This window comes from Chlamydotis macqueenii, chromosome Z (genome assembly GCF_036417535.1).
Source record: "Chlamydotis macqueenii isolate bChlMac1 chromosome Z, bChlMac1.mat, whole genome shotgun sequence".
Lineage (NCBI taxonomy): Eukaryota > Metazoa > Chordata > Aves > Otidiformes > Otididae > Chlamydotis > Chlamydotis macqueenii.
Window position 1 is genome coordinate 10587004 of NC_141593.1, and position 118494 is coordinate 10705497.

Genomic DNA, 118494 nt, shown 5'->3' on the forward strand with positions numbered 1-118494 from the left:
CACTTGGGTATTTTGCTGAGGATTACAATCAAGATGACAGACATGTAATGACCCAGGTTACCTTCTTTTAACATAGTCACTATATTAGCTTTCTTCTTATTCTTTGGAACTCCCAAGATTTATTGAGAATCATAATTAGAGATCAAAAAGAGGTTCCAAAAATCTCTTTTAAAAATCTATGTGCAAATCATCCTGGCTTACTGATACAAATTACCTAGCTTTCCTACTGCTGTTTACATTTTTCTTAAAGAAAAACTGTTAGTGGGAAGTATTCCATCTTTGTCATGTACGATAATATTTACCTGTTTCCCCAGAATACAAAGCTATTTATTGAACACATTTTTTAAAGCACTTAACAATCCTTACACTTCTCTCTAGTAATACCATTGCTAGAATTTGCCTTGCACCTACATTCAATTCCCTGCTTCTGTCTGTTGGCAAAAATTTCTCACTTACATTTCTTTGGTTCCTAGACTTAATTAACAAAGCAATATTATCTTCTCCTTCCTTATCAACAGAATGCATTGTTTGGGCTGTTACAGTTATTTTCATTTTCCCACTACACTAGTATGGCATTTTAACTATGTTTGGGTTTTGTCCGGATTGCATTTTAAGGGTTAACTGATTGAATGTTTGTTAGCAACACCTAATTTATATTTTTTTGTTTTGGGTCCTTTCCTCAAGGGCCTCAAAGCACTCATCATTATTTTCAGTTTTGTGAAAATCACTTTTAAAAACCATTAGCTAACTGCCCACCTTTTTTTTTTTTAACAAAAATGATCAAATTAGGATAATTTGTAGGTTAATAAGAATTTTTGGTTTTGTTGATTGATTCGATTTTTATTAGGATGAGGTGTACTATGAAGTTCCTTATATTTGACAGTCACTTTTCTGACTTAGAAACTCAGGTGTGTGCACAAATTGAATGGTGCAATTTCAAACAAATGAAGTTTTTCATTTCATTTCATTCACTAATTTCAGTTCAAATTCTTTATCATGAACCTAAACTAGTAAGCTGAGTGTGAATCAAATTAAAAATGCCTATAATGGAATTTTGAGCCAATTAATTTTTTTTTACACTAGCGCAACACTGATAGACAAAAGCAAGATTTGAATGAAAAGGATAGCAAACAAGACACATTTCAGCAGCAGGATTCATTGATGTCAATTGCTTCCACAAGACAGAGACCTGGCATGTTAGCGTGGATGGCTCAGCTTGTTGGAGCTCCACCTAGGAGATCCTAACGTACCGTGTCACAATCTTTTTACTTGCAATTTATTTACAGTACCAAGCTGCATTTGAAAAATATTTGAGTCACCAGGAGGTCAGAAGGCTGTAACCCCTGACACTGTCTTTGGCACTGGCTGGTGCAACGTGTGGCTCGTGACATTTGGATTGTCACTGGGCATCAAACTGGGTACAGATTCCCCTTTCTCCCCCCCGTCCCAATGCCAGTGGGATCCAGCCTGAGAGCTGAGGCCCTAGTCTTTGAAACATTCCACTAAGAAGCAATCATGCAAAAGCATTGGCTGTAGTTTATAAATAATTTTGTTTGTCTTGCAGTAAATTGACCTTGTAACACAACCTTGTTTATTCTTAAGCCCATATCTGACAGAATTTCTATTAACAGTTGCTGATGAGTCTAAGTTATCTTTACTAAATGCAGTAGACTTCAAAAGTAGCTAGATTTTTTGAACTGCTGCTAGCCCACCAGGAAGCTGAAATAAAAGGGAAAATAGCAAAGGCATGAATCGTATACTCTTATTTTGTGTCAAGCTAGTTGCAGTTGCCATGATTTACTTCACTGTGGGACCAGGGCTCACCTTGGTGATGCCAGCAGAAAAAGTGATTAACCAGCTGGGTGCAAATGTCTGTTGGGACAGTAGGTCAAGCAAAGAGTAACTTTATTTAACACCTGAAGCAGGAGGTTACCTGCTATTAACTATCAACAAATGTATTGTAACTTGAACATCATGAGCATGACATATAGCTGGTTAAAACTAGGAGTTGTAAAAGTCTCAACCTAACAGATGTGCGAGGCTCTGAACCTTAGGACATAGTGGATCAATCCTAGTGCTACTGTCACAGCATCACGACAAAATACTGCTGGGCAGATTTTGCTCTTGAAGGACGATTAGATTGATAGCATGTGCATGATTTGAAGTTAACAGCAAGAATACAGAAGTTGTTTTCTGGAATGTCGTAGTTCAGCCCCAATGGGGACCAGACTACGCAGTCTCTCTCTCTCACTCCCCCCACTCTCCGAGAGAATAGGGGGAGATTTGACAAACAAAAGAAAACCAGAAAAAAAAACAAACACGCAGGTTGAGATTGAACAAAAAGTAAATTTAACAGTAATGACAGAAGAAAACAAAACAGTGAAGGAACACAAATACAGTACAATAGCTCACAACAGATCTCCACATCCAGGCTCTTCCAAGTAGCAGGGGGCCTCCCTTCAGCACCCTCCTCAGTTATATACTGAGCATGATGTCAGGTGGGATGGAATAGCCCTTTGGCTAATTTGGGTAAATTAACCCCAGCTGTTAGCTAATTAGTTAACTATCCCAGCCATAGGGGCTACCAGCTTCAGTTCTCCACCCAGCTCAGGTAAATATTAACTCTATCCTGGCCAGAACCAGGACATGGAAGAAGGCTGCTGACTTTGGTACAGCTTCACCATTCCACAGTTTCACCAGTCAAGCTTGTTTACATTCCTGCCTGTGTCTTCCATTCCTTGCCAGCGAAAGTTTGCCACTCCCAATTATGCCACTAAAAACAAGTATGCTGTGGTCTGAATCCCTATAAGGATCTGACTTAAAAACAACAGTCAAAAAAAAGGTTGTGTTTACCTGTGTCATTTCAGGGATCTAATGACAGGGCAGCCTCACAAAGAAGCTCCGTGTCATTTCTGAAGGAGCATTGAGCTGGAGTAGAAACTGTGGAATCCCAATGGCCAGGAGCAGAGGGAGAGGGGAATTTCTTAAGGCCAAACCATCTTTAAAACCATGCTGATTACAAACATGCTGCTTGAGACCTAGACTAGACATTAATGCCAGAAAGCAACTGGAAAGAACAAGCTATCTTGTGATTGGTTCTGTCCAATATTATCAGCACGATCTCCAAGAACAGCATTTTCACTTCCAGTAAGAATACAGATGCTGAAAGGTTCAGAGTGACAGGAGAAGGAGGAGCTCAGAGATACAGGACAAGAGAACTGAGCAGGCTAATATGTGATACTGAAAGTGGGAAGAAACTAGAGTTAATGATCAACTGACCATAGAATTAGTGTCTAGCACACAGTGTTCGTATAATATTCTCTCTTCCGGTTTCAGCTGCACCTGTTTTACTTGTATTGTTGTTCTGGTTACTAAATAAATCCCTCACTAGCCAGTGCAGACCAGCTGGGATTTTCTTATTGCTTTTAGGAACGAATTTTCCAACACTAGCAGCAATTTTTTCTAAGTAAAAACCACACACTATTACAGCTTTTTTGTCCATACAAAAAAAAACTCTTGCTTTGACAGCTCTTAATGCCAAATAGTTAGACATCGTTTAAATTATCAGTTTTCAAAATAAAAATTTGCCAATGTATCTTTTTCAATAAGCCTTTTTTTAAGCTTTCCCTTTGGAATGATTTAAATATGATGTTTTAGGCTTCTCAAAAATATGAAGAGTTACTACTTTCAGTGGCATAGCGCCAGCTGTTAACACCTGGCTGATACAAAATCAGATGCAGCCACTAAGTTAGTAATAAGATTTAACTTCAAGGGACTTTGAGTTAAAAATTTAGTGCTGGTTTTTTTTTTTTTCATATATACAGAAAGAATAAATTGTGGTTTTTTAGAGACAGAGTGACAGGCATTTTAGGAAGACCAAAGGCAGACATCCAAAAGCGTTATTTGCCTTTCAAAAAGGTTTCCTTTATTTCAAGTGTTTCCAGATCCTGTCATTTTCTTATCTCCTGTGGAGTTCAAATGATTGCTAGTTCCTGAAATCTTTATGTTGTAATAGCATCTTCCTCCTGTATCTGAGTGATATTATTCAGTAACAAGAATCTGTACTGGTTATTTTAATATTACAATTATAGTACTGAGATCACAAGGACCAAAGTATCAGTTAAGGTGCTGTTTGTAATGAAGATGTGATTTCATTTCCGCACAGGGGTCCAGTTCAACCATCATCACTGGGAAGAATGTGCAGTATTCCTAACAGATGTTCAGTGAGCAAAATTGGTCCTGTGAAGCCTCCACCAAAGCTGTCATTGGTATTTTGGCAAAATTTAAAATGTTTAATGCAGTGAATTTTATACAAATTCAGTTCTGAAAATTCTTTATTTCATTTCCTAATGTAACAAATGCTTTACTTTCTGTTACTTGTAAAGTATATAAATACTCATCAAGTCATTAAAAAAAATACATAAAACCAGATGGCGCAAAGAAAATGTTTCTATGGAGTTATAATTTACAAGATAAATAGTGATTAGAACAGTGTTCTTGTTGTCTAATTAGAGAGTACTTGTGTTCATTCGGCAGTGTGTGTAGAATAAATGTCGATTACTTTTGGTAGGTTTACATCCTCTAGTTATGACCGAAGACCCACGCAAAGAAAATCAGATAATGAGTTGCAATTTTAGAACAGTAAATGTGAGGCAAACAGAGCCATGGGGTCAGTCAGGGCAAAAAATAAGGATTTTGGGAACCAGTGATCATGTCAACTCAGCAAAGGTGTGTGAGCAGCTAGGCAGAGGAAATGGAAGAAAAACCTAGAAATGTTTGGCAGAAGCCATCTCAGAGCCTCTGTAAAGACTGCTGTAAAGGAGATAAAGCTGCACTTTTTACTTGCCTTGTCCCTGAGAAATCAGCCAAGTGCTTTGTAATGTCCATTGTGTTCCTGGTAGAGGTTGCATACATTGCTTGTGCTGGACAGTTTGTACTTCTGGTGGCAGCCAGGAGGTTGTGATCATAGTGAACACCAGAAAATTTTTAAGTTTGGCACGGACGATAATACCCTCTGTAATACCTTCTATCCAGGGAGCAAAAACGATCGCTAAACATTTGTAGATTAAACATGCAGACATCTTTGCGTTACACTTCTCTTCAATTCATTAAAAAGTCAAACCAGAATGGAAGCATATCTAATTAGCTTGTTACATTTAAAGTCGGCTTTGAAAACATGCAAGAATGAAATTTTGTGCAACGCAAGTGTTAGAGAACACTATGTCTCATTGTCTTGCTGTGAACTACTTTGCACAGTTGTTGCCATCACGACCTGCTAGACACCAAACATGGATTTGATTAGGCAAAGGGAGAAAATTCCTGAAGACATTTTTTCAAGGGGGTGCAGTTGCTCTTAACTGGGGGAGTTCAGAAGTGAGACTGCTCAGTCAGCAGCAGAGCACTCCACCGGCAATGCCATTTTTCTGTTTTGACCTGTATTCCAGGTGCCCCCATTGAATACACGGCAGAAAGCTTGAGAATATTTTCCTGTGAACATTTTCCCATAGGGTTAAAACAAATCAAATGTGGATTGATGATTTTTTTTTTCGTTAATTCTGCACTGTATTGCATCTGTGCCACAAAATCTGTGTTTAGTATTGTAAAATGATATTATCGCTAGATCATTTCTTTGTGATGGCTTTTAAAGAGATTCCACTGGGTAACACTTTACCATCCATGCAAATATTTATTAATACATTTAATGCGAAAGAACTGTTATTCAAACGGAAACCTCTTCATAGGGGATATGCAGGGACTTTTTAATTTAAATCTAGACTTCAGATTACATTCTTAGTTCAAATTAAAGTAATAGGTTGAATAGTAGGGACAAAGGCCATTTAGAACATGTTAGCAGCGTAGTATATGTTGATGAGCATTTGAGCATTAAACACAGCATTGTCTCTGAGGTTAGCCAGTTATTTAAAAACTTGTTGCTGTCCAGTTGAATAAGTACATTTTTGCAAATACTGATTGCATTTAAGAGTTCATTAATGATCTATAAATATGTACTCGTGTAGCACCAAACAGAAGACTACCTGCACATGACTAAGTAAAGATGGTATACAAGATCTAACCATGAGACACAGAGGAGTGTGATTTTAGAATGTCTCCAACTTTTTAATACTAGAAGCAATCACAGTGAATTCAAACAGGGCAGAAACCTGACTAGTACTCAGGAACTATCAGAAAACTCATGATAAAGCAGTAATTTTGCAATCAGCCTTGTATGTCTATAGCATGCTCATGTTTCTGCCTTTTAGTGGATATTTTCTCCCTGAAAACTAGATTGAGAGAGAAGACTGAGGATTTGAGTCTTAACTGTTGAAGCCAAAAAGAGCTAAATGAGCACCTGAAATACACAGTATAGCTGGAGAGGTTTTTTTTTTCCTTTTTTTTATCCTAGAGATCCTGGAATGGGGAAGGGGGACTCACTAGACAAATGCCTCACCGACTGGAGAGTGAACTGGCAGCTGAGTACATTTCTCTGCATGCCCAGACATGCAGCAGCACTAGGAGAGAGCCAGTGAGCCTGACAAAAATAATGTTGAAAAACTTGGCACGAGAAAGTTCTCTAAAATACTTTTCTATACCTGGGAGGAAAAGGAAAGAAAGTGTAAAAAGTGCTTGCATTGCTTGTTCAGTTACATGGACTCCTGTCTTGCTGATGGCCGCTTACTTTTGCATTATGTTTTTTTTTTTTAGAGGTACTAAGTTGTTGTGAAAGTTAGCTTTGAATGTGGCAGAAGCAGCTTTCCTTTTCTCTTGAATCCATTTACCATTAAATTATATCTTCAAGCCAGGACATTGATACCTGTCTGCCTCAAAGCCTCATGCTTAAACTAACAGCAGTGTGTAGCAAGTGGCTATCAGATCACTTTCCCGTGCTGATGCAGGCAGTTGCAGGACTAGCTACAAAACATAGCCTACCTTTTGGGCCTCCCAAAAATCTGCCTTCTACAGCTACCAGAGGTGGTCTGATGCTCACAGCAATAAGCTGTGTTACTGAAGCCAGGATTAGATCTTCAGGACTCCAATGACTTCCCATGGGAGGAGAGAGAAAAAAAAAAGGATTAGCAGCTGAATTATCACCAGTCGCAAATTAAAACTGAAGTTAGAAACAAAAACTCAGTGGGGAAACCCAGCTGATGATTGGTAATAGAAATATATCCCACAGCCTAAGAGGGTGGCCCTGGCATGGTCCAGGAGTCTCCAAACACCACTTATGCATCTGCAGGGGAGGCCCTCAGCTGCAGCGGGGAATGAGAGAAGCTGCACAGCATGTCAGTGTTTTCATCTGCAGAGACAGTAAGTCAAGGTCTCTGGTTTATAAGTCATCTTTGGGAGAAAATATAAACCTCTTTCTGCTCCTGCTGAGATACAACAAGTGACATCTGAGCTTTCCACATTTACCACAGAGTATGTCATACTGATGAGTCAGCCATCTATATCAAGGTGTTCTACTTTGGTGTGTATGGTCTTTTCTCACTAAATGTTTTCCCTAAGGTTTACTGAGGCACCAGCTTAATTTTCTTTGCCAAAGGATAAAACAATGATTTTACTTAACAGCTATTTACAATACAGTAAGTCCTTCAGAGAGAAATTTAAAAACAAACAAACAAACAAACAACAAACCTTGCAAAATCCCCTAAAAATAACATTAGTCCCATTGTTCATATCCTACATTATGGAGCAGCAAATGCAACTCTTGCGTTTCTGCAGAACAAACGCATGAGCAGAGACACTTAAGTTTTACTGGCCTGAAGTGTAAAAACGCACCTGTGGCTGAAATCCAGCAAGGTGATCTGCCACTGCTTACAGTAGGAGAGCAGGACCAGGCACTACGCCAAAGCAAAGAAAGCACTCCCTGTCCTGGAAGCATAGTCTCACTCTGAAACACAGCTCTGTGAAAAAACAAATTTAGGACTTTCCTTCTTCTTTAAATCAAATGGGCTCTGTTTTCCTAGCTGCAAACCCAGCCTGGAACTTAAGAACCAACTTGTCACTTCACCATCAGTCATAAACATCCTGCAACCGAAACCAAAGCATTACTTCTTATAACCAAAGCACTATATCTGCACAACCCCAGGATTGTAAATTGGTATCAGATATGGACGTCATGTTTGAATATGTGTTCACTAGTCATTGTTAAAATAAGGTTAATACAAGGTGCTAAGTGTTTCTAACATCCTGTTCTCTGACAGGAGCTATTTCTGATGCTTTGCAAGGCCACATTGCTCTTAGCTATACTACTGCAACAGAACAAAAAGAAAAAAACTTAAGCAAATAATTTTTTTGAAGGTACTCCAAGCTGACAGTAGCAGGAACTTAATTTTGCTGTTAGCATGAGAAAATATGTCATGGAATATACAGGAGGACCAAAACTGTTTAAGAAAGAAGATGCCTGAAAATCACACCATAAAAGCTTCCCAAAAACTCACACACACGAACAGATGCTGTTAAAGGGTGCAACTATTTAAGTGTTTGTGGTGGGTTGGCCTTGGCTGGCAGCCAGGTGCCCACTGAGCAGCTCCGTCACTCCCCCTCCTCAACAAGGCAGGGGGAGAAAATATGGGAAAAGGCTCATGGGTCTGGATAATGACAGGGAGAGATCACTCACCAATTACTGTTGTAAGTAACACAGACTCAACTTGGTGAAATCAATTTAATTTATTGCCAGTTAACATCAGAGTAGGGTAATGAGAAATAACAACAAATCTTAAAACACCTTCCCCCCCCCCCCCCCCCCTTCTTCCCAGGCTCAACATCACTCCCGATTTCTCTACCTTCCCCCCGCTCCATGTGGCACAGGGGCACAGGGAATGGGGGTTGTGGTCAGTCCATCACATGTTGTCTCTGCTGCTCCTTCCTCCTTAGGAGGAGGACTCCTCATCCTCTCCCACTGCTCCAGTGTGGGTCCTTCCCACAGGGTGCAGTCCTTCAGGAACAGATTGTTCCAGCGTGGGTCCCTTGTGGGATCACAGGTCCTACTGGGAGCCTGTTCCAATATGGGCTTCCCACAGGGCCACAGCCTCCTTCAGGCATCTGCCTGCCCCGGCGTGGGGTCCTCCCCGGGCTGCAGGGGGATCTCTGCTCCTCCGTGGGCCTCCATGGGCTGCAGGGGCACAGCCTGCCAGACCCAATACTTTGCTTCTTTTCCCCAACATGTCCATGGAAAAAGGCCTAATCCTCATTTCCTCACTTAAAGGCCTTCAAGTGTATTAAACAATTCCTTTTCAGCCCTGTGATTAAATTTACCTTTTCAGCTCCAGTTCAGTATACTCAGATATTATTTAACTAACTGAACATAACTTTTCGAAATAAACTTATTGGCGGGTGGAACAGCTGTATACAATGCTCCTCTGACAAATGCAAAGATGTAAGTCAACTTTTCCCTCTGAGCGTGCGTTGCAGCTGGAGAGACATCTGCCTTATGACAGTGGAGCTGGTAGGCAGCAGGTTCTGCATGAACAGCTGAGAGGGAAAATGTTCAAAAAGGAGAAGGAAGTCTACCAGCCTAGGCAGAATATTACTGTCAGCAGCCAGCACCAGTAGGGCTATTATTACTCTAAGATCCAAAGATTACGAGGAAACATTTACGCTCGGTCATTTTCTGCCGCCTAAGTGAGTCTGGATCCCTGGTAATGGTATTTCAGCTGTTTGCAGCATCCATTATTACCTACAGAACTCCAGAGGCTTTGCATGTTCCTACAGCCTCTACTTAATGCCAAGACATTAAGTAACGGTTTTACTATTACTGTATTTCATTTCAGTAACTAGCCCTTTTAATCATAATCTCTGCCAGATAGCTATTCAGCCGCAATTTGAATCATAAAAAGGGCCAGTGCCTCAGGAACGACACCAGGTAGATAAATATCGCCAGAAAATGAGGGTCTCTCAGAATGGAGAGAGTTTGATCCTACACCTGAGACAGATGATGAGCTGTGTATGGACAAAGCACATCACCTACATTAAATCTAAATAAAAATGAGATGTAAACAAGGAAAACATGCTAAAAGAGCTCGGGACGGGGGGAGGAGTAACTAATCAGCTTAGCTGTACATGGCTGAAGCTTAAAAGAGAAAAGTTGGAATGCATCAGGAATCCAAAAATCACTTTCCAAGTGATATTTGTTTTCAGATTACAAGTCAGAACATGATTTTGCTTTTCAACAGCCGCACTCTATCACAGCCTAATCACAGCCTGGGCAGCATGATGGTATTTAAAATCTCTGCCAATCCAAACCAAAGCACAGCCTAAGGAAACAACAGGCCTGAAGAGCATCAGAGTGTCTTCAATGACCATAGATTGAATTAATTGGTTTGTTTACCTTACCGTCTTACTGTAGCAAACAGGTCAGATCCAATTCAGCTGTTCTTTAAATCACCCTGTAAGGCTTCCACAGGCAACCTCAAACAAAAGCTGCTTTGGGTTGTGTTTTCTTCTTCTTTGTATTTCTTTTTTTCTCAGAAGTGTTAAATAGCTGCAATTAGCTGTGCATATTATTTACAACATTTCAGCTAGCCACACATTAGATGTGGTTTCCAGGATTTATCTCTTTTTCAACAGCACGGCAGTTTGAGAGCCAGATTTACTGCGTTTGTGGTTCCACCTTTCACCTCATCTGCTGGAACTGGGGGTTGTATATTGAAAAGGGCATCCTCAAAAAATTCACTCCTGTTGTTTCCTCGTGCACCCCCGTGGGGTGATTTGGCTCAACAAGCTGATCTGACAGAAACCTAATCCACAAAAGCAAAATATGTATTTCCATAAAACCCGCTGGCAGCTACACGGGACTAACAGCAAAGGTGGCGGGAGCGCACTGCTGGGCAGTGCACAGCAGGACCCCCTTTGGCAGCCGTCTGCGGTTGCCCCACATCAGGTACAACCCAAACCCAAACCCTGCTGGGAGAACAGATCATTGTTCTTCAGTCACTTATGACTCTTCACTGCAGGCATCAATACAGGAAAGTACTGAAAGCTACAGGAACACACTGCATTAGAAAACACAGCTTGGGATTATTACTCTGCTTTTTCTTTGATGCATTTTTTTTGCTTGTGAAAAATGCTGCACTGGAGGATTTTACTTATTCTAAATAATCATACCAGAGCTGCCATGCTCCATATTGGCAGGGAAGTGAGGGACCTTGTACTTTGAAAAGACTGGATAATTCATCTGTAGTGCTTCTTGTCTGGCTTTCAGACATCACCTCAAGAGAATGCAACAGGAAAAATGATGTAGAGATGGTAGGTGTAAAACCAATCTTTTCCAAACTTAAATGAATAGCCATCAGAAAAGCATGTCAAGATTTTTTAAAGAGTGAACCTACAGTGGAAAGTCTGGGATGGGAAACTGGAAAATGCAGGAAGTGTCTTGTAGGAAACAAACTGGGTTCATCTGTGCAGGGAACTTAAGAAACTTGGTAAGGAGCATCCTGTTTTGATTTCTGAATTGGGGTCATAGTGAAAGTTGAAATAGCTTCTTGCATCATCACTAAAACATGAACCAATGAGCACTTACGCCCTCTGCATAAGATTTGTTTCTCTGTCGTCACATGCATGCATAAACATGCTTTAAATCAATGTCTGTAGAAACACAAAGGGAAGTGAATACCACTGACTGCAAAGTGAGCTGGCTAGTGAGCCCACAAAGCTCTGACATTTAAAAGCTTACTAGTATTTTACTAGTGAATATTTACACTCTTAATTAGCAAACCTGTACGTTAATTCTAAATGTTAGCTGTTTTTAAGTGGAAATTTTCTCCAGATGGGAAGAAAAATAACAATAAGGATTGTAAGTGACCTTTCAGAAGTCATACAAACATCAGTTGATTTCCAGGAAACTCAGCGGTTCCCTAGCCTGAACTTTGGCTCCTACAGTGTAATGAAAAGTTTATTTCAGAACACAAAACCAAACATTACCCACGATAAAGAAAAAAAAAAATTGCATTATGAGAAATCTGGGATACCTGATCTGACTGTAAATTAGCAGATTTTCCTATTTGGGAGTAGCATTGCTTTCAGCCTGAGAACTGCAGATTTGAATCACGCCTGAGCTGCAGGTACAGGGTGGCATGTTAGCAGCAAGTTAGTAGCCATGACAAACCTATTAACTGCTGATACAGCACGTGACTTAAGAACAGAGAGGAGATGGATGGAGGGAGGACTGAAGATGCTATGGTATGAGCATGGGTAGGAAATGCCAGAAGAACAAATCAAGTTGAGAGAACTGTGGTATGGCCAGACAAGACAAAGCCATGGGAAATCAGTCTTCATAGTTCTGCTGTTCACACAAATAAATTAACAAATGCACCTCCTAGGTAGAGGTTATCTGCCTGCTTTAAGCATCCAGGCATAATCTATTTAATTTTACTGGACTGCTGAAACAAAAACACTGAGAAACCAAATGCTCACTGGAAGTGGAGTAATATGCTGCAATCGAGCAACAGCATTTACAGTTCCATAGGGTTTCCACATGAGGCTTCCCCATAGTCCAAAACATGGCAGCATCAAACATCCCTTGCCTATACCAACACTTGCCAAGATGTTAACAGTCCTCTATTAACCTCTTCTCAGCCTCCACAACACATTTAAAGCTGATACTGTTTAAAGTCAAACTTAACCTCCAGAGCAAGCCCCTCTGGGACTCAGAAATGTTTGCAGTCTCTACCATGTTCCTCTAACACAGCCTGAACAACCCCATTTCTACTCCTTTTGTAGTCAACATGGAGGTGCCCTCCTCGCAGAATTGTTTCTCCAGCTCAAACATCAGCTATCCTCACTTTCTGTGTCAACTCCTTTCCAAGATAACTCTACTATCCCACCAGGTAACGGTTCTGCCATCCTGTACATGCTGACAAAGCATTTGTCACAAGTTAACTTTACTATAAACCAAGATAAAGGACCTGAGAACAGGAGAAGGGTTTTGCCCCTCCCACCTGCCCCCACCCCAACCACTAAATTCGTGCTGGAAAAGCATATATAGTCCTCTGTATAGAATGCTGGTTTTGGCCTGAAGAGTTCACTAATCCATCTCCTCCCTCTCCTAGAAAATGAAGTCTATCCCACATAATTTCTAAACAGGGTTTTATGCAAAACCTAGCTTGTCTCAGGGGAGTACCAGGCAGTAAATACTACGTATGAAGTTTCCAGCTAGATTAGAATGAAGCTAACCTCTTGTGTGACAAAACTAATCTCTCATTAAGACATCCACAGCAGAAAGTATTCTGCTGCCTTCTGAAGTTACAATTCCATGCTTTGAGCTTGAATGGAAAAAGCTTTAACTGCAGCAAGAGATCAGGAGGCCAAGTTGGGTGTAAATACCTTTATAAAGTATCTGTTTGCATTACAATATGGTGTCCAGCAATAGCTGAATGTTTTCACTAGTGAATGCAGTCTTAAATCAAAGCCAAGTGGTCAAAGTACACGCACTGATCTTTACAAGATGTGGGCGAGGCAGAGGCACACCTTGTGTTGCACTTCAACCTGGCACTTCACAGCCGCTGTGTAAGCTATTGCTGTACGAGACTCCAAAACCAAGTCTGTTCAGTCTTGTAACACTCTCTTTAGAAATACAGAAAGTGGCATGATTTTTGAATGTGTGATTTCCACTAATGCTGTTTTTGTACAGAAGTTCATAATTTGCAATCTCTAGAAAAAAAAAAAATCAGAAGTTTTAAATTTGTACTCTGCAGCTTACTGTGACCATCTCCCAATCCATGCTCAAGACACATTCAGTTTGAGAAACACCCCACTGTACCGATTTCAAGAAGTTGCTTAGTTTAACATTTTAAGGACAATGTTCCCCTTTAAAATGGTGGAAGACAAGTACATTGCTAAGGCTGAAATAAACAGAGTTTAATAAACCCTCAAATACTGACATCCAGCTGACACTTTCTAAACCACCTTAGTAGCTTTCCATAGTCATCCTACACAGCCCTGAACTTTCCTCTTTCCTGAACTGACACCACCTCTCTAGTAAGCATAGCCAGGTCAAAACTGCACAGCTTCCTCCCTGTAACAGTCTGTGAAAACCCAGCGTGTAACCAGGAAAGCCTTCTCACTGCAGATTGTCAAGTTTGCTATGATTTAAAGCATCACTTGCAAAATATAAGCTTAAACATATATTCTCATTGCAGGACAAATATGTCAAAAGTATATTTTATTGACAGTCTCCCAACAGCCCACTAGAGAGAAATAACAGTATTAAAAAAAACCCAAACTGTAAAGCTTCTAGCTTGCATTCAGTGTAAAATCCTGGAGGTATAAACATAAGCCTGGAGTAAAAAATATTAAGTACATTGCCAATCCCACAGTGCAGAAAACCAATAACAATGGTATTTACTCTACATTAGAAGTGTTCTCATGTTCAATTCCACATATATGTTTCTCTTCTATATAAACTTCTGATAACATGTACAAATAAGATGTCCAATCTGTTCTCTAACATAAATATGTAATCTTAATGACTGAAACATTACAACAGTTTGATCAAAAGTACAGAAAAAATCAATTTAATATTTTTTTTTCTAATAGCAGTGTTTAAAAAAACCCTTGAACCCGGATGACCTTAAAATGATAGGCATTCATTCACCATAAAAATGCATTGGTCATTCAACATGCACAGTATTATTGCGTACATGAGTCACTGGAACTACAATAATAAAGTCTGAACAACATGTGCAGGACAGCCCATTCCAGCAAGTGCTAGCTGTATGATCACAGAAGAAAGTGTAAGTACTAGTGTATTTTAAAATAAAACACTACAAACTCAAGTCTTGTCCTCACGCTACTAGGACTTAAGGCAATCAAGACTCGGAAAGCTTCAGTTTGGTGTAGTTGCATTAAGTTTTCCCCCTTTCTCCATTAGTAAATTTTAATATGTTAAAATAAATATTTTTGAGGACTGCTGATAAACTTTTGCTATAAATATTAATACAACTCAGTGTGAAGTGACTGACCAGTAACACAGCATAATATCCCCGATCACACTGAGCTGATCCAATTTAAGCAAGTTTCTCCACCAGCTAAGTTTTCCAGCATGGATTTCTAAATTGGTATGCAAACAGAGAAAATATTCAATGTCTACCCTCTCAGTCTAACTGATTTTATGACTTGCATTCATTCTTGTGGCATTCTAGAACTTAAGCATTCAAAATAGATTTGACAGTCACATAATATTCAACTTTACAGAAGATGATTATTTGCAGTAAAAATACTTTATATATAAACATACATGCAGTAGATCAAGGTCAAAAGGCATTTCTTTATGGCTTTTTTCACTGAGGTACTGTTATAACATCCAGTAACAGGATGCAAGTGTTCATATAGTATGAACACCACATTCATAAGCTGTACCACCAACTCAAGACAACTGGCAACAGCCTGCAAAGCCAGCTTCACTGTGGGATTACAGAAAGAAAGTCCTCCCTTCTATGTGGAAGGTCTCAGTGCAAGCTACAGAAAGCCTCAGAGGCAACTGGCATAAATGGGGAAAGTAAAAATGAAAGTTTCACTCTATTAAAAGGATAAAAAAAAACTACTGATGGCAAGTTAGAATCTCAGTCAGGCTATTTCTTACAATTAACAGCAAATATCTGGGACTTAATATTCCAAGGCAGTAAGTGCATATAGGACAGCAGCCATGCAGTAGGACTTAGTTGTAGTTTAGCCCCACTCAGGACCAAACTACACAGTCCCCCCGCCCCATCCAGTGGGACAGGGAGGAGAATTGGTAAAGAAAAGAAGGCAAAACAGTGCAATAGCTCACAGCAGATCCTGATGCCTGGTTTCCTCCCAAGCATCAGGAGATTCTCCTCAGCACCCTCCTCACTTATATACTAAGCATGGTGTCCCATAGGATGGAACAGCCCTTTGGCCAGTTTGGGTAAACTATCCCAGCTGTTGGCTAATTAGTCAGCTATCCCAGCTGTGTTCCCCAGCCACAGAGGCCACCAGCTCCAGTTCCTCTCCCAGCTCAGGTGAAGGTTAACTCTATCCTAGCCAGAACCAGGACAGACTTGAAATGTGTAGTTAAGCTCCTGCATCTGATCCTTAAGCTGAGTGCATGCACAGGCTTAGAGCAGCCAAGCTGCTATTACAGGTCCACACAAGGTGAAGTGCTGCAAGCCAAAGATTAACGCTGTCAGAAAAGATGAGGTTGCTAAGCACATGACTTCAGCTGATGCCACAGTAGACAGAAAACTATGGGTGACCACAAGTTTATTCATCAGATGTAAAAAGCTTATTTGTGAATACACGTTTTATTGCACCTTCCCCTATTTTACATGAAGGGCAGAAATGTAGATGTATTAACCGTTCCTAGGCACAGTACTTCCAATTATAGTACTCTCAGCTTAAGGGGAAGATGTTTTATGTTAAAATAGTGATTGTTACTGTATGGATTTAGTATTCCACCTTTCCATCAGAAAATAATGGTTTTGGAGGTTTTTTTTTCCCCTCCCAAAGTGGCCACACAGCTACTCGAGCCTAGAGTTTTCTTACATCTATGTTAAAAATGTGTTTCTGCAATACATACTGTTAGAGTGAAATGGAAGCTCAAAATATGCTCAGTTAATCATGGCAACTAGTTCTTTCCAACCAGTTTTTTTTTTTAACCCCACACACCCATTAAACAGGCTGCATATGCTTGAGTGAGTTCCTTATACAAGGATACAGCACAACATTTAGAACTCAGAGCTTAGCCACATACAATTCATACTTTATTTTACATAGACTTTATAACATATCACCACATAGATCAACAAATTCATCATCCCTCTTGACCAAGTCCTCTTCATCTTCCAAGTCTTTCCACGTGCTAGTGGGTAAAGCTGGTTTGATAGACTGTCTCTGAAGTAAAGCAAATGGAAACAAGGATGACAAACGAGCAGAATTTCTCAGCAGTGGAACAGAATGTACATCTCCAGAAATAGCTTGACTATGTTCTTCATCCATTTTCACCTGCAAGCTTTGCACTTCCTCCATCAAGTCCAAAATCTTGGCAGTTGTAGCGATTGTACCACCACCGTGAAGCTGGGCTTCAGGAATCCATCGTAAATACCGTTGTGCCCACACTTTGATTTCAGGGCCATCGATGCAAGGCAACAGGAGACCATGATAGTCAATAGGTTTACTATGCCAGCTATCATAAAATTCCCTGAAGCTATTAGAAGGTTCATCTGAAGAATTTATGAACTTGCCAATTCTTTTACCCAGAATGTTTTTAATTAAATGATCCGTTTCCTCCCTGAAAAATCCTCTCTTTGTGGAAGATTTTGTTTGTGTCAATGGCAAAGAGAGTTGCCGCTGATGCTTTAAAAGTAAAGAAAAGAAAAATATAGTGAGATAAATATTGATGGGACTTAGAAAACATCTTAAGAGGAAGAAAAGCATGACTTTTATTCAGAAAATATTTATAAGCAACAAAGTCACTTAAACACAGCCACTGCTTTGCTACAGGATCTAAAACTGTTACTCTTTAGTGGCTAATATGCCAAATACTTCACACAGCATACTTAGTATTCCCAGATACCTTCCCTGCACTGTAATCACAGCAATGAAGTAATATTGAATAAAGCATTTTTATTTGAAAAAGGAGAATTCTTTGCATAGATTCAAGTATTAGACTTCCATGTCTGGTTTAAACTAGCCACACAAGCCACACAAATCAAAGAGCACTTGATTTAGAAGTTTTTATACAGAGGTTACTCATCACATCCCGCTGCGTAAGAGCTCACCAATTAATGCTGTAGATGACACTGACAGTGTCACTCAAGCATGCTTTGCACAGAACAGAATTTAATCAACAGGGATATTTCAAACTAAAGAGGCTACCCCCCAAAAAGCCTTTTTCTTACTGAATTTGTGCTACTTTCCAGTAATGACAGCCCACCCATAATCCTCCATACCCTAGACAGTTTTTGTGGTTGTTGGTCACCATCCTCTCCAAGTGCATGCACACACTCCAGTTACACTCAGACAAAAATTAGGGAGGCAATTATAAACCTGATATGTATTTCAGTTAGATACTCTGTGGAACAACAACATAAATTCACTTCAAACATGTCAGTGCAACTCACCTGGATGTTAACTCTCATGAGTTACCACTACACTTGCTCAAAATTATGAAGAAAACCCCTACGTTCACAGCTATGCATAGTAACTGTAAAGCCATTATTTATAACTGAGGGTGGATTATTGGATTATTAAGATCCAGGCGAGTCTGATGTGTACACATATTCTGTCAATTAAAAAAATGCACCAATACTTCCCCTGTGAGTACATTTGAAGTATGAGTTTTGCAAAATATTTATAATTTTAAAAAACCAAAGCAGTTAAGCACAACATATCTTACTTTAAATCGTGTAGTTTTACGTTGACTTTTATCTGGCTTTGGCTTCTCTGCATAAAGAGGGTTGTTCAGGAAAGCCTGGGCCTTGGGGTCAAACTGCACAGACCAGTCCCACACAGTAAGAAATCTGAAAGGACTGCTTTGTGTCTTGAGGCCTTCACCACTCTGCCAAAACAAACAGGTCACAATTAATACTGCTAGAAAGGAATTCTCACCACGTCAAGGTGAATTTAAGAAACTGGCTTTTCATAGAAGGGGCCACAGAGTTGCAACAACACTCATGATTTCTATACATTCAATAGCAGAACATTATTAGATGTGAGACACGAAGGCTCTGTCTATATAATTTTCTGTAACTTCAGACAGTATTTAATTTCAACAGTGCAATCAGACATCACTAAGAATGCCTTTTCACAGTTGAAAATAAGATTAAGACATCTGAGGAAAAAATAAAGTTTTAAAAATTGGACAGGAGACAAACTTGAATTCTTCAAATGCAAGGGGCACGTAAGGATTTGTGGTATAAGCTTCTCCAGACTTCAAAAGTAAACTGCAGTTACGCAGTGCTACTAGTTTAAATTTTATGATCAATGCTTTATGCAAGACAGTGATCCTCACTTTTTTTTTTTCTTCAGACTCCATGCAGCCTTGCAAAGGATACTGCAATTGCTTCCAGCTTCTTAGGCTAGCAAAAAAAATGAACCAAATGTGAATCAACATTCAGGAAATGTTGACTTTGGAATAGAACAGAAAACACTATAGAATAATTCTATAGATAACTTATTCTGCAGGACAGCAGAATATTCCTCTTAGGTTCAGGAGCTCCATTTTCATTGAAGATCAATAAACATGAACTCACAGCCACACATTAGAAGTAATATATTCCCTCAGTTATCTTCTTTTTGTCATCATAAACTCCTAAGCCCTGAATTTGACTCCTTAGACACAAAGCTGTACTCACTCACTCTTCAAATGAGCATGGAAAAACATGTAGGTAGGGAATTTTTGAGTGTTCCTTGCTTGTTGGTCAAATCTGGTCTCCAACATATTGCATCCATAAAATAACAACCTCTTACCGTATTAGTGTCTTTTTGATGTTGTGAGTTGAAGAAGAAAGTGCTAAAAATAGGCACATAGAGGCTGTCTGACAAGACAGTTAAGTAAGTTTCTGTGAACTCAAATGCTGGAGGATACTGTTGTACCAACTGCCAAACACAATTTAGTAGGAGCAGAAAAACAGGAGCCTAAGTAAAGAAAATACTGCATCAGTTTCAGAAAAAAATTCCACCATGCAGACTATTTAGTTTACAGTGTTTAGTGTCTCCAAATACAAATCTTAAGGAAAACAATCTGGTTAACTACAGAACTGCTACATATAACTTTGGTTGAACTCTGAAAAAGCATCATCTGAGGTACCCTTGGCCAATTGTTGACAGAAGATATGAACACTTTCTAACTGCAATTTGCACTCATTTGCTTTGCCAACTTTAAAAGGTTGCATAGCAGTAACTTTCATAGCAAGTTAAACTAGTTTATGGCAATTCCTGATCAGAGCTAGTCAGTTTACACTTACTATTTCCATTCTGTATAGCAATCTCATCTATTTCCAAAATAAAAACAAAAATGGACATGCAAGACTGCAACATATAGCAATATAGTAGAAAGTTTAACTCTAGATGTGACAAGAATATGCAGTTCACTTGAGTTACTTCTATGTACACTACTAGCATTTAACCCAGCTTAAAAGGACATTAGATACATATTTTTCAAAAGACTCCAAGATTGAATGGACAATTCCACTTATGTTTTTTTAGTTAGAAAGATATTGCTGAACTTTCAACAGCAAAAACAGTGACACTGTAGAAAATATCAACCCATAAAACAAAACAAAATTTTTCACAATGAGGGTGGTATAATACTGGAATAGGTTTCCCAGAGAGATGGTGGATGTCCCATCCCTGGAAACGTTCAAGGCCAGGTTCAACAGGGCTCTGAGCAACCTGATCTGGTTGGAGATGTCCCTGCTCCTTGCAGGGGGGGTTGGAATGGATGGCCTTTATAGGTCCCTTCCAACCCAAACCATGCTATGATTCTATCCTTAAGAGTAATGAGAACTTCTGGACTGACATCTAAATTCCTCCTTACACCAAGTAAACTTCTAAATAATAAGCAAAGTAATGAAAAAAATCATACCTCTTCTTTGTCACTTTTATGTAAGTGGTTGCAACGATCCAAAAAGCCATGTCCTCCAACTACCCACTCCTTCTGAATAAGGCTCTGAAACCCTGACTTTGTTCTGCTGTATGAATCCATCATCACTTGAACCAGACTAGAGATTACACAGCATAGATCAGTAGCACGCTCTTCTACAGAAAAGAACAGAGACCATATTGTCTAAGTCACTGTTATCGTTAACACCACTCAGGACCAAGCTACACAGTCTCTTGCTGACTCCCCTCCACCCTCCAGCTGGACAGGCAGAATTGGTAAAGAAAAGGCAAAACTCGAGGGTTGAGATAAAAAACAAGTTTAAGAGAATAACAGAAGAAAATGAAACAGAGATGGAAAACAAAATCCAATAACAGAAAATACTGAAGCACTAATTTACAGCACAGTAGCTCATACCAAATCCTGATTCCCAGCTCCCTCCCAATTAGCAGGAGACTCCCCTCAGCACCCTCCTCACTTATATACTAAGCATGGTTTCACATGGGACGGAACAGCCCTTTGGCCAATTTGGGTAAACTATCCCAGCTGTTGGCTAATTAGTCAGCTATCCCAGCTGTGTCCCCCAGCCGAAGAGGCCACCAGCTCCAGTTCCTCTCCCAGCTCATGTGAAAGTTAACTCTATCTTAGCCAGAACCAGGACAGTCATTCCTAGAACTGAGTAAGAAAGTGAAGTATTGCTAGCTCCACATAAAGAAAATTGTGTTTCAAGATCAGAAATGCAGACAATTTCTTGCAAGTGATATAGCATAAGAAAGAAGTTAATCCATGTTTCCAATATTTCCCTTTGTAAAAACATAAGGTTTCTTGTACCTTTATACTAGGATAATACTTTGACAATAAAACCTGTGAAAAAAGCTTTTACTACAACTTTGATGCCTGTGCCCTTCAGTCTCCCACAATGCACATACTGCCCCTTCTGCCCTATGCTCCCAGGTCAGCTATCTGCTCTTACCCTTCCTATCCTGCACACATCTTTTCACAAGGTGTGACATTGCCTCCTCATGCAACATGCATTCAGGTGCCTTCCAGAAACATCTTTTCCCCATGCTAGGTTTCTCAAATGACAGTGTGGAGGATAAAAACAACTACATTACTAATCCAAAAATAGCTCAGTGGTTAACATTGAGTTTGGTTTTCCATGTGATTACTTTCCTCATCCTCAAGACATGTAGAATAATCACATCTTTCATGTATTTTTGACAAAGACTACATAGTATTCAGTCTGTATCTAGAACAGAGAAACATACTTTTAGAAAGTTTTCATGCTCTTCTTTGATAGGTGTCCCCCTTTTCCCCTTAAAGTACAACAAAAGGTCTAGGAGACCTTTAATAAAATAAGTTAGGAAACAAGAATGCATAAACAAGAGGTAGTATGACTCTCATGGCAATTTATCAACAGCTTTCTCATTCACAACATATTTCTCTTAGCCTGTAAGTATGCTTATGTTTTTTTAACTAGAGGAAGCATTTCCAGGAGTGTGAGATATTTAGGTGTCTGGTACTTTGAGTAAGCTATACAGCCTCTACCACAATTAGAAACTTACAGCTTAAGCTGTATCTAAAGAAATTTGAAACAACTTTTAAAAACATATATAGGATGATATAATTAAATTCTTACCTATAAGGAGAACATTTGTATGCTGTCTTTCCAGACACTCAGCAACTTCTATTGCTTTCCTCAAGACTCGTCTGTTGTGGAACAGGAAAAGATAAGTGAGCATTTTCACAATTCAGTTTCTTATATTAGTTTCCCCTAAAAGGGGACCATATCACTGAAATTTGACTAGTCCTTTAAAACAACAAAATGCTCACTTGTGTAAGTGAAGAACTGTTTAGCCTCATTGGTCATGCATTTCCAGTTGTTATCTTTGTACACTTGTAATACAATACTTTATCCTGGATCAATAGCAGCCATCACACACACACAAAAATATTACAATTGCTAAAAGCCAGATCTTTATCCTGGAAAGAGTCAATATCACCACACTTATGTTGTTATCTACTACACAATACATTTCTCCTGTAATCTGGTTTTAAGAGGCAGAGGGAAGGATCAGAAATCAGCTCTTGTAAACATGCAGAAAAAAATTATTCAGAGATTATCATTACACAAGGAAGACTGAGAGGAATTAAAGATCACATAAAATCACATATAACTTTGTTGGTTTCTAGACCAATCTCTTCATAAAGTTAGTAATTTCCAGCTAAAGCCTGCACACAAATTAAGATTCTTGCAACTGCTTAGGTCCCTAATAGAAGCTGACACTATTTCCTAAGTGTGGAGTTGTCATATTCTTTGTTCTAGCATCTAGAAAAGCTAAGAAGGCATTCCTACTAACTGCAACAGCCAAGAAAAGGCTGATCCAGGAAGCAACTGGATCCAAGTATGGAAATGACCAGTCTCAAAACAATGTAAGAACAGGAACTTGGTCTGGCATTTACTTTAAACTACTTGTAGGCTTGGTTATGTCAATGCATTTTGCAACGTATGATCTTCACCAGAACCTCTCATTCAACAAAGATTTAAATTCTCGACTAAGGAAGGAATAACTATCAATATTTGTTGATTGTTATTAAGACTAGAAAGAACAACCTGACTGCAAACAACTGATGAAGTGCTTCATGGTAGCAAGCTGATCACAAAATAAACTGGCAGACAATAGAGCTAGCACAAAGTAACACTGAAAACAAATAAAACCCCTCAACATTCCACTGTAACAATCCTTAAGTTAGCCAACACCATTCCAACACTTACTCACTGTGGACTGCTGAGAGAAGAAAAAAGAATTTGAGGAAGAATCAGGAAAGGAAGGGGGCAAAACTGAGAACTACTGTCATTTTACAACTTTGGTGGGCTAATATCTTGAATACTGCAGTTCATCCTGTCCTAAAGGATATTACAGAAGTAGAGAGCATAGAGAAGAACGGCAAGGCTCGTCAGAGACAGGGAATAGGTTTCATGCAAGAAATAAATAGGATTCTTTAGTTTGGAAAGAAGGTGACTAAGTGCAGGATGGAAATTACTGGATCTGTAAGTTTGAATAGGTTTGCTGGAAGAATTGTAATTGGAATGATCTGCTACTTCTCACATCCTTTAATGTGGGGGGCTTAACACAAGCCTGAACTGTAAAAATGCTGTCTCAAGTTGAGAAATAAGGTATATAAATGGGACAATAAGTCTGTCTTAATTTTCTTTCCTACTGGAGGTGAAGAATGTAATCATATTTCAAGAAACTAGCTAGAAAACCTACTACAAATACATTTAACAACAACTCAAAACCCAGAAAATTATAGATATAGCAAACCTGATTATCTCTAGCCAGTTTGTGCTCTCCAGTAATGAAAACCATTTCACATCAGTTGCCCAGAAGTCTGTACTGTTATCTGCAAAAAAAAAAAAAAAACAAACCCCAAAATTGGTTTGTTCTCATTTATGTAGTGCTAATTAACAGACATCCATTGTATTAGTCTTCAGTTATGAACTGTTACAAAACAACCAATACTAAGGAGTCAGTAAATCTTAATCACTGTTAAAGTAAACACCCTATAACTGAATGAGGAAGTGAAGTAGTTCTACAAACACCAGTAGTGTTTTATGGCACCACAGGCTTTTTGCAAAAGTATGCTGTAGGTTCACAGCAACCAACCAAGTGAATAAATCTGTTGACAAAATGGGAAAGGAAAAGAAAGTAAGTTTAATCAGAGATGGTTCTTCCAAGTTCCAGTTGCCTTGCATCTAAAGCATGATCTATAAAAAACTTAACATAAGGAGGCTGGATTTTGAAAGTCATTACCATTAGAGCTAGAAATACAAATGGGTTTTAGAAGGGGGTCACACAAATTTATGGGATGTAAGACCACCTGAAAAAGGTTTTAAACAGTTTTTTACTGTCACTGAAGAGGCATTAAAATTCATAAAGGGAATAGCTAAGATAAACCAAGAGGTGAGGTGTAATACCACAAAGTCATTAAACTCTTACGAATTTCACTTGGATTTTTGTAGCTGGTTAAATGCAACCAAAATCTCCATTGCTTTTACTTCTACCAAAGCCAGTATTCCGAAACTGTAAAGCTCTCACAAGCTGATATGGTCAAATAAAACCACAACAGATTATCTTTCCTGCATAAGACACAAACCTTGAAGCCCAAGCTCTACGACAATTCTATTGAGAAACAACTGAGATACACCACACTTCCCTCCTTCCTTGACCCTCTCCCAATAGCTTCAGTTCTGGTTGTTTCTCTATAACTTCATATGCTTCCAATGTTTACTTCTAACACATACTAACTTCTGTCTTGTTTTCTGCAGCTTGCATCTATGATCCCCAAGTGCATAGGCATATATCTCTCTAACTCCTGTAGCTGCTCTGCCTCCCTGCCTGCTCATGCCCCTTATTCTGGTCACTATATATTTAAGAAAAAAAAATTCTTTCCCTGATTCATTTCACTGTGGCCATACAAACTAGTTCTCCACAAAATAAGCATTAGAATGCATCTTCAAAGCTCTCTAGTCAGTTCTGGGGTTTTCTCCAATCTTTTCTGATTAACATCTTCAAATCCGCTTCCATCTTTTAAATATTATATCCTTTAAAGTATGTACATTACAGTACTTTAGTTAAAATACTCTTTCCTCCCCAGTTTACCTCCTTCCATCCAAGTTTTAGAATAATCCTTTGCACTGAAATCTCATGTTCCATATAGCCTGCCATTGCTATTTGAAAATCTTCTGTTCATTCTGAATAAAAGCAAAATCTTAGTACCAATTTCTAATCCTTCAAAACCACTCAAAAACCATGATAGCAAGGAAAAAAAACTTATTTTGTCTTTTTTTTTCCTGTAGAAATAACAAGCTTTCACCTACAGTGATAACATTTATATTCCATACTAAAGTTTTCTTTAGTTGTCTTACATTATGGACAGTAGAGAAGAGTTTTACTCAAAAACATTGAGTAGCTACTTCAAACGTGGCTGTTTTGTTTGTTTTGTTCAATCATGCTCAACTACAATTATACTCAACCACTTGTATGCAGGCCTCTACAAAGAACTGCTTGGTCTAGCAGCTCTCCTCCAGCCAATCCATCTCCAAGTCAAAACAGGAACTTCTTTTTAAAGGTACAACAAAACACTTGCAGGTATTTTGCTTAATAACATCACAACAGAGAGCAAGTTTTCCCTTCATTGCTATCTTCTCGGACAATGAAGAAATATTCCACTAGGATTTGAGAACTGAAGTGTTCAAGTCTCACTTAAGGCATGTAGGGAAATGGCATACACTAAGACTTGTGAGCAGCCTAGCAAAAGCAGCATCTGCCTTTGCAACATTTCAAATAAGAGGAACAATTTAAGGGGATCCAAGCTTTCCCCATCAAAATCCCCTTACAAGCAGCTACCTACTATTGTGGTTTCTGCTTTGCTTAATGAGCATTTTTATAACTGAAACTTCAGTTTGGGCATGTGCTCAGGAAATTTAAGTTACCCTGGAAGTTACCTAAATCAAATTAACTAGGCACACATAGAACAAAAAAAGAGTTAACGTGTTCCAGCTTTGAAAAATAGTAGTAAGCTAGTGAATTCCTGTAGGATCTTAACATTTCTGCAAGAAGTTACTGGAACAGTTTTCTCAGACTGCTAGTGCATAGTACTATATTCAGTGAGCTACAGTCTACTAACAAAGCTCATTTGAAAAGTTGTAAGACAAAACCACTTACTGGAATGTAGTTTTAATATATTCCCTTTTGCTTCAAGTAATGTAAGATAAAGATACAATTACACCATTGAAGCATGCAATATATCCTGAGAGATGATAAATGACTTAAATTCAAGCCCTGGTGTTTTTCCAATAGGAGAGAAGTTACCAGAAACTACATGAAAGTATTGGTAATTGTTTTTAACTCCTAAGATTCACTGTGGATGTGACAGTATATTCTGGACAAAATCCTCAATGTGAAACTCTGCCAAATACCTCATATCTTAAACTTCTTTTCAGAGTGTTACTGAAGTTTTTACTACGTATTTACGAGAAACCGTTCATACTAATTTGCAATCAATATCAACTTACCAGCTAATTTCCACGTATAAAACCAATAGGACTTAGATACTGCCTGGAGGCTACACTGCAAATTTACAGTTCCTTAACGATGATCAGTTATGTCCACCATCAGTAGCCACAGGCGAATGGCCCCAGGGTTCAGCATACCAACAGACAGAGGTTATTGCAACATTTACCCTCATTATTTTGTAGAAGACCCTGTGTCCAAAATGGCTCAGTGGCACACTGCACAGTTGCACAGTGGTGTGGAGCTTTTTTCATGCCAAGAGGTGAGGTCAAAATACTGCTTCATGACAGCAAAATAGAGTCACAGAAAAAATGCTGAAACTCTAGATTATACTCCCATTTTTACTCCTTGCAAGTGGACTTACTATTTACAGTAGTCATGTTTAGCCCTACAGCCAGAGCACTAGGATTTTAAGCAAACTCACACTTCATATGTTTTGCGGTGTGACTAGTTTATAACAAAAGCTAGGGCAAAAATTTATTAGCATTTAGACTCAACTCTTGACATAGCACAAAGGCTTAAAAGGTTAACACTTAACATTCCATTTCAATGGACCACAGAAGATTGAAAAAAATCTCTCCCATGAATTTCAATCCAGCTAAGATACAAACTCCATAGTCACTCCCTTTAAAAGTCATTTTCAAATACTGTGACTGCTCAGCAAGACGTAGTAAGTCTAAGAACTACAACTCTCCATTAAGGTGCCAGTCATAAGCACAGCTACATATTTAAAAGACTTTTAACCACTGTCAAAAATAAGACACCAATCAATACAAGGACTGCATTCATGAGACGTAAAACAATATTGTTACACTTTGCATCTGTCACTTCAGAGACAAAAGACTAAAGTTTGACTTACCTATCAAAAACAGCTGTTTAAATCTTGTGTATGCAGTCTGGATATCTTGCAGAGACGGAAGGCTGCTTGACAAGTCATCTGTCTTCAGAAGTTCATAGGGAGGTTTGCTAATTGTCTTATAGATTCTAAATCAAATCATCAAGAGATTAAAGCCTTCTGCTTCACAAGTCAATAGCTTCACCAGCTATTATCACTGAAGACAAAGTTAATAGGCATGGTTTGGGAAACAGCTGTAAGACCAAAAGATATACACCTTGGAAAGCAAAGACCTCCACAAATTTTAAATACTGGCTGGAAGCTGGCCTACAAGCTTATGACACGTTTTGCTGCTCTTAACTGTTACACTGACAAAATTATCTTCATGCACATTTATGCAGTTATGAATACTACAATCACTACTTGATTTTTACTACTGCTTCTTTAGTATTGTCTTCACTAGACACATCAAAATTACTTTACTAGCGGGCTATTTAGAGGTGAATCCAGAAAGAGAAGATGGATAGAAATACCCGAATCTCCCAGTAGACACTTAATTTTTCTTGACTTTAACAAATTACATTCTAATACCTAGCTGCCAGGTCTGCTAATGAAACATACGAGAGAAAAAAAAAGCAGCAACTTGGACTTAAACAAGACAATATACCTGCCTTGTACTTCCCTACGGATCTGCTATTATTTTTCCCTAGGAGGAGTGGAAAAAAATATCAGGTCAGATGAAGCTTTGGTTTGGACTCAGAACGTCCCCTCTCATTCAGGCTCCAGAGCTCAGATAAACATCAGCTTAGTAAATACCTCTGTGTCATGTTGTATTTTTATTGTCAGGATTTGGAAAAAGCTGCTCTAAGTCATACTTCAGAAGTGAAGCCTTGTAGGCACTTGCCGAGAGAGGACAGAGTACTTGGTTTCCTGTACATTGTAGCACAGAAGACTGCTTTAAGTGAGAACTACAGGAGTTCACATCAAAAATGCATCAGGTAAGAGAACCAAGGGAAAGCAATCATTTGTCAATTACAGTACTTCTTCCAAATTGAAATAAACAATTTGTGCTAGAAGATCTGTCTCTAAACAACTTTTCCAATAAAAGAAGCTGTTAATTGTAAACATCTGCTGTGTGCTTGAGTTCAGACTACTATTAGAATGGTATGTTAACACACCCTTATGGACAATTTGTAGATAAGTTTTTAAGTATTAGTGGTTAACCACCACTACACCACTAACAAAGAAAACCACTAATACTGTCCCAAGTCCAGATGGCCACAGACAAGAAATCAAAATATGAGTTGATACTTTGTTACAGCTTACTTTTTAAGTTTTACTTGAAGTTTTACTTACTTTCACACTATGAAACAGCATTACAAAGAGCTACAAGTCCTGTAAACTTCCTCATTTGAGGGGTGAAACAGAGGATCTGCAGGAAGGGTCAAAAGCCTTTCCCATGCAAGGATAATTAATTTTAAAAATAAAAAAAAAGGTTTTAAGAACCTTATTCTGTTAGTTCTGTGTGATTAACACACCATCTATGAGGAGAAATGAGCTAGTGGTGAAACAGGACAAACAGTCCATACTAGCCTCATCTAACAGCTTGCTACTAAGAAAGAAGTTCTCTTCAGGACATCCAATAGGTTAAAAAAAGCCAGAACAAAAGAACAACAAGTCATTGCCATAACTCTCAGCCAGGCAGCTGTGCTCTTCCCCTTATGTTAACTTTGGCATTTTTCAGACTGCTGAGCTAATTCAGCTCACTAATGCAGCTGAAGCTGTCTGCAGTCACATCTCAAAGTAGCAGAAGTGAACTGCTAGATTGTCTCAGTTGCTTTAGATTACTTTAGTTATTTAAGAACACAAATCTAGTTCTGAAAAAAAACAAAAGAGTTCAGTGAGATTTAAAAACTCTGCTTTCAAGTACACGTTTAGAAATGCAGTCTAAACTTCACTTACTAGCAAACACAACTGAGACCATCTGCTAATGATACTTTAACTGTACTTAAGACCTACAGGCTTTGGTGCTGCTTTACCTAATAACAACCCATAGATTGTACAGAGATTCACCTGAGATATATGTATTTCTACAAATAAGCCTTCAGTTACAGTCCTGCACAACTGACCAATGCTGTTAGGCCAAGGGCTTAAACTCCCTCCACTACTGAAAACTACTTCTACATCTAAAACTTGTTTCCTGATGCGTGCAAGCTTAAAGATACAGCATATATGGAAAAAGAGAAGCAAGGTCCATACCAAGCAAAGTGTTGTGGACAGAATAGCTATTACTGACCCATCCAAGAAGGCTTTTTGCATTTGTGAAGCGCTGTCATCCTGTTCTTTGGGAAATGCAGACATTTTGAGAAGAGCAGCACCATTATGGCAAGACCAACACCAAATCTACAGAAAGACATTTACCAGGTGATAAAAATTGGTAAACTGTCCCATACAAAGTATTTGCTTAAGTGACTGATTACAATAAATTTATCTGTGCTGTGTTTTATTGAATTTTTGGTGTATTCAACAAACCCATCAGCAGAAGCAAACGTCTACAGCAAAACTACATGCCTCAGTACACTGTGTTATCACTTTCAAGTTAAGCTTTATACAGGCACAAGGAAATACAAAATGTCAGATCATATCAGAACATGACTTTCTGAACTGTGCTCATAGGTGAAAAAAACTGATCAAATATCTATGGCAAATTATGTTGGAAGATATGACACAGCAACATGACTCTTGCAGGTAACTCATATTAGCAATCAGTTTATCTACACTTTCTTTTAATTCAGCCTTGAGATAACTCACAATAGATATGCTACCATACACTTCTGTGTGAGCTACACATAAAGGGTCATCTAGCCGTATGAAATAAGAAATTAAACAAGAACTACATAACTAAATCAGATTCTGTAGTTACAGGTATTTCTTGCAGCAAGTCAGTCCTCAGAGCTTCTTGCTTCCCTTTACATGTAACTTCTTGACTCACATGCGCTGCTTGAAGTTCTGAAGCTGATCTTTAAACTTGTTTTGCAACTGGGAGTCAGAATAATTTTCACCAGGAATATTACACAAGTCAAATCAGGAAGTTAGAGTACTGCTACCAATTCACAATAGCCAAGAGGTGCACCTTAGAGGATGCAGAAACCTCACAACCATCAAAAGCAGAAGAATTTACTGTATTGTCCTTTCACTGCCATCTCAGATTGATTTAATATGGTCAAGCTATTTTGACAGTAGCTCCCCAAAAAGGATTTGAAAATAATTAGTGGAGTTCTACAAGGCCTCCAAATAATGCAAGATGCAATTAAAAAAATAATTATTTCTGTTTCTGTGTAACAGCCACTGTAATTTGTCTGGTTGACTATCTGAGAAAAAGTGAACCAAACTTTTGACCTTCACTATCTGAAAGGACAAACTGGGCAGGACAGTACAGCACTGTCTTCTCCATGGACTGATTAATTTAAGAACATGAAGTGAATATGGTTTTCCTTGGCAAACTTGATGTACATGCAGTAACTAAAGTAAGATTTCATAAGTGATGTTACTTTGCTCCTTGTTTTTATCTGCTCTCTTACTGGTATGAGGTAGGAAGCCAAAGCCAGCTTGCTACAGGGTGCAAAACAGTATATTCAACTTTATTTTCTGCTCAGACTGGTAGAACTAGTTTTTCAGCTAGGCTGCTTGGCTTTGTAAAAATGCTGCATCATCACAGCCAGGCTGTGAACCCCCATGTTGCTTTACGCTGTTTATTTCTCCTTCTACAGATGGCTAGGTGTAAGTGTGAGTTGTTAAAAACAACTTCTAAAAGTAATATGCAGTAACTTCTGAAATGCTTATTGAAATTATGCCTTCTCAATAAGGCTTCTTACCCTCAGTCATGCATATATACTTACAGGAATGCCTCTGCCTTCATACTTCAAGATACTTTCTTCAGAAACACATATGGGAACAACAAAATACAAAGGCAGCCTAAAAAAAAAAGAAAAGAAAAAGAGTTTTTTGAACTTAAAAACTGAACAAAGAACAATCTCCAACCTCCTTTTAATGAAGTGAGCATTCTAGCCCATGTGCTAATCACATATTCACTCTTACAGCTATAATAATCCTTCCTACTAGATAATGATATTGCCCTCAACACCATCCCTTTATTTTCAGCTGGATAAGGTATTTTCTTCCAATCTCAAGATGTTAATTATTTTCACTGCAACATTCCCCTGCCTTTCCAAGGCTGCAATTAAGTCCTACATTTCAATGTAACATCTAAGACATTGTTAAGATTGCCTTGGTTCTCTCACTTCGTTGTTTCAAAAGATACTCTTGTACTATTAGATAACTCTGCTTCCATGCCCTGTGAGCAGTTTGCACCACATTTCAAGAATGTCATTTAATACATCACGAGTTTCCAGTATCAGCCAATACTCTTTATGTTCAAGGCCCAGAGAAGCAACAAAGATAAGTACTTAACTTCAGCTTGAGTCTCTCAAGACAGACTTCTGGAATAAAGAGTTAAGACTTACTCGAAAATTGGTATTTGTTTCCAAGGTCTGTGAAACCTTTCAGGATTTAGCTATTAAACAGCAGTACTACACAAAGCCTTGAATACATCCTAAAGGGTTCATCAATAGGGACTACTTAGCTAAACTGGTAGAAGCATACATCTCTAACCTTCCACTAAAGGCAACACAACTTAACTTCCATCAGCACATTTTACAGATATACTTTAAGTCAGTTACTCTTCCCCAACCCAGCTCCCCAACTAGAACAACAGGAAGTTTCAAGCACACACAACTTGAAATTTTACCAGAGTAAAGGGACAGGACTGAGAAAACATTGTCCTAAACAGTAAGTATGACCAAAGCACAGGTACCAGACCTAGAAATCTTCTATTCCCTTTTACGGCGATATTCTCCACCCCTAGAGCTATTCAAAGCTTGACTGACCAAGTAGCCTGACTTAATGTTGAAGTTAACCCTATTTGAGCAAGACTTGTGTAAGATGGCTTCCTAAGGTCCCAAATCAAAGTAACCCATAAACCAAAATGGAAACCAGGTCCTAGAAAAATCCTGAACAACTATATAATGTTTAGCATCAAAGGTAGCATGGATTTTTGCAAATCTTAAGATGTACATCCAAAGTTCACTATTAACCAGCGCAAGCTCACTTTTCAGAGACTCTGTAGCCTTCATTAGTAGTCACTGCTTTGTATTTCACATTCCCTTTGGTCCGCTCCAACTCATCACGCCAGTCCTCAAGTGTATCAAACATCACAGTTTGGTTTCTTCCATCTGTCAGATACCAATAATGTTAACTTTGTAGAGTATCAGGAACTCTAACATGAAAGCATTTATAAATCAGATAGTTTTCATTAAGGTAAGTGAAACCTGTTGTGTACAGAAAGTTTCGAGTCAAAGATAAAATGCCTTCGTACAACACACTGCTTCTGTCTGATCTTTAACAAAATATCTTCTTTCAAATACTGCTTTAACTAATAACTTTAGGAATAGTTTCTCCTACAGAAACTAATCAGTTCTTAGAGAACTTCCGTATAGTTGAGACTGTCCTCATAACCAGCCTAAAACCCAGGATGCTGTGCAGCAAATACCATTGTATACTACTGCAGCTGACTGGGGTCTAATATAGACTTAAATGTAGAATTAACGTCATACCAACAGCCTTTGTGCAACTCAGATACTGTATTTCATTTAAAGTTAATTCTTTCACCATGAGTTTTGCACTGATAAGAGCAGAGCCCTTGGTAAGAGCAGAAAATTTGATTACAGCAATTCAGTCTCAATCATTTCAACTGAGAACTTTTCCTGTATTTCTATTTAGCCACCTCAGCTACAGTTATGACAGCAGGTTGATTTAGCCTCAGATCTTGTATAATAACCATGTAATTTATGGAGCAAGGCCAGTTGTTTTAGACACTTGTCATAATTAAATATCCTGCAACATCAGCTAACACTGAAATAACACATAGAGCTAGAATTTCCACAGAACATACAATGGCAAGTTGAAACTTTTCACCATAAGATAAGATAGATAAAAAATTTACAGCTGGAAACAGAACATTATTAATGAGCTCTAAGGGACAAGTTAAGATTTTAAGAGTATCAAACCATAAGAGGCATAAAACCCAATTTCTAAAGTCTACTTGGTTTGTCCTGTAACAACTTCATAAAGAATGAGACCTAGACATTTATTATTGAAGACAGTTATTAAAATACTGAAGAATTCTAGCACAACACTTCAATGTTGCTAGAAAGAACAGGCTTCTCCCACAATTGCTTAGTCTCTACATGGAAAAGCTCACAGTCTTTCTGATGTTTGATGAAGCCTGCAACAACTACCTAAGCCAGCAATGCACCCTTGCAGCAAAAGCAGCCAACATATTCTTGGGCTGCATTAGGTAAACCATTGCCTAGAGGATGAATGAGGCAATTGCTGTTCTCAGCTCAGCACTGGTGAGGCCATGCCTGGAGTGCTGTGTCCAGTGTTGGGATCCCCAATACAATGCAGGCACGGGTCTGCTGGATGAAGTCCAGTGACAGCACATTAAGATCATTAAAGGGCTTTAAAGCACTTGACAGGAGAGACAGAGCTAGGATCATTCAGCCTGGAGAAGAGAAGGATCTGGGTGGGGGCAGAAGGGCAAGAAATCTTTCCAATGTGCATAAACGCTTGACTAGAGACAGAAGCAGGGAAGGGGAGTAAAGAAGATCGATCTAGACTCAGTGGTATCCAGTGACATGACAAAAGGCAGTGTGCGCAAGCTTAACTACGGCAAGTCCCATTTAAATGTAATAAACTTTTTCACTGCGAGAAGAGTCAAATAATGAAATAGGCTGTCCAGAAAGGTGGTGGAGTCTCAGTCCATGGAGATACTCAAAACCCAACTGGACATGACTCTGGTAAGCTTTCTGTAGTTAACCCTACTCTAAACACAGGCAGATGGACAGGAACGTAACTAGATGATCTCCAAAGGTTTCTTCTAAGATCAATTAATACCTTGAGTACATCAAAACTTCCCTCTGTGAAAGGAATAGGCATTCCTTGTGCACCAAGAATCAGGTTCCTAATTCAAAACAGCACTATTACTTCAGTTGAAGTCCGAACTATGAATTGCTAGAAAATACACTGACAACTTTTTAACTTGAATTTTGCAGCTTACTGTATTATTCAGCCAAATTTGATCAAGGGGGAAGATTATGTAATAAGTTAGCTATAAGAGGAAGTCAGACGTCTCTTGGAATCTTGCTATGCAAACCTATGCTTTTTTTTTGTGGTTGCCTGGGAGAAGCACATTGCTTGCAAATAAGAGCAAAAAGGAAATATTTTCTGTCAGATACCACTGAAACTGTAATAATTTAAGAATTAAGAGCAGGAAGTTTGGTTCACTTCAAGTAGTACAGAAAAAACACATTGATAAAATAAGCAAAATATTTTCTAGATTAGAGGACTAGTCAGAAGCAGATGACAAGCATTTGCACATGTTGATCACATTAAGTTTTCAATCTAGTGATGCGACTCTTGCTTGGAAAATTTCTGTGCAACTACACTGAAGGACACAGAGACCAACAGTAGACAACTTAGAGATTTTTAGCAACAAGTCTAAGAATGTATAACAAGAGAAATTAATCTTCTGAGGCTATCTGCTAGAAGGATAGAGTCATAAGCCAGCATAAATTCAGCTACTACACATCCTGGACTGCTTAAGGAACTAATACTACGCAACAAATACAAACCAAAAATAGAAACACATTTACCTGTGTTTTTGGGGGCAGCTGATGCATAAGAAAACAGAAACAAGCGTTTAAGCAGCTTAGGAGTCTGGCTGTGATGAACTATACCACTGACGATCTAGAAAAGGACCAAAAATTAACAAACACAGACTAAGATTATTAGTGTAAAAAATTATTTTTAACCCCCTGTTAAACTGTTCAATGGGTTATATCCCCAACAACTGAAAACTGACTTTCAGAAATTCTCCGTTGTCTGCAAGACACTATACCTACTTGGCTTAATGACAAGTATTATACATGTTCAGCTTCCAGAATGACTCTTATTTAAATAAAGGCAGTAGACTCCTAGTTTAGAGTTAACACTAACCTGTCAAAAGAACTCAAGATATCAGGAAAAAAAAACTGCTTTCATATGAAAAATGTTGACGTCTAAAATGTAATAAAATTATATACCACTAACAGAACAGTTTTACAAGTTTGCCTGAGCTGAAGCTAGTTTCATATAGTACTCTCAAGCTCCAGTTTTCTTCAAAGGGACAGTGCATTTGATCTTTTTAATTGCTATACATAATGTTTAATGAGTAAGGTTAGCTAGAAATCGAAGTATTTTACTTTCTCAATTGGGAATTTTCAGAAAACACAAAGTTTAATGGGCCTCTCAGGGTAAACTTCATTCTTCCCTCAGCCCCACAACTAAACACCCAAGACTGAGCTTAAAAAAGAAAAACAAATGAAGTTACTATACTTACTCTTTTCACTTCCTCTTCTTTTGTGTATCTCAGGCAGAAATTAAATACTCTAAGATCTTTACAGTAGATAATCAGCTTCTCCGGGTATTTTCTCAGTTGACCAGTTAGAAGTTTCTTTTTCTCATCATAAACTGCATAATTAAAAATACAAAGTCAATTATCAAAAAGAACTTTGCCATCAGTTGATAAAGCTATCCCTGCTTGACTTTTCAAAATTCTCAAGAAACTAATTCAAGTCCAAGTTTCAGCAAGTCAGAACAAGCATCCTACAACACAGACTGGTAAGCTCTTGTGCTAATACACTCAACTTTTTTTTTAAACCCACTCAAACTAATTCCTGAAAGGTAGAAACCAAACTTGCAGCAAGGCAGCTGCTCAGTGATTATTTCTGTTCACATTCTGACTGCATACTAAGTTCAAAGTTCTGAGATGCATAAAGGACATAATTCAGTAGTTTTGCCTGAGGGAAAGCCCCCAAACGGCTGAGATCATTCTAAGTTCCTAAAAAAGAATTTTATTTTTTTTTAACCACCATAAAATCCCCAAGAGAGCCCTTTGTTCACTTCTGTTTGAGGATGTACCATTTCACAACTTCAAGTGCTGTCAGCCACACCATTATATATTAAACTAAATAGTGTCTCATTACCAACTTCCACTAGTCTCCCGCTAGTCCACTCCTTCATTAATCCACATCACCATTCATAATTACTCTGAATACTCTAAAACTAGTCCAAAGTCAGGCTTCTCAGTAAAGTCTTCCCACTACTTATAAATTACCAGCCCCATTCTCATTTACCTTTTTTAGCAATAAAGGCATACCTGCAAGTCCTGCTGCAAAACACTCATTGATGCACTTCTGAATTAAAATATAGTTTTCCATTTCCTTTAATAATTTGAAGACATCATGAATGTCAAAAGACAAAGCTCCCTTTGACAAACAAAAGTTATTGTTTGGGAATTTGGTACTTGTACTGCTCTGCAGTGCTATTGCTCAAGTGAAATTAGTATACCTCTGTGTTTATAGAAATAGTTGATACACTGAAGGTCCTTCTGCACCAATCTTAATCACAGACTTTTCACAGTACACTCTGCTTTGAATCATGGCATTTTGAAGCAATTGCTTTGTCTGTCCTAGCAAAATAATTAACCAAAATGTAGCTTTGACAAGCTAGAGGGATAAAACTCAGTTCTGATAGATCTCTTATCTGTCATTTCATCATTAAATAACTGCAGCTGTTCTTTCCAGACTACCCAATCCTAGTTTCCAAAGTGACAAAGGATTTACATACACAGACGAAGACCATCAGTATTATAAGACACTTAGAAGTGTGAGGCATGTTAAACAAAGAGGAGAAACCTGACCTACCTCCATAGATTTGATCTACGCATTGCAGGGTTATGTCATTTTCTCCTACAATCTTATTCTTAAATTGTGGCTCCTAGAACACAAAAAAAATTCTTCAGAATATCACACTACTAAGCAGTAACACCTTCTCACAACTAAAGGATGTATTTAGTACATATTTTAATATCAGGATTATTATTCTTATAAGCTGTGTAAGGCAGAACACTGAAGAACAGTTATTAAAATACAAACAGATGCAGGTTACACAGGCACAGTTTATAAACTTCAGATCCAGTTTTATTTAAGTCTCAGCCATGCTTGAAATGTAGATAGTTTTTACTTTTCAAACAGCTTCAAAGCAAGTATTTCTATTGAGTCACTTTTCAAACTAGAATCATTGCAGTAAACAGGAAATACAGTAACTTGATGTAATCCAAGCCCTTTTATGACAAGTTTCCTTTGCTATGGGAACCTGGCAGGAAATAGAAACTCTCTTAAAAGAATAAGTATCCCAAGAATATTCCAACAGACAGATTTATAACTGGGTAAAATGAAGACACACACAACCCAACTCTCTTAACTACTGTTCAGCCAAACTTGAAGTGATTAGGGGCTCCCTTAAGTTTTATTATTCCATGAGTTCAGAGTTAGAAATGACATTTGAGTGATGCCGCAATTAAACATTGTTATGTTAAATATCATTACCGGAAGGCTGATGTACACTACATCAGCAAATTACCTTTTACATTAAGACAGCTGAGTTAATCTCATTCAAGTTATTTCCAGATCTGCACTATTCTAAATTAGGTGGCTAATACTGAACTTTTGTTACAAAAAAACATATAAACTCAAGACTTAAAGCTAGTGATGGAAGAGAAATCAGCACGGTCACTACCAACTTTAACACAAATATCATGTGATCTGCGGAAAGAGCTCTGCAGCTTTGTTCAAATTAATTCCAGAAGGTCCAAAAATCCACATTTGGCTGCAGAAGCCTTAGCTTAATATTGAAACTCCCTGAAATTTTACCCCAAGAAACTTCCAACTGCAATCAACATATGTCAATTCATATTCTTCTCATTCCTTCATGTTGATGGAAAAAGGGGAACAGGGAAGACCAAGGGAACTACAGGCCAATCACCCTCACCTCTGTGCCTGGCAAGGTCACGGAGCAGATCCTCCTGGAAACCATGCTGAGGCACATGGAAAACAAGGAGGTGATGGTGACAGCCAGCATGACTTCACTAAGGGTAAATCATGCCTGAACAATCTGGTGGCCTTCTATGACAGGATTACAGTGTTGGTGGACAAGGGATGACCAACTGACATCACCTACCTGGACTTGTGCAAAGCATTTGATACTGTCCCACATGATATCCTTGTCTCTAAACTAGAGAGGCATGGGTTTGATTGATGGACCACTCAGCAGATAAAGAATTGGCTGGATGGCTGCGCTCAAAGAGTTGTGGTCAACAGCTTGATGTCCAAGTGGAGACCGATGATGAGTGGCGTTCCTCAGGGGTCAGTATTGCACCCAGCCCTGTTTAACATCTTTGTTGGTGACATGGACAGTGGGATAGAGCGCACCCCCAGCAAGTTCGCTGACAACACCAAGCTGTGTTGTGTGGTCGACACGCTGGAGGGGAGGGATACCATCCAGAGGGACCTTGCCAGGCTGGAGAGGTGGGCCCGTGCAAACCTCTTGCAGTTCAACCAGGACAAGTGCAGGGTCCTGCACGTGGGTTGGGGCAATGCCAGGCACAAATACAGGCTGGGCAGAGAATGGATCAAGAGCATCCCTGAGGAGGGCGTGGGTGTGTTGGTGGATGAGAAGCTCAACACGAGCCAATAATGTGCGCTCAGAGCCCAGAAAGCCAACCACATCCTGGGCTGCATCAAAAACAGCGTGGCCAGCAGGCTGAGGGAGGTGATTCTGCCCCTCTACTCTGCTCTGGTGAGACCTCACCTGAAGTACTGTGTCCAGCTCTGGAACCCACAACATCAGTACACAGATTTGTTGGAGCAAGTTCAGAGGAGGCCAAAGACGATCAGAGGGCTGGAGCACCTCTCCTATGAGGACAGGCTGAGAGAGTTGGGGTTGTTCAGCCTGGAGAAGAGAAGGCTTCACAGAGACCTTACAGTGGCCTTCCACTACCTAAAGGGGGCCTACAGGAAACACAGGGAGAAACTCTTTAGCGGGGCCTGTTGTGATAGGACAAGGGGTAATAGTTTTAAACTAGAAGGAGGCAGATTCAGAGTGGATAAAGGAAAAATTATTTTACAATGAGGGTGGTGGAACACTGGAACAGGTTACCCAGCGAGGTGGTGGATGCCTCATCCCTGGAAACATTCAAGGCCAGGTTGGACTGGGCTCTGAGCAACCTGATCTGGTTGGAGATGTCCCTGCTCCTTGCAGGGGAGTTGGACTGGATGCCCTTTCAAGGTCCCTTCCACTCCAAACTATTCTATGATTCTTCACTGTCAAGATCACCTTGCACTCAAGAGCCATATACTAGGCTCTCCTTCACTTTTATCATCTAAATGGACCAGACTGGGTCAGATGCTTAAGCACATCAAAAGAAATTATGGCATTACCATTTCCCTTTGAGAGCTCAATTTGAGCACCTAAAGCAAAGGAAACAAGATTCAACTAATTTCTAAGATCTGGAGACTTTTTAGCTTTCTTTACTGTTTGCCAGCTCAACAGTACCAGGTTTTTAAATCTTCACAGTCAACACCTGACTTTGAATAGAGTAATTCAGTGCCTTACTAAGCCACCCAAACAATTATCTAGAGCATTTCCACTGAATATTAGCTTACTTAGTCTTCTGCAGCTCTGAAATGGCTCTGCAAATGTAGCCTAAAGTCAGGTCAGATAGACGTTATACAACATTAGAAGTATGTTTGACTGAAACTGTTGGTTTACTTTTCAAAACAATTAATTCTTTAACTTTAGCTTCATAAAATTACCAACTCACAAGTTATAAACTATGTCTAATGGAAGAGTCCACATACAAGCTTGCACCATTTTTACTCAAATAGTCATTACAGCTTGAGAAAGGATCTGCATAGACCAACCAGACACAGACTGACTAATTTTAGTCTGCAGCCATTAAAACTTTTTATCAATCTACATTCATTCTGTATCCTTATGCAAGTGAAAGATACAATTACTTATTCAGAGATACTATAGGTCTTCAGAGCCTGTTTGGTAACAATTAGAAGACTTGTCTTCCTACATTATCATCTGAAGTCGAATCATCGTCAAGGAAAGCGATCTTGAAGTTTGTGCATACAAGTTTCCCACAGGTGCCACGATTTGACCCATCTTCTTGTATATACTTGTATACCGTGCTTGCCTCACAAAGCAGCAGTTCACCTGCATAAAAGAAACACTGACTTGCAACATAACTGAAGTTTATAATTCAATTATTTCAACTGTTATCTTAAACTCAGCATTAATTTCCTGATAGCATCTCATAACTGTATGCCTGAAGATATTTAATCACTGTTACATAAAAAGACTAAGAGGCAACTCCTGGAATCAGTACAGTTGGAGACTTCCAGGTTATTAACATCATTCAAGATGGACTGAACACTGTTCAACTGTACACATTCGGGAGTTCCATAGCCAGAGGCACCTGTATCACGGCCTACTCTAAGTGGTAGAAGGACAATGCGTGGAGTTGCAAAGAACAACTATACGAGCGCGTACTCAAAAAAAACCAACCAAACCAAAACAAGCAAACCAAAACAACGCATACTGAAGAATAGTTAATACAGTCAATAAATAAGTTGAAAACTCTTCCAGTTTGCCTTATCGCTAAACTCTAAGAATGCTATAATATTTGAGCTGATTATTAGAAGTACATCGTATTTATTTTTTCACAGCTTTGACTAGAGATGTTGCTTATTTTACAGGTCCCAGGGCTGTTCTAAGGTTCTCAAACACAAGTCTGCATAAATAATGGTCAATGAAGTTCTAATCTTAAAATTAGCAGGAACTGAACTTCAAGTTTAAGAAAGTAAAATCAGGTTTTAATAGATAAAATCTGCCAAACTCTTGGTCTTTCCTGCGAAGTGCAGAAAACACAACAGAACAATACTAGTTCATTCCAAGCTTTTACTTGTATTTTATCTTAGTAATATCACCTTTCCTGATCTTGGAAAACACTTTTAAAAAAGAAAGAATTATAAATTTTTTAAAATCTTGACAGTGAATAAGGCATCAGAAGGCTTAATAACTCAAAGTAGAAGCAAGGCAACTACAATGTAAATCTCCAGTAGTTCTTGGTCTTTGGTTCCCAAACAAACAGAAAAACCAACCCAAAACCCTACTACTCAACTTCATGTTTTAAGAAAGAAGGCAAACTGAAGTATAGACAGTTCTCCACATGCAGCTTACCTGAAGATACTGTGGTCTATAAAAAACGTCAATTTTTATAATGTTTCAACAACCAATGCAGATACAGGTATTTAAAACGTTTCAACCTGTGTGGGTTGTTACACCAAAACCTCTATTTTACTACTTGGGACAATGATGTCATATGAGCATTTGCTGCACACACATGGGAATATTTAAATATTGTTTACATTATTAATTTTTTATTATTTAATTTTAATAATAAAAATACCACATTACCTGGTAATAAGTGAGGATTTACTTCCTTTTCTACGGGTTCTTTTATGTGTATCTCCTAAGGAGAGAAAGAGAAATTATTATTTTGCAAAGATTGTACCTTCAACACATGTTATAAGTAACAGCACCCTCCCTCTTAAATTCCTAGCAAACAGGCAAATCAAAATTAAGGAAAAAAGCTTCCTAAATTAAGGAGAATAAGTTTGCAATGTGCTCCTTCCACTAAAGGTCAGCAGTCTACTAGACAAATAAATAAGTCAGCGGTTTGACACCTACTGTATCAGTTACAGTTAGGAACACAAAAAAGGAAATACATTACTTACATAATTAACAGACAGAAATAAAGCACTAACAATACTTTTTAAATTCTCTTAGCACAGGTAAATGGATAAGCATAAACTTCGTATTACAACAGCATCTACCAGAGTTCATTCATAAGGTCTTCCACATATCACTTTAATATTAGTTTCTGATATACCCTTCAGTTTTTCAAGCTTCACCCTTCATTATCTGTTTCTGATTTTCTTACATGTATTATTGCAATCAAAGTACAAAAGTTACTTAAAATGTACTACCAAGATTATAGGGAAAAAGATTTCAGAATCTGAGATCCAAGAGGTAAAAGCAGTCACAGGAAATCCTTCAGTTTGGACCCAAATTACGCAAAACAAACCTATAAAACTCTCTGTATCATTTATTCTAGCCTTGAGGCACTGATAGTTGGGCTAAAATCTCCAGTCCAAAGACTATTAGACTAGAGGACATGCTACACCCTTCCTGCTCAACCAGTTCAGAACTTCCTCCTCCAAGTCCAAATCACTTCACATGCACTGGAGTCCTTCTGAAAAACGTTAGTGAACTGGAAACCCCGGCCTCCAGGCCACAGCAGTAAGCAAACTAATTTTAGTTTGCCACCACCATCCAGAGTCAGATACTGCAAATCAAAGCAAGCAAGCAAAAGGAGACCTAAGCAATAACAATTCTGCTGGATTAAATAGAGAAACAAAAGCCCTGAGAATATAAAAATAGTCCCCCTTTGCCATTCACATAAACACTTACTCTCAACACTCAGAATACACAAAACAAAGTTTGAAGGCTACACAGGAAAAAAAACACCAGGGAAACCATGTCATGAAAACAGCAGAGATGTTCAAGACAGGTTGAAAAGAGGCAAAGGTTATAAAATGAAAGTAGTGGTGATATGAAGAAAGAAATCTGTAACTATAGCTGGCAGCTACTGCAAAAGACAAAACACAACATGCTGCCTCTGACTTGCAAGTCTAGATGTTGTACAAGTAAATTTTAATCAAAGTTCACATTTGTCAGCTAAATAAGTTACTATGCAAACTTGGCTCAAGTTCAACACTCCTGCATTTGGAGAAGAAATATATATACTTTTTCTCCCAATGCTGTCTCTTCACCACTGGTAACTCTAAACTAAACTTTGGGTTTAGTTGTGCCTTTATAGTTATGTCTGTGATCACTATCTGTATGCAACTAAATGCAACACACTGTGCTCACAAACTATATGCCAACAACCACTGCAACAGAACAGTAAAGCACTAGACTAACTAGGTGTTTTCCCAGTGACTTTTACTTCGAGAGCTATCATAAAGGCATGTAGTAACTACTGTTGATGTATACACACTGCTTGAATGTTCATACTGACTGCTATGAGTACCAGTTTATGCCAGTGTTGGCAGGTAAGACCTGAGGGGAGGGGGGGGGTGGAAATTGACCCCAAAGCTCTTTGAGTTTACATCCATTTGTTAAAACCCAGCAAAGCTTTTTGTAACAGAAAGACAAAGAATTTTGAACAAGTGTTTTGGGTTTTGGTTACAAGTTAAATTGCTTATCTTCCAAAAGTAATTAGAATTTTAATTAAATAGCATCATAGCAGAATAGAAACCACTGTCAAACACTGAGATTGCCTTGTAAAGTCCAGTTTCACTCTTGGCTGACAAAAACGTACAGACATCGAAGTGCTTACTACAGGCAGAATTCCTATAACATACAACAGCTTCCAAGAGCTGAGTCTCCAGAGGAGTTCTATTTGAAAGTCAACATGCATATTACCATTATAAAATAACAAATATTTTAAAGACAGTCTTCATATGCACTAGGGATAGCTAGAATGCAAGCCACAAACATTGCTGAAGAATACATGCTGCTGTGCTCATTTTCCAAGGGAGGCTATTAAAATACATTACATTCTACTAATGTCACATTTTGTATTTGCTGTTTTAAGACAGAAGGCAAAGATCTTTATGAAGAAAAGTTGTTAACTCACCATGAGTCAGTGCAAGTTGTTTAGGAACCCATAACTTATTAGCTAATATCTCCACTCTGTTTCAACTTTATTTTTCTAAGGGATTTCAGTTTCAGTGTAACACAGATCTTAGTCCTAACTTAAGAGCCTGCTGATGATAAAATGCATGCTCCTCAGTCATAAAGTTTGTATTCACCCACCCACTCCTTTTATCCCTGGGACTACATGGTGAAGTAATTTGTTTCATAAGTCTGTACTCGTGCTACGTTTGGTTTTGTTGTTACTGCCTATTGTTAGTAGAACTGGCTCATCAACAGGTCAGATGGGCACAAAAATAAAAGAAAGGGAAGCAGCAGAAGCAAGTCTCTCCCTTTCCACAGGCTACTAAATCCACTCAGTCCTCAGGAAACTTCACCCCCTGACCATCTGTTGAAGTTAAGCATACAGTCACTTTCCATAGAACCAAAGAATGATTTGGCTTGGAAGGGACCTTCAAAGGTCATCCAGTCCAACCCCCCTGCAAGGAGCAGGGACATCTCCAACCAGATCAGGTTGCTCAGGGCTCCATCCAGCCTGGCCTTGAATGTTTCCAGGGATGGGGCATCCACCACCTCTCTGGGCAATCTGTTCCAGTGTTCCACCACCCTCATTGTAAAAAAAAAAAATTTTCCTTATATCCACTATGAATCTACTTACTTCTCATCTAAAACCATTACCCCATGTCCTATTGCTACAGGCCCTGCTGAAGAGTTCTCCCTGTCTTTCCTGTAGGCCCCCTTTAGGCAGTGGAAGGCCACTGTAAGGTCTCTGTGAAGCCTCCTCTTCTCCAGGCTGAACAGCCCCAACTCTCTCAGCCTGTCCTCGTAGGAGAGGTGCTCCAGCCCTTTGGTCATCTTCGTGGCCCTCCTCTGACCTTGCTCCAACAAGTCTGTGTACTTTTTATGCTGCAGGTTCCAGAGCTGGATGCAGTACTGCAGGTGAGGTCTCTCCAGAGCAGAGCAGAGGGGCAGAATCATTGAAAGCCAAGCACATCTCTAGATAGATACTTCATCTGTAGCTTCCCCATTCTGAATGCCCCAAGCAGCATCTTAGCACTTCTTACTCCAGATACGACACAGCAAGCACTACTACCAGCAACAGCTAAAAGCAGATACCCATAGGATACCGTGCAAATGAGGAACTTTAACTTCGGATTTCCTCAGAAATGACAGAAACAAAGACCTCAAGTTTTCTGAAGGTTTTAGAAACTTCTTACTCAGAGATGCTTCCCACATGTGCGCTGACCCTGTGCTACATTCCTTTTTACAGGTTATCACAGTAATCAGTGGTTGGCAACACATAACAGTCCTAACAGCACAGAGTACCAAACCATACCAAAACTGCAAGCTGACCTGTCACACACCGTACTAATTCATAATCCATAATCCTTCCTGTTTGTTCAAATCAACTTCAGCTGATAGGACTACAAAACCATTAAGTGCCAGGGAAAGGAGACATTCTACTCCTTGCAGATTCTCTGCTTCAATAGTGGGGAGACAACACAACAGAGAAACGTTTTTTCTTAAGGAAAGGCTCACCTCTTCTTGGTTTTTACCTGAGTATAGGGAACAACTGCACATTTTGCAATACCCAGGGACTACATTCAGCTCTCCCCCGCAAAAAAAAAATATATTTAAAGGGGCTGAAATAAATTCCCCAAGTTTCTCTGGGGATACATCTCTTTCCAAAGCGCTGAACTGTAATAAAGCCACCATGTGTGAGGTAACACTGAGTTAAGGCAGTAAGATCAAGTAGCAATGATGCTATATTAATAAGATCTTAACAGTTAGGGCAGGTGAGTGATCCCATATGATTACTGCTCTTTGTCCTACAGCCTCACCACAACTGAGAGCAATTCCTCACCTCTTACTCCACAGAGAGGTAAACAACTGTGGACAAAAATGAGTAAAAACTGAAAAACATTCCCTGCATGCTAGCACTCACATTACTCTCATCTTGTCAGAGCAACTGGATTTTTAAAAAAAATCAGTATTGCAAAATATGTATGAAGCCTATCGATATGTATGTTGCATTTTACCCCACAGTAATGTTTCCATTTATCCATAGCTGGATATTTGTGCTAGAAGTAACTCCAACAATGGAAAACAAGATTGTTAATAAACATACTTGGAAAAACATTGCTTATTAGATTCAAGTAATGAAGGAACCAGTTACCACTTCCAGAGTTTCACGAGCACTAGCTAAAATACACATTCTTTCAAAGCTGACAGCAAACAGTAGTGCTATGAGAACACAGGATATTCTAATGTTATTATACAGTTTTCCACAAGTAATCTCTCCACAGGAAAGCTCTACATAATAGTGAAGCTTGCTGTGAACGTCCATTTTTTCTTATTTACTTATACTTCACTAAAAGACTAGCAGAGGGCTGAGATAGCTTTCTTAACTACACATTTATCTTTACCAGTCGTAAAAGTCAAACTGTATACTGACATGTTGGCAAGTTAGTTGTGGTGCTCCTCCAACAAGTGAATACAGTATTCCTGAGTAAAATAAATCAAACTTAGATCTAACAGTAGCACCGGAATTTCATGCAAGGGAGGAAATACTTGTGCACATGCTTAGCATACACTTTATATTCAGAAACAAACCACAATACACACTTAGTATTTCACTTAGTATTTTCTGAAAGACTATTTCTTGGCTAAACAAGCCTAATCTCATGTTGTATGCCACATAATCCAGAGCAGATACTTACTACATTTTAATAACAGTGCTGAAAATAATTTCTAAATGTTGTTTTCCTTCCTTTCACAGCTCCATTATCCAATAGCACATTAGATCATAGCTCATGTTTTCCACGTCCTTTTCATCTTTTACCCTTTCCTCTTTCCTTACATTGTCCTGTCCATCTCCTCTGACTTCAACACCAGGCTTCCCCCACGTCAGTCCAGAGCCCAGCTGTCTGCTTTGGTAACTCACATTCCTTAGGCACCATTCAATTCCATCACTCCAGTTTAGGAGAACCATACTATTTTAAAAGGGACCAATATTGTACCAAGATTTACAAGGAACAAGTATTCATAGTGGTGATGAGCTAACAGCAATGCACAATTTGACAGACAAAGCACAAGAGGTATGAAAGTTACCCTCACAACCCAGCAGCCTGAAGTCTACTCCAGATTTCAGGGTCAAGCAGGATGAAGCAAAACAAACTCTTTTAAGAAGTTTAATGATTAATACAAGAACTAATATCCTATAAGAATTAGCATGAAGGATTTAACTTTTAAGAATGCATGCACAAAAGTAACATTAAGCTTCAAATCAAGTTTAACATCTACATTTTTATTCAAATTAAGATTTTAAAGGAAAATATGATCCAGTTTGTTAGCCTCATAAATGCTTTCAGTTTGGAAATATAGTTAGAAATACTGAAATACTTCACTAGTTCTTGTTTCTGTGTCTCATAGACAAATATTCCTAGTCTATGATCAGACATGTCAAAACATTGACTTTATACCCTAGTATTCACCCCACTTCCTGCAGGGTAGCCAAGTCTATCCTGAGGGGAAGTGTGTCATTAATATCAACATCCTACGGTCTTGCTCTCAACAGACCATTGATTGATCTGTGGTTCCATATAGCAGAGCATAACTAGGTTATATTTAGTCAGATGTCAAAAACGCTGCTTTTCCAGACATTCTGGGGTTACACAGTGGAAATCACTTCTGTTCCTCTAATAAACAGCATTTTCTGTTCACTCCTTACTTCTAACTTGGCATATATTAACATGCCTAGAGTTCCTGTTTCTTTTCATATTCAAACAAAGTCTAAAAGCAGTTTAGAACTAATTTAATTTTATTTTTCTGAACATTACCTCTTGTGTACGTCAGGTATTTGAGGATGGACTAAACAAGCTGGGTCTATAACAAAACCCAGCTCTGCCTATTGCATTTTCTTATTGTAGGGCTCCCCTGACCTAACAGCAGCAACTTCAGGTCTCAGACAGCCATCCAGGCAAACAAGGACAAGCTCAAATAATCTGGAGGTTGCAAGCAAGGGGGACTACAGCATAACACTACAATATTGCTCTGTATGCATAGTGGTTGACAGAAAATCTTGCTGCAAGTCAGAAGTATAAACCGATTTAAAGCAAGGCTCCATAAGTGCACTGACAAGTCCCCCATTAACTCAAATGCTATCTAGGTATAATGGCAAGCTCATGAAGTCCCTGAACTGCTGTTTCCCACCTTCTGGCAGCATCTACAAGAGGAAGAATCACACTGAACATACCTGTCACCTATACTCTTCTACAAGCATCTGGCAGTGACACTATCTTGATGAAAGGAAAGTTTCCCAGCTGACTAGGTTCCATGTTAAGACGAACTAAGTACTTCCACTGTTCCATCAGCCTAGACTAAATTTTAAAAAACTCAACTACATGAGAGTTAATATGTATAGGAAATTTGTTTTCAGAAAGTTATTTTTCTCAGGTACATAAAGAATACAGTTCCTTAAGAGATGCTCACTTCTGCTTACTTTCAGGTCTCTAATCAACATGCTTTTTCCAGATCCCCAAATAGCCTCACAGGTTTCATCACGTATCTAAAGTTTTATTTTTAATCCTCATAAAACCCACTAAAGTCTTCAGCTTCCCGTGTAAACATCCCATTAAGGCAGTCATAGGCAGTCAAAAAGAGAGCAATACTCAACAGAGCCAAGAGTTAAACTTGCTTTACTTGCTACTGGCATCAGACCTCAGCTTCACTGAGCTTTTGAAAGTGCAAAAGAGACACCAATTCTACAGCAGAAGCCAGGTCTATATTTCAAAGCTTCTACTGCAAGAGCCCATGAAATTCTTAAACTTAAAGTGCATAAAGGAGGTGATTAAAAGCAGAATGAATACATAAAGACTGCAAGCTCTAGTGCATCAGGATATTTAATTAAGACTTCATCTTCCAATATAAAATACCTTTGTTATTCTTCCTGCAGCCATCAGGATCATATTTGAAGAGTTATATTACTGTAGTTATAATAAAGTGTTCTTTATTATTTGGTATCTTACTGCACTATATATATTTGACTTGTAACTTTTCCCACTGGCCATTTTTTCCAGCAAGCTTTAATCATCCAGCATGCTTGTTTAAATGGTTGAAGTGTCTTTCAATGAGTCCAACAAGTGAAGGTCTTGCCTTCACAAAATTCAGTTCCATGAGCATGCTTTTGTGTATATTTATACAATATACTTTCCTAAGGTGAAAGACTGACTTCACAGAGAAATATATTTGCAGACTCCAGAAATATTTGTACCTGTCATCTACATTCATTTTCACTGGGAAGATAGAAAGTTTTTAAAGTAAACTGATGAAACTACAAGTCACCAGGGCTGAATAACGTATAAAAACAGAGTTGCTACTACAGCATTAGGACATTAGTTTTAAACAACATAGCTGACTTAAGTCATAACAACTCTGTATTGTTATTTCAGATTCACAGAAAAATAAAACCAGCAGATTCTCCAAGGTCCTATCAGTGACAAAGTCTGTACTAATTAACAGGACAGACAAAAATATCTTCCTTAGAAAGCTATCAAGAGAACTGAACAATTAAGAAGAACCAGTTTGACATAGCTTACAAAGAACTATGTAGAGGGAAAAAAAAAACAACAAACCAACAAACACAAATGGCTAGTTTCAATGAAGACTGGTCTTCCTAGAAAACAACTGTTTACTGGGAAAAAGAATGAAAGAATACCAAGTAACAATATAACCATACTGATCTAATACCATCTGCTAACAATATGACCTTAGTAAACTGAGGCCAAAGCCACTTCACTCAAACTGCTAAGAGACATTCCAATAAATAAGTGAAAGGACAACAGGAAGATATGAAAGATATGCACAGCCAAGAGTTTAACATCGAGCTGTTAAGGGAAGAGACTCAGGGCTTTACAGTGACGGAAGTGAAAACGAGGAGTTCACAAAGACTGAGCAGACACAGAGTGAAGTGATGTTAAGGGACACTAAAAAAAAAACCAGGTTCGGAAAGTCCCACCTTACAGGCTGAACAGTCACACTGACAGCCTGACATCTGTCCACTGCCTACAAAAACAACCCAAGTGAGGCACCGGGAAAACAACCAGATTAAAACTGACCAGCCAGCTACATCTTTATACGCTTCCTCGAGAAGCACGATGCTTCCTCCTCGTTCTCGGGGAAGCACCTTCCAGGCACCCGACCCCCGAAACAGCGCACCCCACAAGGCTCGCACCCGCCCTGCTCCCGCCGCTTCCCGTCCCACGGGCACACCGCGAAGCTCCTGGCGACTCCCCGCGGAAAACTCCCGCTGCGGAACCCCAGAGAGGGGGCAGGGGAACGGCGGCTCCCCGCGCCGGGCCCGCGATGGGCTCCTTCCCGCCTCCCCCTTCCCTCAGGGGCCGCCGCCCCGCCGGCTCCGCACCTCCGGGCTGATGTAGGACACGAAGGAGGGCTTGGCCGCCTTGGCCCCGCTGCCCAACATGGCTCCGGCCGCCTCCCGTCTGCCCCTGGAGCCCGCGGCAGCACCGGCCGGCGGCGGCACCGCTTCCCGGGGCTCCTCCTCAGTGGGGCCGCGGCGGGGGGGAGCCCGGGGCGAGGGCGGGGGCGGCGGCAGCGCGGGCCACAGTATCCGGCACACGTAACCGACCCCGCCCATGCCCGCCCCTACACCGGTGGCCGCCCGCCCCGCCGCCGGCCATTTATGGGGCACCGCCTCCCCGCCGCGCCCGTCCTCACTGGGCGTAGCCGCTGTCAGTCACAAGCGAGCCCTCCTCCTATTGGCGGCGAGGTGGGGGCCCATGGGGAGCGCGGCCCGGCCGCCGGGGGGCGCTCTTTCTTGTGCCCCATCGGGCTGGGGGAGGCTGGGCTGGGGCGCGTCAGGCGGCCAGGGCTGCGAGCGGGGGCCTGGGCCGGGAGCGGTGCCCCACAGTATCCGGTGCTATCGAAGCGGCTCTGTGGCAGTGCAGGTGGTGAGCACCTGCGTTTTGGCACTTTGCACCTGTCCAAGGTGGTGGCAGCAGATGAGCGGCAGTGGGCCTTCAGCCACATCCTTGGGGTATCCCCACCGTTGTGCTGCCTGGGCCTGGCTGGAGTATGTCCTGCACGGCCCTGCCTGTGGCCAGCTGGGTTCCCACTGAATTTTTCTGTTTCAGGGTAACCATGTCTTCTTTTTTTTTTTTTTCTTTCGCATCACTGCAAAGACTGCCCACTCTTGGCTGTTCTTTGGTCGAGTTGTCACCTTGTTTAAATCGTCCCTCGCGCTGTTTCTTACTCGGCTGCCAAATGCTTGTGTTGTATCCGTGCACGCTCATAAGAAAACCCAGTGTGAAGTAAAATGTAGATACAGCACAGAGATGCAGAATTTTGCTTGTGGTGGGAGATGCGCAAGGAAAATGACATAAAATGGGCTCTCCATTAAAACAGTCGTCTAAAAATTCACTGAATTTTGGGAGGATTTTTAGCAATGCCCCAAAGCCTGATTGCTGGTACAGCCCAAGAAGTCCTCTGCCCAATGTCTATTAAAGTGTTACAGCCATCGCCTGCCTGGAATGTCATCTTTGGACACTGTGTAATCAGAGCTGTAAATAAACACCAGGTTTACCAGGTATCTAGGTTACTTTTAAAGCTTAACTTTTATGTGGATACAGAACAATGCAAATATTGTGAACTGCCTGTGGCAATGCAGCAGGGCTACCCAGCAATTTAAATGACGAATGGTAACACAGGTGACAATTTGCTTAGAGAGTAGACTTTATGGAAATATTTTTACAAAAATAAAACATAGTTTGCAAACTTCAATAGACCGTAAGACATGAAAATCAATAGCTCCTTCAAATATTAATGACAAGCACTTTTCATATCGCTCTCCTTCTTTTTCTTGTAATACTTCACCTTATTTACCGTGCTCCAAACCTAGACCTAGAAGAAGTAGTACATGGAGTCGTAAGATAGCATTTATGAAATTAAAATGGAGTGACTGTTTTACTTCAGAAATAAATTAATTTCCCTATTTTCAGTCTCAAACTCAAGGAATGAGAAGTCTTTTGGATTTAATCACCTTCTGCCTGAAAAAAAAAAAAAAGAAAAAAAAGAAAGGAAAATTCAGAGGTTAGGTTTCATTAGTAGTTTTACAATAAAGGCTATGCTGGTGTGGGATCCCACACAGAAGAGCTCTCGTGTTTCACTCCACAGCTGCTTCCCCATAATTCCTTTACATTGCATCTGACCTCAGCTGCATTGGTCGAAAGCACAGCCCATGAAATTATGTTGGTGTAAATAGAGGGTGAGGGGCCAACTGGGACAGCACCTCCATGCTCTCTAGTGTATTAAAATACACACACACACAAAAAAGAGAACAGCACTAAAAAAAAAAAAATCTTTTAAATAGTCTGTGAATTTACAGTGGCAACAGCAGGATTACCTCCGAGTACGCCCTGAAGTTTACAGTAGACTAAGGGAAAAAGCAGCTACTTACTGGCACAGCACGTATCCAAGAGGAAGGGATGTTTTGACCCTGGGCCAGAGTCTTAACTCCAATGGGAAGTGCAAAAGGAGCTTTAATTCCCACATAGCACATGGGAATTCATTCTTCAATATCCCATCAGAAAAAAAAAACCCTACATCTCAAAAATCGGAATGTAACTGCTATTCTGTGTCAGCAAAATATCCACATGGTCTCACGTCCTGTCCCTGGTAATGGACAGGGACTGCTCCTTCCTGTGCTTTGCTCCCCATGCTGACAAATGTGCTGGGCTGAACCCATTGTGGAAGGATTTGAAGCCCTTTTCCAAGAATTTGAGGGCCAGATTTGGATCCTTACTCCATCAGTCTGTGTGTTCATCTTTTCTGGACTGAACATAATAAAGCTATCACACATGCAAGTTAGCTTATCTCAGAAAGGCATATTTGCACCTGAAAAGGCCAGCTGCAACCCACAGGCACTGTGCCCCAACAGATGACAGAGCACTGAGGGCTTTGGTTATCTTCCCTTTCCCCAGAACAATGTCTATGTGGGCTTCTCCCTTTCTCTTTTGAAATCTCGAGTCCCTGTGAGAAGTAGTCACAAAAGCCAAGTTCAGCCCAGCCACCTGCTCTCTGTAAGTTCCCTCTGCAGATAGTGGAGGGAAATAGGCTCCTTCTGAAGGTAATTGGGGTAACCAAATAAACTCTTTGTTCAGAAACAGCCTCAAGATACTGCCTGGTGCTCAGGGCACCTCAGGAAATCAGCTTGGCCAAGTTGAAGTTGGCTTTTCTGAGTGTTCCCCTTCCCCTCCTCATCTTTATGCTCCCCCTGTAGTCATCTACTGCCTCTCCTTTATGTATTTATACATTAACTTCCCTGTTATTTTCATGTGCCCCCTCCCTCCAGCATTTTCACTCTGTAGGGTTTTTCTGACATCTGCTCCCCATGAGGAAATAAGCTGTTGTATTGTTCAGGATTTTTCTCATCACTAATAAAGACTTTTAAAAAATTATTTCTGTAACAAATTGAAGTTCCTGGGATGATGAATTAACAGGATCTGTCTTCCTACGTTGCTTCTAAATGAGAAGTCTTGTTCCATGCTGCTAATGCCGTTCTGTCCATTAAAAAAAAAAAAAAAAGCTTATAAAATCCTGTCATTAAATTTTGTTACATTTTAGATGTGTGTCAATGACAGTCATGCAAATGTAGAAGAGTAAAACTTTTTAACAAGTTCTAGTTTGGTTGTGGTGGGTGAAGAACATATGGCATTTCACTGCTCCCATTTTATCCTGATATTTTGCATTCTTTCTAAAAATATAATCACATTATTTACCTTTAAAACTATCTGCAGGAGGGAAACTCGCAGACTAGCTCTGCTCTTCCCATGAACAGAGATTGCTTTGTTTAAAAAACTTACATGCCATAAATTTGAGTAATCCTTTGGGCTGAATTCTCAGCTGTGCCCGGGCTTGATGGGAACAGATGATGGAGGGAAGCCACAAAGGAGCTGTTTGCAGCTTTCCTGTCAGTTTTCTTTCAAGGATCCTCTTAACTACAACAAGTTGTATTTCATATTTTCCTTTGTGGCAGTCCTCCTCATCAGGATTGCCTTGGCTCTGGGAAATGAGCAGCTTGGATAAGGCATTATCCTAGGCAATATCTGGAACACAGTTGGCAAAGATCACTGAGTGTGGCTTTATGCCACATTTCAGCTTTTCTGAGCCTGGCGCTTTGTAAACCCCGGTGCCTTGGGGAGGCCCAAGGGTGCTCGGATGGGCAGGGGTGTGGGTCACTGTGTGTTGCGGGTGCGTTGGTGCAGGTTGGGCAGGTGCAACGAATTAAGTGTTAAAAGCCATTCCTGAGTGTTGAGCAAACTTGCATGACTACATCTGAATTTCTACTCCCTGTTTCCTTGTTTTGAAGAAAATAAACGAAGGTTTTGCCCCGATGTAGACCTGCAAAGGCACAGATGCGTGCAGAGCTTCCATTCCAGAGCAGTAAATCACTGGCAGGACTCTGCAGCTGTGCTCCGCTTTGACCTGCCCCACAGCTGGGTCCAGGTCTGGAGATTGCTTTTAGTAATTACACTTCCAATGGTGACACAGGTAAAGATTTTGAAGTAGCAACTGGAAAGGGAATTCCACAGTTACCATTTGTCAAGCTTTCTCAATCCTCTTTTTCTATCCAGAAAAGCTATCTGAGTAGAACTTGAAGATTTTTCTTGCTTTACACTCATGTGGGTATTACCAGAACAATTTCCCTTAGGTGCAGAAATACAGAAATTTTTGTAGTATATGCGTAATTCATCTGACACTTCCCAGAGCCTGCTCAAAAAGTAGGAGGTGTCCCAAAAGTGTTGGATTTACCTTAAGTGTACAGAGATTGACCATGCATTCTGGGTTTGAAACTCCTGTTAGTATTGTTCAATTAGACAATTCAGTTAGGGCTTAGTACATTAAACAACATGAGACCACATTAAAGTAGCTGAAATCAATATACAAGAAAGGTAGACTTAAGACTAAGCTGGAAATCAGATTACTGGAAACTATCAAAGAAAAAAATTGGAAATGAGGAACGTACTGTGATGTCCTCTGGGGAAAGGTCAGCAAATCCATCTGCAGCCAGCAGCTATCTCTGCTTTACACAGGTGTCGTGGTTTTGTTAGTGAGGGGGGGCCTAAGGTGGTAGCTTCTGTAGGAAACTGCTAGAAATTGCTCCCCTTTGTTCAGTGGACTCAGCCGGACCTAGGGCGGACCCGCTGCTGGCCAAGGCCGAGCCGATTGGTAGCAGAATGTTCTGTGATAACGCCTCTGCGATAATGTATTTAAGAAGGGGAAAACAGAAAAAAAAAAAAAAGAGGAGAGAAGATGTGAAGAAGCTGAGCGGGGGCAGAGGCGCAGAGGGGGAGGTGCAGGCCTCATGGGCCTTGCAGGCCTCACCCTCTGGCCTCTCGCCCCGCAGCCGACTGGGCCCGACTCGGTCCAGCCCGGCTGCAAGAAGTGGAAAGGAGATGAGAAGTGAATAAGATGTAAAAAAAGATCCTGAGAGACATCTACCAGCCTGTTGTGAGGAATGGCTGCAGACACCAAGGTCAGTTCAGAAGGAGGGGGAGGAGTAATGCGGCTCCTGGCCAAGATTCCCCTGCAGCCTGTGGTGACGACCATGGTGGAGCAGGTTGTCCCCCTGCAGCCCATGGAGGTCTGTGGAGGAGCAGAGATCCACCTGCAGCCCGTGAAGGACCCCGTACCGGGGGAGGTGGAGGCCTGAAGGAGGCTGTGGCCCGTGGAGGGCCCGCTGGGACAGCTGTTCTAGAGGGACTGCACCCGTGGAAGAGATGACCCACGCCGGAGCAGTTCCACGAAGGACTGTGGCGTAGGGGTGGGACCCCACAACGGAGCAGGGGAGGAATGTGAGGAGTTCTTCCCCCAACCATGAAGCAGTGGCGTGAAACAACATGTGATGAACTGACCACAACCCCCATTCCCTCTTCCCCCCTGTGCCGCTCGGGAGGGGAAGGTAGTAGAGATAATGTTAAGCTTGGGAAGAGGGAGGGGTGGGAGGAGGTTATCTTGTTCTCTGTCTCATTATCCTGCTGTTTGTAGTAATAAATGAATAGTTTTCCCCAAGTCGAGTCTGTTTTGCCCGTGACAGTAACTTTAAGGATTTCTCCCTGTCCTTATCTCAAACCTTGAGCCGTTTTTCCTTATATTTTCTCTCCCTGTTCTCTTGGAAGGTGGGGGGAGTGAGAGAGAGACTGCGTAGTCTGGTCCCGATCGGGGCTGAACTACGACAACAGGTTAAGGTAGTTGCCTACTAAAAGTCATGTATGTTAGCTTTATGCAAATTAAGACAATTCTATTTAAAAAAAGAAGAAGATAAAAGAAAGACTGTACTCCGAGATGATGCTTTTAGCACTGGATTCACATTGACATTTTAATCTGCTGGCACTTTCAGGTGTCCTTTGGGAGTCAGTTTCCAAACTTGGTTCATATTTCATCCTTTCCAGTCTAGCACCTTCATAGTGAGCTCCAAGGTAATGTTTAGAGCTGTGGAATATAACCGTTTGTTTTCATTCTCATTTACTAAGCATATGATCAAAGATTGTGTAATGCTGTCCTATATGAATTCTTTATCTTTTATTTTTGTTGCAGTGTTCTTTCTTTACTGACTGTATTGTGTGTTTCAATTTTTTAAGCAGAGTCTTCTATTAATTGTTGTGACAACCTAACTTACTTGGGGAGTTTTTGTGTGAATTTCCCCCAGTAAAGGGAAAGCAGCTTTATACCCGCTTTCCTCAGCTGAAACCTCCGCCTCTGACTCCTGCACCATGCCATGTCTCAGTCCTGGGACATGATATGCCCACTTCCTCCCTGAAGGTGTTTGAAGAGATGCATTTTATTTCTTAACTAAAGACATCTAGGAGGTCCTACGTGGCCAGTTCATGACTCAGATGGCAAACAGCAGTTCCTTCAGCGGTAGCAATACAGACTATTGCAATTTAGTGTCCATCCCCTAATTACTGAATGTTTTTGTTCTGTAAGGGCCTTCCAAAGCCAATGGGCAAACTGAAATTTTAAGTGTTGGTCAAGTGATAATTTAGATAGTAAAAAGCTGTAGACAGGTGGCATGGGGACATCCCATCACTTCCCAGGAAGGTTCATCTGCCATTTGGGGCATATAGTGCCAAAACATGAATGCAGAAGAGCGCAAGACTGAATTAAGAAATGAAGAGTTGGACAGAGGCATTAACTGCTGAGAACACACCCTGGACCTGAGTGTTTACTTTAGTCATAGGGTTGCAGCTGGGAATTACGTGTTTTAAACTTGAGGATGGAAAACAAAGTATTGCTATGAGAGCTGTGAAAATTGAGGGAACAAAGCACCTCACATGTAACAGCAAACCAACCTCCTTTTCTGAGCTACCAGTGGGAGAAGAGGAAGTGAGTAACTAAGAACTCTACCCCAAGGAAGCATGGGTATCAGAAACACGAACACAGGAGCTAGGGAAGTTCCCCACCTTTTTTTTAGCTCTCTTGACAGCAAATACAATTACTTGTTCATGGGCACACACAGGCTTCTTTGTTGTGTGGTGAACCTCTTCCTTTCATTCTCCAAAAGGCCATGAATCCAAATTACTTCAGGCTGGAGACTTCTTCTCCTTAACAGTACGCACAGGGTGAGCCAAAGCCCATCCGTATTGGGAGAGAGCCTACGCCACAATTGGATGTGAGGCAGAGTTACATCAGGGCTCGTCTCTCACCCTGAGTTCTTCTCAACCTGCAGTCCAGAGGGAGGTGCTAAGGATCATGAGCTCATAGGAAACAAGAATGATAAACAGCTAAATGGTCCTCCTGATATCAAAGATCTTGAATTGACTCTTCTGTCTTGGAATGGACCCAAAGAAAGAAAAGAGCAACATTCAGCTCCCAATTTGGATGCCAGTCCCTGAGCTGTGTGGTGGAAAAAGCTGCCTAGGGGTCCTTGCTGGAGTTCCTGGGCAGCCCAAATTCTTTCTGTCCAGGTTACTCCAAACACAATGTGGACAAAAAGTCCTTGGGGAAGATTTCCAGCTACCCATCACCAGCTGAGAATATGGTCCATCTAGTTAAATAGCCGTTCCTCATAGGACTCTTCCTACTGGCCATGAGGACTCGTGCTCTCGGAGGGGAGAAGCCAATGAGAACCATCCGGCATCTGAGTCATGGGGTAAAGGACAGGCAGGTTCCAGTGTATCCATACTCAGCATTAGGCCTAGACAGTATTCTCTTCTCTTTGTGAGGCACACATAAAGACTTGAATCTTTTGCTAGTGCTGTCTTGTCTCTTCCATTCTTTCCTTTTGTGGTGAAAATTTTTTCTAGTGCATGACTGAAGTAAAGCACGTGCTTGTTTTAGTTTGTCTACCAGGCCCTTGACATACTCTTGGCTTTGATTTCCTAATGAAAAATGCATGTGTGAGTCAATAATCACGTATCTGGGGTATTGACAGAAGCCATCCAGCTAAATGGTCGTGGTATCATCCCCAGCTCCCATACAGCTGCTGTAACTAAAAATTCCAGCCCAGATAATTTAAGAAACAGGCACAAACATATCCCTTAAGGAAAGCTTCATGCTCTTTAGCAGAAACTGATGGTGATCCACAAACGTGAGTTGAGAGGCTGGCTCTAGCTTCCCATCTTGTTCCTAACTCCAAAAAGTCCTTTGTTTAAGCAAGGTAAACCTTTATTTGGCTAAGACAAATGAATCTTTGAAGCAGCAAACCTACCAGAAGCAGCAAATTTTGTAAAATAAATCTCATAAAACTATGTATTCTTCCCCGTGAGCAACTGTCTTTGATTTGCTAGAATATTTTTCTCCAGAATTACTGTGGCTTCCAGGCCTTTGGAAAGTTTCTTGACCAAACTTTCTAGTATTAAAATATATTCATGCTGCTGTCTGCTTGGGAATTTGGTACGCCTGAATGTTGGATGGGTATTTGGAAACATTCCTCAGGGACTCCAATGCTCGCCTTCACTTCCAGAACTCCAGAAGGTTTTAACAAGGAAAAAAGATATTTTAAATCTATTATTTTTCTGATCGTGGGTGACATCTGTAGAGGGACTGTGCTTCAGGGAGAATATATAAACCAGCAGAGAGTCAGTGGAAGTTTCTAGTGTGGACTTTGTTGCAAACCCTTGGCTTTCAGGTCTGTTTTCTCCCACTCCGCTTCACTGCTCCTTGGGAAACACTTCAGCCCTAGCTATTCCTGTAACAGGAGCTCTGAATTGGTCACACAGCTTGTAAATTGGCACATCTTATGCTTTTGGATATGCTGGAGAACATGCTGGGGACATTAGTTAAAGCATTCAGAAGCCTGGTTTATGATTTACCACTAGCATATGAGGAATGCTTATCCTGAATCAATTGCCCTGAAATCACCCCGGCAGCAGCTGCAAGAATTTTCTTAAGAAATGGACGCAAGGAAGCAAAAGTGTAGAACTGTGTCTGAAATGTCCTTCTCCTCCTGTTCCCAGTGATTTGCCGGATACACTCTTCTGACACGTATTTTCCCAAGTCCTGCTTATTAACCTCTTTCTCAGGTTGCCTTCCTCAGCAGGAATCCTTACTGGGAGAACTTCTAAAGCTAATTTCTTCTTTGCAGCCCTCGGTGACTCTGACAAATTGAATTGCTCTTCTCCCTTCTCCTTTGCCTACTCTGGAATGTTTCATTTCTTTGTCCCCCAAATTATTTACTTCTCATTTATTAATGAGATAGTGCTGGTTGTGTTTCTCACCACTGCTCTCCTCTTATGCACGAGCAGAGATTTTATATTGAATTTTGCTGCCATGGCAACTTTGCAGCATATTTAAAAAAAAAAATTAGTTTAAAATAATTTTAAAATGCATTCTTTGTCTGTAGAGAGGAACGCTGCAGTAGCTGAAACATCACGGATTTCGCTTCGTGCCTGTCGCAGCGAGGTGAGGGCGGACTCTGCCCGTCCAGCGGCAGCGGCTGCCAAGGGCGCAGCGCTCCCTGCTGATGTGAGCGCACAGGGACCTTCAAGTGTTAGTCCGGCTTAATGGCGATTTGCTGCCTAACACCGCTCGCTCTTTTTTTATTTTATTTTATTTATTTATTTATTTATTTTTATTGTGCAGCATTTTGATTTCTAGGTGTTTGGAGCAGCATGCTCGCGCACTCCCCAACACTCTCCTCTTCATTCACATCTCGGGAGCAAGGCACGGGCACCAGATGTACGGTTTTGTCTGTGAAGTACGACAGATACGGGGAAAGGTCTATTGCTTCTATTCATCTTTTCCTTCACCTTTCCTCCCAGATCAGTTGCAGTGACATTTCATGTAACGTTTATTAACACCTGGCCTAAACCATTTCAGCCTCAATCTCCTCCACCACCTGGCACTTCTTTTTTCTTCTGTCTTTTTGTGGAGCACTGCCACATGGGTGGCAAATCGTGTACTGGACTAGGTGTTCTCTCTGCACAAAACAGAGCCTTTCTCTTCATTTTCCCACACTATTTTTGTAGTTTGTAGTTGTCTGGTTTACTCCTTATGTAACTTTTCTTCCATTTTTAATTTAGCTTTGATGTGTAGCTCTCTAACAGCCTTCCTCATTTTATTTCTTCATTTCTCATTTAATCAGTTCCGTTCTTTCTGATACCATTTTCCTTGTTTTTTTTTTTTCCTTTCTTCTCTCTTCTCAAAGTCATAATTCACTCAAAGACTACTTCTTTTCACTAGAAAAATGCAGCTATTGAGATGATTGCCCATCAAAGGAAAAAATGTTGGGAAGAGCAGACATTTTCCTGCTAAAATGTGTGCCTTTGGTTCTGTAAAAGACCACCAAAATGATGAACTTGAAACAGGATACGTTATCAGAAACAATACATTTGGGAAGGAAAATGTGTTGAGTGACATTCTTGATAGTTGTGTCTGTAGAAAACTGGTTGCTCTATATGAGAAATAAGGGGAAGTCATGTAGACATTATTCTGTTTAATATATTAAACAATGATCTGGATGCAGGGGTTGAATACATCATCAGGGAGTTTGCTGACACTAGCAAACTGGGTGGTGCTGTTGACTCTCTTGAGGGACAAGAGGCCTTGCAGAGGGATCTGGATAGATTGGAGCATTGGGCTATGATTAATATGATGAAATTAATAAAGTTGAAATGTCAAATTCTGCACCTAGGACACAGTAACACTGGACACAAGTATAGACTGGGAGAGGAGTGGCTGGAGAGCAGCCCTGCCGAAAGGGATCCGGGGATGCTGGTTGGCAGCAGGCTCAGTAGGAGCTCAGTGTGACCTGGCAGCCAAGAGTGCAAACCACATCCTGGGGTGCATCAGCACATCCAGCCGGTCACAAGAGACGATTGTCCCGCTGTGTTCAGCGTTGGTGCGGTGTCACCTTGAGCACCAACCTGCGGTGCTCACCTTGTGCGGTTCTGGGCCCCACAGTTTAAGAAGGATGTGAAGGGACTTGAATGTGTCCAGTAGGGCAACAAAGCTGGGGAAAGGGCTGGAAGGAATGGGCTGGTCCTCTGAGGAGCAGCTGAGGACTCTGGGCTTGTCTAGTTTGGGTAAAAGGAGGCTGAGGGGTGACCTCATTGCTCTCTACAGCTTCCTGAGGAGGGGAGGTGGAGAGGGAGGTGCTGAGCTCTTCTCCCTGGGATCCAGTGACAGGATGTGTGGGAATGGTTCAGAGTTGCACCAGGGAGGTTTAGACTGGACATTAGGAAGCATTTATTTACTGAGAGGGTGGTCAAACACTGGCACAGGCTTCCTAGAGAGGTGGTTGATGCCCCAAGCCTGTCAGTGTTTCAGAGGCATTTGGACCATGCCCTTAACAACACGCTTTAACTTTTGGTCAGCTCTGAAGTGGCCAGGCAGCTGGACTAGATGATCACTGTAGGTCCCTTCCAACTTACTTTTATTTTATTCTATTCTCTTTCCACTTACAAAACACTCTAAAAAATTATTGAAGTCACTAGGAGAAATTGAGATGGCGTTTAATTATCCCAGACACTTCACTGCAACAAGCGCACTGCATTGATGATACCGCAATGCTTCCTTCATGATTATCCCATCTTGAAGTTGCAGTTTCACGTGACTGTATTGGCCACACTCTGGTTCACACTGGCTCCAGTTCTTGAAAGAACCTTCACTTTTCTCTCATGCATGTAAATACATGGTAGTTACAGAAACAACGCCATTCTAGGTGTCCTAGGGCATACTGGGGTATCCATATGGTTCTGGCAGCTATGGGCCTGGACCCCTGAGAAACCCATCCCCTTTGGGAGCAGCACAAACCCTAGAAGCATGTAAAATCACAGTAAACTCCTGGATTCAGGCACCCTCATCTCTCCCATATTGTTCTGACTTGCATTGTTAGCAACGCAGCTCAGCTTACTGTCTTAGTATAACCAGCAAATTACTGGCAAATTTAAATATATGCCAGAAGTTAAGCCTGTCTTACATATTCTGGACAGAACTTCCTAATTGTATATGCATACAATTAATACAAACACGATGCTGCATGCAGAAAAGGAAAGAAAAAAAGCTTTCATAAGGAGCAAGGTTTGTGATGCTTATGTAGAAACACGAGGCTTTTTGTCTCCCTTTTGAAGTAACCTATTACTGTAGAAAAAGCAATTTATTTTCTCTTGGTCAGCTATTCCATTCTGCAATCTCAGATTTTTAAATACAGGAAACTTCAAAAATCCACAGAAGTTTCCTGATGCTATTCTATGTTTCGTTGGATTTAGGATATCAACCTGAAATAGATCTTATGGAGAATGTATATGAAAGTATTTAAGCTAGGCTGAGCCTCTAAAAGCTTACAGGCTTTAAAGTACCCGACAATAAATGAAATCAGTGTCTTCAAAATAAATATTAATGGCCATGGCTTTGCAAAATAGTCAAAGAAAACACATGTGTTGAAGAATATGACTCTTAATGATGACCCTTGCTAATGCAGTTATGTTAAAGGCTATGTTAAATGGGAAAGTGTGCACTGTGCATGATAAAAATCCCCAGCAACAGCTACCAACCATGTACCCATGAAAAACAACGACCTTTTACCCTGTTAGAACTTTACACCTGCCAAGTATTATTAGGGCAGCATTTCTTAAAATGCAAATTGTAAAACATTAGAAAGCAGTTCAACACACAAGAGCAAGCTTCTCTCAGTACTAGGCATATGCACATTTTCATAATCCCAGTGAGAAAGTGGAACAAGATGAGAGAATACAAATTAACAGATATTTACAGAATGAAGCCTGACTTTATTTGGATGTAAATCAAAACCATTGTGATAACGCTGTAGATGAAACTCCTTGGATTTGTTTTCCTCCTCAGAAGACCAGATATGTTTCAATTTTTTAAAGGCTGAGAAATACCATGCTGAAGGAAAAAAAAAACCTCTTCAGAAGATTTATAACGGAATCTCTCAGGAGAAATTTAATTTGCTAGCCTTTTTGGCTAGAAAGTTATTTGGCTTACAGCCATCAGAGAAAAAAAACCAAACAAACAAACAGAGGAAAATATATGTTTTTCTTGAATCTATCACTGTACTTTGTAAACTTACAAAGTAAGTGGAAAAAAACATATTGCAAATTGTGGCTACTATTTCCCCTCCTCCCCCACCATTATTAATGTTCTGCTATTAAAATCCATCGGGGTAGTCCAACAAGTCTTATTTTTTTAATAAAGAAATTAATTTGGCATTGTGTGAATACTTAACAGACTAATGATCAGCAGCTATTAAACCAGTAACAATAATGTTAAAGATGCATACAAATTGTTGTAGGAATATTTAAAGTTGATTCCAACTCTCAGAAATTTGCTAGATGCAACAATTTTAAGTACTATTAAATCACTTCTGACTCGTGAAATAGGTCTAAAAATAGAAGCAGCAAATGGACCTATCACATTCAATAGCTCTGTAAGATTAACAGTTCATCTAGAATTTCATAACAGGGCAAGAAGTTGATGGACTATGCCCGACAGACTTCAATTTACAGCAGTACCTCTATACAGGAATCCACGTGAAACCACACTGCTCACAGACAGGATACAAAAAGCTTCAAAACAGAACAGCTCACATTTTTACAAACTGTTTCTCTAAGGTGAGCACTCAGGGGGAAATTCTTGCTGTGTACATTTCTCTTTTGTGTATGATGATTACAGTGTCTGGGATTTTGAGACTTAACACTGTATTGCTGAATAAGAAAGGCAAACACTGCTTATTAGTAAACCACTAGCATTACTGGGATACAGGATATAATTACTTTTTCATAAATTGATTACTTGGTCTTGGTTTTGTCTTCCTAAGTGTACAGTGTAATACTTAAAGTCAAAGCTAGCTCTGTACTTTTTAAAACCTTGTTTTTCCATTCTTCTTAGATTAACAAGAGTCAGAAGTTACCTAAAATAGCCCATTAAAATGGGCAGGAAAATCAGAGACAAACTGCAAATTCACTCTTCACCACACAGCGCAAAAATCATGGTCACAGCTTTGTATTTAATGTGGAATCACTTTAAGTATACAATATCGCAAAAGATCCAGAAACTGGTTAAGAGTTAAAATCCAGTAGAACAAAAATACAAGAAATCCAAAATACATCTTTGACCTTTTTAATCCTAAACTTTAGGGTCACATGCCTGAACAGACAAGATTGCTTTATGAGGAAAGAAACTTTGGTATGGAGTTGAACTAGCCACATGAATAGCACCTGTAGCTTTCAAAATAAATAGTAATGGCAAACTAGACACCATGGCAGCAAGGTATTGTCTTAAAAAAAGACTAAGAACAAGCACATGCTTGGAGCTATGCATCAAGGCTGGACAACAGAAACTAGTGTAATCTTTTTTTAAAGTAACTTTAAAGCATTTCTGCTTTTTACATTTCTGATGCTGAAATTAGGAAGAAATCTTTCCTACAATGAGAAAGCTTTCCTTTTATTTGCTAACCACTAATAATCACTGCTTTAAAAATTGCACTGTGATGCTTTAAGAACACTGTATTAATTTTTTTTTCTTTAAGTCTTTAGACTCACTTTATTTTTCTAAAATATTGTATTTTTATTCCATAGGCTCATGCTGTTAGCAGGATGTATTGCAAAAAGAAATATCCCCATACTCCAAGAGTTACTTATTAAAAAGGTCAAAGATAAAATTCGACCTCAAAATAGAACAAAAAGGTGGTTTTTTTTTTAATAAATGGTACCAGAAATAACAAATTATCTTTGTAATGTGTGATACTGTCCTACAGCCATCGATTAGTAGAGTAGTTACTGGAATGTTAGTCTACATTAATCTGTGTTTTATAGGTTTGCAACAAAGCATAATACACATTGAACAAAATGAGTGAAACCTCAGTTTCCAGTGTATAATGCATTTTAGTAATTTAATAAATTTTAGTTTTTATTTGTGTATTCCACTGTAGTGCTGTGACAACAAATCACACCTGTGTACCAGAGCATACATCAACAATATGATGTAACTTTACTTACACCACTGCTATATTTAGCTTTTTGAAAGAGACATAAGCATACACTATGGCCACGTCAAATAATTTTCTGGGTTTTTTCTTTGATAACCTTCACTTTTTCAGTAATACTTCACTTTTAAAATCTGAATTATTGAAAAAATCACAGAAAGTTTATACAGGAATAGCTATAAGGAATAACCTCACAGGCACTGATATGACAAACATTTATTTTAAGGGCTGAGAGGCATTAATCTCATATTGACAAAGCTGACTGAAAAGAATGACTAACTTTGTCTAAACTGAAATGCCTGTTTTTGCTTCTATGTTGAGAAAAGAAGTTCAGAAAGTTATTTTTTGGCCTTGCTATGTCACAAAGTCAATCATACAAAGACCTATGCATTTAACCTAAATTTATAGTTTCGAAAGCCCTTCTATTAAAAACAAAAACATCATGCAAAACTTGTGATCGATTATGCAGCTGCTTTAAAACTGTTGCAAGACCATACTGTATATATTAGCTTTTATACTGCTAATGCACAACTAACAGCAAACTTAATTAGATTAACACAAATTTGTCTTAATTACACTGTTATATCACACTAAGGAGACAAATGCCACAAGATTGGCAAAAACATTTAATTCTGAGCACTCAAGTGGCAGGAAAGTTATGTGTTGTAACCCCTTCACATTTAGAAAAAAAAAAACCATAATCCTGCAGCCTCACTTTACAAAATAAAAGTTCTGTAACATATTAATTGGGAGGGGAACAGTTTATACTATCTAACACAAAGTAACTTATACAACTAGTGTCAAAGGCAAACAAAAAACTTCTAAATAAAAAGTCAAAATACACATAGCAACAGAAGCACAAATGCTGCATTAAATACAGTCAAGATAAGAAGACAACGCACTTGTTAATAAAAAAAAGACAAAAAAAAAAGGAAAGTTACTAAAGTTAGCAACACATTTAAAGAAAATGCAATGAGGGAAAACTTTTTTCCTATGACAAAAGAGTTTCCATTTGCAGTCTTTGCATCCATAATTTGTCTGGTTCAGGACATCCATTAAAATATTCAGAATCTCACAGAAGAGTTAAGTTGTTCTCTTCCAAATCTAATTGTCGAGTTGGTTTTGGATGCTTTAACCAGACATTATTATGAATGAAGTACAAGCAAGGCAACAAATGGACTTTTTATCACCTTCAATCTTAGCACTGACAATAAACATTTTTAAAAGTTATCATAATCTTTTTTGTCTTTTTTCCCCTCTGCTTCAAATCCATCAACCCCATCACTGTCCCTTCTCCTTTTACGATTATTATGGATGTTGAAGCGCTGATTCATCTGTGGTAAAGGATCCATTCCTAAAACCTTGTGTATTTGACGGAATGCAAGGAGTCTCAGTGCAAACTAGAAAAAGGGTAGAAAGATACTTCTGTTAGAAAAAATGTCAATTTTGAGTACTTTGTCAAACTTTGTCAAAGTTGATGAAGAACAATAGCTGTGTATGTGTACCTTTAGCTCTCATTATCCCCTCTTCCTTACCCCAACAAAGTCAACACAATAAAATCTGCATGTCACATCTGCTGCTTCTGAACAAAGTACTTCATCTTAGCTTTAAAATAAACATGTGTTTTAGCTGCTGGACTTGCACTGAAGCAGCCAAGGCTTGTCACATGTCCCATTAATCATTAGTAATCTTTAGCAAAAGGAACAAATGAAGAGGTAGGGGCAGTAACCTCTTAAGCTACAAGCATGAATTGTCAATACTGTAAGTGGATACAATAAATTTTAAAAAGTAAACTTACATAGATTTATAAAATATTAAATGCTAATTAATTTTAAATCTAATAACATACTGCTGTAGAGTAAGCATCTTTACAGATATATATATAGATAGGAGTGCTTAAAACTTTTCAGGAAAATATGTTACTTTTCATGCAAAAATGAACACTATTATCCATCCTCTGTTGTGACATGTTAATTGCCTAGCTTAAGAGTGATAAGACCAGACTGTGTTCTAAGAAAGGAAAACTCATGTCCACCATATAGCTCCATTTAAAAAAAACAAACCCAAAACAAATAAAAAACCACTCCAAAAAACAGCCATCAAATTTATAGTTACTTCACACATGTTTCCTTACCTGTGCACTTGAAGTAATATCCTCTCGTTGCTGATCTGTCATTACAGCAAGTGTATCAAAAGGGTCTTTTTCACAAGGGTCCAGAAGGCCAGGACCACCTACAATGGTCAGGCTAATTAGTAGCACATCTCTACCTTATTTCAACCAAAGTTACAGATTTTACATTAGTTAAGTACAAGTATAGAGACAGCTATCAAATGCAACTTGCCTTTAAGGATGATTCCTGAAGATATACACTCAAAAACTCTTCTCAGTGCATCCCCAGGACTCTGTGGTCCAGTAGCGCTGCTAATTGCTTTTTCCACAAGCAACTCCATAGCCTAGACCAACAGTAAGAAAATCCAGACAATTCAGAAGACGAATTAAAATAGAAAAAAGCTGCTACTGTTGTTCAATACAGAACCTTTGACTCCAGAAATGTGAAGAACATTACATATCATAGAACACTTTTAGTTAAAATAGAAAAAAAAATCAAGATATTTAATAAAGATTAATAGAAGGAAAGCTGATGCAACTTTAACATTGAGTACTGATAGTGATACGCCTCTTCTCCTCACAAGTTCTTCAAGTGTTTTGTAGAAATTTATACAGTAGTAGCCTACATATGCAGGTAGACAACTTGTCCAGACATTTTTTGACAGACTATGAAATATGGTGGGTCACCTGAATCTGTCAGCCACATAAATAAACAACACACAGTATATCTAATGAAATTAAAAGGATGCTATAGAAAAATATATTATTTCTACAAGAGTACAGAAACTTAAAGCATCAAAAAATTAATGATCTTTTAACACTTAAGTGGTTACTAGTTCTTCAGTTTGGCAAAACTGAAGTTCACAGCAAGTTTTCTCCTGGATATAGGCTAACACAAACTCAAATGTTAAACAACTGTTAAAAAACCTTGATGATAAATCAGTTTTCTTAAATTTATACATCATTTGACATCAGTTAAAATGGGTTAAATGACTGGCTGTATTTTACATATTTTTTTTTCTGTGAATATTTCCATTGTTTACTTTTATTAGACACTATTTTCCCCAGAAAAAATCTAGAAAATATATTTATAAGAGTAAAGAATAGCTTTCCTTAGGGTTTTTTTTTTTTAGCATAAAATACATGTTTCAATACTACCTCTTTGGCAAGTTTAATTCCCAAACAATGTGTGTCTCTTAATTTTTGGTGGGTTTTTTTTGGGGGGGGGGGGGGGGGGATTGTTTTCTCGTCCTCCCTCTCCTCACCGAATTTAGTTGTTTAAATGTTGCTTTTTATTCTTACTTTCCAGGAGTAAATGCCTATTTTGATGCATACAAGTAACTACAGGCACTGTTGATTACAATCCTTCACTAAGGGTTAACATTCCTTTCTATTTTAGCTCCGTTTAGCTGACAGATTTCAATTCTTGAGCACGGAATTTCCATACTCCCACTGTATCACTCAGGATTCAGCAACAGTAATTTAGTTGTTTTCAAATACGAAGCAAAATAAAGCAGGGAAGAAAAAAGGCAGATAATGTTTTTGCATTTATTAGAGTCTAGGTTTTTTTTTTTGGATCCTCATACAATACACTGAAATCTACAACTTAATCCTAGGAAAATGTGGATTATGATGCCCTGGTGTTTATGTGCATGAAAGACTGAATTTCAAGTTTGAAAATCAACCCTGAATAATTGCTCCTTCTAATGGGTAGGAACTTGACCAAATTCTTCTAATTTAGTTTTTACTTTTAGGTATATAAAGAGGGTGCTACTAATGTCCACATTTAGACTCCTATTTTAGGCTCCTATTTTCACAACTACTTAGGTTGTTTTTGAAAAGCTCTGGCATCTTTTTGGTTTGTAACAGGCTTCTACCATACAGGCTAGGAGAAGTTCTGTATCCAGAAAAAATACATTTCTTCAATCTGTGAAATTCCATCTGTAACTGGCAGAAATTACACATATTTAAAAATCACTATTTTCATTCTGCCATTGCTTTTATCAGTAAGACTTTGCCAATGGGCTAAAAGAACAGCTGACTACAGAAACTTCAGTGTTGATCCACGTCACCAACAATGCACCAAGCACCAGGATTAAATCAGGAACCACAGATAATGTGAGAAATAAAAACAACTCCTTGTCCTTCATCTACGTGCCTGCTGTGTTTTGCAACAGTTCTAAGGATGCTTTTCTAAAAGTAGCTCAGAGTTTATTCTTTGGCAACTCAGTATCACAGTGACATTAACAGGGCACTTACATACTTCTCCGCTTCTTTTAAGCTACTTTCTACAGTGTATCTTTCATGAAGTGTAGCACAGAAACCGGTGCTATTATTTTTTTAGTTTAAACATTTAGAAAACAGAAATAACTGCTCCACTTTTCTTCCAGAAGTAATAATTAGTATCAGAAGTAATTTAATAAAATTGTCTGCAAGCTTAGTACAGTTGTGAAATATTTCACACTGAAATAATGCCAACTGCTCAAACTGTGTTGAAAATGTCAGCGCTCTTCCTGACAAAACTGAAAAGGAAGCAGCACAATGCAACAGGATTTGATCTGTGAAACAAGTCAGGGCTAAGTTTACTTCCACACGATACACATGCAGATATTTTGTTTCAGAAAAAAAATCTGTCTAGTTCACAGACTGAATATCTGTTTAATATTAGCAGCACAAGTTTCACTCCTGCAGAGCATCACTTAAGGCAGTCAATGCAAAAGGAATGCTCCAAGAACACTTGGCTGCAAGAGTAAAGAGAGGTAACCCTACAACCTAGAGAGTTAAGTGACACTGATTAAAATGCTAATGGTGACACAACCACAGGACGTAAGAAGTTTCAGTAAACTCCAAGCAATTCATAGTAGATGGTTAGAAAAAATTAGATTAATTATTTTATACAGAGTAAAGGAAAAAAATGCTAAAATCTAGAAAAAAATGCTACCAACAAAGAATAGAAAAGAACAAGATAATTCCTTTTGGAAAAAAAGCCCCATCCAGCTCCAAATGACAAAACCTCAGAAACTAAAATTTAGATGGAATCTGGACTATTTGTTGGGAAAAAAAAAACCAACCAAACCAATTCCTACATTACTTTTTGAAAAAGCCTACATTTAAAAACTGTGGTAACGCTTCCCTATGCTTTACTTGCAGTACCATGAGTACTAAAAAAGACTAATTGAAAATAACATTACTCACCCAGCTTGGAAAATCAGACCAAGTTGGAACCCGCTGACAGAGGTCACGAAGAATACGTATGATAATCACACAGGATTGCAGACCATTAGCTCTAGCCTTGAGAGCAATACAAAATCAAATTAATTAATTCCAGCACCTACAGCAAACAGGACTTGTTGAAAGACTAAAACACCACTGTTCAATGGAAGCTCAGATACAAGATTGAACAAATCATGCTACAACTTTATTCCATGAGCTGCCATTTACAGCAGTATTTTATATACAGGGTTAGTAATTTAAGGTGGTAGAAGTCAAAGTGCACAGGTTATACAAGAATAACATTTCTTGATCCCCTGTACACTTAGACCTACGTTCACTTGTCACAAAAAATACAGTATCTTTCTATATTAGAAATAAAAAGGATGAAGTAAAGATCTAAGAAATAGGTATAGAGACTGAAAGGTCAAGGGAATCTGTTTGGTTTCTTTATTGTGCCTTTGCCAGAATGCAAAGTCACTAAACCAAACAGTTGCTTCTCACCTTTCATTCCCTACACTTAATGCACTTAAAGAAATAGGAAAAAAAGTCTTAAATCTAAACACAAAGCTTTAAACACATATTCCATTATTTAAAGCAAAGGTACTCTGCAGCCTTATGGAATATATAATAAATGTACAACATATGATTACCCCAAGCGAGTCAAGCTTTCAGTATCGCCTTCTCAATGACCAGAAAAAAAAAAATGTCAAATGAGCAATAACTGCATAAAGCAGTTCCTCCATACTCAACTTTCTACATTTAAATTTAGGGACCAGAAAAAATTATTAGCATGAACAACGCTGAGTGTTTTCACACAATTAAACATTTATATTGCAACTGAACTAATCTCTCATAAGGCTACAAGAAGAAAGTAAAATGATGTTCCGAACCTGGAACCACTTAGCGTGGCGTAGAGCAGCCAGAGCGTCAAGGCATTTTTGCCTGTCCAAGACGTCCGGTGGGTCTTTCACCATACCCGAGGTTACATCTAAAATGGATTGAATTGGCAAAATGCAGTGAGGAATGGGTGTTTGACCAGGTGAGCAAGACACTTCCTTAAAGTAGCTTCAATGTCACACATGCCATTTAAAGTTTAAACCCTTGAACAATGAATGTAAATGTTCAATAAAAGCCATTCAATTAGGATTAGGGCATCAACCCAGTATGAAGATCAAGAGCATCTTATACTTTAGCTCTGAGGTTATTTTCAAAGGCATTGCAGATATTGCAATGCGTAGTATTTCTTTATTTAAGCTAACACTGGAAAAACACATATCCCCTAAAATTAAATACTGAAGGAAGGATGGTTGGACACAGTGCACCAGCACAGAGAACACAAGACAGAAGGAACACAAAAATCCACTTTAACTAAGTAGAAACATTCAAGTGTAGTTTCTTGTAAATTTTAATAGCCATGTGTTACTTGGGACCTATTCTTTAAAAGAAAAACTAAGTATAACAAATCTTAAAAGCACTAGATGTTTAGTAATGATGTTATTTGTCTCATACCTTAATCTTTAAATTATTTTGCTTTAAAAACCTGACTGAAGGAATGTGAAATGTCCTTCAATATTACAGACTTCCACATTTTCTAGTACTCTCACTCTTAAAAACAAAATTCCTCAGCCTATAATGTATGTGCTCCAATCTAATCATTTAGGATTCAAGGAAGGACCTGAAAAGGGACTGCTTTGCTTAAGATTCAGCAGGAAAAAGAACAGCAAGGAATAATTTAAAAAACAAAGCAGAATGTCTGAAAGATAAAGAAAACATAGTAGATCTTGTACATTTAAATGTTCAGAACAGGATTTAATTACCAAGCTTATTGCTTTGTTACCAAAAAAGGAAGAGACCACAGGCCCTTTTGAAAGTGGTTTGATCAATGAAACTGGAACCACTGAATAATGTGAAATGGTATTCTCAGGTTACTTAAAAATTGTACAGATATAATGTAGTGATCAGCTTTAATAGTTCTTTGTTTTACTAATTATAAAAATAGCTACTGTGACTAGCAAGAAAGTATATTGGTAGCATAACTGGTGATACACCAGGTAAGATGAAACAAAAAGCCCTTTCTCAATGGCACTCATTTCACAGGAGCTGGCTGTACGGAACAATACAGTTTGCTCCAGCAAGATATATATTTAGGTAAGTCAGAGAAGAAAATTTTAAAAAAAATATTGAGACTCATGAAACATGCCTGCAAGGAGAAGCTTTTAGGGATGCTGCAGAAAGACAGCTCTGAAACCACCTATTTTACACAAATGTAAAATAGATAGTACAATACTTTACAGAGAGCTAAAAAGCCAGGAAAGAACATGGTGGTACAACTTTGCAATACAATAATTGAATTAAATCTGAAGTACGACATTCCGATTTGAGCATTTTTTTTATTGTATAGTCCCATTGCTCTGCACAGGGTCAAAGGGGGAAGATTTCAAAATAGGAATGAATCTGAGAAGAAAATAGGTATCTTCTCACACAGATACTCAAACTTATGGACTATATCTTGAAGTGGAAAGATGAAAATCTGCACTAACAAGGCATTTACAGGGCAAATGAAGACATTTAAAGTGGTATTTCCTTTAAAACAAAACAACAAAAAATATTCCCACACCTATGCAAGAGAGGTGCCAGGCAAGATAACTGATGAAGCGAGTACAATCTGGATATAAAAGACAAGGAGTACATTTAGAGAAAACCCACAGCAGGAAAAAAGTGGCCAAGTAAGGTTGAGAAATTTAAAATAAAAATATGCGTTGTTGAGCCTAGTAGCCTAATCAGTCAATTATTTATATTATTCTAAAACTAATATGCAAATAGCGGACACTGTGCAAACTTTTAGCACAATAATTTATTACATAATTTGAAACTCCAATTACTTCTAGCTCTGAAAAACTCCAATGTGGAATATAATTTTACTAAAAAGAATTACAGGTTAAGTGCAGAGAAGAGAATCTTACTCAGTACTGGAAATGTCGTTCTACAATGTGCTACTAATAGATCTCATATGAATACCCTTGAAATGTAAAAAGACTCTGCAAAGTCAGAAGTTACGAAGGCACCTACTGCACTGAGAATACATTGACTGAAAAATTATATCAAGGAAACTCTTGTAATATTTAATCTGTGGATTTTTGCATCTGTTTCACATTTCAGGATTAACCCCTTAAAGACTATTTAACTAAATTCAGATGCCTAACCTATCACCCTGTTAAGCTAAGACAAAAAAATGAATTAATTTACAAAACACAAGGACAAATTCTTACCCTATATACCTTAATGTATCACAAGCCTAAATATAAGGGGTTAATCTTCAGTTAGACATGCTGTGTCCACACTACCTCTTCATTAAAAGTTAACAGGTATATCCATTTTTTAAGTTTTATTATGGGAAATACATTTTACCCAGTCAACTATTTCAAGACTAGTGTGAACACTGCTTAATTCTGGGAGAGAGACAAAGACGAAAAGAAAAAAAAAAAACCACAAAGTAACAGTAGATGCTAGGACTATGCATCCAAACCCCCTCCTTTGTAAAGCATGGCAGGTGTGACACTGAGCTTTAGAAAACCTTGGTCAAAAATCCTTCCGATGTCTTGGCAGCAACCCCTGACAGGAATCAAGTCCCTCTGCTAGAAGGCTTTGGACCGGGGCTGTTAGCTAAGGATAAAAAAAGACACACGTGCACACATATGCATTTATAAGTAAGTACACTTTGTTTGCTGAAGGAAAGATTCCACAGCAGGGGTTAGAGCACTTTGAATATATCAGATTCGGGAAACTGTCAAACGCACAATACTGTAAGAAACAGTAGCTATGCGGTTAACAATTTTATTTCACTGTATTTTTTTTTTAGCCTTTTGTCACGTGATGATTCTACTCCATGTGCAAGTCTCAGTCTCATCTTTACTCAAACTTGTTCTTCCGGTAAAGCCTTCCTTATCACCTGAACTAGCTCCCCAAGCAGGCTAAAAAAAATGAAAACTTTAAACCATTATAAGACACAGAGCATGAGAAGCTGCAGTAAGAAGAAACGCAAACACATACTGTTACTCCACAGCAAATAAGCAGCAGTCTTCATAATAAGGCCTTCTTTGCTGCAATAATTTGCAATTCAGTCTTCTATTTGCTCTAGTTTCGAAAGTGAACTTTGCTGCACATCCATTTTACACTGCTCAGTGTCTTGAAGAGAAATCTAACTCGATTTTGCTTGCCTAGAGGCAGTACTGCATTCAGCAGTGAATAAACTCACAATGATCACTTTAACTCAAGTGTGGGTCAGACAAAAATACAGATTTGTTTCCTTTAGGTGGCATAAGTTAAGGGATTGATGGTGGTAACTTGAAATTTATTTTATTTTTAGTCCATATCATAGAATTTTAGGGCAGAAACTACTTAATTGAAATTGAGTACTGTGGCAGGATTCAATATTGCACTTTTGCACAGTACATTAAGCACGGTGTTTAAGGTTAATGTCACGTAATGGTTAATCTAATTTAATAATGAAATCTTTCAAGTTAAAGTATTCTTTATGAACTTAAACAAGATGGGAAGTCTGATTCAGCTCAGACAAACCGAGAGTCATGTTATACTTAGATCATAAAAAAAAAAAGTAGAATTGGTTGGGTGTGACAGTACATGTATAAAGCCTTTGTAGCTAGGAATAATATGTACAGCTTAAAAATCATGTACAAAGCACTCCTAAAGACTCCTCAGAAGTCATCCAAAGCAGAGAACACATCTTGAAATTTTTCTTTCTGATTATGTAGGAGGACTTTGATAACACAGCTTGCTTACAATGCACTAGTCACAGCTACAGAACATTTACTAATGCAATATAAAAACCTCAAGTATTTTAGAGGACATGTAATGATGAGATGAAATAAAAAAAACCTCCGTGCCTTATATATAAATACGTATATACACAAGCACATGTATACATACACACATACAATCTTTTTCAACCTGTATATGAGAAGTGTTAAGATAGACTCAGATTTCCTATTTGCAAAACACTGTCAAACACCAGAACCTTATTTGCCATGATCTCTTTCAACTATGAAAATGCAAGGTTAAAAGGAAACAAAAGTTAATTTTATCTGACCCATAAACAAGAACCAATGTACTGCAGACATTAATCATGCTTGTTGGCCTAAAAGCTTTTGGAGCTTTGAAAGTGTTACAGAACAGACCCTAAAGCAACACTGCTGGCACCAGAGAAACTGTGGACTTCAGAAATGTAAATTGATTTACAAGCTCCATCTTCTGCTTCAGCTCAACAATAAAGCCATTTCTTATCATACTAGTCTGGGTTTGCCAGTTGGATAGAAGACTGATTGTAATACCAGGAGCCTAAATATACTCAAAAACCACTCCAGACCAAAAAGCAACCTCAGAGAGCTGGAAAAAATTGCATTTACTTTTAAAGTTAGAAGCACTGTTACCATCAAAAGTATTATAAAAGTGGATTTTCAGTGGCGCTGCTATTTGGAATGTGTAAGCGATGGTAATACTGATCCAGTTTAAACCCAAAAACCTGTGATTTGATTTTCTAAAACCATGGAGTCTTTCTCTTAGGGTGAGGCTGCTCTAGAAAGCCACTTTTATAGCCACTTGCTATAAAATACTTAGTTTTCCACATGATTTTAAAAGATGGGGAAAAAATAGTCAAGTTTGTACCTTTTCCAGAAAGCTGAGGTTGGATATAAAGTTAGAAATTTTAAAAATTAAATAAGCACATCATATAAGCATTTATTTTAACCAGCTGTTCTCTACCAAGACTGGTTGTTTAAAAACAGGGTTTCGATCAAATACATGTGCCAGCATGTTGCCTTCCAGGACCTTAATGCCATCTTAAGCAGAACAGATAAACATAAAAATCAGGTGAGAAAAAAGTAACATCTTTAACAACTTCCCAACCTCCATCCCTCATGTTCTCCTCCCGAATGACTGGAGATGTCAGTGTGATAGTAACTTGCATTTTGGGTTCCACACACGAATTTAAAATTATTGCTGCTTCTGGAACTGCACACTTGATATCATATTTCTCAGGACTTATTACCTAAATATTGAGAAACAGAGATTTCTATTAGCATGTGGCTGATAAAAGTATGGGGAAGAAAATGGATTTCAATATAGTCTGTTTAACAGAAACACAGAAACGCAATATAATTACATGAAGCAGATACCTTTGTATTCAAAGAAACCACAGTATACAAAATTAAGATGGATATATGAACTTACATACTGTTTCCAGTATACACATGAAAATAATGAAAAGCACGCAAAAGAAAAAAAACTACTCAGAAAGGAAATTCATATACAAATAAGTTACATAACAAGAAGCTTGACAGTGTTCAAGACAAAGAAAAGCCTCAGTGCCACTTAAAATGTCAGCTGAGTATGCTTCTCATTGGAACACAGGAGCCTCTAAAAAGCATAAGGATGCAGTGTTTGTTCTTCAAGCTCACAGTTACAGGGTGGGTACTGCTAGGCACATTCTATACTTGGCTGTCACAACACGGTAAGAACAAAGGGCAAGATAAACACTAGGAAAAAAAAAAAATCTAAGAGTAACTAACAAGGTTGTTATTTCAAATTGCTTCTTGCAACTAGATTTAATAATTCTAAATAGCCCCAAGAGGAAGCAGTAGGCACCTCTGTCACCTTCTTCCACAAACTACAGGAACAAGTGACCTCTCCATCAAGCCACATCAGGATATGCAGTTTTCATATTTTCTTCTATTCTGTTACTTCAAACAAGAGTAAACTCAGGATTATTTTCTAATTAATCTGATCCTGCTAAAGCTTCTACCATGCCACCGATTCTTCCAAACATTTTATCAGACAGTACTGAAATACCAATGCTGTAACAGGCATTTTATAACGATGGTGGACAATCTTTGTTCAAGTAGAGAGCAGAGACTTTATTCTACACTTTCATTTCTTGTGAAAATACAGCAAATGGTTTATATGAATTTCACTGAATGGTCTAAGACTTTTTTTTTAAAAAGGGCCAAATTAAAAAAAAAACACACAAGACTTAGTTAACTAATTGTGGAACTACAAAGCACTGACGCATACAAATTGGAAACAGGACATAAGTACAAACAGATTGGCATTAATAGAGAACTTTGACCTCCAGGCAGCAAACTTCCTGTAACACTGCACTAATTACCTCTATTGCTGCTGGTAACTGCATAATAGTCTTTCTTTTCATTTCTATTTCCCAATTAAATTAAATCTATTAAATTATGATTGATACTACACCACTATCATAAACACCTAGACACTTGCATGGACACAATATACTGAAAGCAAAATATACAGCATAGTCCCTGAATTCAGAAGGACACACAGTAAATGGAAAGAAACTGAACCTGAGCTATGAAACGCAGCACAGCGAGTCCTGCAGACATTTGATTTGAGGACAGATTTTTACAGTATTTTTAAACTGAAATTCTACTTACTGCAAGTTGTTTGGGAAGACTTTCAGCAATACGACTGAGCAATGTCTTTGAAGGCTTCTCAGCACATAACAAAACAAGATTGACATTTCGGTCTCCGCGGAGTAGCAAACCTTTAGCCAAAACGCCTACCCGTAAAACTCCTTTCAAAGCTCTGTGAATTATAGTTAAAAGTTGCAGTTAAGATAATATAAAAACCTTTAATTCTGATTATAGAAAAGTGAAACAAAACAGAAGTATTCCACATACTTTTGAGGCCATAGTGACATACACCATATCAAAACTCTAAGAAAAGAGAATCCTTGGAAGCAGTGCTAACAGTGTAAGGAAAAACTTCAGAAGCAAATGATAAAATTCTTAATAAGTAATTTAAAAAATACCTGTCTTTACTGCCATCTTTTTTGTCATCCCCCTCTTTGTTCTTGCTTTTTTCATGATCAGTCATGCTGTCAGACACAAGTTTCAAAGCACGCTCAGTAATAGAAACAATTTTTTGGACTGCTTGAAGTTCTTCCTCTGTTGGATATATAGCAGCATGTTTGGTCATCACATAGCGGTCATCAGAGGAGTCAGGGCGGCGTAGAGGCTAAACAGATAAAAAAGCATATTTCTGAAATTTGGGTACACTTCGAAGTTCACAAATGATAAGTGACCAAAAACCAAACATGTTGCTAAACAACAGCATATTTGAAACCTTAAAAGCACTGAAATGTAACAAAACATGAAGTGTCTTTAACAACTCACACTGGTCACAATCAATCATGTCTGAAAAAACAGGAATTGCATCAAAATTAAACAAATTATGAAATCCTAAGATCAAAAGTATCTCCCCAAAATAAATATCTATTGTCTTTCTATCAACTGGGAAATATTTGCACATTGCTGCAAACTAAAATATCCATGACTGCTTTCACAGAATTTAAATAGGAAGTAACCTCAGGAGGTCCTCTAGTCCAAACTGCTCTGCAAACCACGGTCAGCTATCACACTACATCATGCTGCTCAAGGCTTTATCCAGCTGGTTCTCGAAACCTGACGAAGATAGAGGCCACTCAACATTTGTGTGAAAAAAATTATTCCATGTATTCAATCTGAACCTTTTTAGTCTCAGCTTAAGCTGGTTGTATCTCACCCTCTCATGACTGTAAAGAGCCTGGCTCTATTGTCTTTATAATGCACAGGTATTAGAAGGCTATTACATCCCATTGAAGCTCTCTCCTCTCCAGGGTGAACAAGCCCAGATCCCTCAGTCTGTCCCCACAGGGCATGCATTCCAGACCCCTGACCATCCTGGCAGCCGCACACTGAACCTGCTATGGTTTATAGTATTTTTCTTGTACTGGAAAGCACAAACCTGAATGTAGTATTGCAGTCTGGGTCTAACAAAACCTGATCGCTTCCCTTCATCTACTGATTACGCTCCTGATAACATAATCTAGAATGCTGTTGGCCTTCATTGCTGCCAGGGCATACTGTTGATTCATGTTCAGCTTGTTATCTGCCAAGATCCCCAGATCCCTTTCAGCAGGAATGCTACCCAGGCTGTCGCTCCCCAGCCTTCATCAGTGCAAGGGGTTATACCTTCTCAAGGGCAGCATTACACATTTGTCCTTGCAGAATTCCATAAAACTCATGTTGGTCGATTCCTACAGTCCATCTAGGTCTCTCTGGATGGCAGCCCTGCCCTCAAAGGTATCAACTATTCACCTCACCCCAAACTGATTCAGTTTCATGCCAGCCGCAAACCTTATGAGCACACACTCACTCCACCGCCTTCCAGATGATAGATATGGTGCTAGTGAGACAAATACCAGCATAAACCAATGTGGTACTGGACTTGTTACTGACCTCCAGGTAGACTACAAGCCACCACTAACCATTATTCTCTGGGACTGATGATCCAACCACTTTTTATCCATATATTTGTCCACAATTAGATAAATAAATAATTGTGTAACACAATTAAATAAAATAAAAGTAGTACACAAATCCAGAGTGACTTGTATTTCAGAAGAAACAGTACTTGTCTTTAAGGTATCCTCTTGTCCTTTCAGTGGACTTATACTGGAAGACAGGTTCACCTACACCGTTTCATTAGCATATAATTTCTTCTTCACTTTTCCAAATCCTTTATTAAGAAACACTGGAGAGAAATGAAGTAGCACTGAATAATTTACAGTTCTTAACTATGCCTCCTGGTAAGCATGATTTCTTTTTTTCCCCTCAAGTTAAGAAACTCACAGCTGGTCCTTGGGGCTGAGGAGGCATTCCTGGTCTAACTCCCAGCAAGCCTAGAGGTCCTGGAGGACCATGAGGATATCCTCCATCTGGTATTCTGCGACGATCATCCCAGTGGTGCTGCTCTTCCTCCATTCTCCTCCAGTACATGTCTTCTTCATATCGTCTGAAACGTATCAATCAAAGGTTTCTCATTATACAGCAGTTAATACTTGCAACCTTTCTAAATACATTCTTGTATGGCCTCACTAACTCATTTCTAGTAGTCACAAGGAAACACCAGACTCCAGAGGATAACTAAAATGAATGGTTGATTTGAAAGTGGGTCTGAATTTACAGCAAAATAATGCTAACAAGTCTGCATTCCTCAGAGGGATTGAAAAACCCCCCCAGAGGGATAATGACAACTTAATTTAAAACAAGACAGTACAGAATCCCCAAAACAAGTAGTCAAAAGAAGCAACTACAGAATCAGAGTTAGTTTTAGATAATCTGACTACAGCTTTGTCTCTTTCATTGATAAAATAAAATGCATTACCTCATTTCCATCCTCCAGCGTTCTTCCTCTTCTCGCCTCCTCCAGTATTCCTCTTTCTGCATCTGTTTCCTCATCTTCTCTTCTTGAATTTTTCTTGCTCGAATACTGGGCTTTACTTCTACTTGTAAGTCTGGGTTTACTTTTTTCTAGTTCAGAAAAATAATAATTAAATGTTGTTTTTTATCTTCTCATCTCAAGGTTACAGAGGAGTTCTGACATATTTAACACATAGTACTGGCCTATGATAAAATCAGTGGGAGTAAAATGCAGTTTAAGAACTGCATTGAATGAGCAGCTGATGAAGAATAATCTATGTCCTATTTTCAAGGAAACAAATTGCAACATATTACAAATAGCATGAATTCCCTCTTCACTTACATGAGAACAAAGCAATTTAAGATTAAAATGTTAAATGAAATACTAACTAATTTTGTTTTTATTCTGTAGCAGGATGACTACTCAATAGCCTGAAAAAACATTTCGTCTAACTTCAGTGTGCTTCCTGATGTCATGTTCCTGAAGGGCCCCTCATACAAGGGCATAGTTATGAGTTACTGAATAAAATGTTCTGGCAAGTTTTTATCTTCTTTCATTCCCTTCATGATTACATAGGTCCACTGTATCTCCTGTGATCACAATAGATTCTTCCAGTATAATCTTGTAATAATCAAAGTGCACGCTGTATGTCTGTACAGACATCTCTCCATTCACGACTAAAAAAATTTGCAACACTTGTTTTTCAAATGTTTCCAACAAAGGGTTTATGTAGTTTATCATGCCAAAAACATTGACCGTTACTATTTTACATTACTTGAAATTAATGGTAAACCACAAGAACCTACTGTTGCTTGCCTATGTTGTACCATATTACAAAGTTGCAAAGATTGCCGGAAAGCAATGCTCAAAATGTTTTTAAAAAATCCAAACCAAAATACAGTTTCACAGTGTGCATTATACTCACTAAGAAATATATTTCTCTATCTTTTTTTATATGCTATTTACTCAGAGTATGTAGTTTTGTCTAGTCTTTAAATGTAAGAACATACAATCAGTCAGCTGACACCTGGTGGATTTTCAGATAGAAGCATTAGCATTTCCACTAACCTTATACTGAAGTCTGTGCCGCCTCCCTTTTAAGTGCATCTCCTTGGCATTAGGATCATTAAAACTGCATTCACAAAGCTTACAGTGAAAGCGAATCACCTTTCCTTCATCGTTTCTTACCTGGAAAATAAAGTTTTAATACATTTGGTGTTCTTTTTTTTTAAAAAAAAAAAACAAAGGTGATGTAAAAATTAATCTAATTCAGTGACACTGGATAATGTCTACCTGTCTCAAAACAGGCTAAAAGGCAAAGCAGAACTTTCAATTCTGACAGACACATCATTGTGCTTAGTAATGAACAAAGTTCTTCCTTCCAAAAGAGTACACAGCTTTAAAATCAAGTCTGAACACACTGAGTTGAATATTTACAAATCTGCAAGTCATGAAATATATACATTAGACTTCATCCACCTATCTCACGCCACCCACATAAAGAATGCCCCACTGAGCATAAAACAAACATGCACAATACAAAAATGTAAACATATGCACAAGTCTTTGTAGGTTGAATGCCAATCTTCAAGGAGGATCCAGGGAATTACAGATCAGTCAGTTGCACCTCAATCACTGGGAAGGTGATGGAGCAGCTAATCTGGGAAACCATTTCCAGGCATATTAAGGGCAAGAAAAGCATCAGGAGCAGTCAGCATGGCTTCACTAAGGGGAAGTCCTGCTTGATCAACTTGATAAACTTCTGCAATGAAATGTCTGGCCAGGTAGATGAGGGGAGAGCAGTCAGAATTGTCTACCTGGACTTCAGTAAAGGCCTTTGACACATCCTCATAGACAAGCTGTTGATGTATGAGCAGGCTAAGCATATACTGAGGTAGACTGAAAACTGGCTGACTGGCCAGGCCCAGAGCGTGGTCTCAGTAGAATGAAGCCTAGCTGGAGGCTGGTAAGTAGCAGTGTAGCCCAGGAGTCAATACTGGGTCCAGTCCTGTTTATCATTTTCATTAAGGATCTGGATGACAGCGCAGAGTGTACCCTCTGCACGTTTGCTGATGACACAAAACTGGGATGAGTGGCTGATATGCCGAAGGGTTGTGCTGACATCCAGACAAGAGAGATTTCAATGGGCTGGAGAAACAGTCTGAGAGGAACCTGATGAAGTTCAATGAGGGAAAGGGCAAAGTTCTGTACCCAGGAAGGAACAACCTCATGGACCAATACATGGTGGGGGCTACTCAGCTGGAAAGCAGCTTGGAAGAAAAGGAGCTGGGAGTCCTGGTGGACATCCAAGCTGAACACAAGCCAGCAATGTGCCCTTGCAACAAAGAAGGCAAATGGCCTCCTGAGCTGCATTAGACAAAGTATTGCCAGCAGGTCAAGGTAGGTGATCCTTTCTGAAGTGACTGGGTCTGATTAACAGACCTGAGCCAGAGCTGACCCATGGATGACCTGTATTGCATTGCTATGTTCAGCAGGACTGTGTTGTTTTAATTGTAACTTCTTCAGTACACACAGAGTGTGAGAAAGCACATCATAAGAATGCATGTACTCTTTGGCCTTGTGTATGGAAAACCAGAAGATATGCCAGAGAGATGCGTTAACATCCCAGCAACTCCCTTGTTTCCTCTTTTGAGCTCTGGCCAAGCTCTAGAGGAGGGGACAACAGGGTAACTGAAACCAGGTGGTTCCACATTTTAGAATAATGAAAGCAAGCTGTTTATTTAGCACTACAAAAGGCTGGACCCTCTTACAGCGACTTTGAAGACCTCACCCACGCATGAATGCACTGTGTAGGACCTCCCAATTGCCAGGACAGGCTCTCCAAATCCTCACTACAAATGGGGCTCCCCAGCAATTGCCAATCTGGATGACGGTAACATATTAATAGGGCAACTGGTGATGTATCTTTCCTAACCACTATACTTATTTTCATGTAGTAATGATTAGACGCATTACCTTTAAATGCTATTGCTGTTACTCTGCTGATAATCACTACTAATCCTTTATTACCTTCTCTATTTCAATAAATCAGGTGAAACTTAAGTTTGTCGAGTATTTTGGTATTTGCACCTTTTGTGGTGATCCTGCTCTGTGGTAAAACACCTTCTAACTTAGCAGTGGCGAGGCCACAGTTGAGATTCATATGTCCAGTTCTGGGTTCCCAGTACAAGAGAGACATAGATGTACTGGAGTCCAACCAAGGGCCCACAAAGATGACGAAGGGATTGCAGCATCTCTCCTGTGAGGAAAGGCTGGGACTGTCAAGCCTAGAGAAGGCTGAGGGGGGATCTTCTTAATGTCTATAAACACCTGAAGGGAGGGTGCAAAGAGGACAGAGCCAGGCTCTTTTCAGTGTTGCAGTGAGAGGACCAGAGGGAATGGGAACAAATGAAAACACAAGAGGTTCCCTCTGAACATCAGGAAACACATTTTTTACTGAGAGTGGCTGAGCACTGGCACAAGTTGCCTGGGGAAGTTGTGCAGCCTCCATCCTTGGAGCTACTCAAAAGCCTCCAGAGGTCCCTTCCAACCTCAACCACTCTGTGATTCTGTTTCATGTTGTACAACTTTTCCCTAACATAGTTTAAAAATAATACACATTTTCCTATCAGTACCTCCTCCACATAGTCATGGCCCACTGGCTGGACATCACTTTGCAAGGCAGCAAGAGTTGTGGGAGTCACTGGTTCAGCTGCTGTATCTTGTTTTACTTCCTGTGTTTGTACTGTAGCAGCAGGAGCTGTTTTAACAGTTTCAGCTGATTTCATTTCTTCCAGTTTACTTCCTGTTGTCTGAAGCTTATTGCCACCTACAAATCAAAAAAGTTCAATTGTTAAGTTTCATAAAATGAGAATGTGATTACACATGACACGGAAACTGAAGACTTTACTTGCAAATATCAACGTTCTGGTCAACGCATTTTCAGTCTTCTAAAATTAGTTTAAACTTAAACATTTAAAATACAATTAAAGACTTAAAAAAATAAGTTTAACAACATTTGAGTTACTCAAACACTTAGTTTTTTTATTTTAGCAAGTAAAACTTTTGCTTTATATAATCGCAATTTTTATTATTCATTTTCATGCTTTTTCAAAACAGGACTGAATAGTAACAACTCAGCAAACATATTTTAATAATCTCCTTTTTGTAATCCGATCTATTTTTTTGGTAAGTGGATAAAAAAAAAGTACTTCAAAACCTTATAATGTTTACACTAACAAAGGCAGTGTGCTCTCAGTGTTGCAACTGCATAGGTCTTTCCTTCAAGAGCCAGATAACTTATTGTGGAACAGCTGCTTCCCATCTCTAAATAACTGTCAAGCTCATTTCCACTGTTAGAAGGATGTTTCAGTTGCACAGTTATGAACTGCCAACCTTTTGCAGGTTGCCTTAACAGCCCAGGCAGTAAACTGAAATTAGGACCAACTGAACCATAAACGACAACACTCCAGCAGCTACTACATAAGAAACCAAAGGCGCAAGATTTTCTGTGAAAGTGGGAGAAGCCACCAAGACAGGTCAGGTGGAGACAACCAGGCAGATAACATCATACATTTTGACGCAAATCTTCTATATACCTTCTTATTTTCACCTATCAGTAATTCTCTTAAACACAGGAGAGTTACTCATACATAAAGCTAACTAAATACATTTGTATTTGCTGCACTAAGTCTTAAAAAAAATACAGAATAGGTTAGGTTTCAAAATAAAGACTGACTTCTGTACTTGCCAACAAAGTTTATTTTCGGTGTAGATATTTTCTTTACAGGTATATTAGCAGTGGTTGAAGATGTTTTGTTGTTGGACGCAGTGTTAAGTGGTGTGTTTGCTGTGGGAGTAAGAATTTTCACCGCAGAGGATGCAACAGAGGAGTTCACAGTACTGCTGCTAGTTGCTATATTTGAAGTAGAGGCAGTTGGTTTGGAAGCAGATGTGGATGTTGAGGAAGTAGCTTGGGTAACCACATTTGGTTCAGTTGAAGGAATGGGTTTGCCAAGTTTTGTGTGTAGCTTCACAACCTGCAAGAATCAAGAGAAACACATAATATGATCTCCCTGGGATAACTATTTTTTTTTTAAAGGCACATCCGCAGAGATAGTTAAGGAGGATGTGAAAGGCGTATTTCAGAGCTGTTTGGTATCTCATAGAAAGTAAAGAGGTACATGCTTATTCTAAGAAGTAATAAGCAGAAGCCTTTCCACAACAGGCTTGAGACAGAATAATACTTCTTTTTGGTGTCAGCTGACCATCACCTGAAAAAGTAATGCATGTAGTCCTTAAAAACAAAACATGCAAAATCAAAACTAAAGACTAAGTTTTGAAAATAGCAGTAAAAAACAATAGAAATCTGCAAGACAGGCCTTTAATGCAAACATATGAACATAATCATGACATGCATACAGCTGTATACATACACTTCTTAGGTTTTTGTTCTTATTTTTAAAGTATGTTCCCCATCAGACTACAAACATATTGGTGTCATGCAATATTATAAATTTCAGTTCAAACAAATCTTCAGAATTACTTTTCTCCAGTAGAATTCACAAGATTCTTCAGTGCACCATAGAAATAAATAGAGTCCTTTGAGATTTCATTTTTACCCTGATGATAACCTAAATTAGCCGGAGGAGCATCAAGAAGAACTACAGGGTGTGGAGAGCAGTGGTGAAGGACTCTGGGGTGCAGGTACTCTTTTCATCAGTCCTCCCAGGAAGGGGCCTGAAAGGGCCAGTCAAATCTGGCAAGTCAACAAACGGCTACAGGAATGGTGCTACAGCCAGGGATTTGGCTACTTAGACCACGGGACTTGCTTTGAGAAGCTTGGTCTATTAGGGCTGATGGGGTACACCTAACTGAGACGGGTAAGAGTGTCTTTGGCCAAAGGCTTGCCAGGCTCGTCTGGAGGGCTTTAAACTAATGTTGCCAGGGGAAGGGGAGCACAACCCAGCCCACCACTGTCAGTATGGCGCCAGTGCCAACAACAAGTGCCCAGAAGCCGGGGAAGGATCGCAGGTAAGCGCGAGAGAACGTAGCATACAGCACAAAGGAATTCCTATTGCTCCAGCCCGCAATTCGGCTTCACTGAGGGCCGAGCTTAAGTGCCTCTATGCCAACGCACGTAGCGTGGGGAACAAACAGCAAGAGTTAGAGATGTGTGCACACCTGCAGGGCTACGATCTTGTGGTGAGATGATTCCTATGACTGGAGTGTTGGGATGGAGGGATAATAGGCTCTTTAGGAAGGACAGGCAGGGGAGATGAGGAGGGGGTGTCGCTCTCTATGTCAGCAACCAGCTGGAGTGCATGGAGCTCTGCCTGGGGATGGAGGAGGAGCTGACAGAGAGCTTACAGGTCAGGATTAGAGGAAGGGCAGGGACAGGGAACATGACAGTGGGAGTGTGCTACAGGTCACCTGGCCAGGGGGACCAAGCGGATGACACCCTCTACAGGCAGACAGGAGTAGCCTCATGGTCACAAGCCCTGGTCCTCATGGGAGACTTCAACCACCCTGGTATCTGCTGGACGGACAGCACAGCAGGGCACAGGCACGCCAGGAGGTTCCTGGATTGCGTGGATGACAACTTCCTCCTGCAGGTGACAGAGGAGTCAACGAGGAGGGGTGTTATGCTGGACCTCGTTCTCATCAACAAGGAGAGGCTGGTGGGGGACATGGAACTCAAGGGCAGCCTTGGCTGCACTGACCATGAGATTGTCGAGTTTAAGATCCTTAGGGCAGCGAGGGGGGTGTGCAGCAAGCTCTCTGCCCTGGACTTCAGGAGGGCAGACTTTGGCCTCCGCAGAGGTCTGATGGGTAAAATGCCATGGGATACAGCCCTGGAGGGAAGAGGGGCCCAGGAAAGTTGGTTGATATTCAAGAAGCACCTCCTCCAAGCTCAGCAGTGATGCATCCCGATGAAGAGCAAGTTGGGCAAAAACACAAGGAGGCCTGTGTGGATGAACAAGGAGCTCCTGGACGAACTGACAACAAAGAAGTAAGCCTACAGAGGGTGGAAGCAAGGACAAGTAGACTAGGAAGATTACAGAGAGGTTGTCCAAGTGACCAGGGATCATGAAAGGCAAGCTAAAGCCCTGATGGAATTGAGTCTGGCCAGGGATGTCAAGGACAAGAAGAAATGCTTCTTTAGGTACATTGAGGACAAAAGAAAGTCCAGGGAGAATGTACACCCTCTCCGAAAGGAGACAGATGACCTGGTTAGCTGGGACATGGAGAAGGCTGAGGTGCTCAATGACTTTTTTGCCTCAGTCTTCACCAACAAGGGCTCTACCCACATCATCCAAGTTGTGGAAGGCACAAGCAGGGACTGGGAGGATGAAGAACCGCCCACTGTAGCAGAAGAGGAGGTCTGGGGACATCTGAAGAACCTGATGGTGCACAAGTCCATGGGACCCAATGAGATGCATTCGTGGGTCCTGAGGGAACTGGTGGATGAAGTCGCCAAGCAGCTGCCACTGTATTTGAGAAGTCGGGGCAGTCTGGTGCGGTTCTCGATGACTGGAAGAGGGGTAAGATAACCCCCATTTTAAAAAGGGGAACAGGGAAGACCTGGGGAACTACAGGCTCATCAGCCTCACCTCTGTGCCTGGCAAGGTCATGGAGCAGATCCTCCCGGAAACCATGCTGAAGCACATGGAAAACAAGGAGGTGATTTGCAACAGCCAACATGGCTTCACTAATGGCAAATCATGCCTGACCAATCTGGTGGCCTTCTGTGACAGGGTTACAGCATTGGTGGACAAGGGATATCATCTACCTGGACTTGTGCAAGGCATCTGACACTGTCCCGCACGACATCCTTCTCTCTAAACTGGAGAGGCATGGGTTTGACAGATGGACCACTTGGTGGATAAGGAATTGGCTGGATAACTGCACTCAGAGAGTGGTGGTCAACAGCCCAATGTCCAGGTGGAGAATGGTCACGAGTGGCGTTCCTCAGGGGTTGGTATTGGGCCCAGCTCTGTGTAACATCTTTGTCAGCAACATGGATAGTGGGATAGAGTGCACCCACAGCAAGTTCGCTGACACCACCAAGCTGTGTAGTGCCATCGACACGCTGGTGGGAAAGATGCCATACAGAGGGACCTTGACAGGCTGGAAAGGTAGACCCATGCAAAGCTCATGAAGTTCAACAAGGCCAAGTGCAAGATCCTACACATGGGTTGGGGCAACCCTAGGGACAAATACAGGCTGGGCAGAGAATGGATCGAGAGCAGCCCTGAGGAGGAGGGGGTGGGTGTGTTGGTGGATGAGAAGCTCAACATGAGCCAACAATGTGCACTTGCATCTCAGAAAGCCAGCTGCATCCTGGGCTGCATCAAAACAAGCACAGCCAGCAGGCTGAGGGAGGTGATTCTGCCCCTCTGCCCCGCTCTGGTGAGACCCCATCTGCAGTAGTGTCCAGCTCTGGAGCCCACAACATAAGGACGTGGACCTGTTGGAGATGGTCCAGAGGAGGGCCACGAAGATGATCAGAGGGCTGGGGCATCTCTCCTATGAGGATAGGCTGAGAGAATTGGGGTTGTTCAGCCTGGAGAAGAGAAGGCTCCGGGGAGACCTTCCAGTACCTAAAGGCGGCCTACAGGACAGAGAGGTAGAAACTCTTCAGTAGGGCCTGTTGTGACAGGATGAGGGGTAACAGCTTTAAAATAGAGGGAGGTAGATTTAGATTAGATATTACAAAATTTTTTTTTACAGTGAGGATGGTGGAACACTTGCACAGGTTGCCCAGAGAGGTGGCTCATGCCCCATCCCTGGAAACATTCAAGACCAGGTTGGATGGGGCTCTGAGCAACCTGATGTGGTTGGAGATGTCCCTGCTCCTTGCAGCGGGGGTTGAACTGGATGGCCTTTAAAGGTCCCTTCCAACCCAAACTATCCTATGATTTTAAATTAGCAGAGGTTAGCAACTATCTATGAGGAAGAGAAAGCTATATCCAAATACATAAGGATAATACATACTGTACTCTACATAACGTATGGAGTTATTGAGCACAACCCAAAAATGTAATGGCCCAACTTATTAACGAAAGAAAGAATACTAGGTAAGTCTATCTAAACTATAACTTGTGCTCTTGAAGGAAAATATTTTAAAATCTGCTAGATTTATTTAATAGAAACAATGTTACCAATACCACTTCATACAGTGTTCTGGGACACAAAGAGCTACAAAAGCTGAATATTAATACTGGACTTGTTACTGACATTAACACGGAGTTACGAGGAAAATCTGTAATATGTGAACACACATTCTACACTGCCATTGCATTTACTATTGTGTGGCCAAATATAAGAGACAGGTCACAGTGGTTCTCAGTACAGCCCACAGTCTTTATTCTAGAATGCTCACCTAACTGCACCCAAACAGCAGGGAAAACACGCTTAACAAAAGTCTTCCAAACACACTCATTATAAAGTCTACTACAAGACATTGCTCCTTATACCCATAGGCCAATTTTCTTTGCAAGAAATACCAAGGAGTGATGCATAAAAGTCTTGTCCCTCAGCACTGACTCAGCTTACAATGTTTGAAAGTGCACTGAAAGCTTCATAGCACCAGACAAGTAGAGATGAATATCAAGAAAAGTCTGGAAAAGTGTCAGGGGGCAGAAGCATGCTACTGCACATCTTCATTGACTCTTTTCCCCTTTCTTAATCTACACCTTCTTCCCAGGATGTGCTTACTTTCCCCAGTACATCCTCTTCTCATTGATATCATGGCAATATTTTTCCCTCTTTTCTCACAACAAGACCCTTCTAATAAGCTTGAAACAAAAAGCAGAACTAAATGTCTTTAAACAAAATAATTCAAATTATATTTGTTTTGCATATTTTCTCCTAAGATGAGAAAAAATGATGGGAAGAAATATATGACTGACTTGTATAATAAGAATAAGACAAAACTCTTACTTTCTGATGCTTGGCTCCACGGATATGGGCAGCATAAGCATCTGCTCCTGTACAAGACACATCACAAAGCTCACAGCGCAACTGATTCTGAGTTCCACGAGCAGAAGTGCTGCTGTTATTGGTGTTCTGGGAAGCTTTTAATGCTGCTTCTTTCTTTTTGTGTTTCTGTCCTTCTAAGTGTTCTTTGTAAGTCTGTTTAAATAAACAACACACACACAATAAGCTGTCTTTGTACTGCTCATTCATCATTCAGGTGAATGTATGTAATATAGAAAATAACATAAAACACATGCTTTGTATAAGAAATACTTCCACACTGTGCATTTCTTCCATATGACACGCTCTAAGGCATTAGCAGGCCATTTCTAAGACCAAGAAATTTTCTTCTCCACTGCTAGGATTCCACTTTTAGGTTACAATACAATACAAGCTTTTCTCCTCTAACTTCTCACTTCCTTAGTCAAGTACTGGTCAACAGATATTGCCATTGAAAACTTTGTAAGATTAGAAAGCTGTGTCTCAGTTGCAGTTTCCTGTATGGACTGACTTATTCTTGATTTTGAATTTTCCTCGAAGACCACAGTGATCAAGTATATCCAGAGAACTAAAAAACTAAATTCAAAATAAGGTAGTGCATAAATAAAGCTGTGCTGAAAATGAAATGCAGAAGTTCGTATTACTATATCCTATAGCAACACTAGCAACCTAGAGAGCAGACAGGCTGGGAAATAAGGTCCAGAGGGACCTTGACAGGGTGGAGAGGTGGGCCCGTGCAAAACTCATGAAGTTGAACAAGGCCAAGTGCAAGATTCTGCACATGGGCTGGGGCAATCCCAGGCACAAATACAGCCTGGGCAGAGAATGGACTGAGAGCAGCCCTGAGGAGAAGGACTTGGGAGTGTTGGTGGATGAGAAGCTCAACATGAGCCAGCAATGCATGCCTGCAGCCCAGAAAACTGACGGCATCCTGGGCTGCATCAAAAGAAGCGTGGCCAGTAGGTTGAGTGAGGTGATTCTCCCCCTCTACTCTGCCCTGGTGAGACACCACCTGCAGTACTGCGTGCAGCTGTAGGGCCCCCAACATAAGAAGGACATGGACCTCTTGGAGTAAGTCCAGAGAAGGGCCACAGAAATGATCAGAGGGCTGGAGCATCTCTCCTGCTGAGAAAGTTGAGGCTGAGAGAGTTGGGGCTGTTCAGCCTGGAGAAGAGAAGGCTCCAGGGAGACCTTGTAGAGGTCTTCCAGTACCTAAAGAGGGCATATAAGAAAAATGGGGAGAAACTCTGTGGCCGGGCCTGTTGCAATGGGAGAGCGGGTAATGGTTTTAAAATAGAGGGACGTAGATTCAGATCAGATATTAGGAAAAAATTTTTTACAATGAGGGTTGTAGAACACTGGCACAGGTTGCCCAGAGTGGTGGTGGATGCCCCATCCCTGGAAACATTCAAGGCCAGGTTGGACAGGGCTCTGAGCAACTCGATCTGGTTGGAGATGTCCCTGCTTCTTGCAGCGGGGGTTGGACTAGATGGCCTTTAAAGGTCCCTTCCAACCCAAACTATTCTATGATTCTACAATGACAAATTTACCTGGAGAATAAGAACTGTTTAGCCAGAGACACACATATACCCTCTTCCTGAACTAGTATCTATTTTCTACACACTTGTACCTACTGTGAAACTAAACTGGGATGCTGTAATAAAATGAAGAATAAATTTTCAGGCTTACCATTCACAAAATTTGTATAATTCCATAGTTCTGAAAAAAAGTATTTTCTAAGAATTTTGCTATGCTAAAAAAGCAAATCTAATTCAAAGTTTAGAATATTTCTGAAGTCCAAAGCACAGCTGAAGTTTCTCTGTACAAGCTCAGGGGATGTATCTTTTTGTCTTCTCATAGGAATTCTTTCTATAATAGCACACATTTTCATTTAATCATTCCTTTAGTAGAAGTATAGAATCAGGTCTTCAAAAATCAACACATATTGGGGTCAGTTTTTTAGCTGAAGAAATTATGACTAAAGTGTATAGCAGAATATTATATAATACAAGTACCTGTGGTCCAGCACAGCTGATCTTACAAACATCACAGTAGTGGATCTGGGGTGGTTTGGGAGGTTGTTTTGGTTTCAGTTGCTTATTTTGGAATGGTGCCTTTTTAGTAAAGGTGGTCCCCGTCCAAGCAGCTGTTGCAGCAGCAGCAGCAGCCGCTGCTGCTGCCTGTTTCTGTTGCTGCTGCTGCTGCTGGTAATAGGACGACGCAGCTGAATACACTGCAGCTTCATAGCCGGAATAAGAGGTACCTCAAAGATCAAAATAAAATAAATGTTACATCACTATACATCATGTACCAATTACATAACACATTAATTCAAAACTTATTGCATAATAGAGCTGGGGGGGCAGGGCAGGATATAAACAATTTACTGAGATCTTGTTAGCCAGTCTGAATTTTTCTTGATGTTTCACAGTACACAAATACATAGTTACCAATTTGGTACCAGGAATATATTTGATTTTAGACACATCTTTGCAGACATGCAGCTATGTTAGATATATCAAAGCATCTCTAAAGAATACGTGAAATTTCCTGGTACACCTGGTAAGATCGAGTATGATGTTACAAGAATTTTATTAAAAGATTTATCAAAGGCCACTTGAAGTATGCAGTCTTCCAGAACCAGATTTACTGTTCAAGTTTCAAAATTATGTAAAGCAAGGGGGACAATTAAAAAAAAAAAGAAGATAAAAGACAGAATGGCTAGTGCTATGACATTCTATTTCACTGACTTAAGTTTCTTCAGTGCAGAGAACCTGCTTACCCACTAAAACCTGGCTATGCAGTCCTTGATTTCTAGTATCAAAGGTGAATAAATCAAGGAAACTGGTCTTTCATACCTTTGAGCCAGTTTTCCCATAAACTTACTACATCTACTGGTTCAACTATTTTAATCCTCTGATCAGGCTCTGTCTCAAGGAAGTCTTAAAATCCCTTTTTAAACAGAAAGCAAAACAAACCAAAACGTTGGAGGTAGCTATAATATGCCAGCTATTTAACATCTGGCCATAAAGTTAATATCTTTTAATCTTTAACTATTGTTTTGATTTCTCATATTTGAAGCAAAGTCTTTTTTTAGCACCCATTGTCCTCCCATTTTAGGTCAAGACCCAAACTTACAAGCTTTATATTGGACTGCTCGTCTCTGCCTCTGTATCTGCTGTTTGACAGCAGCATGTTCCCTTCCAATTTCCTTGGGTAATATTTGTGTGGATGTGTTTCCTTATTTTTCCTATCCTCCATCTTTTCTCTCCAAAGCTTACAGTAAGTCACAACACAATGTGCATGTAGCAATGTTAATGCTTGGATACTCTCATGTGTAACGAAATATGCACATACAAACATCAAACCTCTTTTAAAGATAGAGCAAAACATTTTGCTACTATAATGATTTAACTGGTTGATACTGCTCAGTAGACTACGATGTAATTGAACACAAACTGCTAAAATTCTGACTACTTAAAGCCTCTCCTGTAACAACTGCAAAGATCCTAGCAACATAATATGCAAAATTCTTACCAGAATAAGTAACCGCTGTTGTACTGTACGTTGCACTTTGAGTATAGGATGGAACAACAGTAGCTGCAGCTGCTACTGGCTGCACAGTAGAGGATACCGGATAGATAGAAAACGTAGTTGTTGCTGGACTTGGGGTGGCAGGTTTTATAGCTGTCACTTGTCGTGTTTGCTGGGCTTGGGTATACTGAGTTGCCCCTTGGCTATATCCTGCTTTTGGAGCTAATTAGGATAGAAAATAAAAGTGTACAAACACTGTTATGTTGTAGCTGAAGGAAATGTAAACCATATTAAGCGATATTTAATGATACACTGGGGAATAAACAAGTAACAAATGGGTTTTGTTTCGTTTTTTTTTTTGTTTGATTGGTTTTGGTTTTTTGTGTTGTGGTTTGGGGTATTTTTCTACAGCCATAGTTATGTATTGTGTCCTATGTATCACACAACCGTTTAATCACGTCACAGATCACCCTAGTAAGCCTCAGATTTTATTTTTAACTGTGCTGCCATGTTTTTGACAACTTTCTCATACAATGATTTCATTAGAGTAAACCAAACTGCACCTAAACTTTCCTACTATTTCTAATTAAAGTTAAAAAAAGTGAATAGGATTTATGTTTTGTAGCAATCATGATACCAGTAACTAAGGAACTACATACATTAAGTAACTAAAGAATTAAAAAAAGAGTCTTTCTAATCAAGTTACCACCTGACCACACCATTGATGATTTGAACTTACTTCAGGAAGGTTTCTAGACAAATCAACTAGAATTTTGCCTAGAAGTACATTTTGAGTATATTTAAAAACATCCAAACCTCAGAGATAGCTACTTCTGGCAACGTCACAACAATGTTCAGATTTTAGGTGCAGCAAATCTTTCTACACATTGACAGAGATAACATGACAAAACTAAAAAGAAAAAAAAAGTCTGGATAACGTGAACTATTAAAAACCCCCTACTTTTAAGGGATTAAAGTAGCACACAGACTGTGTATAATGACAGCAGGTTGAATCATGCCACCCACCTGTCTGATAGTACGATTCGGCTACTGAAGGCTGAGGCTGGGCAGCAGCAGCCACAGCTGCTGCAGTGGCTGTTGGCTGTTGATAGTATTGTTTGCTGTCGTAAGCTACAGCTGGGGCGGTAGATCGAACATAAGAATAGGAATCCTAAAAATTAAAAAAGGAATAACCAGTAAATTTCTTTTTAAAGTATGTATTGTAAGTAATAAAAGTGATTATCAGAGTCTAAGAAACAACGTATTTTCTTCTGGTCTACTAAAGTAGATTTATAAAAACATTATAGATACAGTAAATACAAATATATGCATTAAAACAATTAAATTTATGTTTACAGATACTTCAGGCTTGAAAACAACCCTGATTGTCTCTTTCAGACTTCATACAGGAATTAACCTCATGCTATTAAATCACTTCCCCTACCAAATTATTTTTGTTACTGAAAAGCAACTACTCTCACTAGTTTTTCATAATGACAGTATCAGATTACAATTCTGTAAAATATGAAGCAAAAATCCACGATAGATCTCCACAAAATGTGAATTTCTACAAATAACAGTAAATTCACAAGTTTATAAACATGACCCTATATTGGCTTTAAAAATCCCAACATTAGCAATTATTTTCTTGGTATATTTTTTAGGGTATGAAGGTGATGCTTTTAAAGCCTTCTTTACTTTTTGGTGTACCCACTAGTCCATTAGGGAACCATATCCAGTCTTTAGTAGCAAGGCAAGTAGCCCATTCAACACCCTCACAAGTCAGGATCTAGCTACTAAGCTTAGAAGCGGAGAGCCTAGAAGCCACTCTATGTACATAGATTCTCTCATCCTCATCATACTTATGGTAAAGCATAAAAAGTTGATCAACTGAGGAGCAGAAAGGCATGAACTACTATAGCAGGAATGTACTAATACATAAAAATTCTTTTTATTTCCAAGAAATGTAAGAATAAAATCTCTTTTCCATCCAGGCTGTGTAAACTGGAATTATTTTTGTTTAGGGGTCTTGGTTTTCTGTTCGAATGCATCTAATAACTGACCTCATAATTATGAGTACACGTGCCACTGGAAAGCCTCCTACATTACAACTCATTACCAACTCTTTCAGCAGTAGTTTCACAAAATCACTTGGAGGTCAATGTCAGCTGATTGCTTATTGTATGAACGTCCAAGTCTTAGCTCCTGCAGTACTAGTGCTGAAAATCCTCTAAATGGGTCATATGAGACTGCAGTCACTTCACATTCTATCAGTTTCTGCTACTAAGTAATTTGAGTTGTAATCACTCTGTGATTCACAGAAGAAAAAAATATAAATATAATCACATTATCTTATCCAAACAGGCCTCTTCCTTTTAACACATCATTTAAAAATCATACAACAGAAGTAATTTTTTTGGAACCCACCTGGTAATTCTGTGTAGTGACAGGAGGTGGTGGTGGTGGAGCTTCTTGTTGCCTCTGCGTATAGCCATAATCTGTAGCTGTGTGTGCTGTAGGATAGCCTCCATAGGCAGCAGCTGTTGCAGCAGCTGCAACAGCGACTGGAGCAGGCCTGGCTACTGCAACTGTCGCTGCTGCTGGAGCATAGGCTGCAGTAACGGTGTGCGCAGCGACTGGTGCCTGGTGGACAGTGTAGCTAGCAACTGTAGTTGGATGGGAATAGGCTACACCCGAAGCCGGCTGCTGGCTATATTGGAAAAAGACAGTAAGTAAATAATTAGATTAATCCAACATACTAAGCTAATGCCTACATATTTCAAAATCCCAGGTTTGATTAATACCTGTCTGTTCTACGAACAGCCCTGGAGCAGCTATCTATTTATGCATACACTTTAATGGCTTTTATTACCTCTCTTCCACCTCCATTAAAGTGTTGAATCATTTTGAAGTTTATGTGGATGCAACACATCATGCAGGTGATTACTTTCTTAGCAAGGGGACGGTGTGTGTCCGGCTTTTTTTCAAGCAGCAGAACACAAGTCTTTCATTCAAAATAATATTGAAGTCTTAAACTGTTATCTTTTAATGACTCCACCCATAAAGAATTATTATTAGAATTATAAAAGCCCCACTTGCTTGTACAGAAGTCCGTTGCCTCACAGCATGAAGCATCAAAAGAATAGAAAATCAGATCATGCAAGAGGACAGCCACCAGAGCTCTGGCAATCTTCCAGGCACATGCTGAGACTAATCTGCCTCTCTAAAATTTGCTGGTAGGATATTAATATGTGGCCACTTACTGAGAATGAGTAAATATTAACAGTGGAAATAAAAAATGATGGCTTCCAAAGTTTAATTGCTTGAACAGAAACTAACATTATTGTCCTATACTGATGTGTAACTGCATTACAACAAGGAGCTTTGAGTAGTTATTTTGATTTTTAAACAAATAGAAGTGAACTGGGCAAAATATCGCTATCTGAAACAATGATAAAAAGCAAGGATTGAGTGATTATTTTGAATTTTCTAGTACACTTCCTGCACTGTTGTGCAATAATATTTAAGAATCTCTATAGGGTTTCACACCTCCATAGCACTACTAAAAGATAATTCAAAACCAGCTCCACGCCCATCAGAGGTAGTATCCCCTGTTTTCAGAAGAAAATAGAAAAATGAAATCTCACTTGAAACAAACATACTCAATCGCACAATTCAACTGCAGTATGTATACGCTCAAAACCAAAAGAAACAAGAAGTTACAGTATTTTTTCCCCAAAACTGCAATATGCTCTCTGACATAACCACCAAAAACAAACCACCTTTTAACTACAGATACTATAATTTTTGCAGAAGACATTTCCCTAACTCCCTTGGTGCTTTATTTATTTATTTTAAAGAAAACTGATTTTGTCATTTTAATTACAGCAAAAGTAATTGACTTCAATATATTAAAAAAAAAACCAACAAACTCCACAATAATCCTACAGCAGAAACATAGAAAATCTTATTACTATCAGACTTTTACACCTGGACTCCACCTTCTTCCCATCACAGGCCCCTGACTGCTTTAAAGACCACTTACATTCCATCCAAATTTAATTCAGTTGCGAGTTGTATTCACAACTATGTTTTGTTCTATTTTCAATTTCTTAGCGTAACAGTAGGAGGAAAAGACCTAAAATGCTTTGGTATAGCTCCCACCACTACTTGAAACAATTCCTCCTACTTGACATACACACAAAGACTCTCTGTTTTGTCAGTTTAAGGCAAGAAATTGAACTCCACCAGAAAATTCAGGAAGAATACCTTATGATGGTAAAAGTGAATGACAGTCTATAAAATTGGGCTGCATTATCCACATATCTAACACTACAGAAGTTTAAAACATTCACAAATTCTGAGGTAATTATCATTATCATATATATCTACTAAAAACTGATTAAATTGAGAAAACAGCAGACTGTTTAAGTCAAGACTGCTGCTGAATACATCAACAGGTCAATACTGCCACAAGGAAAGTCCTGCTCCATCCTATCCTCACTCTTATTCTTCCCTCCTCCCATACACCAATGCTATTTTACTCATCCCTGGTGACAGTTCTGCTACTTGTCAAGATACTCAGTGCACTGATTTAATTCATTAATCTAGCAGAAAACGATTTTTTTTTTTTTTTTTGCTGGGCTTGTTTTCTAACACTGTAGAAATGTTACAAAACATTGGAGCTTACAAAACAAGTCTGCTGAGTGTCAGAACCTGCATAAGTTACACATAGGGAAACGGGAAAAACATGGGAGGAGGAGAAAGAACAGGAGCCTGTCCAGGAACCATTAATCTGGCTCTTTCAAGTTTCATGAAACTGTGCTTAAGTTATTACTACAAAATACAATGCAGTGCTCAGAACACACTATGAAGTAATGGTACAAGTCAGTTTATCAAAGAAAATGCCTTTGTTCTCAGAATATAAATGACTAAAGCTACCTAACAGTGTTCAGTATTTAATTCCGTGGACAGATCATGATCATTATCAGGAGGACTATTAACAAGATCCTGGCACAGACAGTTTCCTTCATTCTGTGCTATTTTTGTATTGAAATCCCTTATCATGGCATAGAATTAACAGCCCAAATCATTTGATTTCTAAGGCTAATACAGTTCTATGACCATGTTTACTTTAGCAAACCTGTTCCCCTCGCTTCTGCAACATCATGCAGAGCTAGTGATCGAGTTTGCAAGACTACAAGAAAAATATTATAGAATGGATTGCTTCTTCCTTTTTAAAAGTTATGTTACGTTGTCTTACAGAAATTCATGGTGACATCTTTTCTAAATTTACGATATTCCTTTTTCTCCCCATGGTCTTACTGAAAACAGTTTAACATTAAGATGACCAGACATTTTCATGTAACTAATTTATATAAAAATATTTTTCTGCCAACTTCTTCATTTAACTTACAAGACTTTTTATCCATGTATGGTGATTAGTGTCTCATCACACTTGCTGAGACGAACTTACCTCCTCCTAGATTATTTTGCCAGACTCCCTATTTGACTGACCTTTCTTGCAGTTCATCTTTGCACCTATCCTAGTATTATCTATTCTTCTTTCTTGACTACAGATGGTAAGAACTGTATGCACCATTTCAGATGAAGTTTTCAGCTGTGCTACCTGCTCTGCTCCAGACAGTGTTTTCTTTCCAAACAGTCTAGCTTCCTCAGAGCAGCTTCTTGTAAAGTTACCTGTGTGTTGACAATATTTTCCTTGCATGAAATATCATGATATGCCATACTAACATACATACCAAGTAAGACTCAGAAGAATCCCTATGGAACTCCACTGCAATTCACTCTTCTACTTCTACTAACCACCTCTACCAGGTCCCTCTCTACAATTCTTTTACTTATCTCTACCTTAAGTAATAATTTTCCATACTGCAACACCAGTATTTCAACTTAGTCTCAATAAGTAAGACTCAAATAATTTAAGCATGTGATCAAATTATTAGAGCAACAATGAAATACAGTATGTCAGCTGAGCTATGGTAACAAACCACATGCATGTTCTTCACCACAACAAAGTAAGTAATTCAGTTTAGCTTAATCCTCCAACACAGTGGGAAAATGTTGAACCAAATTACTCCATATATTCTATGGGCCAAGGACATGCAAATAGGTACTGCAGCACAGCTGACAGAGAAGCTAACTCATTGACCTGGTAACTTAGCCAGTTCTCTTTGTAGATCAATTCTTCCCCAAAATAAATTCTAATATCCTAATTACCATCTTTGAGTTCATGGAATTCCAGCTCTCTTCATATGAAAAGATACTCAGTCCAATTTGCTTTATTAAATAAGCAGAGCTTAAAAACCACAGAATAATTTAGGTTGAAACAAAGATTTGGAGGTTGTCTGTTCTAACCCACTATTCAAAGCGCAGCTCATTTCAAAGTTACATTAGGTTTCTTAGGGCTTCATCCAGTCAGGTTCTGATAATCTCCAAGAACGGAGACTACAAGACTGTTTTAGAAAACCTGTTCCAATGTTTGAACACTCTGCCAAGAATTTTTTCCTTAGTTTGTAAGTTTCAGTTTCAAAAGCAAATCATTTCTAGACCAATATTTACATGAGACAAATCCAGTTTATGACCATTCAATTCAATGTAACTTCATATTACAATTCTTACAGTATTTTAACTTACTATCAAAATAAACGTAATTCTTTGATTTAAGAAGTTATGGGTAAAGGACTTGGCAGCTTCAAACTGTACTCTGCTGTATTGCCATAATATTACCTCCTATGCCAGAAATTTTCATTCAAAAATAATATATTTTATTCATACCACACCCATTTGTTCAGCTGATCATAATAACAACAGTGCTTCTCCATCAAGACTCTAATCTCTGTTTTCTGGGAACAACAAACATTCTTTGATGCTCATCTTCCAGTTCAGATTTCTTCTTCACTGCATTTTCACCACTGCAGCTGGAGCCAGTTTATAGTCTACATGTTGCACTCAATTGTTCTGCTCCAAGTTCTGCAAATTTATGTTTCAGTCAGCTACAGAAGGTAATTTCCAGCACCTTACCTAAAGTATTTTGTCTCTTCTTATTTGCTCTAAACTGCTACATGCACATCCCTATTTCCCCATGCTTTTTGCTCCCTCCTCCCAAAGGAGCTTGCTTACATTCAAACGTTTTACACCTCAGTGTATAGCTAGCTTGCTCTCATCTTCCACATCCTACCTAAGTAACCTTAGGATTAAGAGAATCAATTCTTTATTCACAATTATCTTATTACAGTGCATGAGAAAAGTATTTTCTGTACAACACCTTTGACTGAAATCTCTGTGTAACACCTATTCTAATTTCTACTGACACTAACATTGGGAAATACTAATCTTTCTGATGCATTAGCACAAGAACAAGTGCTATGTATTAAGAAATACCACTATGATATTACACATCCAAGGTAAGACTGACTGCAGTGAGCTATGACTGTGTATCTTTCTCCACACTAATTTACAATTCAATGTAAATCTGATTTTCTGGGTGGTGAGGGGCCACACTGGCTCACAGCCTTGCAGAATTCATCCCAGAGCAAAAGCCACAACAAAACTTAGCTTTGTCCGCATTCCTGTTTGGTGTATGAAACTCCTCTCACTAAGCGAAAGTCCATTTTCCTAAGGCAGTATTATGCCCTGCTACTTTGCAACCTGGACGTAAGACTAACACTGCAGCTGCTTTCATGGTATCAACATTTGATATTAATTGGTACACTCAGAACTGTGATTCTGAAATGGTGTAACACGTAAAAACCCTCTTCTCATTTGCAAAGTCTCCACTCCAAAACACTGAGGCATCAAAGAGTTATGAAGATCTCCCTGCCCAATTCTAGGCTACAGAGTATAGCTTTAAAAAAAGCGTAATTCTAGGCAGACAGTTAGCCAGGAAAATTCCAGCCTGAATACTTACATTTGGCCAACTTGTATTAAAACACTAGCAACAAAAAGTCCGCAGCCCGAGAACAAGCTCTCAGAACAGGTGTTAGCCATCACTACTCCATAAGTTATTAACAAAACTAGGTTAATTTCATAATTTTGTTGGTAATTTATACTCCCCTTGTCAAAACCCAGAATATTCAAGAAGCAATTAAAAACCGTTTCTGAACTGCACAAAGATCTTCAACAAGGGTATTGTAGCAGTGTTTTTGATATAGAAAAAGAAATACAGCCTTCCAAAATGAAAAAGAGCTGGCAGCATACTTAAAATTATTAAGACAGAAGCTGGCTAGGAGGCAGAAATTGATTATCAATAGCAATTAATGAAGTATTGGTGTCCACTTAGCAAAACACTCTTCTGCAGTTCCAAAACCATACAGGTTTGTCTTAACTTAAACAGCTATATAACGTAGGTTTGTGAATGAGCAACATTCTTTCAAAAAAAAAGCTTAGCTGAGAACTTGTGTTATAACTATTGGGTCTAATACAGCAGAACTCTCACTTATTAGTTACTTTTACATAGCAATACTGACAAAAGGTCTGGATTTCCTGTGATATATCAGCCCAAGAATGACAGAGAATTTAGAGCAATAAAGAAACAAACACTGAATTCTCTTCTGTAGAACTCTTGGTTCATGTCCTTTTTCATTTCCAGCTATTGACCTTTTCTAGTAAAAAAGTGTTGACTTTTTTTTTGGTAAAAAAGTAAGTTGAAAGTAGAAAGCTTAATTTACCTTTTGTACATTAACAATATCACTTGATATACAAAACACTTTGATATAATGCTATCTATTTTGCCAGGTATTAAGTTCAGATGACTTAAGATTGTGAGATATTTTATTTTCCACATTAATATATTTGTTAAATAAGTTACGTGGTAAGAAACTTAGTAAGGCATCTGTAGCAATTATGGTCAAAGAAATACATTTTCAGGAAAGCACTGTCTATTTCCATATAAGATATGTAGCACATAAAAGGTATATATAGAGGAAGTACATAAAAGGTTCCCTTGCCTTGCTTTTCATCACACTGATTTAATTTAAAAACAAAAATGGATTGTAACTCTTGTGCACTTAAGCCAAAGAAAAACAAAAATGCTGATCTCTAATGCAACTCTGTACTAACAACCAACACACACAGACATTAATGCTGCTGCTATTCCAGCTCTGTTTAGGGTGCTGAGCACTGAAAGCCCTCTTCCTAGAGGCAAAGGACATCTTAAGTACTTTAGTTTCAGTCTTCTGAGAAGTGCTATTTTAATATAGAGTTAGGATCGGGACTAAAACCAATTTTCTCTATTTACAAGCTTCTTTACAAATGATAACTTCTAAAACATATTTCTTGCAGCTTTTTTTTTCTTCATTTAAACAAGTGATTTTCAGGCTGTCTTAGCACGACATTTAAGCTATTCTTAAAATAATTTAAAAAATACAAATATTGTGAACTAAACCCCCCCCACTAATAGAGACTTATTTCCTGAACTCTAAGTTTTAAAGACATTTGAACATTTTAGCATTAAGGAAACTCTATTTGTTGAGATCTAACTGCCAGATTTCTCAAAGTTTCATAGATTATTCTATTAGGAGCAGAAGAGCAAAAAATACAGTTTTGCAGTTTTTCTTTCAGGGATATCAAGATTGAAACAAGTATGACCTAACCCTACAATAACTGAAAGATGCACTGCAGTCTGCTGCTTCTTCAGATTCTAGCCTAGGAATTGACACTATAGAATAATTGGTCAGATGAAGTTTCAGGTGTGTTAATGGAACCAGGGCAGAGGCAAGAAAAGCCAAAATAATAGTAATTTGAAAAAAAAAAAACAAACCTGATTTTTTTTCCTCCTAAACACACTTGACAATAAACAGCATAAAATGGTGAAATGAAACATTGCACTACAGTAAACTGTACTTTAGAAGTTACTTCTGTTTTTCTAGAGCCCGTTACTCACTATGGGTACAAAATTCTGATGAAGACTGAATATCTCTTTTTAGAATTTTAATGAAAATTATTATTTGTTATTATTACGATTTTGTGAATAGAACACAACTCACTGAGTATCCAAAGAAAGGCCTGTAGGCATGCAAATGTGCAATCCCCTCCTCAATTTTGTTAAATTTCAGCAGCTTCTAGTAATATATTCCATGGTTTAACTACACATGGCCTAAAAACAGACAGTTCTTTATAGCAATTTTGAGTTTCCCTTCCTTGTTTCTAAAAACATCCTTGCATTATTGCACTACAAATAAGAAATACTGCTTGTTACTAGACAGCTAAACCATATACTATCAATAACTCAGATCAATATCCTCATGTTTCAATACACCCTTACTGCTTTGTTAATGTTCACATTTAGTCTCAGGACCTGATTCAAATCCAACCAAATTCTGAAATATTTTCCTAACTGTACATCACTACGTAACTGCAAGTGCCTGTAACAGTGATGCAATACATGCTTTGAATCTACCTCCCTTTACTCAATTGCACACAACGGACTGCTCATTGCCTATACTGCTTTCTTCATTATCAAAACATTGATTCTATTCAAGTGTAGTCAACAGCCATGTTTACAATAGTAACACACAAGACAAAAGGAACTGAGCTTGAGATGTTACATCTGCCTGAAAAGGTACCAACTACTAAGTTCTTCCTGTCAAGATCACAGAATCAAAGAATGGTGGAGGCTGGAAGGGATCTCTGGAGGTCATATGGGCATCCAATCCCACTCAAGCTGGGCCATCTGCAGTCAGTCACCCAGGAATATGCCCAGGCAGCTTTTGAATAACTCCAAGGATGGAGATTGCACAACTTCCTCAGGCAACTTGTGCCACTGAAAAGAGCCTGGCTCTGTCCTCTTCACACCTTCCCTTCAGGTATTTATATACATTAAGAAGATCGCCCCTCAGTCGGCTCTTCTCTAGGCTTGACAGTCCCAGCTCTCTGAGTCTTTCCTCACAGGAGAGATGCTGCAGTCCCTTCACCATCTTTGTGGCCCTTTTTTCGACTCTCTCCAGTATGTCCTCGTCTCTCTTGTTCTGGGAGCCCAGAACTGGATACATGACTCCCAACTGTGGCCTCACCAGTGCTGAGTTACAAGGGGAAGGATCACCTCCCTTGACCTGCTGACAATACTTTGTCTAATGCAAATAATGCAACTACACTTTAACCTATCATTGTTGCATTTTAGTAGCAAACAAAATTGTACACATAATTTAACACCCCAGAGTTAAGCCTACACTCATAAATTCATTTTCAAATTACGACTACAAAGGACATAACTATACCATTAACAGAAGAGCTCTCCCAAGCGCTTGGTTCCTAAAGACACGAGCTGCAAATTTCAACAAGTTGGCAGACTTCCCTCCTAAAAATGACACAGGCTCCTCTGATCAGTGAGGCACCTTTCCCCCTCAATTACCACCACCACCTCATCTGTCTCCCCATCATTACTCGTGCAATATTGGCATACAGCACACATTGACAAACCCAGAGTCCCTTACTGCCTTTCTAATGTTGGCATACCTCCTTTGAGAGTGGGACCTCACTGATTTGAAAGTAAGTCTATCAAAATCTTTTTCTAAACAGCAGTAACTTATTGGAGGCTTCTTGTGTACATTAAGTAAGCTAGAACAACACACTTATGACAGCACTTAAGACTTAACAAGAGAATCAGCACCATGCAGCTCCATCATATTCAGTGAAGTCCCTTTTGCTAAAAATGCGTATACTTAAAGATGTGATGCAACTCAAGATACCATGGACATAAAAGTTGCAGAAAGAAAACATTTGAAGTTTTTATACTACGATATAGGTTTATTCATCCTATGACAAAACTATGATTACTTTCATTCCCAATGCATTTCAGAATGGGGTGCATATAACACAATACTGTAAGATGAATAAATAAATAAATTTTTAACATAAGTTTACATCTAGGAGTACCTTTTCACTTCAGAGTAACTGCTAAGTCCTACTCAGTATTGTCCTTTTCTTCCTGTTGTCCACCACAACAACTCTGAATTATATTTAGTGATACTTTAAGCTCTGGCTGGTAGCCTGTTTGAATTACAGTACAATTACTTTCGAAATCAGTATCTAGTTGAGGAGGAGGTTACTCTCAACATAAGGTTAATTAAATGAGACTACCGCATCTGCACATTTCTCTGCCCAAACATTTCTCAATGTCCCTATCTCTCCAACAGCACCTCCACATTTCAATCAGTCAGCTTTAGAGTGAAAGCATAACTATTCTTCTCTCCAGCACTGAATCAAGAATGCTAATACTTTTTACACATGAAAAACAAGCTAGCGTTGGGTTGCTTATTTCAAACTGAATAGACACACAGTGGTTCAGGTGACCTACTGAGCATACACAAAGAAAAGAGGACTAGTATCACCAAATTCCCCATTTACTTCAGGCTCCTAAAGAGATGGATTAATACAGTTACTTAAATAAGTAACAGATGAAGTTTGCATTGCATGCAAGTTCATAACCTTAGGCCCTAATATCACCACTAGCAGAAAGTACAAATTGTAAAGGTATTGCAATACTCAGAGAAATTTCCTGTATAAGTATTTGCATAATCTCATGCTTCTCTCATTAAGTCATGATATTATTACCAGGTAGTGCACACAAAGAACTCTGAATGAGCGGGCAGCAGGAAATTTTATGCAGTGACAACACTGAAAGAAACAAGAACGCTTCTAATCCATTATTTACAAGTTTGAAGGGCACTAAGCTCTTTTGCTGTCTTTGATTAAATATGAAACGAGTTAAGATTTCAAATGTGCTTTATGAAAAATAGTATTTATAAACTAATGAAGACAGATATCTACTTCCTTTTTTTATCTAGTCAATTCAGGGAACTTTACCACTTACATTGTTATCACAGTAAAGACGTTATCAATTCCTGCACACGCTACTCATGAATTTCACAAATCCAAGATCCAGTATCTGAGCAGCTACCAATCTGGCCTTTGTAACTGCTTCAAATATCAGTATTTAATGTTAAGACTATATTCCTCAGACAAACTTTAATTTATCCTTCATGTGAAGGATGACAAAGTATTTAAACAATCCACTGTGGCCACAAATAAAGCACAGAAGCATAGGAAGATATGGTGATTTGTATGCCAGTAAGAGTGTCGTCATCTTTTCAGCTGTTGATTTAAAGAAACTATTTCCTTGAACCCAATAGTTCTAATATGCTGCTCCTTCACCACTATTAAAGCAAATTAGAATACTGTAAGTTCGAGAAACTGGAATTCTACATGGGTTTGTACTGGTCTCCAAGAAGTCTAGAATCAAATACAGAAAACCTTTATTACAATCACCTTTCAAATATCACTTACTACAGGAGATTTTCTCCTTTGAGTTGTCTCTTGATCACCTACTAAAGGTCTTGGGAGTCTGGGGAGGTCCCCACTGACTGGAAGCTAGCTGATGTCATTTTAATTAATAAGGGCATGAGGGAAGACCCAGGAAACTACAGCCCTGTTAGTCTAACCTCTGTTCCTGGAAAAATTATGGAGAAGATCATACTGGGTGCTACTGAAAGGCATTTGAAGAATAATCCAACCATAAGGCACAGTCAGCTTGGCTTCATAAAGGGAAAGGCCTGTTTCACTAATGTGATATCCTTCTTGTCCTGGTTTTATTTAGTGAGGGGGGGCTATGGTGGCAGCTTCTGTAAGAAGCTGCTAGAAGTTTTTTCCCCTTTGTCCAGTGGACTCGGCTGGGCCCAGGGTGGACCCGCTGCTGGCCAGGGCCGAGCCAATTGGTGACAGAATGTACCCTGATAACGCTTCTGCAATAATGTATTTCAGAAGGAGGAAAAAAAAAAAAAGAAGGAGATGTGAAGAAGCTGAAGCAGGGGCAGAGAGGGGGAGGCGTGAGCCTTGCGGGCCTTGCAGCCCTCACCCTCTGGCCTCCCGCCGGGCGGCCGACTGCGTCCAACTTGGCCCGGCCCGGCTGCAAGAAGTGGAGAGGAGAGGAGATGTGAAGAGAACCTGAGAGGCGTCTGCCTGAGCCGGCTGTGAAGAATTTCTGGTGAGAGGAACGGCTGCAGACACCAAGGTCAGTGCAGAAGGAGGGACAGCAGTAACGCTGCTCCCGGCAGAGATTCCCCTGCAGCCCGTGGTGCAGCCCATGGTGAGGCCGGCTGTGCCCCTGCAGCCCATGGAGGCCCGCGGAGGAGCAGAGATCCCCCTGCAGCCCGGGGAGGACCCCACGCCGGGGCAGGCGGGTGCCTGAAGGAGGCTGTGGCCCATGGAGGGCCCGCGCTGGGGCAGCTGTTCTGGAGGGACTGCACCTCATGGAAAAACGACCCAGGCTGGTGCAGTTCACGAAGGACTGTAGCCCGTGGGAGGGACCCCACACTGCAGCAGGGGAGGAACAAGCAGTGTAAAGCAACAATTGATGAACTGACCAGAACCCCCACTCCCTCTTCCCCTCCTTGCCGCTTGGCGGGGTGGGAAGGAGGTAGAGAGAATGTTAAACCCTGGAAGAGGGAGGGGTAGGGGGAGGTTATCTTGTTCTGTCTCATTATCCTGCTTTGGTTTTAATAATAAACAAATAGTTTTCCTCAAGTTGAGTCTGTTTTGCCTGTAACAGTAATTTTGAGGAGCTCTCCCTGTCCTTATCTCAAATCTCGAGCCTGTTTTGTTACATTATCTCTCCCTGTTCCCTCAGAGGATGGGGGAGTGAGAGAGAGACTTTGTAGTCTGGTCCTGAGCGGGGCTGAACTACAACACTTCCATAAGAAAGTCACCTGTCTAACGGATGAAGGGAACGTGGTGGATGTAGTTTTTCTGGATTTTATAAGGCTTTTGATACTGTCCCTCACAGCATCCTTCTGGACAAGTTGCCTGACTGTGAGGTGAGCAGGTACACAGTGCACTGCGTGAAGAACTGGCTGAATGGCAGGGCTGCAAGGGCCGTAGTGAATGGGGCTACATCTGGCTGGCAACTGGTCACCAGTGGTGTTCCTCATGGATCAACTCTAGGTCCAGTTCTGTTCAGTACTTTTATCAATGATTTGAACGCAGGAGTTGAATGCACAATTAGCAAGTTTGCTGATGATACCAAACTGGGTGGTGCTGTTAACCCTCTTGAGGGACAAGAGGCCTTGCAGAGAGACCTAGACAGATTTGAGCATTGGAGGCTGAGATGCGACCTCAGTGCTCTCTACAGCTTCCTGAGGAGGGGAAGCAGAGAGGGAGGTGCTGATACCTCTGATATCCAGTGACAGGATGTGTGGGAACAGTTCAAAGCTTTACCAGGGGAGCTTTAGACTGGATATTAGGAAGCATTTCTCTACTGAGAGGGTGGTCAAACACTGGAACAGGCTTCCCAGAGAGGTGGCTGACACCCCATGCCTGTCAGTGTTTCCATAGCACTTGGAAATGCCCTTAATGACATCCTTTAACTTTTGGTCAGCCCTGAAGTGGTCAGGCAGCTGGACGAGATTATGATGATCATTGCAGGTCCTTTCCAACTGAAATATTATGTTCTACTCTTTAAAATTATTTATCAGAAACTCTTTAGACTCTTTTCTTTCTGATGTGAAGTTCACCGGGTTTTTTTTCCTGCATGTCTCCGGGTGAAGATTTAACAGCTTCATACTTTTGAGATATCCCAAGAAAGATGTATATCCTAAAGAGAATTGCACAGATTTTTTGCACTTAACTGGAGTATGTGCTGAAATCAACAGGATCCTATATATGATCATTAGTTCTCCCAATACACGAGACTTTTTTACAGACATTTTGTTAAGAGAGAACCCTCAAAAATGCGACTAATAATGTGTTCATTATGAAAATTTCTATTACTTGCTATAAAACTAGGACTTCTAAATGGCATATATCAAAGAACTAAGGCTTTCAATTTCAAGTGTCTGATTTGCCCTCCTAAAAACCTTGCTGTTTCGAGCAACTTTTTAAAAAAAATCCATGGATTACTCCTGTACCTAGAATTTATTTTTTTTGGTAGATTTACGAGGCTCATCTATGTATTAACTATGCAGATAAGTGATAAACAAATGGAAATGTATCTATTATCCTGGTTTATAAGAACACAAGAGTTTTATTATTCTATAAACTGTTACTTCAAACAGTGGTTAACAATCTTAGAGTACCTGTTGCAATACTAAATCTTTTACTATCTTCCCCTGCCAGTACCATCTTTTCCTGAAATACAGTGGAGTGGGATATACACTTTGTAGCACTCTGTAATCAAGCTACTAAGGACCTGCCAAATCCGCTTCATGAAAGTAAGCTCTCTTTTCGATATTTTAAGCGACTCCTGTGTTTTCTGCTCAAAATACTAAATTCATTCATGTGACAGGACTGCTTTAACACTGATTGTTGTGCCTCTTCTTTCAGACGTGGTGAATATACATACTATTTATAAGATGTAGAGTTTTTGCTGATAACAAATGATCTAACAAAGTATCTTATTTCAATCACCTTTTCCATTTTCTCAGGAACACATTTAAGATTAACTACAAAGACAAGTTTTGAACTTGAAAGTTATTCTAATGACACATTTTTATACTGCAATTCAGACAGAAATTTCAAATGAGTCATTCAGGTTTCTAAGTCTAGAGACCACCCCAGCTACACAATAAAAGGAATAATAATTTTAAAAATTCATCTCCACTTGAAAACTGCAGACCGATGGATCTCAGTTTATAATGCACTTAAAGATAACTTGCTTAATTAAAAAAAAAAAAAGAAAAAACCCTATTCAGAAACTCCTTCCTACCCCGTGACAAATCAGTTTCAAATTTCACTACAATTATGAAGTAAAACATAAACATACTGTGAACATACTGCGAACATCTAATCTTAAAAGAACAGAAAATGAGCTAAGTTTAATCTTCTCCTCTTACTATTAAACATTGGACTAAATGAAATTTAATGGGCTTTACATACATTTCCAGGACAAAATAGAAAGAATAGATTGTGAGTCCTTCTAAGACCCCCGTAAAATTGTATATTCCTGAAACCATGTCAGGTTTGCAACTCTGATTAGCTAATCAACAGTAGCACACATCTGCATTTGTTTGTTAATAAGCCCCTCATATATTTGCTTTATTCTTCTGTTTTTCCCATTAACCAAGACTTAGAAGTCAAGGAAGATCTTTATTACAAATTTCTGAAATTAATAACATGGATTCAAATGTGGACTTCAAGGCACTATTCCAATACAAGGTAAAAATGTGAAGATGTTTCTGATTGTATCTGCTTTTTTGCTAAATTAAGTAATCTGATTTCAGAAAATGTGAGCTAATAGATGTTACCAATTTCTTTTTAACACTCAGATACGTAATTGGGATGTGCAAAAACTACAAAGACTTACGGCAGCATGTCTATATAAGATGTACACTTACAGGTCCCCAAGCTCCACTAAAGACCTGCTGCTGGTCTTAGACGTCAAAGTAGGAAATATTTTTAAAAGCTGCCTGGCCCTGAAAGTACCTTCTCTACTTTCTTAGAGACACTGATTATAACACTGCTTCAATTGAATGAAGCCCCCTGCATTTTCTAGTGCTTCAGCTCTTCCCTTATCAATCCAGTCGCCCATAGGCTGGGTTTGATACAATTCTAACCTGTGTTAAAAAGGATTCTGTCCTCCCACACTGACAAAAGTCGGGGCAATGACTTTGGGAGCAAGCCCTATCTTCCCTGAGGCCGAAGGAGGAGAAGGAACCAGGAGCTCGCTGGTGGTATTGACTGCAAGTGGCCATTTTAATTTAAGGGCCTTGGGACCTGATGCCGCCGCTGATTCTCCTCCTCCTCCGTCGTGCCCAGCTCCACCTCCCCACCCTCACACCACCGGGGATACAGCGAGGCCCGTACCCGGAGGATAAGAAAACACACCCGCGGGCAGGGCGGACACGCAGAGGGGTCTCAGGCAGAACCATCCCGCAGGAGCGGGGTGCAGCAGAGGCCCCCGCACGGGGTGGGGCACGGGAGCAGCCCCGAGCCCTCAGTCCGACGGGGCGGAGAGATCCCGGTCAGGGCCAGGGGACCGGAGGCGAGAGGGGGCTGCGGGCCCAGGGGGAGGGGCGGGGCAGGGCAGGGAGGGGTGGCGGTGGTTACCTATACTGGGCAGCAGCCCCGCTATGGGTGAATCCAAAGTAGTTGCCGGTGGCCATTTTGGCATCTTCTCCCAGCCGGCTGGGCACTGTGGCGACGATAACCAAGAGGCGGCGGCAGCGCCGGCGGCGGTCGGGGCCATGACAGGAGGCCCGGCAGGAGGAGGAGGGAGGAGGAGGCGGGGGGGGCGGGGGGGGGGGAAGAGAAGAGGACAGACAGACAAGGGACAGAAAGAGCGCGCGAGCGCCAGGTCAGACACGGCGCCTCAGGACACCTCCCCCCCACCGCCCCCACCGCCCCGCTCCCTCGCCCCGCGCGCGGGCCGCATCCCCTCCCCCTCCCCGCCGCCCCCCCCACCCTCCGCGCGCGCACACACACCCCGAGCGCCGTTACTCACCATAGGTGAACGAAACTACCGGGCATATGGGAATCATGAGTCCGAGCTGGCAGCGACCGCGGCGGCTGAACTCTCAACTCTCACCCCCCCCTCCCTCCTCCTCACCGCCGCGCTCGCTCGCTCGCTCGCTCCCTTCCCCCCACCCACCCACCTACGGCGACAACGGCGGAGTGCGGCCGGACCCGCGCCGTGCGCACGCGCGGGATGTGCGAGGGGCCGCTGGGAGTTGTAGTCCGGCCCCTGTCCGCGCCCCCGGCGCCCGCCGGCAGAATTGCTCGCTGGGTGCCGCCTGAGCCGCCACCGCCACGCTTGAGGCCCCGATCATCCTGTGCGCATGCGCGGGATGTGCAAGGTCTCTTGGGAGATGTAGTCCCATTCGCTTAGGCCCAAGCGCTATGGCGGGTGGCTCACAGGGCAGTGCTGCCCTAGCGCCCGGCTGTCCCCGTCCTTCCCTCCATTCTCCCCTGTTCCGTAGCCACACCGCACCGCTACCTGCGGACTCATATTGCAAAGATAGGCCCGGTTTCTCATTCTTGTCTGCAAAAGCACAATGCACTGCAGTATGTCACTCCAGTAACCGAAGTCACTGTCACCACCACCCCTGCCCCATACTGGCGTTTCTCCCCACGCAGCTACTGCACATGTCGGTATCTACCCGCTGCCCCACACAAGGACAGGGTGAGCTGAAGCCTGCATACACAGCAGGTACCTAGTTAGCACTCTGGCAAGGCCAAGGGGCTGAAAGGCAGCAGCTGCAGTTAGTGCACGCCTGCAGAGTTCACAGCAGGACCTGGGACTTGTCTAAACTTGAAACCAGTTTTAGATTCACCTGGGCCCCCAGCTGCGGCACCACAATCGCACACGGGAAGAGCTTTTGTCCAACTAAAGCCACGTGCACAGCATCTGACCTGCCCCCAAGGCACCGCAGCTGACGCACGTCCACAAATTAATTCTGCGATGCTTCCCATGTGCTTATTGCACATGTGAAGCCTCACCCATCCAGGGCCCACTCATCTGAATTTCTAGGCACCAGCCATCCATCAGCTTGCTCCTAAAACTATTGGGCAGCATACTGCATCCAGTGCAGTAACCTCCCGTTCAAAGTGACAGAATTCGCATCTGTTCCCCATGTCTGTGTCCCACCTTCAGGCAATCCTTCCCTCTGAGCAGCAGATGCTTCTCTCAGCAGCAGAGCTTCTCTTTGCTCTGAACAGAGCAAAACTTAAATCCTTAAATACTTGCATCTCGCTTGTGTACTTTGTCTGAGTTATGACGTACATTTTTCACAAACTAATCAAGACTTCTGGAATAATTAAAAGGTGAGCATTTTAGAAGTATTTGTTTTCTGTAAGCCACATCTATTACTCAAAACACCCCTGCATGGGGTCTTCCACAGTCCTCACAGAAGCAAGGGTTTCCCTTATCCCACAGTACCTGTGGTCATCTTAGACAGTAAGACTTCAACAAAAATATTATTGTTCATAAAACAAAACAGAAGAGGGAAGTCATTTTTCATCTAAAGCTTACATTATTGCAGCTGCATATGAAGTATAGCTACTTAAGATGACAAATGTCCTTGCCAATTCACTGAACATGATTTGTTGGTCACTATTATTAGTTTTGCGTAGGAACTAAATAGTACTATACCTCTTGTTCGTTCTCATTCTAATAAAACACAACAGGAAAAGTAACTTGCATGGGAAAAGGAATGAATTTCCAACCTCTGTGATGTACTTGCACTGAAAGTGCTTTTCTTTGAAGAAAGTAGCTATTGGGTAAAGACTTTGAATTGCTATTGCTCATAAAAACAAAAGCCCTAATCCTGAAGTTATATACAAGAGTACTTCAGGAGAGGGCCCTACATAAATCTTCTACAGAAGAACTTACAGGGCATGACCCCTGCCATGAGAACCTCAATGGCTCAATGGCCTCAGGATACACAAATGAGAGCTATCCATACTCTCCATTCATTATTTTTATTTGAAAATGTTAATAATTGGACCACTGGATCATGGTACTTGGACAAGAAGAAAATGGATGTTTTCTTCATTCCACTGTCTTTCAATTTTTTTTTTTCTGTTATAAACCTTCCAATATACTGATAAATACACAGTATTCAATACACATTTCATTACAAATATAAGCATCTAGATACATACACAGACATTCATGCATCTTTTAACATTGTACCACTAAAGCTATACTTGCAAGTGGGTAGGCCTGCAATAGCCTATTCCTTCTTCACTGATGAGGTAAACTTGTAATATTTACCCTCTTTTCAACCTTTGGCTCCATAAGCTGAGGAAGAAAAAAAGCTTTCTTATTCTCCATACAGATTTCTGTCTTAGGTTTCATAACTTCTTTCATCTATGTAATTTCTAGTAGTTCTAATGCAAGTATTCCACCCTATATCTCGTGATTTCAGCCCTGCATATGTCTGAGCATCGCCTTCCATTTAGCAGCCCAATTCAGCTGCAATTTCAGCAGAAGTTTCAGAATACTTTTCTGGGTCAATTTTGCATATTGAATCTTCAGTGCATATATCACTTTAAAAAGGTTACAACATGCTCTGTGGTAAGTCACACTTACTAAGTATGACCAAAAAAAAAAAAAAATCAAGAAGGTTTCCCATTTTCTTGGGGAAAAAACTCCAGTGATATTATACAAGTCTTTGCCTCAGTAGTTTCCTAATAAGAACCTGATGCTTCCTGGTGACTTTGTGAACCATTACATAACATCTATTTATGTTACTGCTAGCTCACAGGATCAGATTCATAGTCTATACTTAAAAAACCTCAGTGGGTTATAAAACAAGATTGCATCTCTGTAAGACATGTGTATCAGATTTGCTTCAAAATGAAAAAGTAATAAATTCAGATTAGATCCTTTAGGGCCTTTTGAACTCTGCTAGTTTCTGTATCCTTAACAGGAAGGAAAATAAATGGAGTGATAAAGTGCAGATCATACGGCAGAGGGAGAAAGGCAGAAAAGCTTTAGGGAAACATCCAAAAGCTTTTTTTTTTTAATAGGAAAAAGAAACTTCTCCATCTCTGTTCCTGTTAAGATTACCAAATAATAGCCAAGAATTTCCAGAATGAAAACACACACTGGCATGCAAAACTTTAATTTGGGATTAACAAGTACAGCTACTCTATTTGTGCAAAGTTCAAGGCATCTAAAAATATCACAGACAAAAATGGCAAGGCAGCATTCAGAAAAACAAATGTTTGACCTTCATTTAATCTGTGTGAAAGGAGATCTCCAAAATGTGGTGAGAAAACAGCACTGTATAACATGCAGCGTCACCATTCCTACTATTTTACTTGAAAGTGCAAGACGCAAGTCTCTGCTGCTACCCCAGGACTGCAAAACTGCGGTTGAAACACGATGGGGAAAACCCTGAATCTTTTGTACCCTTTCTGTAAGCCCCTAAAAGTGAGCAAACGTAGATGTTTTTTATTTTATTTTTTTTTTTGTTAGCAGAGGGAGGTACAATTTCTCAGAGGCCTTGGTGTGACCACCAGAGGGCAGGGGAGGTGCGGCAGAGGGTTAACGCTTTCCCGCACGGCACAGCCCACGGTAGCAAAAGCTGCGCTTCTATTTCCCGAAAAGGTCATTTAGGACCAGACCTTTCCAGCAAGGTTTCAAGTGATTAAAGCAAAAAAAAAGTTACCTTTTAACAGCACGGTTTAGACGTTGAACATAACAGAAGTGTTAATAAAATAAAGAAGAGCAATTTATTAAATCACAAATGGAAGTTATCAGTGTTTACAGTATCAAATTGCAACATAAAAAAGCCCACCACCCAAACCCAAGCATAATAGAAAACTACGCATGTGTTAATGCAAATTCAAATTACACATCATACACAAATGAGAAATGAACCAGTTACAGTACTCAAGCAAAAGTACTGCCTGGCAGTATCCCTTACTCTTTCTTTCCTAACAATTAAAAAAAAAAAATCAGTGTCCATATTGTAGGCTAACTTTCCCTTCCTCAACTGATTTTTTCATCTACCTTTTAAACTAATAAATACTTAATACTAAAACTTTAAAGAGCTGTCCCTCATTCTGCTTGCATAAAAATGTGTTTCCAACCAGCTCTGCTCTTTCTAACTAGAGGAGTCAACAAGTGCAGTTTGTAATTGCTATGTGATCAGAAGTATGAGCTTGTATTTTTCAGTATTCCTGTTCAAATCTGTATGCTAAAATTTCTCTCTGAAGAAAAAGCTTCAACATCCTTCTGAGGCAAAGACATGCATGATATGAAATTAGGCAATGGAGCAGTAACTACAAGAATTTCATAGAATAGAATGGTTTGAGTTGGAAGAGACTTTAAAGATCATCCAGTCCAACCCCCCTGCAAGGAGCAGGGACATCTCCAACCAGATCAGAACCCCATCCTACCTGGCCTTGAATGTTTCTGGGGATGGGGCATCCACCACCTCTCTGGGCAACCTGTGCCAGTGCTTCATCACCAAGAAGTAACTGGGTCTGATTAACAGACCTGAGCCAGAGCTGACCCATGGATGACCTGTATTGCATTGCTATGTTCAGCAGGACTGTGTTGTTTTAATTGTAACTTCTTCAGTACACACAGAGTGTGAGAAAGCACATCATAAGAATGCATGTACTCTTTGGCCTTGTGTATGGAAAACCAGAAGATATGCCAGAGAGATGCGTTAACATCCCAGCAACTCCCTTGTTTCCTCTTTTGAGCTCTGGCCAAGCTCTAGAGGAGGGGACAACAGGGTAACTGAAACCAGGTGGTTCCACATTTTAGAATAATGAAAGCAAGCTGTTTATTTAGCACTACAAAAGGCTGGACCCTCTTACAGCGACTTTGAAGACCTCACCCACGCATGAATGCACTGTGTAGGACCTCCCAATTGCCAGGACAGGCTCTCCAAATCCTCACTACAAATGGGGCTCCCCAGCAACTGCGGATCTGGATGACGGTAACTTATTAATAGGGCAACTGGTGATGTATCTTTCCTAACCACTATACTTATTTTCATGTAGTAATGATTAGATGCATTAGCTTTAAATGCTATTGCTGTTACTCTGCTGATAATCACTACTAATCCTTTGTTACCTTCTCTATTTCAATAAATCAGGTGAAACTTAAGTTTGTCGAGTATTTTGGTATTTGCACCTTTTGTGGTGATCCTGCTCTGTGGTAAAACACACCCTCAGTGTAAAAAAACC

At 39.7% G+C, this 118494-nt stretch overlaps 2 protein-coding genes and 1 non-coding gene across 5 annotated transcripts; all 3 read right to left on the reverse strand.

Moving 5' to 3' along the window:
* Positions 1 to 14123: 14123 nt before the first annotated feature.
* Positions 14124 to 50865, reverse strand: MTMR12 (myotubularin related protein 12). The gene is made up of 16 exons (XM_086770977.1): positions 50679 to 50865; positions 41954 to 42008; positions 40551 to 40690; positions 37333 to 37405; positions 35967 to 36097; positions 35242 to 35335; positions 32637 to 32760; positions 31369 to 31444; positions 29766 to 29872; positions 27494 to 27618; positions 23884 to 23962; positions 22197 to 22267; positions 20543 to 20715; positions 19426 to 19593; positions 18353 to 18514; positions 14124 to 17310 (listed from the first exon to the last, which is right to left on the reverse strand). The coding sequence occupies exons 1-16, from the start codon at positions 50736 to 50738 to the stop codon at positions 16735 to 16737; spliced, it is 2214 nt and encodes a 737-aa protein (XP_086627103.1). The 5' UTR covers positions 50739 to 50865; the 3' UTR covers positions 14124 to 16734.
* A 13029-nt stretch (positions 50866 to 63894) lies between these two features.
* Positions 63895 to 113407, reverse strand: ZFR (zinc finger RNA binding protein). 3 transcript variants are annotated; one of them, XM_086771569.1, is made up of 20 exons: positions 113288 to 113407; positions 112894 to 112978; positions 97264 to 97546; positions 95863 to 96007; positions 94840 to 95058; positions 93318 to 93565; positions 91267 to 91458; positions 86072 to 86360; positions 84957 to 85150; positions 82390 to 82509; positions 81286 to 81431; positions 80751 to 80913; positions 78890 to 79095; positions 78513 to 78663; positions 76963 to 77104; positions 71931 to 72028; positions 71023 to 71118; positions 68060 to 68171; positions 67852 to 67949; positions 63895 to 67117 (listed from the first exon to the last, which is right to left on the reverse strand). In XM_086771569.1, exons 1-20 carry the CDS (start codon positions 113322 to 113324, stop codon positions 66938 to 66940), a joined length of 3204 nt encoding a protein of 1067 aa, XP_086627695.1. In that variant the 5' UTR covers positions 113325 to 113407; the 3' UTR covers positions 63895 to 66937. The 3 variants fall into 3 exon arrangements, 2 of the variants coding, with proteins under 2 accessions (XP_086627695.1, XP_086627694.1); XM_086771568.1 differs by having other exon boundaries at positions 86060 to 86360; XR_015261522.1 differs by lacking the exons at positions 63895 to 67117; positions 67852 to 67949; positions 71931 to 72028 and having other exon boundaries at positions 68151 to 68171; positions 86060 to 86360.
* LOC147596256 (small nucleolar RNA SNORA66) lies at positions 99895 to 100031 on the reverse strand. Its single transcript, XR_015261529.1, has one exon. It is a non-coding gene; the product is annotated as a small nucleolar RNA SNORA66 (small nucleolar RNA).
* Positions 113408 to 118494: the final 5087 nt, after the last annotated feature.

Coding starts and splice junctions, on each gene's coding strand:
- MTMR12 (XM_086770977.1), bottom strand. CDS start 50,738: ATGTTGGGCAGCGGGGCCAAGGCGGCCAAGCCCTCCTTCGTGTCCTAC. Junction 37,406..40,550: donor ATTCGACTTCAGATGATAAT/GTAGGAAGACAA, acceptor TTTGTGTTCTAG/GAGCCACAATTTAAGAATAA. Junction 36,098..37,332: donor CGTAGATCAAATCTATGGAG/GTAGGTCAGGTT, acceptor TTAATTATGCAG/TTTATGATGAGAAAAAGAAA.
- ZFR (XM_086771568.1), bottom strand. CDS start 113,324: ATGATTCCCATATGCCCGGTAGTTTCGTTCACCTATG. Junction 85,151..86,059: donor CTTTGTTGGCAAGTACAGAA/GTCAGTCTTTAT, acceptor TTTGATTTGTAG/GTGGCAATAAGCTTCAGACA. Junction 71,119..71,930: donor GCCACGCTAAGTGGTTCCAG/GTTCGGAACATC, acceptor ATTGCTCTCAAG/GCTAGAGCTAATGGTCTGCA.